The 138,349-nt window shown below is 54.5% G+C and overlaps 2 protein-coding genes across 3 annotated transcripts in view; one reads left to right on the forward strand and one right to left on the reverse strand.

Moving 5' to 3' along the window:
- Positions 1-53,797: 53,797 nt before the first annotated feature.
- Positions 53,798-108,034, forward strand: ALX4 (ALX homeobox 4). Its single transcript, XM_054161417.1, has 4 exons — positions 53,798-54,206; positions 92,801-93,111; positions 101,894-102,022; positions 107,711-108,034. The coding sequence occupies exons 1-4, from the start codon at positions 53,798-53,800 to the stop codon at positions 108,032-108,034; spliced, it is 1,173 nt and encodes a 390-aa protein (XP_054017392.1).
- A 24,271-nt stretch (positions 108,035-132,305) lies between these two features.
- The window catches only part of EXT2 (exostosin glycosyltransferase 2), a 105,913-nt gene continuing 99,869 nt past the window's right edge, over positions 132,306-138,349 (reverse strand). For both annotated transcript variants that reach the window (XM_054161415.1, XM_054161414.1), the window contains one exon: positions 132,306-132,612. In XM_054161415.1, coding sequence (XP_054017390.1) covers positions 132,474-132,612 — 139 coding nt within the window. In that variant the 3' untranslated portion in view covers positions 132,306-132,473. The remainder of the gene's footprint in view (positions 132,613-138,349) is intronic.

Here is a 138,349-nt window from a genome sequence, read left to right on the forward strand (position 1 = left end):
TGGCACTTTGCACATGGTTTAAGGGCCATGGTAGTGATAGGCTGATGGTTGGAGTGGATGATCCTAGAGGTCTTTTCCAAGTGAAACCCTTGTAGGAGTCCCACACCACATCCTGGGGCAGGACAGTTTCCATGGATGGACCATTCAGTAGATACAGAACTGTCTTGATAGCTGCACCCAAAGAGTGGCTGTCAGTGAGTCCATGTCCAAGTGGAGGCCAGGGACAAGTAGAATCCCTCTGGGACCAGTCTTGTTTACCATTGTAGGTGCCATGGACAGTGGCTTTGAGGATCCCTCAGCACCAATCTGTGTGTGGCAGCTGAAGGGAAGGGATCCATCCAGAGGGACCTGGACAGGCTGCAGAGCTGAGCCCATGACAACCTCAGGAGGTTCAACAAGGCCAAGGGCAAGGTCCTGCAGCTGGGTCAGGGCAATCCCAGGCATTGATACAGGCTGGGCAGGGACTGGCTTGAGAGCAGCCCTGAAGAAAAGGCCTTGGGGGTGCTGGGGGAGGAGAAGCTCAACAGGAGCCAGCAGTCAGCACCTGCAGCCCAGACAGCCAAGCAGAGCCTGGGCTGCAGCAAGAGAAGTGTGGCCAGCAGGGGAGGGAGGGGATTCTGTCCCTCTGCTCCACTCTGCTGAGATCACAGCTGCAGCTCTGGGGCCAGCTCTGGAGCCTCTGTGCCAGGAAGGCTCTGGAGGGGCTGGAAGGTGTCCAGAGAAGGGCCATGAGGAGGAGCAGAGGGCTGGAGCTGCTCTGCTCTGGCAGACAGCCTGAGAGAGTTGGGGTTGTGCAGGCTGGAGAGGAGAAGGCTCCCAGGAGACCTTCTGGTGGCCTTCCAGGATCTGCAGGGGGCTCCAAGAAAGCTGGGGAGGGACTTTTGAGGGTGTCAGGGAGGGATAGGGCTGGGGGGGATGGAGCAGAACTAGAAGTGGGGAGATTGAGATTGGCTGTGAGGAAGAAGTTGTTGCCCATGAGGGTGGTGAGAGCCTGGCACAGGCTGCCCAGGGAGGTGGTGGCAGCCTCCTGCCTGGAGGTGTTTGCAGCCAGGCTGGAGGTGGCTGTGAGCAACCTGCTGTGGTGTGAGGTGTCCCTGCCCATGGCAGGGGGCTGGGGCTGGCTGAGCCTTGAGCTGCCTTCCAAGCCTGACAGCTCTGTGATTCTGTGATGCTTCTTCTGGAATCAAGATGGACACAAACCAGTTCTAAACATCCAAGGCTCTTACAAGACCCTCAAAGCTCCTTCTGTACACAGCCTACAGCCCAGAGCTGCAGTGCTTCCAGATGTTCCCTTCATCTGGCTGCTGCCTCCCCATTGTGCACCTGCCTTTCCCCTTACCCTGTAAACACCTCACCTCCCACAAGCCAGGGCAGATCTTTCTCCTCTTTCATCCTATGACCTAAAAGCTTGTGATGGAGCTGTAAAAAGGTTGTAATGAGAGGATCAGAGGTAAGCTGACAGGGTAATAATCTTACTCATCCTACACCATGTCTCTTATCTGCAGAGCAATCAGCCACATCTTAAGGCAGCTCAACGAGCTGAAAACCCAGCAGCTGATAGAAGGTCTGCCCAAGGACTCTGGGCTAAGGTCTACAGAGATGTCAGTGTGGGAGGGAGGCCCCAAAGTGTGGGGAAAAAAACCCCAAATGACTGAATGCCTCAAATGCCAGCAGCTTCTGCCTCATCCCCTGGCAACTTGCTGCCCTGGGCTGCATTCAGGAGTGTGACCAGCAGGTAGAAAGAGATTGTCCTAGTCTGGCTACAGCTGGAGGACTGGGGCTAGCTCTGGGCTCCTCAGCTCAAGGGAGACAGGGAACTAATGGAGAGAGTCCAGAGGAGGCTACAGAGCTGCTGAGGGGCCTGGAGCAGCTCTGTGAGGAGCAAAGGCTGAGAGCCCTGAGGCTGAGAGCCTGCAGCAGAGCAGCCCCAGAGGGGAGCTGAGCAGTGCTCAGCAAGAGCTGAAGGAGCTGTGGGAGGCAAGAGGCTGGGGCCAGGCTCTGCTCAGTGGTGCCCAGGGACAGGACAAGGAGCAATGGGCACAAAGTGGAAGCCAGGAAGCTCTAACTCAACAGGAGGAGAAACTTCTTTGTTGTGAGGGTGCTGGAGGCCTGGAGCAGGCTGCCCAGAGAGGTTGTGGAGTCTCCTGGTGTGGAGAGCTTCCAACCCCCCCTTGGCCACTGTGCTCCTGGGCAAGCTGCTGTGGGTGCCCTGCTTCATGAGAGGGGCAGGGCCAGATGGTCCCTTGTCACCTGCATTATTCTGGGGCTCTGTGATGCCTTCCAAGGGTTCCCAGAAGGGCAGCTCATCCTGTCTCAGGGCTGTGTTGGGTGGGTGCTCCTGCAAAGAGTTTGCATTCCCCACGCGGGGAAGTTTCAGCGCCGCTTTCCTCGCCCTCAGCTGGGCTTGGCTTCTGCTCTCACAAGCTGCCTGTCTGTGTAGGTGTTCAGGCAGACAAACCCCAACCCAGCAGTGCCTCTGGTTCCTGGGGACACGCAGGGAAGGAGCTCCATCACACCTGGAGCTGCAGGCTGCTGGCTGCTGGCACAGCTACGGCCACAGAACCCGCAAGGAGGTTTACTGCTGCCCAGGGCCTGACTATGGTCAGAGTGGAGAGGAGTAGTCAAGGTGAATCATTTCCAAGGGCTGGCTTCTGCCCATGAGCAGCAGGAGTGTGTCACAGCCAGCACTTCAGGGCAGAACCCATGCCTGTGGAAACCAACCAGAGTGGTGTTCTGAGAACAGAATGTTCCAGTGTGGTCCCTTCTGCCCCAGTCTGATTCTGTGCCTTGCATTAATCCACCAAGGCTGCCAAAAAAAAGCCCATCTGTGTTCTCCCACCAAAGGGTAAGAGGTGGCTTCTCCACCTCAAAGGGGGGGCAGTTTTTGGCATGCCTGCATTAAGCAGTGCCCCCACCCCCAGTTGGAACCATGGCTTCAGCCTCAGCTAGACTACCCAGCTGTTGTAGAGCGTTTTCATGGCTCCTGCTTTCACGTCTTTTTAGGTCTTAGAATCATAGAACTGTTGGAAGGGAGCTCAAGGCTCAGCCAGTGCCAACCCCCCTGCCATGGGCAGGGACACCTCACACCACAGCAGGTTGCTCACAGCCACCTCCAGCCTGGCTGCAAACACCTCCAGGCAGGAGGCTGCCACCACCTCCCTGGGCAGCCTGTGCCAGGCTCTCACCACCCTCATGGGCAACAACTTCTTCCTCACAGCCAATCTCAATCTCCCCACTTCTAGTTCTGCTCCATCCCCCCCCAGTCCTATCCCTCCCTGACACCCTCAAGAGTCCCTCCCCAGCTTTCTTGGAGCCCCCTGCAGATCCTGGAAGGCCACAACGAGGTCTCCTGGGAGCCTTCTCCCCTCCAGCCTGCACAGGTCTTCTCTGTGGATAGATGTGACTTGCTGGGATCCTTCCCACCCCATTCCAATGCCTGGTGTTATCTACCCCCTTCCAAAGGGAAGCTTTAATAGTCAGCATAAGGACATCCAGATGGCACCAAGGTAATTACCAATAAAGGACAGCATGCTTCAAGACCTGCCAAATTCCTGCTGCCTGAGGTCTGGAGGGGAAAGAAGGAAAATAATAATGAAAAAGGAAAAAAAACCAAAAAAAAACAACCCAAAATCTCATTAGAAAAATTGGCCTCAAAATTGCCCTTTGGGTTTTTTTCCCCCCATGTCTCTTATGAAGCAGTAGGCACTGACCACCACCCAGGTTGTTCACCCAGGGAGTTCATCAGATCTAACACAAGGATTTCTACAGTCAGAAACCAGGCAAACAAGCAGAAGCACCTCAGGACCTGGGGAGGAAAACCACCAAAGGCTGCCAACCCCAGCTGCCTCTGATGCTTATCAGAAGTAGAATACAGAGCACAGAGTTAACCAGGGTGGAAAAGGCCTCATCCAGTCCAACCTACCACCCAGCACCAGCTGATCAGCTCAACCATGGCACCAAGGGCCTCAGCCAGGCTCTTCCTGAACACCTCCAGGGATGGGGATTCCACCACCTCCCTGGGCAGCACATCCCCATGGCCAAGCTCTCTTGCTGGGAAGAACTTCTTCCTAACATCCAGCCCAGACCTCCCCTGGCACAGCTTGAGACTGTGTCCTCTTGTTCTGTCACAGGTTGTCTGGGAGAAGAGACCAACCCTGCGAGAGGGTCTCCAGAACTGATCTCTGGGGCAGTGCAAGTTGGATAAGGAAGCTCTCTTGAATTTATTAAGGCATTCATGAGGACTATGGACAAGAAAACTGCATCTGAGCTACAACTCCCTGAAGGGGGATGGTAGCCAGGAGGGGGTTGGTCTCTTCTCTGAGGCAGCCAGCACCAGAACAAGAGGACACAGTCTCAAACTGTGCCAGGGGAAGTTTAAGCTGGAGGTAAGGAGAAAGTTCTCCACTGAGAGAGTTGTTAGCCATTGGGATGTGCTGCCCAGGGAGGTGGTGGAGTCCCCATCCCTGGAGGTGTTCAAGAGGGGATTGGATGTGGCACTTGGTGCCATGGGCTAGTCATGAGGTCTGTGGTGAGAGGCTGGACTTGATGATCTTTGAGGTCTCCTCCAACCTTGGTGATGCTGTGAGACTGTGAACTGAACCTGGTGAGCAATGGTGAGATCCATGGAGTGTTGCATCAATACACTTCCTGTTCAGCCTGGAGAAGAGCAGGCTCCAGGGAGAACTTCTGGTGGCCTTTTCAGTGTTTCAAGGGGCCAATTAGAAAGCTGGGGACAGGTTCTGAGCAGAGCCTGTTGTGACAGGACAAGGGGTGATGGCTTGAAGTGAAAGAGGGAGATTCAGGCTGGAGAGAAGGAAGACGTTTGTTACACTGAGGGTGGTGAGACCCTGTCCCAGGTTGCCCAGAGAGGTAGGTGGTGGAAGCCCCATCCCTGAAACCATTCCAGCTGTCGTGCTTTGGTGCTCTGTTCAGCCTGCTCTAGTTTCAGATGTCCCTGCTGGCTGCAGGGGGTTGGACCAGATGGCCTTTCAAGGTCCCCTCCGACCCAAACTGAGCTGTGATTCTATGATCTTTGTCCACCAGCTCTCAGCCTGTTAGCAAACCAAAGCCACAGAATTGTCAGGGTTGGAAGGGACCTCAAGGGGAGGGGAGGGGAGAGGAGGCCAGGTTGGAAAAGACCTTGGAGATCATCAAGTCCAACCTATCACCCAGCACCATCTGATCAACTAAACCATGGCACCAAGTGCCTCAGCCAGGCTCTTCCTAAACACCTCCAGGGATGGTGACTCCACCAGGTCCCTCTCTGCCTGGCTGCTCTCAGCCACTCTGCCCCCAGCCTGTAGCACTGCCTGGGGTTGCTGTGGCCAATGTGCAGCACCTGGCACTTGGATGTGTTCAATCTCCTGCCCTTGGCCTCTGCCCATCTGCCCAGCCTGGCAAGGTCCCTCTGCAGAGCTCTCCTACCCTCTAACAGCTCAACTCCTGCCCCCAGCTTGCTGTCAGCTGCAGATTCACTGATGATGGACTCCATCCCCTCCTCCAGATCATCAATCAAGATATTGAACAGTTAAGTGACATGTCAGGTGCAATCCTCAAGTCTTTGGATCAAGGCTCTTCTCTAACATTTGGGGACACTTAGGTGATATTTAAAGGCAGTTCTCTAATGTTCAGACATTTATGTGATATTTAAAGACATTTTTTCCATTATTTAAAGGCATTTCTCTGCCATTTAATGACATGTCTCTGCTATTGAAAGACATTTCTCTGACATTAAAAGGCATTTATACAGCATTTAAAGACATTTCTCTGATATTGAAAGGCATTTCTCTAGCATCTAAAGACATTTATCCCAGGTGCCAAAGCACAGAGTCTAACATCTTGACCACACAAAGGCCACGAGTTAATCATCTTGACAATGCACTTCCTTGGTGTCCCTTTGATGCATGGATGGCAGGCTGAACATGAGCCTGCAGTGTGCCCAGGGGGCCAAGAAGGCCAAGGGCATCCTGGCCTGCATCAGGAGCAGCGTGGCCAGCAGGAGCAGGGAGGTCATTGTGCCCTGTGCTCAGCACTGCTCAGGCCACACCTTGAGTCCTGTGTCCAGTTCTGGGCTCCTCAGGTCAGGAAAGAGGTTGAGCTGCTGGAAGGTGTCCAGAGAAGGGCAACAAAGCTGGGGAGGGGTCTGGAGCACAGCCCTGGGAGGAGAGGCTGAGGGAGCTGGGGTTGCTTAGCCTGCAGAAGAGGAGGCTCAGGGGAGACCTTCTTGCTCTCTCCAACTCCCTGAAGGGAGGTTGTAGCCAGGTGGGGGTTGGTCTCTTCTCCCAGGCAGCCAGCACTAAAACAAGAGGACACAGTCTGAAGCTGTGCCAGGGGAAGTTTAGGCTGGAGGTGAGGAAGAAGTTTTATACAGAGAGAGTGATTGCCCATTGGGATGGGCTGCCTGGGGAGGTGGTGGAGTCACCATCATTGGAGATGTTCAGGAGACTTGCTGGGGTGCTTGGTGCCATGGGTTAGTTGTTTAGGTGGTGTTGGATTGGTTGATGGGTTGGACACAATGATCTTGAAGGTCTCTTCCAGCCTGGTTGTTGTTTATTATTATTATTATCATTATGGCAGGAGAAGGAGCCACCCAAACCCCCAGGGGGTCTCTTGGTGCATCAGAAGCTAAAGCAAGACCCTGACAAGAGCAACTTTTTTCCCTCTCAGCTTTTTGGGTTGATCTCACCTGGCTCTGTCAGGCCCTTGATCAAAAAGCAGCTGGGGCCACTCTGCAAAGTCACTCAGAGGAGCAGGGCTGATGTGCTCCAAGCAGCTTGAGGATTTCCTGGTCTCTTTGGGGGCTGGCTATCGGTTTCAGAGGCCTTCTGGAGGGCAAAAGGCAGAGATTTCATGTGGATTCTGGTGAGAAGATAAATCTCACAACTCTCCTTCCCAAGAGGCTGGAAAGCCATCCCTCATCCACACCTGAGCTCCCTCATTGCCCTGCTGGAGATGGCCTTGTGGTGGCTTGAAATTTACACACCCACCCCCCCACCCAACATTAAATCAGTCTCACAGCATCACTAAGGTTGGAAGAGACCCCAAGGATCATCAAGTCCAACCTGTCCCCACAGACCTCATGACTAACCCATGGCTCCAAGTGCCACATCCAATCCCCTCTTGAACCCCTCCAGGGATGGGGACTCCACCACCTCCCTGGGCAGCACAGCCCAATGGCTAACAACTCTCTCAGTGAAGAACTTTCTCCTCACCTCCAGCCTAAACTTCCCCTGGCACAGCTTGAGACTGTGTCCTCTTGTTCTGGTGCTGGCTGCCTGGGAGAAGAGACCAACCCCCACCTGGCTACAGCCTCCCTTCAGGGAGCTGTAGAGGGCAATGAGGTCTCCCCTGAGCCTCCTCTTCTCCAGGCTAAGCAACCCCAGCTCCCTCAGCCTCTCCTCCCAGGGCCGTGCTCCAGACCCCTCCCCAGCTTTGTTGCCCTTCTCTGGACACCTTCAAGTCTCTCAATGTCCTCCTGCTGCCAGAGCAGCTCAGCTGAAAGCAAATGCCAGCTGAATTTGCAAGCAAGACTGCAATCTGCAATGGAATGCAGTGAAGATGGACAAATACACAACAGTCACAGGGGCTGACAATTAATGAACAGCGTAAGAACCCTCTTGGCCAAAGGACCAGGGGAAGCTGCTCCCTCCTTGCCTCCCCCTTGCCCCCCTGTACCCAAAAAGGGACAAGAGAAACGAGCAGAGAAGTTAGACTCTGCCAAAACAACGCAGCCAAGAAGCCAACAGAAGCACAAAGTTAGCTTCTCCCAGCCTGAGGAAGAAGAGAAGAGAGAGAGAGAGAGAAATGGATTTGGGAACTAACCCTTCTGGGTAGCTCTCTCTCTCTCTCTCTCTCTCCAAAAGGGATCGTGTGGAATCAGCTCCATTTTTCCTTTTCACACCCAAGAGGGATTTGTTTACATTTTGCTACTTTTCTGCTCAAGAGCTGTGAAAAAAAACCACCACAAAACATTTTAAAGGCATAGCCTAAAACCCTCAGAGTCCCCCCACAGAGGCAGCTTGGCTCAGCTTGGCAATGGCACATCCATCCCTGGGTTGTGACCCCAGCCACCCAGACAGATTCAGCCCCTGCTGAGGGGAAGGCTTCTCCAGGTATGTTCAAGGAAGTGGTTAGATTATGTAGGAATAAAATGAGAGAGGCAAAGGCCCAGCTGGAACTGAAGCTGAACACCTCTGTGAGAGACAACAAAAAGCATTGTTACAAATACATCAACGCTAAAAAGAAGGGCAAGAAGAACCTGCACTCCTTATTGGAGCTGGAGGGGAACACTGTGACTGAAGATGAGGCAAAGGCTGAGGTCCTGAACACCTTCTTTGCCTCAATGTCTAACAGCAAGGCAGGAGCTCAGGGCCTCCTGAGCTGGGCAGTGGGGTCAGGGAGCAGTGTGATGCCCTGGAAATCCATGAGGAATTAGTTTGGGACCTGCTGAGCCACTTGGACACCCACAAGTCCATGGGACCGGATGGGATCCACCCTAGGGTGCTGAGAGAGCTGGCAGATGAGCTGCCAAGCCGCTCTCCATCACTTTCCTCCAGTCCTGGCTCACTGGAGAGGTCCCAGGTGACTGAAACTGGCCAAGGTGGTCCCCATCCACAGGCAGGGTGGGATGGAGGAACCTGGAAACTCCAGGCCTGGAGCCTGACCTCAGTGCCAGGGAAAGTGATGGAGCAGATTATCCTGGGGGCAATAACTGCACCTGAAGCATGGCCAAGGGCTCAGGCCCAGCCAGCAGGGATTCAGGCAGGGCAGCTCCTGCCTCTCCAACCTGATCTCCTTCCATGCCCAGTGACTGCCTGGTGGCTGTGGGGCAGGCTGTGGATGGAGTCTGCCTGGACTGCAGCAAGGCCTTTGACACCATCCCCCACAGCAAACTGCTGGCCAAGCTGTCAGCCCCTGGCTGGGACAGCAGCTCTCTGAGCTGGGTTAGGAACTGGCTGGAGGCTGAGCCCAGAGAGTGGTGGTGAATGGTGCCACAGCCAGCTGGCAGCCAGGCACCAGTGGTGTGCCCCAGGGATCAGTGCTGGGCCCCATCCTCTTTAACATCTTCATTGATGATCTGGATGAGGGGATTGAGTCAGTCAGCAGCAAGTTTGCAGAGGACACCAAGCTGGGAGCAGATGTTGGTCAGTTAGAGGGCTGAAGGGCTCTGCAGAGGGACCTCGACCGACTGGACAGATGGGCAGAGGCCAACAGGATGGCATTCAACAAGTCCAAGTGCCAGGGGCTGCACTTTGGCCACAGCAACCCCATGCAGAGCTACAGGCTGGGGTCAGTGGCTGGAGAGCTGCCAAACAGAGAGGGACCTGGGGGTGCTGATTGACAGTTGCCTAAACATGAGCCAGCAGTGTGCCCAGGGGGCCAAGAGGGCCAATGGCATCCTGGCCTGCATTAGGAACAGTGTGGCCAGCAGGAGCAGGGAGGTCATTGTGCCCCTGGACTCTGCATTGGTTAGGCCACACCTTGAGTCCTGTGTCCAGTTCTGGGCCCCTCAGTTTAAGAAGGACATTGAGAGACTTGAAGGTGTCCAGAGAAGGGCAACAAGGCTGGGGAGAGGCCTTGAGCACAGCCCTGTGAGGAGAGGCTGAGGGAGCTGGGGTTGCTTAGCCTGCAGAAGAGAAGGCTCAGGGGTGACCTCATTGCCCTCTACAACTACCTGAAGGGTGGTTGTAGACAGGAAGGGGTTGGTCTCTTCTCCCAGGCACCCAGCACCAGAACAAGAGGACACAGTCTCAAGCTGTGCCAGGGGAGGTTTAGCCTGGAGGTGAGGAGAAAGTTCTTCACCGAGCGAGTCGTTCGTCATTGGGATGTGCTGCCCAGGGAGGTGGTGGAGTCCCCATCCCTGGAGGTGTTCAGGGGGAGATTGGATGTGGCACTTGGTGCCATGGTCTAGTTGTGAGGTCTGTTGGGACAGGTTGGACTTGATGATCCTCAGGGTCTCTTCCAGCCTTGGTGATACTGTGAGACTGTGATACTCCAGGGAAGGAGCCTCAACCACCTCCCTCTTCCAGTGTTCCAGCAACCTCATAATAGAGAACTTCCTAACATCCAATCTCAATCTGCTCTGCTCTCATTCCAAACCATTGCCCCTGCTCCTGTCCCTGCAGGCCTTTGCAAACAGTCTCTCTCCATCCTTCCTGTAGCCCCCTTCAGCTCCTGGCAGGCTGCTCTTAGGTCTCCCCAGAGCCTCCTCTTGTCCAGGCTGAACACCCCCAGCTCCCTCAGCCTGGCCTCACAGCAGAGCTGCTCCAACCCCCTGAGCATTTTCATGTCCCTCCTCTGGAGCCTCTCCATCAGCTCCAGGTCCTTGCTGTGCTGAGGGCTCCAGCCCTGCCCCCAGCACTCCAGGGGAGCTCTCCCCAGAGCAGAGCAAAGTGGCAGAATCAGCTCTCTAGTCAGGCTCCTGGCTCAGCAGCCAGGAGGTATCATTGCAGGGAGGTGAGATGGAGATGAGGATTGCAGTTCAGTGAGGGCTTTAGTGTGCTCAAACCTGAGGACTCAAACTCGTGGCAGCCTCCACCATTTGTTAGGTGACTCTTCCTCCCCAGAAGTCAAACCTTATTTTGCCCTGGTAGATGCACTGCAGCCAGAGCAATCAGCACGGCAGTAAGAGACCACCACACTGTGCTGAAGACTCCAGCTTCACTGAAGTGAAGGCTACAGCTTCAGTGAAGACAACCACATTGTACTGTTGACTGCATCTCCAAGGTCTCCAGGAAGGCCATGTGGAGGTCTACAGATCTCCAGGTTCTCTAGGAAGGCCATGTGGATGTCTACAGATCTCCAAGGTCTCTAGGAAGGCCATGTGGATGTCTACAGATCTCCAAGGTCTCTAGGAAGGCCATGTGGATGTCTACAGATCTCCAAGGTCTCTAGGAAGACCATGTGGAGGTCTACAGATCTCCAAGGTCTCTAGGAAGACCATGTGGAGGTCTACAGACCTCCAAGGTCTCTAGGGAGGCCATGTGGAGGTCTGCAGATCTCCTGGGTCTCTGGGAAGGCCATGTGGAGGTCTACAGATCCCCAGGGTCTCTAGGAAGGCCATGTGGAGGTCTACAGATCCCCAGGGTCTCTAGGAAGGCCATGTGGAGGTCTACAGATCCCCAGGGTCTCTAGGAAGGCCATGTGGAGGTCTACACATCTCCAGGGTCTCTAGGAAGGCCATGTGGAGCTCTACAGATCCCCAGGGTCTCTAGGGAGGCCATGTGGAGCTCTACAGATCCCCAGGGTCTCTAGGGAGGCCATGTGGAGGTCTACAGATCCCCAGGGTCTCTGGGAAGGCCATGTGGAGGTCTGCAGATCCCCAGGGTCTCTAGGAAGGCCATGTGGAGGTCTACAGATCCCCAGGGTCTCTAGGAAGGCCATGTGGAGGTCTACAGATCCCCAGGGTCTCTAGGGAGGCCATGTGGAGGTCTACAGATCCCCAGGGTCTCTGGGAAGTCCATGTGGAGGTCTGCAGATCCCCAGGGTCTCTGGGAAGGCCATGTGGAGGTCTGCAGATCCCCAGGGTCTCTGGGAAGGCCATGTGGAGGTCTACAAGAGCAGGGAAACCCTGTGCCTTTCACAGATGGAAGTTTCCCTTCCCTATTGGGAAATGTCAGAGCTTCCTGTCCTGCCAGGGTGCTCCAGTTTCAACTCCCTGCCCCACTTCCACCCACGGGACAAGGACCTTCAGCCAACATGCAGAAGTGGTTTGTGCTCCTCTGAGAGATGCCCACAGCTGGAGCAGGGGAAGGCTGTTACCCACCGGCCCGGTGGAGCCGGCGCGGCGGAGCCTAGGTGTGAGCAGGTCCCAGCAGAGCACTGAGCTGAGTCCCAGCCCTGCACCAGTGAATAGAATAGAATAGAATAGAATAGAATAGAATAGAATAGAATAGAATAGAATAGAATAGACCAGGTTGGAAGAGACCTTCAAGATCATGGTGTCCAACCTATCATCCAACACCACCCAATCAACTAACCCATGGCACCAAGCACCCCATCAAGTCTCCTCCTGAACACCTCCAGTGATGGTGACCCCACCACCTCCCCAGGCAGCCCATCCCAATGAGCAATCACTCTCTCTGTGTAAAACTTCCTCCTAACCTCCAGCCTAAACCTCCCCTGGTGCAGCCTGAGACTGTGTCCTCTTGTTCTGGTACTGGTTGCCTGGGAGAAGAGACCAACCTCTGCCTCACTACAACCTCCCTTCAGGTAGTTGTAGAGAGCAATAAGGTCACCCCTGAGCCTCCTCCTCTCCAGGCTAAGCAACCCCAGCTCCCTCAGCCTCTCCTCACAGGGCTGTGTTCCAAGCCCCTCACCAACTTTGTTGCCCTTCTCTGGACACCTTCCAGCAAGTCAACCTCCTTCCTAACCTGAGGAGCCCAGAACTGGACACAGGACTCGAGGTGCGGCCTAACCAGTGCAGTGTCCAGGGGCAGAATGACCTCCCTGCTCCTGCTGGCCACACTGTTCCTGATGCAGGCCAGGATGCCATTGGCCCTCCTGGCTGCCTGGGCACACTGCAGGCTCATGTTCAGCCTGCCATCGACCAGCACCCCCAGGTCCCTTTCCACCTGGCTGCTCTCAGCCACTCTGACCCCAGCCTGTAGCTCTGCCTGGGGTTGCTGTGGCCAATGTGCAGCACCCGGCACTTGGATGTGTTAAATGTGTGAAGGGTGCTGCAGAGCAGCTGCAGTTGCAGGCTGAGCTCCAGCTGATGACTTGGCATCCAGCTGCAAAGCTGGGAGGGAGGAAGGGAAACGCTGCCCACCCTTTTGTTCTGTTCCAGCTCCAGAAGGCTTCCCCCAGCTCCAAGCCACGGGGGTGGGAGAGGAGAAGGGGGGGAGGAGGCTGTTAATTCATTTCTCTCCCACTTTCATTTTTCAGCTGGTGTCCTTTTGTGTGAAACAGTGCAGTTTTCCCTCCCCCCCCCAACCCCCATTTGCAATGATTCATATCGTGGCAGAAAGAGAAGCCTAAGAAGGCAGAAGCAAAGCAAACAACAACAGCAAAACAACCCAGCCAGGCCTGCTTTGATCTTGGGGTCAGTTTTTCCATCCAGCTTTTTCAGCTGAAATAATTTCCCTGCTTCCAGACTGCCCCTTTCCTCATTAATTTGCCACTCGAAGAGACAGTCCAGATTCACTCCCCCACGAACAATGGGTAGGGTTTGGTCTGAGACAGCAGCAGGCGACCTCCCCTGTCTGTCAAACGGTCACTGCCTGGCAGCAGAGACTCCCAGAGGCTGGCTGAGAAGAGCAGGGTGACCCTCTGGGCTTAGCCACAGGCTCCCAGCGCGGTGGGGTTGGAAGAGACCTCTGGAGCTCACCCAGTCCAACCCCCTGCTGAAGCAGGGCACCCACAGCAGCTTGCCCAGGAGCACAATGGCCAGGGGGGGGTTGGGAGGAGGCTCAGGGGAGACCTCATTGCTCTCTGCAACACCCTGAAGGGAGGTTGTAGCCAGGTGGGGGTTGGTCTCTTCTCCCAGGCACCCAGCACCAGAACAAGAGGACACAGTCTCAAGCTGTGCCAGGGGAGGTTCAGGCTGGAGGTGGGGAGAAAGCTCTTCACCGAGCGAGTCGTTCGTCATTGGGATGTGCTGCCCAGGGAGGTGGTGGAGTCCCCATCCCTGGAGGGGTTCAAGAGGGGATTGGATGTGGCACTTGGAGCCATGGGTTAGTCATGAGGTTGGTGGTGACAGGTTGGACTCCATGGTCTTTGAGGTCTCTTCCCACCTTGGTGAGACTGTGAGACTGTGAAGCTCTCCAGACAAGGAGACTCCACCACCTCTCTGGGCAGCCTGCTCCAGGCCTCCAGCACCCTCACACCAAAGTTTTTCCTCCTGTTCAGATGGAACCTCCTGGGTTCCAGTTTGTGCCCCTTGCCCCTTGTGCTGTCCCTGGGCACCACTGACAGGAGTCTGGTCCTGCAGGTCTGACCTGACACCTCCGTGAGGTCATTGTGCCGGGAGAGCATCTAAGCAACCAGCCAGAGTAAGCTGTGATGCAAGGAATGGTTTGGGTTAGAAGGGGCCATCTGAGGATCACCTGGAGATTTCACCTCAACATCAGAAGGAACTTCTTCCCTGTGAGGGTCCCAGAGCCCTGGAGCAGGCTGCCCAGGGAGGTTGTGAAGTCTCCTTCTCTGAAGACTTCCAAGACCTATCTGGATGTGTTCCTGTGGGACCTGCTCTAGGTGCTATGGCCCTACCCTGGCAGGGAGTTAGGACTTGATGATCTCCAGAGGTCCCTTCCAACCCCTAACATCCTCTGATAGAGTGGTTCCAGCCCCCTGCCATGGGCAGGGACACCTCCCACCAGCTCAGATTTCTCAAGGCCTCATCCGACCTGGCCTCGAACACCTCCAGGGAGGGGGCATCCACAGCCCCCCTGGGCAGCCTGTGCCAGGCTCTCCCCACCTAAAATTCTCTAAAGAATTTCCTCCTCATTTGCAGTCTCACTCTGCCCTCTGCCAGCTCAGAGCCACTGATTGCCTCTCCTGCTGTCACTACAAACCTTTGTCCCGAGTGCCTCCCCAGCTTTCTCTCAGCCCCCCCTTCAGACACTGGAAGCCAAGGGCTGCATCAGTGAGGAGGGGCTGCTGGCAAGGGAAGAGGGGCAAGGCAAAGCTCTTGTTTAAACAACTACCTGGACCTGTTGGAAATAATCAGGGATGTTTTGTGGTTTCTTTCCTCTGGGCTGGGTTATACCCACAGTGTGCCTGTGTCTGCCCCAGCCCTTTCCTGAGCTCAAGCCAAGGGAGTTTTTTTCTTTTCCTTGGTAGGGTTTGGTGTTTTTTTCCCCAAGGAGTGTGTTAGAAGAGCAGTGTTTATGTTAAGGGAACCTCATTAAGCTGAGCTGCAGTACCCAGAGCCTCTCCGGGGCTGAGGGGGAACGGCGCGCTCCGGCCCCTCGTTCCTTTGCGTCATTGGCCCAAGCAGCCACGGGGCTGAAACCCAACCCTGGCTGCTTGCCTTCAGGGGGGGAAAAAAGGAAAAAAAAACACGAAGGCTAAAGTAAACAAGGCCCCTCTTCAGCTTTCCTGAGCCTGGATGGGAATTGCTTGCAATTATCCATCAAACCCCCGCAGCTGACTCTGAGCAGGCTCGGCGCGGCTCGGCGGCCGTGACCGCGTGGAGAAAAGCCATACCCATGGGTCTGGGTCGGCCGCCCCCAGCCTGGGCCACCAGCCCAGGAAGCTCTTAAGGACATGTTTGAATCTGCTCTTCCTCAAGAGAGCCCTGATCCCACCCCAGTGGGGCCTGAAAGCACTCCTGAGGATGAGGGCTTTCCTGAACACGCTTGCTCGGGGGCTCCGCTGCTCGTTATTTCATCCCGATGACAGCTGAGGTTTGGGGTTTGCTGCCTGCTGACTTCCATCCCCCTCCCCCCTCCCCCCCCCCCTTCATCATGGCAAGCTCACAGAATCACACAGAAACACAGAATTAACCAGATTGGAAAAGACCTTCATGATCATCAGGTCTAACCTATCACCCAACACCATCCCATCAACCAAACCATGGCACCCAGTGCCTCAGTCAGGCTGGTTTTAAACACCTCCAGGGATGGGGACTCCACCACCTCCCTGGGCAGCACATTCCAAAGGCCAATCTCTCTGCCTGGGAAGAATTTCTTCCTAACACACAGTCTAAACCTCCCTCAGCCCTGCTGTCCCCTCCTGCACGCCTGCTCCTGCCAATTCAGCCTGCATGGTGAGGTCCAGCACGTCCAGCCCAGCTGCTCCATCACCTCCCTCACCCTGGGGATACCAGGGGATGGCAAATGGCCTGCAGCTAAAGCCCTCTGAGTTGGGGCTCCCTGGCTGCCGTCTGGGTGAATGTTGGAAGGCTGAGTCCCACAGGTGCCTGCTCTCCCACACTCCCTAGAACCCTACAAGTGTTTTGGTTGGAAGAGACCTTGAAGCTCATCGAGTCCAACCCTTAACCCAGCACTTCCAGGTCACCACTAACTCCTGTCCCTCAGCACCACAGCCAAACAGCTTTGAAAACCCTCCAGGGATGGGGACTCCAGCACTGCCCTGGGCAGCCTGTTCCAGGGCTTGGCAACCCTTTGGTGGTTGAAAGTAGTTGGGTGCTACTCACTGCCAAATACTCAGAGGCATCTCTTGCCTACAAGCAGTTAGACAGCCCTTTCAGTAAAGAAAATGTTCCTCACATCCAACTTAAGCCTCACCTGGTACAACTTGAGGCTCTTTCCTCTTGTCCTATTTCTTGTGAGCTGGGAGAAGAGACCAACCCCTACCTGGCTCCAACCTCCCTTCAGGGAGTTGTAGAGAGCAATGACATCTCCCCTCAGCCTCCTTTTCCCCACACTAAACACCCCCAGCTCCCTCAGCTGCTCTTCATCAGCCCTGCTCTCCAGACCCTTCCCCAGCTTTGCTGCCTTTCTCCAGACCTGCTCCAGCCTCTCAATGTCCTCCTTGCAGGGAGGAGCCCCAAACTGGATAATAATCTCCGAACCTCTCCTCTCCTCTCCTCTCCACTCCGAACCTCTCCTCTCCGAACCTCTCCTCTCCTCTCCTCTCCTCTCCGAACCTCTCCTCTCCAAACCTCTCCTCTCCCTCTCCCTCTCCTCTCCCTCTCCTCTCCAAACCTCTCCCTCTCCCTCTCCTCTCCCTCTCCTCTCCCTCTCCTCTCCCTCTCCTCTCCCTCTCCTCTCCCTCTCCTCTCCCTCTCCTCTCCCTCTCCTCTCCCTCTCCTCTCCCTCTCCTCTCCCTCGTCCCTAAGGGTGCGTTTCGTTGCTCTTCAGTGTGCGTGAAAGGTTTCTGGGCAGCCTTGCGACGGTCACATTCACAGCAGATGAGCCCCGAACTGCTCATTGTTATTGCCGCGAATACCAAAGCGAATCCCGAGCGGTCGATCGCGGCACTTGGCATGACCTGACCGACTAGGTACGTGTTTAATAATAGGATGTTTCCAGGGAAGAAAGGAAGAGAAATGCCGGCAGGAGAGGAATTTAAATGTAGTTGCCTCTTTTTCTGTTGTTGTTGACAAAAGACAACAAATCACAACGATGCTGCCAGGATTAGAAGGAAACAAAAGGGATTTTTTCTTCTGTGCTGGGCTACCCGAGGTGGCAGCGACAGAAACCGCTTGCAAGTGTCACTTCATCAATCGATTCCTTATGGCCACAAACCTGTCTAAAAGAAGAGAGGGGAAAAAACCCAACTGAAAGTATGAATAAAACTCAATTTAAGATCCTCCTGCGGGCCAGGAGGATGGGAAGGCAGGGGGAAGGCAGGAGCCCTGCTGTCCTCAGCACCGGGGTTGGGGCGGGGGGGGGAAGTGGAAAAAGCAGGACCCCTTATTGAAAAGATTATCCTCCCCATCAATAATTCCCCTTCCAAGAGCTCTTTATTAGCAAAGCCCGTGGCCAAAGCTGACATATTTACAGCTGGCAGTAAACTTTATGCATCGGTAATGATATTAATAATCAAGAACTGGTGAGGGCAGCAAATCATCCTGGGCCTTCAAAAATCATCAAGTGAAAGCTTGATTGCTCTGAAAAAAAAGGAATAGAAGAGAGAGCCCCTGACAAGCTGGAAATCCCTTCCCACACATCCTCCGACTCTGCTGGAGGACTGGAAACAAAAGAATACAGATTGGAATCAAAACCGGGGAAAAAAATGAGAAAGAAAGGCAATTTGTTAAACGCAAGAAAAAAAGAGAAAAAATGAAAAAATAAAAAGAGGAAAAAAGGGGAAAAAATTAAAAAAAAAGAAAAAGAAAAAGAGAAGGAGAAAAAAAGGGGAAGAAAAAAGATTTAAAAAAAGAAAAAGGGAAAAGAGAAAAAAGGGGGGGGGAAAGAAAAAAGGAAAAAAGGAAAAGAGAAAAAAGATAAAAGAAAGAAAAAAGATAAAAGAAAGAAAAAAAGATAAAAGAAAGAAAAAAAGATAAAAGAAAGAAAAAAAGAAAGGAAAAAAGAAAAGAAAAAAGAAAAGGGAAAAAAGAAACAAATAAAATTTAAAAGAAAAGAGAAACAAAAAAAGAAAAAATAAAAAGAAAAAATAAAAAGAAAAAAGAAAAAAATGAGAAACAAAAAAAGAGAAACAAAGAAAGAAAAAAAAGAAAAAAGGAACAAGCAACAAAAAAAAACAAAAAACGAAGGAGCCACAAAACAGGAACACCAAAAAAAAAAGAAAAAAGAAGGGAAAAGGAAAAAAAAAGGATAAAAAAACCCCAAAACCAAACCCAAACCCAAAAGAAACAAAACTAAACAAAGCGAAGCAAAGCAAAACAAAACAAGAAACAAACCAAACCCAACAAAACTAAGGGACTGGGGGGGGGGGGGGGGGGGGGGGGGGAAGGCTGTTGGAGGATTGGAAGCAGAAGAACAGATATTTTAACCAAAAAAAGGGGGGGATGAGAAAAAGAAGAAGAAGAAGGGGAAAAAAAACTATTCACCCTAAAAGCAAAAAACCTAAGAGATGAAAAAGAGAAAGTCTGTTGGGGGATTGGAAACAAAAGAATGCATATTTTAACCAAAAAACAAGAGAGATAAAAAGAAAGAGAGAGGAAAAGAGAGAGAGAGAGAGAAAGAAAGAGAGGGAAAAAGAGAGGGGGGAAAGAAAGAGAGGGGGAAAAGAAAGAGAGGGGAGAAAGAAAGAGAGAGAGAAAGAAAGAGAGGGGGAAAGAGAGAGAGAAAGAGAAAAAGAGGAAAAGAAAGAGAAAAAGAAGAAAGAGATAAAAAGAAAGAGAAAGGGAAAGAAAGAGAGAGAAAAAGAAAGAGAGAGAAAGAAAGAGAGAAAAAGAGAGGGGAAAAGAAACAGAAAAAGAGAAAAAGAAAGAAAAAGAGCGAGAAAAAGAGCAAGAAAAAGAAAGAGAGGGAAAAAGAAAGAGAGGGGGAAAGAAAGAGAGATAAAAAGAAAGAGAAAAAGAAAGAGAGGGGGAAAGAGAGAGAAAAAGAAACAGAAAAAGAGAAAAAGAAAGAGAAAAAGAGCGAGAAAAAGAAAGGGAAAAAAGAGGGGAAAAGAAACAGAAAAAGAAAGAGAAAAAGAGCGAAAAAAAAGAAAGATAAAAAGAGCAAGAAAAAGAAAGAGAGGGTAAAAGAAAGAGAGGGAAAAAGAAAGAAAGGGGGAAAGAAAGAGGGGGGAAAGAAAGAGAGAGAAAAAGAAAGAGAGAAAAAGAAAGAGAGAGAAAAAGAAGGAACAACCAAACAAATCAACAAGCAAACAACCAAAAAAAACCCTAAAACTAAAAAACCTAAGAGATGAAAAAATCTGTTGCAGGATTGGAAACATAAGAATACATATTTTAATCACCAAAAAAAGGGGGGGAGGGGAAGGGGGAAATAGGGAAAGGAGGGGGAAAAGTGAAAAAAAGAGAATAAGGGGGGGGGGGGGGGAGGGAAAAAAAAAAAAAAAAAAAAAGAGGAAAACAAGAGAGAAGTAAAAAAACCACCCAACAAAACCCCAAAAGCAAACCCAAAAGAAGGAAATAAAAACCCGAACCCACCCAACAAACAGAAAAGAAAGGGAAGCCGGCAGCCCAAGGCTGCTATCAGAGGCTGAGCCCAGACAGAAACCTGATCTTTTCTCTTTTTTTTCCTCCCTTTTTTTTTCCCCTCTCCTTTTTTTTTCCCTTCCCCTTCTGCACGGAGCGGGCAACATTTGGGTCTGCTTTATGTGAATTGCTCCAAGCTGTTTGGGTGAAGAAATGTGGAGGTTGGAAGGTAAGGCAGCGCAGGGCATCCCCGCCGTCGGAAGACGCTCCCCAGCCCGTTTCCACCGGCGAAGGTAGGCTCCTGGGCTTCTGTTTCCTCGCTGAGTTAAACCGTGCCGGCGCCCGAGAGGGGTTTGGCGTGAGGGGCACTTGCCTTGTGCTGCCTGCTTGTGCTTTTCCGTGCTGCCTCATTCCTTCCCTCCCTCCCTCCCTCCTAAGAACTGTCCCATTCTGGCCACCAACCTGCAGAAACCTTTCTTTTCCTCCTTTCTTCCGCTGCTACAAAAGAAATCTCTTTATTTCCTCATTCTCTCTCTCCTAAGAACTGTCCCATTCTGGCCACCAGCCTGCACAAACCTTTCTTTTCCTCCTTTCTTCCGCTGCTACAAAAGAAATCTCTTTATTTCCTCATTCTCTCTCTCCTAAAAACTGTCCCATTCTGGCCACCAGCCTGCACAAACCTTTCTTTTCCTCCTTTCTTCTGCTGCTACAAAATAAATCTGTTTATTTTTCCTTTCCCTCCCTCCCTCCCTCCCTCCCAAGAATTATCCCATTCTAGTCCCCAGCCTGCAGAAACCTTTGGTTTCCTCTCTTCTGCTGCTACCAAAATCGATCTATTTAGGTTTTTTTCATTCCTTCTCTCCCTCCCAAGAACTGTCCCATTCTGGCCAATAACCTGCAGAAACCTTCCTTTTCCTCCATCCTGCTGCTGCTGCAAAAGCAAGCCATTCATGTTTTCATCCCCTCCCTCCCGAGAATGATCCCATTCTGGTCACCAACCTGCAGAAGCCTTTGGTTTCCTCCTTTCTCCTTCTGGTAGGACATTATTTCTACCACACCCTCTCTCCTTCCCTCCCAAGAATTACCTCGCTGCAGTCACCTACTTGAAGAAACCTTTATACTCCTCCTCCTCCTGTTAAATATATGTGGAGATATTTCCCCCCTCCTTCTGCTATTAAATATCTGTTTATTTATTTATTTAAGATTCCCTCTCTCCCTTCCTCCTAAGAATGATCCCATTCTGCTCACCACCCTGCAGAAACCTTTCTTTTCCTCCTTCCACTGTTAAATTCATACTTTTTTTCTTCATTCCTTCCCTCCCTCCTACCTAAAAATTGTCCCCTTTTGGTCACCAGCCTGAAATCTTTGTGTTCCTCATTTCTTCTGCTGCTTAAAATATATAGAGAGAGACAGAGAGAAATAGGGAGATAGAGAGAGATATAAAGAGATAGAGATATAGAGTGATAGAGGTAGAGATAGAGCCAGAGATAGAGATGAGATATAGAGATATAAATATATAGAGGTAGAGGCAGAGATAGAGATATAAATATGTAGAGATGATAGAGAGAGAGAGATAGAGAGATAGAGATAGAGATAGAGATGAGATAGAGATAGAGATAGAGATAGAGATAGAGATAGAGATAGAGATAGAGATAGAGATGAGATAGAGATAGAGATATAAATATATAGACAGAGGTAGAGGCAGAGATAGAGATAAAAATACAGAGATATAAATATGTAGAGATGAGAGAGAGAGAAATAGAGAGAGATATAAATACACAGAGATGGAGATAAAGGTAGAGATAGAGACAGAGAGAGAGAGATAAATACATAGAGATAAAGAGGTAGAGATAGAGATATAAATATAGAGAGATATAAATATGTAGAGATAGAGGTAGAGATAGAGAGAGACAGAGATAGAGATAGAGAGATAGAGAGAAAGAGAGAGAGATAAAGGTAGAGATAGAGACAGAGATAGAGACAGAGATAGAGATAGAGATAGAGATGAGAGAGAGAGAAAAAAATATAGAGAGATATAAATACATAGAGATAGAGATAAAGGTAGAGATAGAGACAGACAGAGAGAGAGATAAATATATAGAGATAGAGAAAATCAGGGGAGGGAAGAAGAATGTTTGCAAGTAGTATCCTGTTTGGAACTCTGCTTAGAATTATCCTGAGGAGGATCAGCCCAAAGAGCTCCAAATAGTTTTGTGGGTCCTTTTGTGTGCAGTGGGTCAAAAATCAAGGGAATTTTGCTCCCTGGTAGGCACCACTCGACGTTTTCTGGCTTCTTTGTGATCCCTTCACTACATCCATAGACACTAAAATTGCAGGATGAAGCCTTCCCGGTTTGCCAGCCAGAAATATTTGGTGTTGAAGGTTTGGTTTGGTTTGGTTTGGTTTGGTTTGGTTTGGTTTGGTTTTGCTTGAGATCGAAACTTGGCTTGATATTGCCTGGGGGAAAAAAAGTGAAATATTCAGGGTTGGGGAAAAGAGAGTTTTGAATGGTTTTATATGGGCTGGAAAAGTGAGAGAGTCCAGGCTGGGAAAAGAGTTTGTGAATGGCTTCACGTGGCCTGGAAAAGTGAACTACTCAGGGGCAGGAAAGGAGTTCCTGAGTGGATTTATATTGCCTGAAACGAGAAATACTCAGGGTTGGGGAAAGAGGGGTTTGGGTTTTTTGAGTGGTTTTATATTGCCTGAAAAAGTGAAATGCTCAGAGATAAGAGAAGAGTTTCTGAGGGGATTTATATTGCCTGGAAAAGAGAAATATTCGGGGTTGGGGAAATGTTGGGGGGGGGTGGGTGAATGGTTTTGTATGGCCTGAGAAAGTGAAATATTCAGGGTCTGGAAAAGAGTCTGTGAGGGGCTTTATATGGCCTGGAGAAGTGAAATATTCAGGGGTAGGAAAAGAGTTTGTGAGTGGATTTATATGGCCTGGAGAAGTGAAATATTCCAGGTTGGGAAAAGAGTTTGTGAGTGGATTTATATGGCCTGGAGAAGTGAAATATTCCAGGTTGGGAAAGGAGTTTGTGAGTGGATTTATATGGCCTGGAGAAGTGAAATATTCAGGGGTAGGAAAAGAGTTTGTGAGTGGATTTATATGGCCTGGAGAAGTGAAATATTCAGGGGTAGGAAAGGAGTTTGTGAGTGGATTTATATGGCCTGGAGAAGTGAAATATTCAGGGGTAGGAAAAGAGTTTGTGAGTGGATTTATATGGCCTGGAGAAGTGAAATATTCCAGGTTGGGAAAGGAGTTTGTGAGTGGTTTTACATGGCCTGGAGAAGTGAAATATTCCAGGTTGGGAAAGGAGTTTGTGAGTGGATTTGTGTGGCCTGGAGAAGTGAAATATTCAGGGGTAGGAAAAGAGTTTGTGAGTGGATTTATATGGCCTGGAGAAGTGAAATATTCCAGGTTGGGAAAGGAGTTGTGAGTGGATTTATATGGCCTGGAGAATGTGAAAATATTCAGAGGTAGGAAAAGAGTTTGTGAGTGGATTTTGTATGCCTGGAGAAGTGAAATATTCAGAGATAGGAAAAGAGTTTGTGAGTGGATTTATATGGCCTGGAGAAGTGAAATATTCCAGGTTGGGAAAGGAGTTTGTGAGAGGATTTATATGGCCTGGAAAAGTGAAATATTTCAGGTTGGGAAAGGAGTTTGTGAGTGGATTTATATGGCCTGGAGAAGTGAAATGTTCAGAGATAGGAAAAGAGTTTGTGAGTGGATTTATATGGCCTGGAGAAGTGAAATATTCCAGGTTGGGAAAGGAGTTTGTGAGTGGATTTGTATGGCCTGGAGAAGTGAAATATTCCAGGTTGGGAAAGGAGTTTGTGAGTGGATTTATATGGCCTGGAGAAGTGAAATATTCCAGGTTGGGAAAGGAGTTTGTGAGTGGATTTATATGGCCTGGAGAAGTGAAATATTCCAGGTTGAGAAAGAGTTTGTGAGTGGATTTATATGGCCTGGAGAAGTGAAATATTCAGAGATAGGAAAAGAGTTTGTGAGAGGATTTATATGGCCTGGAGAAGTGAAATATTCCAGGTTGGGAAAGGAGTTTGTGAGGGATTTATATGTCCTGGAGAAGTTGAAATATTCAGGGGTAGGAAAGGAGTTTGTGAGTGGATTTGTATGGCCTGGAGAAGTGAAATATTCCAGGTTGGGAAAGGAGTTTGTGAGTGGATTTGTATGGCCTGGAGAAGTGAAATACTCAGAGCTGGGGAAAGAGTGGACTGAAAATACCAAACGCAGCAGAAAAACACAACCAGCAACAGCGACTCGCTTAAGAATCGGAGCATCTTCCAGGGTGTGTTTTCTGCAGGGTCTGTTGCCACCGCCACCACCACACCAAACAAACAAGCAAACAAACAAATAAATCTCACACTCAGCTCCACTTTTTATTGGGTTTAATTATTTACAGCTGGCTTTTGGCAGCACCACAGCTCTCCCCCCGTGGAAGTCAAAAGCATAAATCCAGGGGCTGGGGTAAACGTTGCCGGTTCATTTTGAGACGGCCGATGCGTCCCGTTTGCTGGTGCAAGGATGCCCGTCCCAAAACCACCCTTGAAACACCCTTAATAACTCATTTCTTTCACCTGTGCTCTCCTGCCACCTTTGGGCTCATAATTAGGAAGCTTTTCAGATTAAGAAACCAAAGCCTTGGCCGTGGTGCTGTGATTGGGTACAGCACGTCCCTTCCCGTGTCAAGGAGACCCCTTGCTTTATTCACCCCCCAGTAAACAGGCAGCTTTTGGGGGCTTTGTTACCTGGATCATTGATTTTTCCCTCTTCAGAGGGTTTTTCCCTCTTCACAGCATTCCCCCCCTCTGACAGCAGTTTGCATTTGCACAAGCAAAGAGCCACAAACAGGCAGATGCCGAGAGCTGGGTACCCAGAAAGCTCAACGGGCAGCAGGTATCGGGAAGATTTACACTGAGACAAAGAAAACCATCAGGAATTTCCACCCCTTTCACTCCCTGCCTCAAGATGAACTCTTTTACCATCAGGGCTTGTACCAAAACCTCTGAGTTTGTCCCTTTGGGTTTTTATTTGGTGCTTGCATGGATCCCTCTGAGTTTGTCCCTTCAGGGTTTTAATTTGGTGCCTGTGTAGATCCCTCTGAGTTTGTCCCTTCAGGGTTTTAATTTGGTGCCTGTGTGGATCCCTCTGAGTTTGTCCCTTCAGGGTTTTTAATTTGGTGCCTGTGTAGATCCCTCTGAGTTTGTCCCTTCAGGTTTTAATTTGGTGTCTGTGTTAGATCCCTCTGAGTTTATCCCTTCAGGGTTTTTAATTTGGTGCCTGTGTGGATCCCTCTGAGTTTGTCCCTTCAGGGTTTAATTTGGTGCTGTGTAGATCCCTCTGAGTTTGTCCCTTCAGGGTTTTAACTTGGTGCCTGTTGTAGATCCCTCTGAGTTTGTCCCTTCAGGTTTTAATTTGGTGCCTGTGTGGATCCCTCTGAGTTTGTCCCTTCAGGGTTTTAATTTGGTGCCTGTGTAGATCCCTCTGAGTTTGTCCCTTCAGGGTTTTAATTTGGTGCCTGTGTGGATCCCTCTGAGTTTGTCCCTTCAGGGTTTTAATTTGGTGCCTGTGTGGATCCCTCTGAGTTTGTCCCTTCAGGGTTTTAATTTGGTGCCTGTGTGGATCCCTCTGAGTTTGTCCCTTCAGGGTTCTAATTTGGTGCCTGTGTGGATCCCTCTGTGCTTGGCCCTTCAGGTTTTTTCATCTGGTGCTTGTCCCAGTCCTTTTGACTTTGTCCCTTCAGATTTTTATCTGCTTTAAACTTAATTTTCACCTGCTGTGAATGTGATTTCCCCTGCCCCACTTCCAAGCATCGACCCAGATCATATTTGCTCTGTGTCACCATTTGTCCCAAATCCTCCCCAAAGCCATTTTACTGCTCTGCCACATGGTTTTCAACATGTCTGTACAAGAACAGGGGTGCTGAGTGAATCAGGTTTGCCCTTGACCATCCTCAGTAAACACAGAGATGCCATTAAAAGGAGAGGGAATCATTTGGATTGAAACAAAAATAGCAGCAGCAGCAGAGCAACAACCAGCAGAGGCTTGAGAAAAAGCTATTTTTTGCCTGGTGATTCTCTTTTAATTTATTTTTGTTGCCTGTTATTATGGAGAGGTCCCTGTGTCCACAAATAGCTGCTCTTACTCCCTGCCCTAATATAGATCTGATAAGTAGAACAGGTCAGGAGGAAAAAAAGAGAAAAAGAAAAAAGAATGAAAAATGAAAAAATAAGAGAGAGAAAAAGCAAGAGGAACATGGGGGAAAATGGGGGGGGGGGGGGGGGGAAGGGAAAAAAGAAAAGAAAAAGGAAAAACAAGAAAAAGGAAAAAGAAAAGTAAAAAAAAGGAAGAAAAAAAGGAAAAAGATAAAGAAAAAAGAAACATAAAAAGGAAATAGAAAAATAAAAAAGGAAGGAAAAAAGGGGGAAATAAAGAAAAAGGAAAAAGAAAAAGGAAAAAGAAAAAGAAAAAAGGAAGGGAAAAGGGAAAAAAGGGGGAAATAAAGAAAAGGAAAAGAAAAATAAAAGGAAGGGAACGGGAAAAGAAAAATAAAAAGGAAGGAAAAAAGGAAAAGAAAAATAAAAAGGAAGGAAAAAAGGAAAAAAGGAAAAAATAAAAAAGAAAAATAAAAGGAAAAGAAAAATAAAAAGAAGGGGAAAGGAAAAAGGAGAAAAGAAAGAAAAAAAGGAAAATAAAAGGAAAAATAAAGATAAAAAAGGAAGGCCAAAAAAATGAAAAAAAAAGGAAAAAATAAAGAAAAATGGAAAAAATAAAAGAAAAGCAAAATAAAAAGAAGGCCAAAAAGGGGGGGGGGGAAAGGAAACAATAAAGAAAAAAGGGAAAATAAAAAGGAAGGAAAAAGGGGAGGGAAAAGGAAAAATGAAGAAAAAAGAGAAAGAAAAATAAAAAAGGAAGGCAAAAAAAGGGGAAAAAATTAAGAAATAAAGAAAAAAGGAAAAAGACAAAGGAAAAAAGAACAATTAAAAAAAAGGAAGGAAAAAAAGGAAAAAAGCAAAAATAAAAAGGAAAAAAACAAAATTAAAAAGGAAGGCCCAAAAAAAGGGGGGAAAGGCAAAAATAAAGAAAAAAGAAAAAGAAAAAAAAAAAGAAAAAAAAAAAAGGAAGGCAAACAAAAGGAAAAATAAAAACAAAAATGAATAAAGGGAAAAGAAAAAAGGAAAAATAAATAAAAAAGGGAAAAGAAAAAAAAGGAGGAAAAAGGGAAAAGAAAAAAGGGAAATTAAAAAAAGGAAAAAGAAAAGGGGGAAAAAGAAAAGGGAAAAAAAAAAGATAAAGTAAAGATAAAAAAGGGAAAGTAAAAAAGGAAACAGGAAAAAAGGAAGAAAGAAGAAAGGGGAAAAAGTAAAAAGAAAACAGGGAGAAAATAGGAGAAAGAGGAAAAAGGAAAAGGGAAAAAAAGAAGGAAAAAAAGGGGAAAAAAAAAAGAAATAAAAACTAGGGAAAAGGAAAAATGAACAAAGGAGAAAAGATTTTGTTTGCTGTCACATCTTCAGCTTAGTCACTTCCAATCTGGAACTCAAAGAAAAAGAAATTTAATTGCCTCAATTTCAGCAGACTGAGGCAAGAAACAGAAAACTCAGATTTGATCAAAGCCTTCTCTAAACCTAAGCTGATTTTCTTTTGTGGCCCTCTGAGCTTTCCAATCATTTCCAGTTGCCTCTTGGGTGCCTTTCTTAAGACACCACCACTAGAAACACAGCTCTTTGGAGATGAAGGTGTCTCTCTGTGACTGCACACATCTCTGTATTCTAAAGGCAGGTTATACAGACTGAAGGAGCTGGGGCTGCTCAGTCTGGAGAGGAGAAGGCTCCCAGGTGACCTCATTGTGGCCTTCCAGGATCTGAAGGGGGCTCCAAGAAGGCTGGGGAGGGACTGCTCAGGATCTCAGGCAGTGATAGGACTGGGGGGAATGGAATGAAGCTGGAGGTGGGGAGAGTCAGGCTGGAGGGGAGGAGGAAGTTCTTCCCCATGAGAGTGGTGAAGCCCTGGAATGGGTTGTCCAGGTTGGGGCACCGTCCCTGGAGGTGTTTAAGGCCAGGCTGGCTGAGGCTCTGGCCAGGCTGATCTAGTGTGGGGTGTCCCTGCCCATGGCAGGGGGGCTTGGAACTGGCTGATCCTTGTGGTCCCTCCCAACCCTGACTGATGCTATACTATAAACTGCCCCACAGTTGGCAGCTGTTGGGAAGGTTATTTGTGGAGTGAGCACTTCAGCCTAGGGAGGTAGCAGCCTCCTAATAAGACAGGGAAGGGGGGGGGGGGGGGGGGGGGGGGGAACCAATGAATTGTGTTTCATCAAATTAAGGTTCAAACAGAATTGTTTTAATGATTATCTAGTGGAGGAACTCTCAGGCTTCCCCTGGCTCCTGCTCTAACAGAATTCCCTTTGTGTTTTTTTGCTGGGAGATCAAAAGAGGCCAGTTCACTTTTGGAGAAGGTGGAACAGGCAGGGAACTGGGAGTCAGAGAACCATTGCATGGCCTGGGCTCGAAGGGACCTCCAAAGCTCATCCAGTCCAACCTCCCTGCAGTCAGCAGGGACATCCCCAGGTTGCCCAGGGCCTTACTGGGTCTTACCTTGACTATCTCCAGGGAAGGAGCTTCAACCACCTCCCTGGGCAGCCTGTGCCAGTGTTCCACCACCCTCATAGTAAGAACTTGTTCCTAACATCCAATCTAAATTTGACCCTCTCTAGTTTGAAGCCATTGCCCCTGCTCCTGTCCCTGCAGGCCTTTGCAAACAGTCTCTCTCCACCCTTCCTGTCGTCCCCTTCAGGTCCTGGCAGGTTGCTATTAGGTCTCCCTGGAGCCTCCTCTACTCCAGGCTGAACACCCCCAGCTCCCTCAGCCTGTTCTCATAGCAGAGCTGCTCCAAGCCCCTGATCATTCTTCTCTGGAGCCTCTCCAGCAGGTCCAGGTCCTTGCTGTGCTGAGGGCTCCAGCCCTGCCCCCAGCACTGCAGGTGAGGTCTCCCCAGAGCAGAGCAGAGTGGCAGAATCACCTCTCTGGCTCTCTGGCAATGCTGCTTTGGATGCAGCCCAGGCTGCCATTGACTGCCTGTGCTGCAGTCTCACACTGCCTGCTCCTGGCCAGCTTCTAAGGAAGGATCCACCTGGAGGGCTCCAGCCTTTTGTTGCTTGCCTTTGCTTTTTGGGTGCCATTTCCCCCCTTGTTGCCAGGGCAGGGAGTTGAGGATGCTCCCCATGTAGAGCAGCGCATCTTCACCACACCAGCAGTACCTGGTGGGGTGGGATGGGTGCTTGCTTCCTTTGTCCTTGAGGTGGTGGCCAGTGCAGGGTGAGGCCCTAGAATGGAGGATTCCAGGGCAGGAGGACACAAAAATCCCCCCATGCTTTTTAGATGTGAGGTGCTCCTTAGCACTCCAAGGAGGCTGATACATATAGATGTGCAGGGTGAGTGCCCAGAGGCTGGAGCCAGGCTCTGCTGGGTGATGCCCAAGGGGCACTGGGTAGAAGCCAAGGCATAGGAAGTTCCATGGAAGCATGACAAAGATTTTTTTCCCTGTGAGGGTGACAGAAGACTGGAGCAGGCTGCCCAGGGGGCTGTGGAGTCTCCCTCTCTGGAGATATTCAAAACCCTTTGAGGTCCCTCCCAGCCCCTAACATTCTGTGCCTCTGTGTGATTCTGTGATGTGAACTGAGGTCAGCACATAATGAGGGAATGGGATTATTTCTTCATCCTGACTTCCCAGCAAAGCCTGAGGGGCTGAGGCTGGAGAGGGGACACACTGGGGGTGCTCCAGGGAAAGCTGGGGCTGGTGAGAAGCAAGCAGAGTTCACAGGCAGAGCCAGAAAAGGAGGAGCAGGAGTGAGGGAAAGAGAACCAGAAAGCAGGAGGGGAAAACTTTCAAGCCAAAAGCTCTCCAGTTTTCTTTGCTCACTGTGGAATAAAAAAGAGAGCAAGAGCCAAAACAACAGCAAAGCATGCAGCTCCTCAGCCCTGCCTTGCAGGCAGCCAGCAAACCTGCTCAGCTTAGGTGTTTTTTCTTGCTTTGCTCACCAAGGGTGCCTCTGTTAGCTGTGGGACAGCTGCATTGTCCTCCTTGGCCAGGAAATGGAGCCCTTAGGGTTGCACCTCTCAGTAGGGATCACCACAGGCTCCCTTGAAGCATCCCTGGCTCCAGGGAGCAGCCACTTCTCTCCTCCGTGCCTCCGAGCCTGGCTGGTTCCCTGCGCATCAGCAAGGTCACGCTGGCTTTAGGGAGCACCAACTGTACTAACAAATCCAAATGCTGGAATAAAATCCCTTCCCTTGGGAACAGAAAGAAAAGAGGAGAAGGATTTCTGGAGCTCAGCAGTGATGTTGAATTGAAATGGCGGTTCTCTCTTTGAAAGAGCCACCGAAACAGGGTGTCCCACAGGCAGGAGGGGAGAAAAGCAGAGACTTCAGGAAGCTGGCAAGCCATGCTGATGCCCACACTTTGCTCCCAAGGTCAGAGTTAGCTGAGGTACCTGTGACCCTCCCCCCCCCCTCCATCACCTCGTGATGTGGGGCCCAGGGATGCTGATCTGCAAGCAAGGAGGCTCTGCCTACTGATATCCCAACCTCCTCTCTCCAGCACCCACTGATATCCCAACCTGCTCTCTCCAACACCCACTGATATCCCAACCTGCTCTCTCCAACACCCACTGATATCCCAACCTGCTCTCTCCAACACCCACTGATATCCCAACCTGCTCTCTCCAACACCCACTGATATCCCAACCTTTCTCTCCAGCACCCACTGATATCCCAACCTTTCTCTCCAGCACCCACTGATATCCCAACCTCCTCTCTCCAACACCCACTGATATCCCAACCTCCTCTCTCCAGCACCCACTGATATCCCAACCTCCTCTCTCCAACACCCACTGATATCCCAACCTCCTCTCTCCAACACCCACTGATATCCCAACCTCCTCTCTCCAGCACCCACTGATATCCCAACCTCCTCTCTCCACACCCACTGATATCCCAACCTCCCTCTCCAACACCCACTGATATCCCAACCTCCTCTCTCCAGCACCCACTGATATCCCAACCTCCTCTCCACACACACTGATATCCCAACCTCTCTCTCCAACACCCACTGATATCCCAACCTCCTCTCTCCAGCACCCACTGATATCCCAACCTCCTCTCTCCAGCACCCACTGATATCCCAACCTTTCTCTCCAACACCCACTGATATCCCAACCTCCTCTCTCCAGCACCCACTGATATCCCAACCTCCTCTCCAACACCCACTGATATCCAACCTTTCTCTCCAACACCCACTGATATCCCAACCTGCTCTCTCCAGCACCCACTGATATCCCAACCTTTCTCTCCAACACCCACTGATATCCCAACCTGCTCTCTCCAACACCCACTGATATCCCAACCTCCTCTCTCCAGCACCCACTGATATCCCAACCTCCTCTCTCCAGCACCCACTGATGTCCCAACCTGCTCTCTCCAGCACCCACTGATATCCCAACCTTTTCTCTCCACTACAAGGACTGGATCATGCTCTACACAGCCTCCCACTGTGAAATCTAATTGCTCCCCTTGCCAAAACTCTTTTCCACCTCCTCCAGAGCTTGCCCAGCCAGGGGAGAGCAAAACTGGGTGCAATGTTTGTGTAGCAGCCTTGCCAAGCACTGCAGAACCTCTTCTGCCAGCAATATGAATCACAGAGTTCTTTGGATTGGAGAAGACCTCTAGGGTCCCTGAGTCCAACCATCAACCCCACCATGGCCACTACACCATGCTCCCAAATGCCATGTCCACATGTTTCTTTGACTCTTCCAAGGGTGGTGGCTCCAGCACCTCCCTGGGCAGCCCAGGGATGCTGATCTGGAAGCAAGGAGGCTCTGCCTCCAATGCTCTCAATGCACAGAGCATCTCCCATGTCAGGTGTCCAAATATTGGGATGTGGAAGCCCCTGAGAGTTTCACCCTTCAGGCATGGGATCAGAGACTCTGGTTTTGCAAGGTGGGACATCCCTGTGATGTGGTGTGATGAGCTTGCAGCCCAGAACTGCCTTGATAGCTGCACCCAAAGAGTGGCTGTCAGTGAGTCCATGTCCAAGTGGAGGCCAGGGACAAGTAGAATCCCTCTGGGACCAGTCTTGTTTACCATTGTAGGTGCCATGGACAGTGGCTTTGAGGATCCCTCAGCACCAATCTGTGTGGGGCAGCTGAAGGGAAGGGATCCATCCAGGGGGACCTGGACAGGCTGCAGAGCTGAGCCCATGACAACCTCAGGAGGTTCAACAAGGCCAAGGGCAAGGTCCTGCAGCTGGCTCAGGGCAATCCCAGGCACTGATACAGGCTGGGCAGGGACTGGCTTGAGAGCAGCCCTGAAGAAAAGGACCTGGGGGTGCTGGGGCTCAACAGGAGCTCAACAGGAGCCAGCAGTCAGCACTTGCAGCCCAGAGAGCCAAGCAGAGCCTGGGCTGCAGCAAGAGAAGTGTGGCCAGCAGGGCAGGGAGGGGATTCTGCCCCTCTGCTCCACTCTGCTGAGACCACAGCTGGAGCTCTGGGGCCACTTCTGGAGCCTCTGTGCCAGGAAGGAACTGGAGGGGCTGGAAGGTGCTGCCTCTTTGGAACACCTCTGGGGTGAGGATTCAGCCACCTCCCCTGGGCAGCCTGTGTCAGTGTTTCAGAACCTTTCCAGTGAAGAATTTCCTCCAGTGCCCAACCTAAACCTCTCCTGGTGCAGCTTGAGGCTGTTTTGTCCTGTTGTTTGTTACAGAATCACAGAATCAGCCAGGCTGGAAAAGACCTTTCAGATCATGCAGTCCAACCTATCAGCCAACATCATCCAGTCAGCTAAACCATGGCACCAAGGGCCTCATCCAGCCTTATTTCAAACCCCTCCAGGGATGGTGACTCCACCACCTCCCTGGGCAGCACATCCCAATGGCCAATCTCTCTGGCTGGGAAGAACTTCTTCCTAACCTCAAGCTTAAACCTCCCCTGGCACAGCTTGAGACTGTGTCCTCTCCTTCTGCCCCTGGTTGCCTGGGGAGAAGAGATCAACCCCCAGCTGGCTCCAACCTGCCCTCAGGCAGAAGAGACTGACCCCATGTGGCTCCATCCTCCTTTCAGGGAGCTGCAGAGAGCCAGAAGGTCTCCTCTCAGCCTCCTTTTCTCCTGACTAAACAACCCGTGTTCCTCCAGCCTCTCCTCATAAGACCTGTTCTGCAGAGCCCTCCCCAGCTGAGCATGTGCTGCCCTGTTGTCAAAGGAGGGCTCTGCCAAGAGTGAGGCAAACCCAGGAGGCAGCCCTTCTGAACAAGCACAGGTAATGAGTGGAGGAGGAAGCTTCCAGCTCTGTGGCTTTGCAGCCTGGAAAGCCAATCACATACTGGGCTGCAGCAAGAGAAGTGTGGCCAGCAGGTTGAGGGAGGTGATTCTCCCCCTCTGCTCAGCTCTGCTGAGACCACAGCTGCAGCTCTGGGGCCAGCTCTGGAGCCTCTGTGCCAGGAAGGCTCTGGAGGGGCTGGAAGGTGTCCAGAGCAGGGCCAGGAGGAGGAGCAGAGGGCTGGAGCTGCTCTGCTCTGGAGACAGCCTGAGAGAGTTGGGGTTGTGCAGGCTGGAGAGGAGAAGGCTCCCAGGAGACCTTCCAGGATCTGTAGGTGGCTCCAAGAAAGCTGGGGAGGGACTTTTGAGGGTGTCAGGGAGGGATAGGACTGGGGGGGATGGAGCAGAACTAGAAGTGGGGAGGTTGAGATTGGATGTGAGGAAGAAATTGTTGCCCATGAGGGTGGTGAGAGCCTGGCACAGGTTGCCCAGGGAGGTGGTGGAAGCCTCCTGCCTGGAGGTGTTTGCAGCCAGGCTGGAGGTGGCTGTGAGCAAGTTGCTGTGGTGTGAGGTGTCCCTGCCCATGGCAGGGGGCTGGGACTGGCTGAGCCTTGAGGTCCCTTCCACCCCTGACAGTTCTGTGATGATGTTCATCAATGCTCATAGTCAGAGCTCGAGGTAGGAGTGAGTTCAGTGGTAGTGACCAAGAGCAGCTCCAGGGTCAGGTGCTGCAGCCACCAGCACCATGGAAATACAGCAGTCACATATTTTATCACTGCATCAAAACACTTCCAAAAACTCTGAGTAACACAAAAAGTGCAGCCAGCTCGGGGACAAGGGGCAGCAGACAGCAAAATGTACAGGGGAACAGTGGAGAGGAAGGATTTGGCAGCCTCCTCCCACCCCACACCTAGAGGTATCTGTGACTTCTGGTGTACATCCACAGCTGCCTCCTCCCCCTCCCTCCTGGCAGCTCCAGGAAGCTGTGGACTGATCCCCACCCACATACATGTCTTTAGGGTGCCAGTCCTGGGTCCTCTCCCTGAATAGCACCCTGGGAGTGGCAAGGGATGGGACCTCACTGGCTTCCATTCCCCTGGGCAAAGTGAAAAGGGGTGTGATGGTTGTTTTCATGGGGTCTCCTCATGCTGCTGCAGGCTTGGTCCTGCACAACTGGTCCAGGAGCATGGCTGGGGTTCAGAAGTATGGTTTGGTGGCCATGGTGGTCTTAGGTTGATGGTTGGGCTTGGTGACCTTAGAAGTCATTTCCAACTGAAACAATTCTCTGTTTCTATAATTCTGTGGTTCAGTGATTTTTTGATTCTGTGGTTCCATGGTTCTGTGGCTCTGTGGTTCCGTGGTTCCGTGGTTCTATGATTCTAGGGAGACCTTATTGCTGTCTCCAACTCCCTGAAGGGAGGTTGTAGCCAGGTGGGGGTTGGGCTCTTCTCCCAGGCAACCAGCACCAAAACAAGAGGACACAGTCTCAAGCTGTGCCAGGGGAGGTTTAGCTGGAGGTAAGGAGAAAGTTCTTCCCAGAGAGAGTTGTTAGCTGTTGGAATGTGCTGCCCAGGGAGGTGGTGGAGTCCCCATCCCTGGAGGTGTTCAAGAGGGGATTGGATGTGGCACTTGGTGCCATGGTTTAGTAGTCATGAGGTCTTGGGTGATAGATTGGACTTGATCTCTGAGGTCTCTTCCAACCTTATTGATTCCATGATTCTATGGTTCTGTGGTTCCATGGTTCTGTGGTTCTATGATTCTATGGTTCTGTGGTTCTATGGTTCTGTGGTTCTATGGTTCTGTGGTTCTATGGTTCTGTGGTTCTGTGATTCTATGGTTCTGTGGTTCTATGGTTCTGTGATTCTATGGTTCTGTGGTTCTGTGATCTATGGTTCTGTGATTCTATGGTTCTGTGGTTCTATGGTTCTGTGATTCTATGGTTCTGTGGTTCTGTGATCTATGGTTCTGTGATTCTATGGTTCTGTGATTCTATGGTTCTGTGGTTCTGTGATTCTATGGTTCTGTGGTTCTATGGTTCTGTGATTCTATGGTTCTGTGATTCTATGGTTCTGTGGTTCTGTGATCTATGGTTCTGTGATTCTATGGTTCTGTGGTTCTATGGTTCTGTGATTCTATGGTTCTGTGGTTCTGTGATTCTATGGTTCTGTGATTCTATGGCTCTGTGATTCTATGGTTCTGTGATTCTATGGCTCTGTGGTTCTGTGGTTCTATGGTTCTGTGATTCTATGGTTCTGTGATTCTATGGTTCTATGGTTCTGTGATTCTATGGTTCTGTGGTTCTATGGTTCTGTGATTCTATGGTTCTGTGGTTCTGTGGTTCTGTGATTCTATTGTTCTGTGGTTCTATGGCTCTATGGTTCTGTGGATCTATGCTTCTATGGTTCTGTGGTTCTATGGTTCTGTGCTTCTATGGTTCTGTGTTTCTATGATTCTATGGTTCTCTGCTTCTATGGTTCTCTGCTTCTATGATTCCATGGTTCTCTGCTTCTATGGTTCTCTGCTTCTATGATTCCATGGTTCTCTGCTTCTATGGTTCTGTCCTTCTATGATTCCATGGTTCTCTGCTTCTATGGTTCTGTCCTTCTATGATTCCATGGTTCTGTCCTTCTATGGTTCTGTGCTTGCACAGTGTTGTGGTTCTGTGGTTCCATGTTTCTGTGCTTCTATGGGTTCCGTGGTTCTCTCTGTGGTTCTATGAAGAGTTTCTGGCCCTGGAGAGCACTGCTGAGGCCCCCAGAGGGCAGCCCAGGTGCGCCCTGCAGCGTGCAGCAGGAGAGCAGCGTGAGCAGCGCACCTGAGGGAGCGGATGGCCGTCGCAGCCCTCAAATGCCTTTCGTTACCAGCTGCCTTCCCCCCACCCCCCTGTTCCATGGGGCAGCTAATGCTTTCTTGGGTTGTTTTAACACAGCCTTTCCCGGTCGTGTCACCGGGCACTGAAATGAAAGAGCTTCTCTCCCTCTCCTCCCGCCTCCCTCCCCCCACACCTTCCTGCCAGATCCCTTTGGCGGGGCAGGGAGCTAGCGGCGTTCGCAGCTCCCAGTCATTAGGCTCTTCCTGCGTCGCTCCTAAAGCACGGCTAAGAGAAAGGAGTGAGGGGTGGGGGCGGGGTGAAAGAAAAACCCCTTTATTGTGCTGAGGCTCATAAATTCACCGTGGGGTGATTTACAGCAGCAGGAGCCGAGCACCTCACTCAAGTCAATGCAAGAGGTTAATATGAAAGGTTAAGGAACTCGGTCGGGGCTGATTTATGGATGGGCTGCTCGGCTTTTATCCTGACCACAGCCTTGCAAGCCCAGCTCCGGGACCCTGCAAAGCACAAGAAGCAGGTTGGGGGGGTGGAGGGGGAGGTGGTTAGTGGTGTTAAAAAAATAATGTGTGCTTAGACATTATCCCTGCCTATAAACCACAGATCCCCACGTGCTTAAATGGCCGAGGAGCTCAGATCACCGCAAGCCGCTGCCAGAGCGAAGCTCCCTCCACCCCTTCAATCCGCGGCTCACGGAGCAGAAGGGACCACTGCAGTCACCTCCTGTGCTTCCCATGCCACACAGCCAAGGGGGTGCTCACAGGAGCTGGGGTGCAGCGTGCCTTTAGCCATCTTTGCCCCCCAGGGACAGGCAGAGGTGCCTTGGGTGGCAAGGAGATCATCCCTTCCTCTGAGGATGAACTGCCTGGAGTCAGCTCCAGCACCCAGGCTGGAGACCCAGGCATCTGCTGATGCATTGTCACTTGCAGGATGGAAAAGCCCCATGTAAGGCAGGTGTTTGTGTGTATGGAACCCCCAACCTGCTCTCTCCAACACCCACTGATATCCCAACCTTTCTCTCCAGCACCCACTGATATCCCAACCTCCTCTCTCCAGCACCCACTGATATCCCAACCTTTCTCTCCAGCACCCACTGATATCCCAACCTTTCTCTCCAACACCCACTGATATCCCAACCTGCTCTCTCCCGCACCCACTGATATCCCAACCTCCTCTCTCCAGCACCCACTGATATCCCAACCTTTCTCTCCAGCACCCACTGATATCCCAACCTGCTCTCTCCAGCACCCACTGATATCCCAACCTTTTCTCTCCACTACAAGGACTGGATCATGCTCTACACAGCCTCCCACTGTGAAATCTAATTGCTCCCCTTGCCAAAACTCTTTTCCACCTCCTCCAGAGCTTGCCCAGCCAGGGGAGAGCAAAACTGGGTGCAATGTTTGTGTAGCAGCCTTGCCAAGCACTGCAGAACCTCTTCTGCCAGCAATATCAGACAATCACAGAGTTCTTTGGATTGGAGAAGACCTCTAGGGTCCCTGAGTCCAACCATCAACCCCACCATGGCCACTACACCATGCTCCCAAGTGCCATGTCCACATGTTTCTTTGACTCTTCCAAGGGTGGTGGCTCCAGCACCTCCCTGGGCAGCCTGTTCCATTGCCTGACCACTCCTGAGCAAAGAAATGTTTCCCAATAAGCAAATTAAACCTCCCCTGCTGCAATTTGAGGCCATCTCCTCATACTGGGGAGGAGAGGCTGACTCCCACCTCACTCCAACCTCCTTTCAATGGACGTGTAGAGAGCAATGAGGTCTTCCCTCAGCCTCCTTTTCTCTGGACTGAGCAGCCCCAGCTCCCTCAGCTGCTCCTCGCCATCCCTGTGCTCCACACCCTTCATGAGCCTTGTTGCCCTTCTCTGGACACACTCCAGCCCTGAGAGAGCTGGCAGATGAGCTGCCAAGTCTCCCTCCATCATTTTCCTCCAGTCCTGGCTCACTGGAGAGGTCCCAGGTGACTGAAACTGGCCAAGGTGGTCCCCATCCACAAGCAGGGTGGGATGGAGGAACCTGGAAACTCCAGGCCTGGCAGCCTGACCTCAGTGCCAGGGAAAGTGATGGAGCAGATTATCCTGGGGGCAATAACTGCACCTGAAGCATGGCCAAGGGCTCAGGTCCAGCCAACATGGAGTTAGGAAGGGCAGCTCCTGCCTCTCCAACCTGAGCTCCTTCTATGATCTGGTGACTGCCTGGTGGATGTGGGGCAGGCTGTGGATGGAGTCTGCCTGGAACTCAGCAAGGCCTTTGACACTGTCCCCCACAGCAAACTCCTGGCCAAGCTGTCAGCCCCTGGCTGGGACAGCAGCTCTCTGAGCTGGGTTAGGAACTGGCTGGAGGCTGAGCCCAGAGAGTGGTGGTGAATGGTGCCACAGCCAGCTGGCAGCCAGGCACCAGTGGTGTGCCCCAGGGATCAGTGCTGGGCCCCATCCTCTTTAACATCTTCATTGATGATCTGGAGGAGGGGATGGAGTCAGTCATCAGCAAGTTTGCAGCTGACACCAAGCTGGGAGCAGATGTTGGTCAGTTAGAGGGCTGAAGGGCTCTGCAGAAGGACCTTGCCAGGCTGGACAGATGGGCAGAGGCCAACAGGATGGCATTCAACAAGTCCAAGTGCCAGGGGCTGCACTTTGGCCACAGCAACCCCAGGCAGAGCTACAGGCTGGGGTCAGAGTGGCTGAGAGCTGCCAAACAGAGAGGGACCTGGGGGTGCTGATTGACACCCACCTAAACATGAGCCAGCAGTGTGCCCAGGTGGCCAAGAGGGCCAATGGCATCCTGGCCTGTATTAGGAATAGTGTGGCCAGCAGGAGCAGGGAGGTCATTGTGCCCTGTGCTCAGCACTGGTTAGGCCACACCTTGAGTCCTGTGTCCAGTTCTGGGCCCCTCAGTTTAAGAAGGACATTGAGAGACTTGAAGGTGTCCAGAGAAGGGCAACAAGGCTGGGGAGAGGCCTTGAGCACAGCCCTGTGAGGAGAGGCTGAGGGAGCTGGGGTTGCTTAGCCTGGAGAAGAGAAGGATCAGAGGTGACCTCATTGCCCTCTACAACTACCTGAAAGGTGGTTGTAGACAGGAAGGGGTTGGTCTCTTCTCCCAGGCAAGCAGCACCAGAACAAGAGGACACAGTCTCAAGCTGTGCCAGGGGAGGTTTAGACTCGAGGTGAGGAGAAAGTTCTTCACCGAGCGAGTCGTTCGTCATTGGGATGTGCTGCCCAGGGAGGTGGTGGAGTCCCCATCCCTGGAGGTGTTTAGGAAGAGTCTTGAGGGGGTGCTTGGTGCCATGGTTTAGTTGATTAAGTGGTGTTGGGTTGGACTCAATGATCTCAATGGTCTCTTCCAACCTGGTCTAGTTTAGTCTAGTCTAGCCTAGTCTAGTCTTGGAGCGAGGGGCCCATAATTGGTAGCATTTCCACGGAAAGCCATGAATGCCTTTGTTTTTCCATTAAAAAACAAGATGGAGCTTGAGGTAGCTCTCAGTTCCATCTGACTGAAGTTCAGCAGCAGCCTGAAGGTCCACCTTTTTGTTGTTTTTTCCCTTTTTTTTCCTTTTAACTCAGCAAAAGCAAACTTGTTCGTGGCTCTGTGAACAACATCACCAATGGATTCAGGCAAGTGCAGGGTTCTGCACCTGGGCCAGAGCAAGCCTCACTAGCAACAGGGGATGGGGGAGGAGGGGATAGAAAGCAGCCCTGAGGAGAAGGACTTGGGGGTGCTGAGGGATGAGAAGCTGGCCAGGAGCAGGCAGGGTGAGACTGCAGCACAGAAGGCCAAGGGCAGCCTGGGCTGCATCCAAAGCAGCATTGCCAGAGAGCCAGAGAGGTGATTCTGCCACTCTGCTCTGCTCTGGGGAGACCTCACCTGCAGTGCTGGAGCCCTCAGCACAGCAAGGACCTGGAGCTGATGGAGAGGCTCCAGGGGAGGCCATGGGAATGCTCAGGGGGTTGGAGCAGCTCTGCTGTGAGGCCAGGCTGAGGGAGCTGGGGGTGTTCAGCCTGCAGAGGAGAAGGCTCTGGGGAGACCTAAGAGCAGCCTGCCAGGACCTGAAGTGGGCTGCAAGAAGGCTGCAGAGAGACTGTTTGCAAAGTCCAGGACAGGCTAGGACCAGGGACAATGGCTTCAAACTAGAGCAGAGCAGATTGGGATTGGATGTTAGGAAGAAGTTCTTTACCAGGAGGGTGGTGGAACACTGGCACAGGCTGTCCATGGAGGTGGCTGAGGCTCCTTCCCTGGAGGTATTCAAGGTGAGGCTGGACAGGGCCCTGGACAGCCTGATGTGGTTGGGGATGTCCCTGCTGGCTGCAGGGAGGTTGGGCTGGGTGAGCTTTGGTGTAATATTTGACAGCAATGATCCAAACCTGCAGGAAGTTCCTGTGTCTGTACATCTGTGGCTCTGGTAGAGAACCCTGGGCTTGTCCTTTGGGGTTTGGGGCATTTTCTGGGGCTTGCTTTGTTTGGGGGGGGGTGGGGGGGCGTGAAGGGGAGATGATAGGGTGCTTGGTGCCATGGGTTAATTGATTAGGTGGTGTTGGATTAGTTGATAGGTTGGACACAATGGTCTTGAAGGTCTCTTCCAACCTGGTCTCTTCTCTTCTCCTCTCTCCTCTTCCCTTCCCTTCCCTTCCCTTCCCTTCCCTTCCCTTCCCTTCCCTTCCCTTCCCTTCCCTTCCCTTCCCTTCCCTTCCCTTCCCTTCCCTTCCCTTCCCTTCCCTTCCCTTCCCTTCCCTTCCCTTCCCTTCCCTTCCCTTCCCTTCCCTTCCCTTCCCTTCCCTTCCCTTCTTTTCTCTTCTCTTCTCTTCTCTTCTCTTCTCAGAACCTCTCCTCTCCAAACCTCTCCTCTCCTTTCCTAACCTCTCTTCTCCTCTCCAAACCTCTCCTCTCTGAACCTCTCCTCTCCTCTCCTCTTTGAACCTCTCCTCTCTGAACCTCTCCTCTCCTCTCTGAACCTCTCCTCTCCGAACCGAACCTCTCCCTTCCTCTCTTCTCCAGTTTGATTTTTGGCTGTTGAGATGGAACCAGTCCAAATGCAGCCCTTCTTCTGACCACCATTTAAGCATCATCAGGTTTCTCCTTTGGGGTATTGAGGCAAACACCAAGGAGGCAATCATCACCATGATGTCATCAGAGCCATGCTGCTCCCCAGGAGGCAAGAATAAAAACCCCAAAGAAAACCCAGGCTAGATATTCCGCTAGGAAGGAAGGTGGGAAACCTCAGTGAAGGTAATAAAGAGGTCTCCTAACCCCTCTAAGAAACTGCAGGTTTGTGTTGCAGCTCCACAAGGCAGCACAGCCCAGGGTGTTTCTTAAAATGAGCCCAAAAGCCCCAGCCATTGGCAGCTTTTGGATGGGGCAGATGTTCTCCACTTGATAGCAGAGGGGTGTTTGGCCAGAGCTCCTCCACCAGCAGAGCAAACATCTTGAAGTGAGGACAAATTTGTATGTGTTCCAGCCTAACTCTTGGGCTTGACAAGCACTGGCAAGGACCTAAGGCCTGTCCCCATTCTTATGGTTCTAGGGTTCTAGGATTCTAGGGTTCTAGGATTTTATGTTCCTGTGGTTCTATGATTTTGTGGTTCTATGATTTTCTGTTTCTGTAGTTCTGAGGTTCTGTGATTGCATGGTTTAGAGAGTCTTTGATTCTATGGTTCTGAGGTTCTGTGGTTCTGTTCTTCTTGGGTTCCATGTTTCTATGGTTCTGTGGATCTGTGGTTCTGCCTTTCTATGATTCTATGCTTCTGTGGTTCTATATTTCTATGGTTCTGGGATTTTGGATTGTATGGTTCTGAGATTCTATGATTCTATGGGTCTTTCTATGATTCTGTGGTTCTATGGTTCTGTGGTTCCATGGTTCTGTGGCTCTATGGTTCTGTGGTTCAATGGTTCTGTGGCTCTATGTTTCTATGGTTCTGTGGTTGCATGGTTCTGTGGTTCCATGGTTCTATGATTCTATTGTTCTGTGGTTCTATGGCTCTATGGTTCTGTGTTTCCATGGTTCTGTGGTTCCATGGTTCTGTGGTTCCATGTTTTTATGGTTCTATGGTTCTGTGGTTCCGTGGTTCTATGGTTTTGTGGTTCTATGTCTCTATGGTTCTGTGGTTCTGTGGTTCTGTGGTTCTGTGGTTCTGTAGTTCCATGATTCTGTGGTTCTATGGTTCTGTGGTTCCATGGTTCTGTGGCTTTATGGTTCTGTGGTTCCATGGTTCTGTGGTTCCGTGGTTCTGTGGTTCCATGGTTCTGTGGTTCTGTGGCTCTATGTTTCTATGGTTCTGTGGTTCCGTGGTTCTGTGGTTCCATGGTTCTGTGGTTCTATGTTTCTATGATTCTGTGGTTCCATGGTTATGTGGTTCTATGTTTCCATGGTTCTGTGGTTCCATGGTTCTATGGTTCTGTGGTTCCATGGTTCTGTGGTTCTATGGTTCTGTGGCTCTATGTTTCTATGGTTCTGTGGTTCCATGGTTCTGTGGTTCTATGGTTCTGTGATTCTATGGTTCTATGGTTCTGTGGTTCTATGGTTCTGTGGTTCTATGGTTCTGTGGCTCTATGTTTCTATGGTTCTGTGGTTCCGTGGTTCTGTGGTTCTATGTTTCTATGGTTCTGTGGTTCCATGGTTCTGTGGTTGCATGGTTCTGTGGTTCCATGGTTCTGTGGTTCCATGTTTTTATGGTTCTATGGTTCTGTGGTTCCGTGGTTCTATGGTTTTGTGGTTCTATGTCTCTATGGTTCTGTGATTCTATGGTTCTGAGGTTCTATGATTCTATGGTTCTGACTTTCTATGATTCTGTGGTTCTATGGTTCTGTGATTCTATGGTTCTATGTGTTGGCTTAGGAACTGGCTGGAAGGCCGAGCCCAGAGAGTGGTGGTGAATGGTGCCACAGCCAGCTGGCAGCCAGGCACCAGTGGTGTGCCCCAGGGATCAGTGCTGGGCCCCATCCTCTTTAATATCTTCACTGATGATCTGGAGGAGGGGATGGAGTCAGTCATCAGCAAGTTTGCAGCTGACACCAAGCTGGGAGCAGATGTTGGTCAGTTAGAGGGCTGAAGGGCTCTGCAGAGGGACCTCGACCGACTGGACAGATGGGCAGAGGCCAACAGGATGGCATTCAACAAGTCCCAGTGCCAGGGGCTGCACTTTGGCCACAGCAACCCCAGGCAGAGCTACAGGCTGGGGGCAGAGTGGCTGAGAGCTGCCAAACAGAGGGGGACCTGGGGGTGCTGATTGACAGCTGCCTAAACATGAGCCAGCAGTGTGCCCAGGGGGCCAAGAAGGCCAAGAGCATCCTGGCCTGCATCAGGAACAGTATGGCCAGCAGGAGCAGGGAGGTCATTGTGCCCTGTGCTCAGCACTGGTTAGGCCACACCTTGAGTCCTTGAGTCCTGTGTCCAGTTCTGGGCTCCTCAATTTAAGAAGGACATTGAGAGACTTGAAGGTGTCCAGAGAAGGGCAATAAAGCTGGGGAGAGGCCTTGAGCACAGCCTTGGGAGGAGAGGCTGAGGGAGCTGGGGTTGCTTAGCCTGGAGAAGAGGAGGCTCAGGGGAGACCTTCTTGCTCTCTCCAACTCCCTGAAGGGAGGTTGTAGCCAGGTGGGGGTTGGTCTCCTCTCCCAGGCAACCAGCACCAGAACAAGAGGACACAGTCTCAAGCTGTGCCAGGGGAGGTTTAGGCTGGAGATGAGGAAGAAATTCTTCCCAGAAAGAGAGATTGGCCTTTGGGATGTGCTGCCCAGGGAGGTGGTGGAGTCCCCATCCCTGGAGGTGTTTAGGAAGAGCCTGAATGAGGCACTTGGTGCCATGGTTTAGTTGATCAGATGGTGTTGGGTGACAGGTTGGACCTGATGATCTCAAAGGTCTTTTCCAACCTGGTTAATTCTATTCTATTCTATTCTATTCTATTCTATTCTATTCTAGTCTAGTCTAGTCTAGTCTAGTCTAGTCTATTCTATTCTATTCTATTCTATTCTATTCTAAAGCAGGGCACCCACAGCAGCTTGCCCAGGAGCACCATGGCCAGGGGGGGTTGGAAGCTCCCCACACAAGGAGACTCCACAGCCTCTCTGGGCAGCCTGCTCCAGGCCTCCAGCAGCCTCAGAACAAAGAAGTTTCTCCTCCTGTTCAGATGGAACCTCCTGGGTTCCAGTTTGTGCCCAGTGTCCCTTGTCCTGTCCCTGGGCACCACTGAGCAGAGCCTGGCCCCAGCCTCTTGCCCCACACAGCTCCTTCAGCTCTTGCTGAGCATTGCTCAGCTCCCCTCTGGGGCTGCTCTTCTGCAGGCTCTCAGCCCCAGGGCTCTCTGCCTTTAGCTCCTCCCAGAGCTGCTCCAGGCCCCTCAGCATCTTTGTAGCTCTCCTTTCAACCTCAGCCTTCCATGTCTCTTTGGAGCATCCCACCTCTGACTCTCTGGGGTGCCGCCCAGACATGCCCAGGGTGAGGAGGAGGTGAACAAAGTCATGAGGAGAGCCTGTGGCAGGACATCTGTAGTTTAAGGCAGGATTTGAACCCAAGCCTTGGCAGATGTCTAGGAGAACGTTGCCCAAATGTGCTTATTTTCCTCCTGCCTTTTCTTTCCCCCCTCTCCCCCCTTCCCCCCCCCCCCCCAAGTGTTTGTTTCCCAGTTTGTACTAAATGTTATTGAAAACATCAGGCTGAGAGCCAGGAGGAGAAGTGGCTGTGAGGAGCTTTTATTTATTTCATTCTTTTTTTTAACTTTCCCTTTCCCCCCCCCCTTTTTTTTTTAATCCCTTTTCTTTCTGGAATGCAGCCATCAAAATAAACATTAAACCCAAAACGCTGGGGCTTGAGTTATGACTTGTGAGGGTGCTGGGAGGGAAATTTATAGCAACATGGCTGTGTTTTGCTAGAAATCCTCTTAATGCACCAAAGCAGGGAGGGCTGTGTGGTTTTTATTAAAATGTTGCACTCTATAAATCTGAGCAGCAGGGGAGGACACAGGTGGCCCCAGGGCTCGACTGACCCAACTGTCATTTCTGACCCAGGGAAGGTCCAGCTGACTGTCCCCCCACCACACACACACACACACACACACACACACCCCCATCCCAGCATCACCAGCTGCCTGCTTCCCAGATCTTGATGGCTCCACCTCGGCTTCATCACCTCCTTGGTGCTGTTGGTGTTGGGTTTGCTCCTTCCTCTTCGTGCTGCCAATGCAAGTTGGCCCAGATGACCTTGGGAGGTGCCTTCCAACCCAGACCATTAGATGACTCTGTGGGCAAGTCCCTCCTGCCTTGGTGGTGGCTTTCCTCATGATGTCACTCAGACCCTTCTCCTTTGTGGGCTTTCTCAGTGGTGTTTCCCCATGGCCTGATGAGGAGGTTTGGTGGCTGGGTGACCACTGAAAGCTGAGGTTAGACGCTGGGTAGAGGTCTCACTGTGGCCCAGCAGTTTGGAGTCCGGGTGCACGTCACCAGAGTTCCTGACCCAGGAGGTCAGGGGGAGAGAATGGACCACGATCACAGGATGCTTTAGGTTGGAAGGGGCCTTTTGAGGTCATCTAGCACAAATCACAGTGGCCTGATTTCTGTCCAAGCTGCTGCAGCTTTTGCTGGCTCCAGGGGGAAGCTAAAGAAGCTCAGGAGCTGGGGACATCCCAGCCACTTGCACCTGTCCACAGATTAAAGGTCTTCTGCCCACGTCTGTCAGTCAGTAAGATTCTTCTGCCTGGAATTTGAGGCCTGCCTGAGCTGCTCACCTGGGAGAGTGGCTGGTGTCACCAAGCTGGGTAGAGAGCCCCAGCTCCAACTGGAGAGCAGATCCAGTGGCTTGAGGGTAAATTTGGGCAATAGCTGTTTGAGACCCAGTTTCTCCATCCTAAAACAAGGTTGCTTCCCCCCCCCCCCCCCCCCCCCCAGGGTGAGACTTGGCAAGCAGCAAGTGACATCCTCGTGGGATGCACGTCCAGGCAAAGCCTCAGCCTGCTGCACCACTCAGAGAATTTCTTGGATGCTTCCTGTTTAAAAAGGAGGAAAAGAGTGACTTTTTCCATAAGAAAAAAGCAACTTTTTTTATCTCTCTGAGAAGAAAAAAAAAAGCAAATTCTCTAAGAGAAAGGCCACAGTGTGGAGGGAATCAGGAAACTCCATGATTCCTCCTTAATTAAGTGTGGCTCTGACACAATCAGGTCAGATCTTTATTGTTTTTTTTTTGGTTGGTTGGTTTGGGGGAAGTCAAACAAAAACAAAAAGAAGAAGGGAAAAAAAAAAGGGGGGGAGAGGTGGGGGGAAGAAAAGAAAAGGAAAGGAAAGGAAAGGAAAAGCAGAATTCCTGGAAGGCTTTAAAAAATAAACAAGCAAACGAGGAACAGAAAAGAAAAGGTCACAGCAATGGTCCAAGAGACCTGAGGAGCAGCGCTGGAATCCCTGCTAGGAGTCACATCTGCTCGGGGATCCCACTGCAGTGGCAGGACTGGGAAGCTGAGCCCCAGCGGGGAGCTCGGGAGGGATTGGGAAGCTCCGGGGCGGGTGGTAACAGGGCAAGGAGGGAGTGGGGGGGCGGGGGGAACGGGGGGCTGCCAGCTGTACTCCCGGCGTCCTGTTCCTCTCCCTTGTTGGGACACAGCTTGCCTGAACTCTCTCCCCGCCCACAAAGTCCCCTATGCTCCCCTTCCTGTACCCTCACATCCCCCCACCCCAAAATGAACCTGCTGCAGATTGGAAGGGTTTCCCCTTCTGTGCCCTGGAAACCATCAGTCTGAGCGGTGGGATGTTACTTGTGACCCCGGAGCTGCCACCATGGCCCTGAGCCCTTTGACTGTGGCGGGCCAGTGGATTTTGAGGCAAAACAGATGGACAATAGGTGTGGGTATGGGGCACCGATGGGCTGGGATAGCGGTCATGGGGATGTGATTATCATCAGGGATCAGGAGGAGGCTTGATTTAGGGGCATCCATCGTGGTTTGGTTGAGGGGTGGATTTAGGAAGCTGTTTGGAGCTGTCAAGGAGAAAAATGGATTTTGTACCAAGGACCTGGGGTGGAAATACCTGTCAGAACTTAAGGCAGAAAGAGGAACAAACAGAAGTCCCTGGCGGGGCGGGAGGGAAAGGGGTATGCGGGGGCGCAGGGGGACAGGAGGAGGTGTAAAGTGGACAGGGCTGAAGCAGCCTCTCCACCGCGTCTGCCCCAGAGCTGGGGGGCACCGAGCAGAGCACCTCAGAGCACAGAACAGGGCATGGAGCCGCCATCGCCTCTCGCATCCCCAGGGACATCGAGCCCTGAGTGCTTCCTATTTGGAATTAAAACTATCCACACTTCCCTGGGAGCGTTTTCCAGCCGCCATCAGCAGCAGGCACCAGCTGCTTCTCATCCAGGGATGCTGGAGGTGGGTCGCCGGACTGGGCAATCAGGCGGGCCCTGGCGTCTCCAACCCTTTTTTGCTCAGCCTCCCCTCTCCCCCCGCCACTTCCTCCGAGGGCTGTCTCGGCTCTGCCCTGCTCGGAAAGACCGGGGGGGAGGCACCTCTGGCCGCTCTGACAGGTGCACCAGCTGCCTCCTGATGCCTTCGGCTCCGAGCCCACTCCCCCCGCCCCGACCTCTTTGTTTCGTGCTCAGGGCAAAAACCGACGTTCCCAGGCCACCGGGAAATGAGCCCCTCCAAAAAGATCACCACCATCGGGGGGCTGTGTTTGTCCTATCCCCGGGACCGGCGGGGATGGTGGGTACTCCCGGATCCTCGGGATAGCCGGGGTGGTACCCAGGGCTCAACGCGCAACCCCCAGGCCCCGCAGCCCCCGGGCTCTGCAGCCCCTCATCCCCGGGCTCTACGACCCCACATTCCCCAGGCTCTGCATCCTTTGGGCTCCACAATCGCGCGTCTCTCAGGATCTACCACCCCACACTCCCCGGATTCAGCATCCTTCGGGCGCCGCAGTCCCACATCCCTCGGGCTCCGTGACGCCGCATTCCCGGGGCTACACGGCCCCCCTTCCTCCGGGCCCGTGATTTCAGAGCCAGGGGGTCTGGCGAGGGCATCCACAAAGGGAGAGCATGGAGGAAAGGAAAGGCAAGTGGACTTTTTTCCCCCCAGGAAGGAATTTTCACTAAAAAATTCGAGTGATATATAAATATCCCTTCCCCCTCAACCCATGTGGAGAGGGACGAAATACGCAGAAGGGCTTTAACCCAGCCCGGGGAGACCGCCGAAGCACAGGCCGGGAGCCGGGGGATACCGCCCGGCTCAGCCAGGGGCACCTCGGGTGCGGAGCGGGGAGCGGAGAGGGGCGCAGGGGCCGCGCCTGCTCCATCTCGCCATTGGATCTCAAGTGGTGGCGTCACCGACGCCAAAAGCAATGATTTTCCATGTGGGTTTTTGGGTTCTGAGGTTGGTGTAAGGGAGGATGGGATTGAGGGGTTTGGGATATCCCAGGAAGCCCGGGCTCTGATGTCGCCTTTCCCCGACCTCCGCGGGCTGCATGAAAGGGAGAGTGAAGAAATGTCTTCCGCGGGCTGTAGCTGACAGGGCTGGAAAAGAAAGGAAAAGGAAAATCAAAATTTAATTTAAAACAAACAAAAAAAAAGATGAAAAATAGGAGAAGAAAATAAAAGAGGGGGGAAAAAAGGAGGAAAAAAAAAAGGAAAGGAAAAAAATTAAACAAAACATTGAAAAGAAATAAAATAATAAAGATTTAAAAGAAAAATTAAAATACAAGAAAGAAATAAAAAGAACAAGTTCACAGGGACTTAACAATCAAGAAAAAAAGGAGAAAGTTGAAATAAAAAGGAAAGGAAAATAAAAGGAAAAAAGAACAGATAAGAGAGAAAAAAATAGAAGGAAAATGGAAGGGAAAAAGAAAATATAAAGAAAAGAAAATATTTTTAAAAGAAAAAGGAAAAGCAAAACAAAAAAAAAGGAATGACAAAAGAATAGGAGAAAAGAAACTTTTTTTAGGGAAAAATAAAATTAAAAAGGCAAAGAAAAAAAGAAAAGATCAAATAAAATGAAAACTAAAAGCAAAAGAAAGGAGAAATTAAAAGAAAAAGAAGGAAAATTTAAACGGGGGAAAAAAGAAAGAGAACATTTTAAAACATGAATAGAAGACACACAAGTGAAAGAAAACAGGAGGAATAGTTGAAAGAGTGGTTAAAACGGAAAATCAAAGGGCTGGGCTGGGAATCCGGAGCAGAGCCCTATGGCCGTCCGCAGAGCCCGGCCGGCAGTGGGTGCTGCTCGGGGGCCGTGCGAGTGGAGCATCCCCAGCCCCCTCCCGCTGTCCCCGAGCCGGGTCTCAGCGTGCTCCTGGCTCCTGCTTGTCCCGCATGCGGTGTCCGACGGACCAGGCAGGTGCCCGCCTTGGGTGCAGACACGGAGCACTGCATCCCTATGGTTCCACACGGAGCGAGGCGCTCCCGAAGCTGCGGAGAGGGGCCTGGGGAGCTGCGCGACCAGATCCCCTGGGAGCAGAGAGCCCCGGGGCTGAGCGGAATGCTGTTTCGCTTATGCCTTTTCCACCTGGAAAAGGTGCCCGAAATAAGGATACAGCCTTGGTCCTGCTGGAAAGGGAGGTGGGGAAAACCCCTAACTAGCAAAAATACCAACAAACCCACTTGGGGTGATGAGCACAGATCCCTTTTTCCCCTCTCCCTCCTCCCAGCAGTGATGTCGCCGTCAGATCCCGGCCCGGTACAAAAAGATCCCTAAAGTGACCACACAAACCAGTCCAAGGCGGGGAACCAAACTGGAGGCGCTTCCCAAGTGCAAGACTCTGCCGAAAAGCCAGAAGGGGTGAAATATCCTCCCTTTCCTCCATTCCTCTGCCCCCGACCCAGTGACATGACCCCGTTCCCTCAGCCTCCGACCGCTCGAAGGGAGCTGGAGGGGTGTGGAGGTGACCCGAAATGCTGCCCGGAGCCCCGCTCCCGGGACGAGAGTCCCAGGAGGACGGGAAGGTCTCGGTAGTGGCGGAGGAAGACGAGAACCGCATTCCTGCCTCCCAGAGCCGGAACGGTCCCCGACGCCACCCCGGCAGCACTTTTCCCCTCAGCCCCCAGTGTTCAGAGACCGGGGGAGACCTGTGGCTTTCTCCTGGTGGCCTCACGAGTCTGAGTGTTTAAATCGCAGAGGAATGAAGAATTTGTCTTCCTCGCAGATACGGGGATGCGGCACTCGCTCCTGCCTTTGCCTCTCCCGGGAGCGATGCTCGGCTTCTGCCCCGGTGAGGAGGAAACGGCTGCTCCAGAACGAGCCGGGCAGGGCTGCCCTGGGATGCTCCTTCCTTCATGGAGTGTCATCAGGAGGGGACACCCGCAGCTGGAGATTTAGTGGGGGTGATTTCCCCCTACTCGGGTGGGTGCTGCCTCCCCTGAAAAGAGAGGCTCTTCCAGGGGCTCTCCCGCAAGCCCTGTTGTGGGAAGAGAGAGACAGCCTCGAGAGTGACCCCTTCCCAAACCGACAGCCACCGTACCTGAAATCCACCTCGCTATGAGGAGCTCGGGGCAGCGGGCGCTGAGGAGCGGGGGACTTTTCGGCCGCTCGTCCTTTTTGGGTTGGTTTGGTGCAGGTTTGGGGTTGCTGGGAGGGAAAACTGGGGAGCTTGAGTTTCGAGTAGTGCGTGTGTCCCCCTCTTCCTTCCCTTGCTCTGCCGATCCTGGCCGGGATGCTCCCATCGGAGAACTCACCCCGCAGCCCTGGGGGCTTCTTTTGGGTTCCGATTATTTTTCTTTTCTCTTTTCTTTTCTTTTTTTTCTTTTCTTTTCTTTTCTTTTCTTTTCTTTTCTTTTCTTTTCTTTTCTTTTCTTTTCTTTTCTTTTCTTTTCTTTTCTTTTCTTTTATTTTCTTTTCTTTTGTTTTCTTTTATTTTCTTTTCTTTTCTTTTCTTTTCTTTTTTCTTTTCTTTTCTCTTTTCTTTTCTTTCTTTTCTTTTCTTTTCTTTTCTTTTCTTTTCTTTTCTTTTCTTTTCTTTTCTTTTCTTTTCTTCTCTTCTCTTCTCTTCTCTTCTCTTCTCTTCTCTTCTCTTCGCTTCTCTTCGCTTCTCTTCTCTTTGCTTCTCTTCTCTTCCTTTGTTGTTTTGTTTTGTTTTGGGTTTGGGGTTTTTTTGGGGGGGTGGGGAGGGGACACCGGGAGGGCAGAGCCCCCGTCGCCTCGTTTAATGGGAAAGGGGGCAGCTGCGGGGTCCCCGTTCTCTCTTCGGTTCACAAGTTCGGGGGGGAAGGAGGGGGGCGGGGGAATCCCCTCGTTAAATTTGCTGGGACGGCTTGACGCAAAAATCCCAACGCAGCCAAAGGAAAACCGCCAGGAAAAGGCGATTCCCCGGTTATCCCCCCTCACCCTTCGGGTACCTTTTCTCTCGGTAACGACTCCCCACTTAACCTCCCTCTTCCAGGGATGCAAATTGCCCATTAGCGAGGGAAAGGTTATTGCGGTTCTTTCCGCGGGGCTGTTGATTAAATCTGATTGGGAATTAATGGATTTTTCGTTGGGATTTCTGCAAGGAGGGGGCTGAGGAGCCAGGCGCTTCCCTGAGTCGCCCTCCTTCAGCTCAGCCACGCCGAAATACTTCTGAAAATAGCGAGTAAAAATTTAGAGATATTAAAAAAATCCTCTCCTCGATCCCTTTTGAGGAAGAGGCTTCCCGAGGCCGCAGCATCGAGGGTTTATTATCACTGGTTTTATCAGGCTGATCTTTCCATTCGCCAAAATAGCTTCTGGGGAAGTAAATTGCTGGGGAGGGGGAAAAAAAACCTTCGTTTGAGAGTTTTGGAAAAGCGGGAATGTAGGGATGCAGGTCCAGGCACACACCCCCACCCCCACCCCGACTCCTTTTACTACCCCAAAGTGATTTTTATTATTATTTTTTTAAACAACGATTCTCCTGCGTTGAATTAGGTTTGTTTTCTATTAAGTCGTGGTCAAGGAAGCGAGAGGGGGACTGGGCTGGGGGCATTTTGAAGCTGGGAGAAGCGGCGAGGGAAAAATAAAGCAAGGAGCAGGGAAGGTAAATCCGCTGAAAGCTTTCTTGGAGGAGAAAGCGCCCCAAAATGGGCTGAAATCGAGTAAATGAATCCGCTTCAGGCTGGTTTTTAACGACGACCTTGCTAAAAGTCCCTTCTGCATGTGGGGAAGGGGGAGTGCGGGGCGTTCTGGTCAGAGTCGAGCTAAACGGTGCTGGGCTTGTTCCTGAGTAAAACCTGAGGGGGGAAGCGGTGATAACCAGAGGCCCCGACCTGCCCCAGCGCTCCCCGCCTTGCGGACTCAGATACAGCCAGATGAAAGCCACGAACGTCCAACATCTCTGCCCGGAGGGTAACAAGGCGGGGGGACACGGGCAGAACCCCGGGGGCAACCCGCTGGGAACCTGGGGCCGCAGCCGCTTCCCCTGCTCCCCTCCTACAGCCGCTTCCGCCGCGGCCCGAAGGGGTTAAGGCCCTCTTCTCTTCCCTTCCTTTTCATCTCCTTTCTTTCTCTTGTATTTATTTCTCTTTTCTCCTTTATTTACCTTTTCCCTCCCTTTTCTATCCTTCCTTCCTTCCTTCCTTCCTACCTTCCTTCCTTCCTTCCTTCCTTCCTGTCTTTCTACCTATCTTTCTCTTGCTTGCTTGCTTCCGTTTCCTTGCCTTTATTTTTATCTTCTCCTTCTTTTCTTTCTTCTTTCCCTTCGCTTTCTTCCCCTTTCCTTTCTTTCTGTTCTTTCCTTTCTTTTGTCTTTCTGGGTTTCGGTTATTGTTTCATTTGATTTCGTTTTGTTTTCTCCTTGCTTTTCTCTTTCTTTCCTTTTATTTCTTTCGTTATCCTTTTCTTCCTTTCCCTTCCCTGTTTTATTTTTCCATCCCTTTCTCTGACTGGGGCACCGTGGATGCATTTTGCGTAATATCTTTATTACCGAGAACTTCAAGGTAAGCGAGCGATGGAAACCAGATGTGGGGGACGGGAGGAAGGCAAGGCACGAGTAAGTGGAAGGGGTAGCAGCAGTTAACGGGGGGGGGGGAGGAGGAGAATCAGGTTGGATGGTGGGCGGCTTGTGCTGGGGGGACACGACAGAAGGCGACTATCGATGTATTTTTTTCATCCCTTTTTGAGTTGCTATTGACCTCCTCAAAAAGGCTACTGCCAGGCTTCGTCCCTTTGCAAATTCACTCTGGGAAGTCCCAGGTTTTATCGCGTTTACCGACTGTGTTAAAACCCCTCCCTTGATGCCCCCCACCCGCTTTGGATCCAGTAGTTTTACACCTGGAGAGAGGATAAATTCCCGAGGTCAGTCGCGAATGACCATCAGAAACGTGGGGAGAAACGTGGCTGGAGATGCGCTGGGTCACCGCCGTGCCCGGGGAGAGCTTCCAGTCCTGAAAGGGTTAATAGGGGGTGGGGAAGCTTAAAGACGTATAGTATCTACAACCCATATTGCCTTTAGGAGAGAGGAGGGGGCCGCGAGGGTGAAGGCCGGGGCGAATCCAGAGTGTTCCCGATGTTGGATCCCGTATCCATCCCGCCGCAATACCGTGTTGGATTTTCTGGGGTTTAATCATCAGGACTGGTTGTTTAGTTTGGGGGTTGGGTTGCAGTGTTGTTTAGGTTGGGGTTGGGGTTTGGGGGGGGGGTGTTGTGTGTTTGTTTGTTTGTTTGGTGTTTATTTGGTGAGAGGTGGGGGTGGTTTGCGTTTCGTTGGGGGTTTCTTTATTATTCTTTTTAACGCAAAAGATGTGACCTCCACCCCTCTCTGCTTCCACACCCACCCACCCCCCCCCCAAACACATACACACACCCCCCTTCCCGGGCCCCCTCCCCTCTACTGTCATCATCTACATATTAATTGGGGGAGAAATCTCTCTCTTATTTTCTTCTTTCTTTTTTTTTTTTCCTTTTCCTTTTCCCTTTCCTTTTTTTTTCCCCCTATCTGTCTGGGGAGAAAGTGCAAAGAGGACTCTCTGTAGAAGGGCAGAGAAGTTTGGAGGGAGAGACGGGAAGGCGAGTGTGTGTGTGAGAGAGGGGAGAGAGAGAGAGAGAGAGAGAGGAGAGAGAGAGGGAGGGAGGGAGGGAAAGCCAAAGACCCCCTTTTACTGTGCGAGATCTTAAGGGGGTTTGGAGATCTGGTCAGCTTTCAAGAACATCTGAATCCTCTTAGAGCGCGCTGGCCCAGCCTTGAGTGTGCGTCTATGCGAGAGGGGGAGAGAGGTTCCTGGTGCCCCTCCAAAGCGCATTAAGGACACTCGGGCCCTTTTAATTTTAGGAATGAATGCTGATACTTGTGTTTCTTATTGTGATCCGGCTGCCATGGATTCCTACTACAACGCAGCCTCCCAGGGCACAGAAGGCTCCTCGCCTTTTAGGGCATTTCAAGCAAGTGACAAGTTCAGCCCTGCTTTCCTGGCCAGCAAAGGACAAGGCTTTGGTGACAGCAGCACTAAGTGCCGGAGCCGCTACAGCCAGCCGGAATGTCAGTCCCTGGATGGCAGCGGGCAGGCTCCGGCCGCCTTTAACAAATACCCAGCGCAGCAGCAACAGCAGCAACAGCAGCAACAGCAACAACAGCAACAGCAGCTCTACATGCAGCGAGGTCCCTGCAAAACCCCCCCGGAGAGCAACCTCAAGCTGCAAGACAGCAGCGGCCACAACGGAGCTCTGCAGGTCTCTTGTTACGGTGAGTCCGGGGCGAGCAGAGACTCAGAGAAGGAGGGAGGAAGGAAGGGGGGGGGAGAGGTTGGAGTGTGTTGGGGGGGGTGGGGGTGGGTGACAAGTCCTCTTGGGGGTCAAGGACATTTTGGCTGGCTCAAGTTGGCTGAGCAGAGCCTCGTCTCGCTGCGGTGCCAGGCTGGAGGCCGCCCGTCCATCCTTTCCCGTTCGTCGCCGTACTCCCCCCACGCTTCTCGTGCCCCAGTATTTGCGTTCTTTTGGAGGTTTCTCCCCATCAGGTCCCGCTTTGTGAGAGATTTTGCATCCTAATTTCTTTTCCTTGCCATTTGTGAACGGGGGAATCGAAGCGCTCCGCTCACTGAAATCCGCAATAAAGCTGGAAAGAGAAAGAGCGAGCAAAATACCGATGCTTTTCCAGGAGGGATAGTTCTGGGAGGGATTGCACCGCAACCTTCATTTTCCGCTCTAAGGGTCTCCCCCCCCTTCCTTATCTCCCACTTTCTCCGCTAGCTGCCCCCGGTGTAAACGGCTTCTGCCGGGCTGCAGATGAGCCGCTCGCATCCTCGGGCCCTCACATCCTCGTTAGGGTCATTAGCGGTGATTAAGACATATCCTTGCGTTGGCTGCTGGCTGGGACAGTCTGGAACTGGGGTCGCTTTCGTGTTGTTTCCCTGTGTAGGTTTTAAAAAGGCTTTCTTTCTCTCTTTCTTTTTCTTTCTTTCTTCCTTCCTTTCTTCCTTTCTTTCTTTCTTTCTTTTTCTTTCTTTCTTTCTTTCTTTCTTTCTTTCTTTTCTTCCTTTCTTTCTTTTTCTTTCTTTCTTTCTTTTCTTCCTTTCTTTCTTTCTTTTCTTCCTTTCTTTCTTTGTTTATTTCTTTCTTTCTTTCTTTTTCTTTCTTTCTTTATTTTCTTTCTTTGTTTATTTCTTTCTTTCTTTCTTTCTTTCTTTATTTCTATCTTTATTTCTCTCTTTCTTTCTTTCTCTCTTTCTTTCTTTCTTTCTCTCTTTCTTTTTTCTTTCTCTCTTTCTTTCTCTCTCTCATTCTTTCTTCCTTTCTTTCTTCTTCCTTTCTTCCTTTCTTCCTTTCTTCCTTTCTTCCTTCTTCCTTTCTTCCTTTCTTCCTTTCTTCCCCTACCCCACCCTCCCCCACGCCGTGTTTCGAGGCTTTCAGAGAAAATAAATTAATTATAATAATAATATTTTTTTTAAAATCAACAACCAAAAAAACCAAAACACACAAAAAAAAACCCGAAACCAAACCAAACCAAACCAAAGAAACCAAAACACCAAAGCGACAAACCAAACCAAACCAAGAAACAACAAAAAAACCAAACAAAACCCCAAGCAAAGCCGCAACAACTAAACCACCTCTAAAAAAAATAATAAAACCCCCAAACAAAACAAAACAAAACAAAACCACAAAGAAACAAACAAACAAAAAAATCAATAACCAAATCAACAGCTCCCCAAATCCCCTTATTTTTTTCCGAGGAAAAAGGTGGGAACCAAAGTTCTCCTTGCCGGTGAGCTAGGGGCGGGCGAGCAGAGGATGCCCCGGGCAGCATTCAGAGCCTCCCGCTTACGGGATCCACCGTGTCCCCGTCAAGCCGGTTCGAAGCGTCCTCTCTCCCCATTCCCCGGGTAGGGACAAGGACAAAGTCGTGACAGGGTCTCCAGGATCTCTTCAAGCGGGCGGTGACTGCGGAGTGAGGCCGCGGGAAAAGCGGCAGAAGCTCGGGCCGGGCCGCGGTCCCACCTCTTAGGTTGTCGCCATGACTTTGGGGGCTGTTTCCCCTCTTTACTTTCCCTTTCCCCCATCTTTAGGCAGAAGAAGAGGCCGGGATGCCTTCTCCTTGCCCATCTGCCTAACCCTGACGTGCCGGGCCGCGTCCAGGGGCTGTCCCTCACCCCATAAAAGCGCCCAAGGTGTCCCCGCACCCCTCCTTTGACCCCTGATCCACGGCCGCACAGGCGATTCCCCCTTTCCAGGTGACTCCGGGGGGCAAGGGCATGAAGCCTTCCTCCCCGCGCAGCCTTGCCGGGGAAGCGAACGCAAAGCCCGGCCGTGGACGACGGAAACGGGCACGAAAGGGACCGAGTTGCCCCTCGAGGACCCTTCTTGTCTTTTTCCACAGGGTGAAAGGGGACGCAGAAAACCCTCGCTGGGACCTTCACGGCCCCGTCACCATTTCGTTGTTAAGCGGCTCTCCTGTTGTAGTTTGCAAAGGGCCGGCTTAGCCTGCGATAACGACACTTTACAACCCCTAGTAAAGCTCCACACTAATTAATCGCCCTCTTTAACACCACCACGGAGTTTCTTCCCCCCCACCCCCCCCTTCCCCCCTCCGATTTATTTTCAAGCGGGGCCCGGATTTGACTTCGGTGGGGGGTGTGGGTGTGAGCTCCGCGTCGGGTGGCGACGATAATAATGAGATACACATGGATCCGCGAGGATAATTAGTAGTAATAATGCTAGTCATAATATTTTTATTATTAATAATAGTAATAGTAAATAATAGTTGTAATAAATAATAAAGGTTTAAGAGCGAGAGTCGCTAATAATAAGCAAATCGAGGTTTTGCAAAGAGACTGCAGCTCTCGTGGGCTCCTCTCCGCCTCTTCCCGAACGGCTTTTTGCCCGGGAACCCCCTACCGGCACCAGGACATCACCGAGCCTGGTTAACGGGGCCGGACAACCACCGAGCCCGGGTGCTAACCGGGAAAGAGAGAACCGTCCTCTTTCTCAGGGCATCTAAATTCCAGGCGGGATAAAAGGCGGACTGGGAGAGCTACGAGGGAGGCAGCCGCCGAGCCCCGGCTCCGGCTCCGGTGCTTTGTGCAGACGGGGAAGGAGCAGCCCGGTGCTGAGGAGGATGCTGGGGGTGGTGGGATGGGGCGCCTTGGCCCAGAGGCCTTCTATTTAAAACACAACAATTTCAACGCTCCCCACCCCCCCAAAAAAAATCCACCACCAAAAACAAAAGCAAAAAAAAAAGGAGAGAGGTTAAAAAGTAAATCCCGATGCCGACAAAGCGATCGGTGCCCCGCCGCTCCCCGTGCTGCTCCGGGATCTGCCGCGGGCCAGCTCCCCGCACTGCCCGGGGGGACTACGGGCACCCCACAGGCAGTTCTGGTCCCCGTTTGTCCCCTCCTGGCTGGCAAAGTCCCCGGGAGGGCACAGCGCGGCGGGGGTTGTGTCCCTCCTTTTTAAAACGATGTGTTTAATTTCCTTTTAATTCATTAGCAAACAAGGCGTTTGGAGTTACAAAAAGCCCGTGCCTGCCACCTATTGCTCCCGGCTTCTATTTCGAGATCTAAGCCCTTCTATCGCATCGTTACAGATAAATATAGACCGGCGAGAGCGGCGGCCGTAAATACACGGAGAACGCGGGGCGAAGAGCTGCCAGCCGGGGACACCGGGGACACCGCGGGGCTCTGAGTCCCGGCCGGGTTCCCGATTCACCCCTTGGAGCCGTGGCTGCCGACCTGGCCTTAGGAAGGGTCTGGGAGGGTTTTTTCAGGCTCCCTACAGACCCCTCGGGGCGGGAGCTGCCGCTCTGGCCCTGGAAAGAGATCCTGGAGGGGGTCCTGTTTGGGCTCCTCACGGACCCCTCGGAGCGGCGACTGCCGGTCTGACCCTGGAAAGGGATCCTGGGGGAATCCTGGCTGGGCACCGTCAATTAAAGCCGAAATTGTAAATATAATCCCGCGGCACAGATTCTCTAGCTCGGTTTGTGGGGGAGGTTGGAAGGAGTTTTCGACTGATTTACACCCTGTACTAATCCGACTTGCTCTCCCTCTTGCGTGGAGCTGAAGTAACTTGTACATCTTGAGACATCTGTAGGCACAAATATATGCAGCTAGAAATATGGGCTGGGGGGCGGGGGGGAGGGGGGGGAAGTGGGGAGGGAGGAGGAAATCAAACCAAACCCAAGCCAAGGATCCTTTGGGAAGAGAAGGGGAATGCGATGGGAATGTTTGCCCAAAGGGAACCGGGCTTTCTCTGGCAGAGGGAACTTTTTTAAGTGCCGGGTGATGCAAATAACGAGCGCTTGTTTCTCCTGCCGAGCCAGAAAAGGCAAAAAACAAACCCAGAAATGCGGCTTGCGAAGCGAAGGTGCGGGGAAAGCAACCGCCGTCGGAATCCCTTCGTCGGTGGCAGTTTTTAAACGGACACTTTTAATGCGTTTCTCCTCCTCCTCCTCCTCCTCCTCCTCCTCCTCCCCTTGATACAATGCAAACGGCAGGGATGAGCTCGCTGGCAGCTCAACCTCCCCCTCTCCAATTCCACCGCCTCCCGCTCTCCCCCGCTCGCCCTCAGCCCATGTTCAAGGGCTTTGCGAATCTTGGGGAGGGGAGGGAGGGGGAACCGGAGCGTCTCCCCACTTTCCCCGGCTCCAGCAGCACCGCTGCTCTCCCGCTTCTCCACATCGGGGCATGCGGCATGCTGAGCACCGGCACTCAGGATTTGGTGGGGGGGGGGGAATAGTTTGAATCCCCACCACCGCTGAGCATCTCCGCGGAACGGGCTTGGCCACCGGTCCGAGGGTGCAGAGGGGGTTTTGTGAGGGATATCCCCAGCTGCGTCCGCCGTCTCGGTCCTGCATCCTCTTCCCTCTCCCCGCAGCTTCGATTTTGGTTCCTTTCCCGTGGCTGAAAGCGCTTGGAGTGCTTGTGGGAGGGCGGTGCGCGGGGTCCTCCCCCGCTGCTCTCCCCGCCGGGATGCGAGGCCACACCGGGGTCGGGGCGATGCTGTCCGGAGAAGGGAGAGCCATGAGAGAGGATAAAGGGAGGGAAAGCGGAAGAAAAAGGGGGACGGAATCCCGGAGGGCATCAGGGAGGAGAAGCGGAGGGGAGCGGGGCGGCGGCGCGGCCGGTGCCTGCCCCCGGTGCTCGGTTGGGCTGAGCCCCGGCAGTTCCCGGCGTGCTGCTGACGCCGCCCTGGCAATCGCCCTCTCTTTTCCACAATAGGGCCACCAGATCTGCCATTCAAGGGCTCCGGCAGCCTCCCAGGGAGGGGAGGGAGCTCTGGCCGGGAGTTCTGTTTGAGCAGACACCCTGGGAGGTGCGGGATCTTCTTCCGCGAAAACCGGCGTGAATTCCTCAGGGAGCAGAACGCCAAGGTAGGGCTTCACCCTGGCCAAGCAGGAGGGCTGTATTCGCGACTCTTCCCCGAAAAAACTGGTCTGACCTTCTCATGCCTTCCTCTGGCTGGAGGCTTGGAGAGCGTTCCTGCCCCGGGCTGTTTATGTGTCAAAGGAGCCTTCCCCCCTCTCCTATTCCTGCCTCTCCTTTCTCTCCGGACGAGTCTTTGGCTTTCGCTGTTTATTTTCGACTTGTTCGCTGATGATGGGATGCGGGTCGGTCTCTTCCCCCCAGTAACAAGCCGTAAGACGAGAGGAAACGGCCTCAAGTTGCACCAGGGGAGGCTTAGGTTGGACCTTAGAAGAAACTTCTTTACTGAAAGGGTTCTCAAACATCGGGACAGACTCCCTAGGGAGGTGGTTGAATCCCCATCCCTGGAGGTGTTGAAAAGAGGCAGAGATGTGGTGCTGAGGGACACGGCTTAGCATCAGCCTTGGTAGAGTTAGAGAATGGTCGGACTGGATGATCTGCGAGGTCTTTTCCAACCCAAATATTTAACGGTTCTGTGATTAACTCTGCTTGTAGCCCTGCCCCGCCGCAGCTCGTAACGCCAGCAGCGAGGAAGCCGAGGAGAGAGGGAGAAAGAGCTTTAAAACTTTGAGGGGACTTCATTATGTTGAAAGCTAACGCAGCGTGAAGCAGAGGAGGAGAAAAGCACCGACGGCGAGTAGCGGGGCGGGGAGGGAGGGGGGAAAGAGGGCGAGATGCCTCCTGAGCACCTCTTTTGCTAAGGGCTGCGTGTAGGAGTGCTGCTGCGAGGCTGTGCTGATGGCAGATAGCAGAGGTGAGCTGTGTGTGTGTGTTTTCTGGAGCTGGAGGCTGTTTATTCTGTGCAGCCCTCCATCTGAGGGTATGCTCGGTGTGGTTGCATGACTAACCGACTGGCTGCAGTGATTCACTCTTATGGGTGACTGCTCCAAACAAGTTAGGAATCAAAAGAGGTTGCTCTGGCTGCGGTTCCCAACCTCCCAAGTCAAAGGCACTCACAGGGTTGAAGGGGAGCTAATGTTGCAGACTTCAGTCCCTCAGATCTTGATTTATTCCTTTTCCAAGCTGTGATGAGTTTCCCTTGTCAGAGGGAGGTGGTGTCTGGGAGGCTGGGAGCCAAGAGCCGCTGCTGAAGGACATCTCCAGCCCAGCCCTGTCTATTTCATTGCCTTAATTCTCAGTTCTTGAGCCAGTTTCACTTCTTGGAGTCCTTAAGCTAATTTATTATCTTCTTCGGGGCATTTGGGCAGCTACTGGAGTACTCAGGTAAAAAGCATGATGCATCCTGCGGTGGCAGGAGACTTTCTTTTTCTTCTCATTTTGGGGCTGGAAAAAAATGGAGGCTCAGAACCTGTGAGTGCCTTGTGCCAGGTGAAGCTGTCCCCGCTCGGTGACATCAGTGTGACCTTCCCAGGGCCATAATTCTGGCAGAAGGAGGCTCTTGGTGGGCTGGGGAAGGCACCCGCTGCCAGAGTCACGAGGCAGAGGTCCTGTGCTTGGTTTTGGAAGGGACTGAACTTAGGTTTCCCGGTCCTTAAGGAGGTTCTTAAGGTGCTATAAGGACAGCCAGGGGTTTGTTTGGTGCAAGAGGCTGCAGCAGTTCAGGTGGTGTATGCTCAGGTCTCCCAGCACGTGAAACAGGCTCAACTTGCTCATGGCTGTGTCTTCATAAAGCAGCTCATCAGCATGGGCAACCTGTATTGGTTGCCCAGCACAACCACACACCTTTCAGATAATGCCCAGGAGGCTGTGAAACCATCTGGGGCACCCTGTGGTTCTTTTCCAGCCTTCCTTGGGGTGATGCCTGCCCCAGAAGTCACACTCCTGAGGTATTCCTCCCACAGCCCCCAACAAAGAGCACGTCCCATCTCAGCTCAGTGGCTCATCAGCTCAGAAACGCTGGGTCTGGTATTTTCATGCTGATGTGTTCTCAGAAGGAAAAGAGAAGTAGTTCAGGGTGAGGAGAAGCCTGGGCAGTAATTGCAGCTGAGGCCAGACCCCTGTGACTTGAGAAGCCTTTAGAGAGAGATGGATGGGAACATCTCCTGTGAGTCAAGTGTGAGACTAATTTGCCATAGCTGCAGGTCTCTCTGCTGCCCCAACTTGCACATGAAAGCTCCGAAGGAAGGAGGCCAGCTACTTGCATCTGTTAGACAAATGACCTTCACTTTGGTTTCTGTGTGAGTTCAGCAGTTCTTACAGGCACTGCTTGGCCAGGTCTTCATTCATGCTTCATGTTCTGATGGTCACAGAAGCAGGCAGGAAGGTAAAGAGCAATTTTGATACTGCTAGGGTAATTCTTTTGTTTATTTTCTTATGATCAAAGAGAAGTGGATCAAGGAGTGAAAAAGGAGCAGAGGTGAAAGAAAAGAGGAAGGGAAAGAGGAAGAGGAGAAATGATGGATATAAGCTCCAGCACAGGAGGTTCCACCTCAGCATGAGCAGGAACTTCCTCACTGTGAGGCTCACAGAGCACTGGAGCAGGCTGCCCAGAGGGGTTGGGGAGTCTCCTTCTCTGGAGCCTTCCCAGCCCTGTCTGGATGTGTTCCTGTGTGACCTGTGCTGGGTTCTCTGCTCCTGCTCTGGCAGGGGGGTTGGACTGGAAGATCTCCAGAGGTCCCTTCCAACCCCTAGCATCCTCTAATCCTATGAATGCCTGGATGGTTGGGGACTGGATATCTGGATGGTTTGGGGCTGCACTGCTGTGTCCATCCTTCCTCCAAGTTAAAGAGAGAGCTGGTTTCCCTTCTCTCCCACCCACCCCAGCACAGACTGAAGGCCCCTTCCAACCCCTAACATCCTGTGATCCTGTGATCTCGGAGGGCTGATGAGCAGTGGCAGACTCAGCAGCATTTTGGAAGGTGGTCTGATTTTCTGCACTCTATCAGCATGAATCCACCAGCATCAAATTCTTCATCTGGCTGTTGAGAGCAGTTGTGATTCAACATCCTGCTCCCTTCAGGTCCTGGCAGGACTCAGCCATGACAAGCCGGTGTGTCATGAGCTCCGGTGTCTCCTTATCTCCACTGATGGAAGACATCTCATTGCTTATCTCAGCAGTTAGGTGCCTGTTTACATCTGATTAAATGGTTGGATTTCAGGGGGTTTTTGGAAGATGTGGGTTTACCCTGCTGCAGCTAATCTGCTTGCTGGAAGGCAAGTGGATTTTCAGCTGCTGGTGGAGCTGGAGAGGCGAGCTGGTTCAGTCACTGACAGGCATGCTGTGTGCTGAGGCTTGGGTGGAAGCTTGGGGAGGGGAGCAACCACCTTTAGTCAGTGAAAGTCTGAAAGCATCACAGAAACAGCAGAAGGCCAAGGCCCAGCAGAGAAGTGTTGTGAGTGGAACTGGAAGGAGGTGAGGAAGAGACAGAACAAGCACTTGGGGCTGGCTTCTGGCTGGGGGAAAGAAAAGCAGCTTGTTTTGAAACAACTGTAACATGCACCACATCTTATACATCCCAGAGTCCCAGTGTGGTGGGGATTGGAAGGGACCTCTGGAGCTCACCCAGTCCAAGCCCCTGCCAAAGCAGGGCACCCCCAGCAGCTTGCCCAGGAGCACAATGGCCAGGGGGGTTTGGAAGCTCTCCACACCAGGAGACTCCACAACCTCTCTGGGCAGCCTGCTCCAGGCCTCCAGCACCCTCACAACAAAGAAGTTTCTCCTCCTGTTCAGATGGAACCTCCTGGGTTCCACTTTGTGCCCACTGCCCCTTGTCCAGTTGCTGGACACCACTGGCTGGCCCCAGCCTCTTACCCTCCACAGCTCCTTTATCTTTTGCTGAGCACTGCTCAGCTCCCCTCTGGGGCTGCCCTTCTGCAGGCTCTCAGCCCCAGGGCTCTCAGCCTCACAGAGCTGCTCCAGGACCCTCAGCACCCCTGTAGCCTCTGCTGGGCTCTCTCCAATAGTTCCCTGTCTCTCTTGAACTCCCAGAACTGGACCCAGGACTCCAGGACCTCCTGTTCAGGTGGAACCTCCTGGGTTCCAGTTTGTGCCCATTGCCCCTTGTCCTGTCCCTGGGCACCACTGAGCACAGTCTGGCCCCAGCCTCTTGCTCCCCACCCTTTAGCTCTTGCTGAGCATTGAGCAGATCCTTGCAACTCTGAAACTCTCTTGGTAGCCTCTGCTGGACTCTGCAGTGGTTCCCTGTCTCTCTTGAACTGGGGAGCCCAGAACTGGATCCAGTACTCCAGATGTGTCTTAAGTAGGGGAAAGTAGTGGGGGAGGAGAACCTCCCTAGACCTGCTGGCCACACTCTTCTTCATGCATCCCTAGACACCATTGGTCTTCTAGGCCAGGAGGGCACATTGCTGGCTCCTGGTGAATTTGCTGTCCACCAGCACTGCGTGTGTCTGCTGGCTCTGGTGTTCAAGGAGGCAGGAGTTTTCAGGCAAGAAACTTCTCAAGTCCCACCAGTCCCTGCCTGTAGTGGAGGGTCCCTCTTCTGGACTTCAGGTGTTGACTGGGAGCATTGGCCCTGGTGTGGGGCAGGATGCAGTTTCCCAAGAGGGATATTCTCAGGAGCCTGGGCTGGGGATTCAGAAGACTGCAAGACCTCCTGGAGCAGCGTGTGGTTCTTTCCCATTCTCCTCTGGGATGCTGCATGCCCAGACCTCATCCTGCAGTGGAGTCAGGAGCACAGCTGTGGCGAGGACCCATACCTGAGAGCTGAGCAGCTCTGTGTTACAGACACAGCCTGCCTTATCAAGATTTGGTCTGAACCTTCATAAGCAGATTGGAGCCAGATACCAGTCTGAGCTAGACAGGACACAGCCAAATGCTAGGAGGCAAGACAAAGAAGAGACCCACCTAAATTGGCAGAGGACCTGCAGACATTTTGGGTTCCTCACCTCTCCAGATGCCAGCGAGGACTTCCAAGATAAATAGCCAATGGACCAGTTGCTAGACACTCAGACAGGTTGTGCAGCAGGCCAGAAATGCTCCATGAAGCTGTGGGATTTATGGTGGAGCTTAAATGTTGTGGTTCAGCCCTCAAACAGGAGCTGGAAAGCTGCTGCTGGCAGAGGAGAGAGAAGCTGGTTGCTTTCTAGAAGGTCCTCAGCTAGAGGAGAAGAGCATTTCCATCCAGTTCACACCACCCCAAGCTGTTAGAAGAAGGGACTTTTGTAGGCTAGGAAGCAATGGGGACTTGGCTACCACATCAAACATGAGCTCAGGGGCTTGGTTAATCATGGCTCTGCTGGGGAGCCTTGTGACAATGGACTGGTTGAGCCCAGGCTCAACCAGGAGGACCCAAAGCTGCACATGCCGAGCTGGGGGATGCTGGCTTGAAGTTAGACTGGAGGCTGCAGCAAGGCTTTGTGGTGCCCAGGGTTGGGTATTAAGCTGATGTTCAGAGAACCTCACTCTTCCCTTTAATTAGCTTGCTTTGGGGGCAGGTGCTTTTGTGGCTGGCTCTCCTGGAAATCCCCTTCTCCTTGGTGGCAAAAGAGTTGGAGTTCTTGGCTGAACTTTTGTCTCCATTTGGCAGAGGGAGGGCTACAGGGGAAGCCAAGCAGCAGGAGAGGGGTTGGTTTCCTAGGGAATTTCTAGGGTGCTCACTCAGGTACTGGTAGCTGACACCAGACAGAAAGGGAGGTGATGGAACAAGCCAAGATTGAGCTTCCTCATGGGGATGAGGGAAGGTGGGGACAGGGGTAGGCAGCTTTTGCTGGAGGAAAATGCTTGTGGGAGACTGGAAATGCTCAGCACAGCCAAGGTGGGAGATGAACTGGCACTCAGCATAAGGTGGGAGATGAACTGGCACTCAGCATAAGGTGGGAGATGAACTGGCACTCAGCATTTCCCCTCCTGTGGCTGGGACCTGGTCAGTGAGCACCAGGGCTCTCAGCTTTTCCTTCAAAGGTGAGGCTCATGTGAAGCAAAGAGGTCTGGGCAATCTGTTTGTGGCTCCTGCCTCTGTGGGCAAGCCCTCGAGCTGTCTCTTTGAGCTTGCAGCCAACCCTTGGACCTCATCTGTTGTCCTGGTTAGGAAAAAGGCCAACAAGAGCTTTGGTGTGCAACACATTAATCAAAGGCTGCTTGTGCCTTGCCATTAGCAGATAATATCTGGGATGTGCCTGGCTAGGCTCATTTTGGTTTCCCCAATGGATATCTGGGGGTGAAAATGGCTTTCATGTTAGCACAGGTCCATGGCAAAGTGTAGCATGGGTCTCCCTTTTGCCTTCCCTAGAGAGAGAGAGAGAAGCAGAGCAGCTACTGCATGCCTCACCGTGGGGACACCCTGGATTATGGGAGACCCTCAAACAGGAGCTGATAGCTTTCTAGAAATGGGCTGCCATGAGCTTGAGGCTTCCACCTGAGCCCAGGTTGGATCACTGCACCAGCACAGAAACACTCAGGTTGGAAAAGAGCCTCAGGATCACCAAGTCCAAGCCAGAACCCTACCCCACAAGGGGCATGCCTAACCCACAGCCCCAAGCACCACAGCCAAACCACCTGCAAACACAGCCAGCCCTGGGCACTCCACCACCTCCCTGGGCAGCACTTTCCAATCCCTGACCACTCTTGCCCTGAAAAAAATGTTTCCTACTGTCCAGTCTAAACCTCCCCAGGGGCAGCTTGAGGCCATTCCTCTTCTTCTGTCACTAATTACCTGTGGGAAGAGCCCAGCAGCAGCCTCTCCACAGCCTCCTTTCAGGTGGTTATAGACAGCCAGGAGGTCTCCCCTCAGCCTCCTCTGTTTCACACTACCCATCCCCAGCTCCTTCAGTCTCTCTCCAGCAGATTTCTTCCCCAGGCCCTTCCCAGCTTCCTTGCCCTGCTCTGCCCTGGCTCCAGCACCTCCACAGCTCTCTTGTCCTTAGGTGCCCAGAACTGGACACAAGCCTCCAGGTGTGGCCTCCCCAGAGCCGAGTGCCAGGGGACAATCCCCTCCCTGCTCCTCTGGACACAGCATTGCTGATCCCAGCCAGGAGGCCTTTGGCTTTCTTGGCCCCCTGGGCACACTGCTGGCTCATGTTTAGGCAGCTGTCAATCAGCACCCCCAGGTCCCTCTCTGCCTGGCTGCTCTCAGCCACTCTGCCCCCAGCCTGTAGCTCTGCCTGGGGTTGCTGTGGCCAAAGTGCAGCCCCTGGCACTTGGACTTGTTGAATGCCATCCTGTTGGCCTCTGCCCATCTGTCCAGTCGGTCGAGGTCCCTCTGCAGAGCCCTTCAGCCCTCTAACTGACCAACATCTGCTCCCAACTTGGTGTCATCTGCAAACTTGCTGCTGACTGACTCCATCCCCTCATCCAGATCATCAATGAAGATGTTAAAGAGGATGGGGCCCAGCACTGATCCCTGGGGCTCACCACTGGTGCCTGGCTGCCAGCTGGCTGTGGCACCATTCACCACCACTCTCTGGGCTCAGCCTCCAGCCAGTTCCTCACCCAGCTCAGAGAGCTGCTGTCCAAGCCACAAGCTGACAGCTTGGCCAGCAGTTTGCTGTGGGGGATGGTGTCAAAGGCCTTACTGAAGCCCAGGCAGACCACATCCACAGCCTGCCCCACATCCACCAGGCAGTCACCTGATCATAGAAGGAGATCAGGCTGGAGAGGCAGGACCTGCCCTTCCTAAATCCATGCTGGCTGGACCTGAGCCCTTGGCCATGCTTCAGGTGCAGTTATTGCCCCCAGGATAATCTGCTCCATCACTTTCCCTGGCACTGAGGTCAGGCTGCCAGGCCTGGAGTTTCCAGGTTCCTCCATCCCACCCTGCTTGTGGATGGGGACCACCTTGGCCAGTTTCAGTCACCTGGGACCTCTCCAGTGAGCCAGGACTGGAGGAAAATGATGGAGAGCGGCTTGGCAGCTCATCTGCCAGCTCTCTCAGCACCCTAGGATGGATCCCATCCGGTCCCATGGACTTGTGAGTGTCCAAGTGGCTCAGCAGGTCCCCAACTAATTCCTCATGGATTTCCAGGGCAGCACACTGCTCCCTGACCCCATTGCCTAGCTCAGGAGGCCCTGAGCTCCTGCCTTGCTGTTAGACATTGAGGCAAAGAAGGTGTTCAGGACCTCAGCCTTTGCCTCATCTTCAGTCACTGTTCCCCCCCCCCCAGTCCTATCCCTCCCTGACACCCTCAGAAGTCCCTCCCCAGCCTTCTTGTAGCCCCCTTCAGAAGGCCACCAGAAGGTCTCCTTGGAGCCTTTTCTCCTCCAGACTGAGCAGCCTGTGTGGGTGTGTACCCTCAAGTGTTAGGCCATGTCTGTGGGTTTGGAAGAGCAGAGTTTAAGGAGCTAAAAGTGGCCCTGAAAGAGAGTCCTGGTCCCCAAATGAGGTGTGACAGAACAACGGAAAACACTAAAGCCACAAGGAGCCCAACTCCCTTGGCACCAGTGTCTGGCCTTCAGAGGGGGCAAAAGCTCTCCTGGTGATGATGGGAAGGCTTGGAATTCGACTCTGAGACGTTGTATGGGAAATGGAGAGACAGAACAATGGGTGATGAGTCTCCATGAGAGCTCATGAGACCCAAAAATGCTCTGAAAGGAGCCTCTGAGGTTTTGTGATGATGTCAAAGCCCTTGGACCTCTGCAAGTTGCAAAATCCTTGGTGGAGGCCAAGCAAGGGCTGGGTCTGGAGGGAAAAGCAGGCAGAGGGTGGAAAATCCCCAGGGGAAATGGGATGGGTTTCTGGCATGTGTTGTGTTGCCAGAGGAGGTTCCCCCCATGGATGGGGAGAAATCCTGCTGGGAAGTGCCTCCTGGGGGGGGGGGGTGCTCTGCAAGGATTCATTGCTGCTGATGCTGTTGGTTCTTGGCCTGAGAAGGAATCTGCCAGGGCAATGTTTTGTTGGTAGCTATGGATTTCCTTAGAGAATGACCTGAAACTTGCCCAAAAAGGACCCAAGCAGCTGGGATTGCAACCAAGCTTTGGAGGGGATGGATTTCTCACCATATGTGGGGAGCCAGCTGTGAGGAACATGCAACAGGGCAGTGCCTTTGGGGCTGCAGGACTGCAGCAGGTCTGCTGAATGCTGGCAAACTCAGCAGGAGCTCCTCAGCATCCTATGGGTGGTGGGGAGGGGAAGCTTGGCTGGTGCTGGGAGGAGGAGGCATGGACATGACACTTGGCCTGGATGTTCCATTGCAGCTCCTCAGTGCCTTGGTATCTGCCTGCCCCCTCTGAGACACCTTTGGGTGTCTTGCACAGTGCCACAAACCAATGAGTGCAGAACTAAATCACCATCCCCACCCCCTTCCCCCCCAGATGCTCTATGAGGACACCTTCTTGTGGCCTTCCAGATGTGTTCCTGTGTGACCTGTGCTGGGTTCTCTGCTCCTGCTCTGGCAGGGGGGTTGGACCTGAAGATCTCTGGAGGTCCCTTCCGACCCCTGACATCCTCAGATCCTGTGCTTGCATCACAGATCACCTTTCAGCTGCCTGCTGACAACCTGCTGACCCAAGATTACTTACAAACATCATCCCAACACCAATCCTGGGTCCCAAATAGACCTCCAAAAACTCACCATTGGCTGCCAGAGCCCTGGAGCAGGCTGCCCAGAGAGGCTGTGGAGTCTCCTTCTCTGGAGCCTTTCAAAAGCCACAGGGATGCATTGCTCTGCACCCTGATCCAGGTGTGCCTGTATTAGCAGGGAGCTTCAACTCCAATCCCCAGATCTACCTTCCAAACACCACCATTCTGGGATTCTGCCCCTCTGCTCCTCTCTGCTGAGACCACAGCTGGAGCTCTGGGGCCAGCTCTGGAGCCTCTGTGCCAGGAAGGCTCTGGAGGGGCTGGAAGGTGTCCAGAGCAGGGCCAGGAGGAGGAGCAGAGGGCTGGAGCTGCTCTGCTCTGGAGACAGCCTGAGAGAGTTGGGGTTGTGCAGGCTGGAGAGGAGAAGGCTCCCAGGAGACCTCATTGTGGCCTTCCAGGATCTGCAGGGGGCTGCAAGAAAGCTGGGGAGGGACTTTGGAGGGTGTCAGGGAGGGATAGGACTGGGGGGGATGGAGCAGAACTAGAAGTGGGGAGATTGAGATTGGCTGTGAGGAAGAAGTTGTTGCCCAGGAGGGTGGTGAGAGCCTGGCACAGGTTGCCCAGGGAGGTGGTGAGCAACCTGCTGTGGTGTGAGGTGTCCCAGGGGGTTGGGATTGGTCCCTTCCATCCCTGCCAGTTCTGTGATTCTATGATCCTGTGTTGCTATAATGCCAGAGGCATTCATTGGTTCCCTCTGCTCTCTGAGTACTCCTGTAGGGCTTACTCCTTGTTTTCCCAGTGGGGGAGGAAGTGACCTCTGAGGATCACCCAGTCCCACCCCCTGCTACAGCAGGGTCACCCACAGCACATTGCCCAGGAGGTGTCTGAAAGTCTCCAGAGAAGAGGAGTGCTGGAGGAAACCATGGAAGGTCTCCACCCCAAAGAAGGGCTCAAGGAGCCCCTGAGCTGCACTGGTACCAAGAGGATTTGCTTGGGGTTAGGGACTGAGTAATTGCACCTGGTGTCTTCTGCCTCCCAAAGCAACCATGCAGGGCCCAGATCAGCTTAAATGACATTGTTCATCTCCAGCAGCATGTCCCATAGCTGATGAAGATGAGGCTTGTCCACAGGGGTGGCACAACTCCTGTGCAGTCCAGCTGGCCTCAGCTTGTAGTCCATACAGGACTAAATGAGCTTCTGTGGGGAGTCACTCCCTTGCAGAATAACTCCCAGGTGAGAGGGGAGGGAGAGGTGTGTGTGTGTGGAGCTTTCCCTAGAGCATGATGTGATGTAAACAGAAGAGAAAACTTGGGTGCTCCATGATGCTCAGGTGCTGCAGCAGGAGCTCTGTAGAGCATTACTGGTTGGGGACAGTCTGGAGGCCAGTATGTCATAGAATCTCTGACCTGTCAGGGTTGGAAGGGACCTCAAGGCTCAGCCAGTCCCAGCCCCCTGCCATGGGCAGGGACACCTCACACCACAGCAGCTTGCTCACAGCCACCTCCAGCCTGGCTGCAAACACCTCCAGGCAGGAGGCTGCCACCACCTCCCTGGGCAACCTGTGCCAGGCTCTCACCACCCTCATGGGCAACAGCTTCTTCCTCACAGCCAATCTCAATCTCCCCACTTCTGGTTTTGCTCCATCCCCCCCAGTCCTATCCCTCCCTGACACCCTCAAAAGTCCCTCCCCAGCTTTCTTGCAGCCCCCTGCAGATCCTGGAAGGCCACAATGAGGTCTCCTGGGAGCCTTCTCCTCTCCAGCCTGCACAACCCCAACTCTCTCAGGCTGTCTCCAGAGCAGAGCAGCTCCAGCCCTCTGCTCCTCCTCCTGGCCCTGCTCTGGACACCTTCCAGCCCCTCCAGAGCCTTCCTGGCACAGAGGCTCCAGAGCTGGCCCCAGAGCTGCAGCTGTGGGCTCAGCAGAGTGGAGCAGAGGGGTAGAATCCCAGAATGGTGGTGTTTGGAAGGTAGATCTGGGGATTGGAGTTGAAGCTCCCTGCTAATACAGGCACACCTGGATCAGGGTGCAGAGCAATGCATCCCTGTGGCTTTTGAAAGGCTCCAGAGAAGGAGGCTCCACAGCCTCTCTGGGCAGCCTGCTCCAGGGCTCTGGCAGCCAATGATGAGTTTTTGGAGGTCTATTTGGGACCCAGGATTGGTGTTGGGATGATGTTTGTAAGTAATCTTGGGTCAGCAGGTTGTCAGCAGGCAGCTGAAAGGTGATCTGTGATGCAAGCACAGGATCTGAGGATGTCAGGGGTTGGAAGGGACCTCCTGAGATCTTCAGGTCCAACCCCCTGCCAGAGCAGGAGCAGAGAACCCAGCACAGGGCACACAGGAACACATCCAGACAGGGCTGGGAAGGCTCCAGAGAAGGAGACTCCACAACCTCTCTGGGCAGCCTGCTCCAGGGCTTGGGGAGCCTCACAGGGCAGAAGTTCCTCCTCATCTTGAGCTGGAACCTCCTGGGCTGCAGTTTATATCCATTGCCCCTTGGCCTATCCCAGGGTGCAGCTGAGCAGAGCCTGTCCCTGTCCCCTCCCTCCTGACCCCCAGCCCTCAGCTATTGATAGACATTGATCAGATCCCTCTCAGCCTTCTCCCCTGCAGACTGAACAGCCCCAGGGCTCTCAGCCTCTCCTCCCCAGGCAGTGCTGCAGTCCCTTCAGCATCCTTGGAGCCCTCCCTTGGACTCTCTCCAGCAGATCCCTGTCCCAGAAGGTCAAGATGAGGTGGGCACATGGCGTAGGAGTCTTACTTATTCCCTCCTTGGAGGAGCATGAGAGGCAGAAGTGGGGTTCTGGGGGAAAAGCTGCTGCCCTCCAGTTCCTGAAGGGGATATCTGTAAATATTCACTGATTTACCTGGCATTCACAGCCCCTCCTGGCAGCATGGCCCCATCCTGGAGCCTGCCCTGCAAACAAACACAGATAGGAGGCTGAGCTCAGCTCTGTGGGTGAAGCTTTCTATCTGGGCTGATTTTCACAGCTCTCATCCTCCTTATCCTCATCCTCCATATCCTCATCCCATTCTGCTGAGAATTAGTGCTGCTCCAGGAGCTTCCTCACTTCCCAGTGCCCTGAGGTTTCTGCTCTTTAGTGCTGCTCCAGGAGCTTCCTCACTTCCCAGAGCCCTGAGGTTTCTGTTCTTTAGTGCTGCTCCAGGAGCTTCATCACTTCCCAGAGCCCTGAGGTTTCTTTCTCTAGTGGTGCTCCAGGAGCTTCCTCACTTCCCAGAGCCCTGAGGTTTCTGTTCTTTAGTGCTGCTCCAGGAGCTTCCTCACTTCCCAGAGCCCTGAGGTTTCTGTTCTTTAGTGCTGCTCCAGGAGCTTCATCACTTCCCAGAGCCCTGAGGTTTCTTTCTCTAGTGGTGCTCCAGGAGCTTCCTCACTTCCCAGAGCCCTGAGGTTTCTGTTCTTTAGTGCTGCTCCAGGAGCTTCCTCACTTCCCAGATCCCTGAGGTTTCTTTCTCTAGTGGTGCTCCAGGAGCTTCATCACTTCCCAGAGCCCTGAGGTTTCTGTTCTTTAGTGCTGCTCCAGGAGCTTCCTCACTTCCCAGAGCCCTGAGGTTTCTGTTCTTTAGTGCTGCTCCAGGAGCTTCCTCACTTCCCAGAGCTCTGAGATTTCTGTTCTTTAGTGCTGCTCCAGGAGCTTCCTCACTTCCCAGAGCCCTGAGGTTTCTTTCTCTAGTGGTGCTCCAGGAGCTTCATCACTTCCCAGAGCCCTGAGGTTTCTGTTCTTTAGTGCTGCTCCAGGAGCTTCCTCACTTCCCAGAGCCCTGAGGTTTCTGTTCTTTAGTGCTGCTCCAGGAGCTTCCTCACTTCCCAGAGCCCTGAGGTTTCTGTTCTTTAGTGCTGCTCCAGGAGCTTCCTCACTTCCCAGAGCCCTGAGGTTTCTGTTCTTTAGTGCTTCTCCAGCAGCTTCCTCACTTCCCAGAGCCCTGAGGTTTCTGTTCTTTAGTGATGCTCCAGCAGCTTCCTCACTTCCCAGAGCCCTGAGGTTTCTTTCTCCAGTGCTGCTCCAGGAGCTTCCTCACCTCCCAGAGCCCTGAGGTTTCTGTTCTCTAGGGATGCTCCAGCAGCTTCATCACTTCCAGGAGCCCTGAGGTTTCTTTCTCCAGTGCTGCTCCAGGAGCTTCCTCACCTCCCAGAGCCCTGAGGTTTCTGTTCTTTAGTGCTGCTCCAGCAGCTTCATCACTTCCAGGAGCCCTGAGGTTTCTTTCTCCAGTGGTGCTCCAGGAGCTTCCTCACCTCCCAGAGCCCTGAGGTTTCTGTTCTTTAGTGATGCTCCAGCAGCTTCATCACTTCCCAGAGCCCTGAGGTTTCTTTCTCCAGTGGTGCTCCAAGAGCTTCCTCACTTCCAAGAGCCTTGAGGTTTCTGTTCTCTCTTCAGGAGTGTCTTACCAGAGCTGCTGTTGTTTCTGTCTATTGTCTGACACTTCCCACCAAAATCCTGCCTCCACTTTGCTTCTAACTTCATCCAAACAGAATGATTTGGCCAAGAAGCTCCCACAGCAGTTGGCTGCCTCTGGCTGCCTTTGGGCTTCATTTTCCTTTTAGAGTTCATCTGAGCCAGTGCAGCTGCTTCCAAGAGTGGAACTGAAGCTACACTTTGAGTTTCTCCAAAAGGAAAACCATGGTTTCATCCTGATGATGTCTTTTTATCCTAACTTCTGGAGCACTGTGCTGTGGCTCCTGTGGAGCTGGGCCTTGGGGTGGGAAGGTGCCTCATGGCCTCACCTTGCACCAAGGCAGGTTTAGGTTGGATGTTAGAAGAAGCTTCTTCACTGAAAGGGTTCCCAAACCAATGGGACAGGCTGACCCAGGGAGGAGGTTGAATCCTCACCCCTGAAGGTGTTGGAGAGAGGCAGAGATGTGGTGCTGAGGACCAGCCTGGGGAGAGTTAGAGAAAGGTTGGACTGGATGATCTTAAAGGGCTTTTCCAACCCCAATCTTTAATGGGTTTGTGATTAACTCTGCTTGTAGCCCTGCCCAGGGTAGAGCTGTAGCCTGGGGGGAGTTAGAGAAAGGTTGGACTGGATGATCTTAAAGGGCTTTTCCAACCCCAATCTTTAATGGGTTTGTGATTAACTCTGCTTGTAGCCCTGCCCAGGGTAGAGCTGTAGCCTGGGGGGAGTTAGAGAAAGGTTGGACTGGATGATCTTAAAGGGCCTCCTCAGTCAGAGCAGCTCTGCTTCATGGCTGTTCTCTGCAAAGCTGCCTCAGAACAAGCCCCAGACAGCAAGGCTCAGAAGAAACAGCTTGGATTTGCACACCTAAACACTGCAGATTTCTGGGCATGGCTCCAGCCACAGCTTCTTGCAGTGGCCCTTTGGAGACAGGAGATGGTCCAGACCCAGACAAAGTAGGAGCACATGGATGTAGCTAGGGGCAGAGGAAAAGCTCTATGTGGGGAAGCAGCAGAAGGCTGGGAGAGGAAATGTGGATGTGGCATAAGCTTCAAGTTCTGAAGACTGGGGAGAGAGTTGGATTGAGTGAGGTCTTCAGGCTGGATGACCAAGATACAAAGGGGCTGCATGATCCAGGGCATCCGAGAGGCTGAGGCCAGCAGGAGCTTCATAGCATCACAGAATGGTCTGGGTTGGAAGGGACCTCCAGAGCTCACCCAGCCCAACCTCCCTGCAGCCAGCAGGGACATCCCCAACCACATCAGGCTGCCCAGGGCCTCATCCAGCTTCACCTTGAGTATCTCCAGGGAAGGAGCCTCAACCACCTCCCTGGGCAGCCTGTGCCAGTGTTCCACCACCCTCATGGTGAAGAACTTCTTCCTCACATCCAATCTCAATCTGCTCTGCTCTGGTTTGAAGCCATTGCCCCTGCTCCTGTCCCTGCAGGCCTTTGCAAACAGTCTCTCTGCAGCCTTCTTGCAGCCCCCTTCAGGTCCTGGCAGGCTGCTCTTAGGTCTCCCCAGAGCCTTCTCCTCTCCAGGCTGAACACCCCCAGCTCCCTCAGCCTCTCCTCACAGCAGAGCTGCTCCAACCCCCTGAGCATTCCCATGGCCTCCTCTGGAGCCTCTCCATCAGCTCCAGGTCCTTGCTGTGCTGAGGGCTCCAGCCCTGCCCCCAGCACTGCAGGTGAGGTCTCCCCAGAGCAGAGCAGAGTGGCAGAATCACCTCTCTGGCTCTCTGGCAATGCTGCTTTGGATGCAGCCCAGGCTGCCCTTGGCCTTCTGTGCTGCAGTCTCACACTGCCTGCTCCTGGCCAGCTTCTCATCCCTCAGCACCCCCAAGTCCTTCTCCTCAGGGCTGCTTCCTATCCCCTCCTCCCCCAGTCTGTGTTGACAGTGAGGTGCAGAGCCCTGCCCTTGCTCTTGTTGAACCTCATGAGGTTCTCCTGGGCACCCCCTCCCCAGCTTGGCCAGGTCCCTCTGGATGCCATCCTGTCCCTCTGCTGTATCCACAGCACCACTCAGCTTGGTGGCATCTGCAAGCTGCAAAAATATTCAACACTGCTAAGATTAGAACTCAGCTTTAGGCATCTCAAAAGTGTTGCTGTGCTCCTGGTGGCTCTTGGTGCCAAATGTCCTGCTGGGCAGTAGCAGTGCCTTGGCTCTCTGGGCTTCTTGTGGCCCAGGCATCTGTGTGACCTTCCAACAAGGCTCTTCAGACACTGGAAGAGGAGAAGAAAAGGCAGAAGGGTTCCCTTGGGGGTAATGGGGTCCAGGACAGAGAGCTGTCTGTGAGTCTTCTCCAGCCAAAATCCCAGGAAGCAAGAAGCATGTTGGAAAGAAGAGGAAAGGCTCTTGCTGAACATCCTCCTGCATCCAGTTTGCTCTCAGTGTTGGGTGGAATCCTGGTGCTGGGCAGTCCAGGGCCACCCCAGGCTTGGACAGCAACACTGTGCTGGGTTAGGAACTGGCTGGAGGCTGAGCCCAGAGAGTGGTGGTGAATGGTGCCACAGCCAGCTGGCAGCCAGGCACCAGTGGTGTGCCCCAGGGATCAGTACTGGGCCCCAGCCTGTTCAATATCTTGATTGATGATCTGGAGGAGGGGATGGAGTCAGTCATCAGCAAATGTGCAGCTGACAGCGAGCTGGGAGCAGATGTTGGTCAGTTAAAGGGCAGAAGGGCTCTGCAGAGGGACCTTGCCAGGCTGCACAGATGGGCAGAGGCCAACAGGATGGCATTCAACAAGTCCAAGTGCCAGGGGCTGCACTTTGGCCACAGCAACCCCAGGCAGAGCTACAGGCTGGGGTCAGAGTGGCTGAGAGCTGCCAAACAGAGAGGGACCTGGGGGTGCTGATTGACAGCTGCCTGAACATGAGCCTGCAGTGTGCCCAGGGGGCCAAGAAGGCCAAGGGCATCCTGGCCTGCAGCAGGAACAGTGTGGCCAGCAGGAGCAGGGAGGTCATTGTGCCCTGTGCTCAGCACTGCTCAGGCCACACCTTGAGTCCTGTGTCCAGTTCTGGGCTCCTCAGGTTAGGAAAGAGGTTGAGCTGCTGGAAGGTGTCAGAGAAGGGCAACAAAGCTGGGGAGGGGTCTGGAGCACAGCCCTGGGAGGAGAGGCTGAGGGAGCTGGGGTTGCTTAGCCTGGAGAAGAGGAGGCTCAGGGGAGACCTCATTGCTCTCTCCAACTCCCTGAAGGGAGGTTGTAGCCAGGTGGGGGTTGGTCTCTTCTCCCAGGCAAGCAGCAGCAAAACAAGAGGACACAGTCTCAGGCTGTGCCAGGGGAGGTTTAGGCTGGAGGTTAGGAGGAAGTTTTACACAGAGAGAGTGATTGCCCACTGGAATGGGCTGCCTGGGGAGGTGGTGGAGTCGCCGTCGCTGGGGATGTTCAGGATGAGGCTTGACAGAGTGCTTGGTGCCATGGGTTAGTTGATTAGGTGGTGTTGGATGATGGGTTGGACTTGATGATCTTGAAGGTCTCTTCCAACCTGGTTTATTCTATTCCATTCTATTCCATTCTATTCTATTCTATTCCATTCCATTCCATTCTGTTCTATTCCATTCTGTTCTAGGGCAGGGGGAAGCTCTGCAGCAGGGTGATGGAGCAAGGGAGGCTGTAGAGGCTGGGGGCAGCAGCCTGCTGTTGCCAGGGTGGCTGTCAATGATTCTGTCCTCTTAACTGGCAAGTCCTCCATTTGCTTCTGCTGCTGCTTGCTTCACTCAGTGATTCTTTTGCCCTCTGCCAGCAGAGGCTGATGCCAGCCTGCTGCCCAGCCCCAGTGACTGTGAGCTGGTGGCTTTGATAGCCAAAAAGCCCCCAAACCCCAGTTTCTTTCTGGACCACTCCTAAAGCCTTGCACTTGGAGGGCCACCAGCAGTTCCCAGCCTGTGCAGTGTGCAGCCAGAATGGCAATGAGGTCCAGCTGTGCTTCCAAGAGCAGGTTTGGCAAGGCCTGGGTGGTTCTCCTCCCTCCTCTGGACCTTTCTTCACTGCACAAAGCTGGGGAAGAGCAGAACGCTCTTGTTAAAGAACCTGCCCCAACCTTTGGCCCAGGGGTTAGGCTTAACCCCTTCTGTGCCCATTGAGGTTCAGCCCACTTTGGGTGGTCTCTGGCTTCACTCTCAGCTTTCCCCCACTCCTGCTTGCCAGTTTCCATGTGAAAATGTAGCTCACATAACTGCCCCCCACCCTGAGATGTCCCATGCTTGTCCCATGCTTGCCACAGCATCTCATCCAGACAGTCTCTCCAGCTCTTCTCCATGAGAAACTGGGAAGCATGAGCTCCCACAGGAGCATGTGCTGGGAGGTGGTATTTGGGCTTGTCTGACTGCCCTAACATTAAGGGTAAGAGTAGTCCAGGGACAACTCTCTGCTGCAGTGCTTGGATGAGGGTCAGGGTCAAGGGTCAGGGCTGGGTGGGCCACCAGATGAGAGCCAGAGGCTCTCTGCCTGCCCAAAGGGAAGGAGGGAGAGAGACTGCTGGGCTGGGCAAGAAACTGAGCCAGCTGGGATGGAGAGAAGAACAGCCCAATGGAACAGGGACAAAGAGACACAAACCAACGTGGAACCCAGCCCCTGATGGCAATGGTGGCACCACTGGCACCACTGGTGCTGGGGAGGCACTGGGGGAGTCCCAGACTGGACTCAGAGACAGATGGGAGCTGGGAGCTGGATTCTGGAGCTGGAGGTAGGAAGGTGTGGATTGAGATCAAAGGCAGAACAGAGTCCCCCAGGGGCAGCAGGCAGTGAGGAAGAGACCTGAGCCTGGTGCTCCCTCAGCTGCCTCCTGAAGAAGCCATCCCTGGATGCAGTCCCTTGCTGGGCAGTTGAGGGTCACCTGTCCTGCCTGCTCCTCCCCACAGCTGCCCCCTCTGCCACCCTGCACCCCAGGCTGGGGCACAAGCTGTGGCACTGCCCTCGGTCTGCAGAGGAGCAAGGCTCAGGCAGAGCCTTTCTGCAGCCCAGCCCTTGGCAGGAGCTCTCCCCATGGGCTTCTGCCTGCTAGAGGCAGCCCCTGTCTGTGCCCAGCTGCCCTGAGCTTCAGCAAGTGCTCAGTGGGCAGAGCCTGAGCTGGGAAATGCCAGCACTGGGCAGCATCACTTCTGGTCTAGCTCGAACCAGGTGGGCAGAGCCTCTCTGGCTGGTGCCAGCAACCAGGACTCCATAGTGCAGGGGCAGGAAGAGGGAGCTCAACTGATGATAAAATGGCTCTGCCCTCCCTCCTGCTGTCCCTCTGCTGTGCCCATGATGCCAGGTTGCAGCTCAACCTTGATAGGAGCCAGGGGAAGGCACCTCTGGAGGCAGCTGAAGTTCAGCACTGCGTTGCTGCCTCTGCCTCGGAGGAGCTGCTTTTGCAGGGCAAACAGACAGAGGAATGCAAAGAGAGACAGACAGACAGACTCCCCCCACCAGAGTGGGCACTGCCCAGGCAGGCACTGCCACACAGGGTGGGCTGAATGCCTCTGCAGCCGTGCCACAGGCAGACAGCAGAGCAGGGCTCAGCTTCCCTTGGGCAGCTTTGGCCTCCTCACCAGCCTCCCCCACTATGTAGGTGGCTGCTGGCTACCTGCTGTCCCACCTGGTGGTGCTGCCTTGCCTGGGATGTGGTTAAGCATGGGAAGAGATAAAAAGGCCTCAGGTTCCACCAGGAGAGGTTTCAGTGAAGAAACTTCTTTACTAAAAGGGTTGTCAAGCCCTGGAAGAGGTTCCCCAGGGAGGTGGGGGAATCCCCAACCCTGGAGGTGGCTGAATCCCCATCCCTGGAGGCTGTTGAATCCCCATCCCTGGAGGTGGCTGAATCCCCATCCCTGGAGGTGGTTGAATCCCCATCCCTGGAGGTGGCTGAATCCCCATCCCTGGAGGCTGTTGAATCCCCATCCCTGGAGGCTGTTGAATCCCCATCCCTGGAGGTGGCTGAATCCCCATCCCTGGAGGCTGTTGAATCCCCATCCCTGGAGGCTGTTGAATCCCCATCCCTGGAGGTGGTTGAATCCCCATCCCTGGAGGCTGTTGAATCCCCATCCCTGGAGGCTGTTGAATCCCCATCCCTGGAGGTGGTTGAATCCCCATCCCTGGAGGCTGTTGAATCCCCATCCCTGGAGGCTGTTGAATCCCCATCCCTGGAGGCTGTTGAATCCCCATCCCTGGAGGTGGCTGAATCCCCATCCCTGGAGGCTGTTGAATCTCCATCCCTGGAGGTGGTTGAATCCCCATCCCTGGAGGCTGTTGAATCCCCATCCCTGGAGGCTGTTGAATCCCCATCCCTGGAGGTGGTTGAATCCCCATCCCTGGAGGCTGTTGAATCCCCATCCCTGGAGGCTGTTGAATCCCCATCCCTGGATGTGGTTGAATCCCCATCCCTGGAGGCTGTTGAATCCCCATCCCTGGAGGCTGTTGAATCCCCATCCCTGGAGGTGGTTGAATCCCCATCCCTGGAGGCTGTTGAATCCCCATCCCTGGAGGTGACTGAATCCCCATCCCTGGAGGCTGTTGAATCCCCATCCCTGGAGGCTGTTGAATCCCCATCCCTGGAGGTGGCTGAATCCCCATCCCTGGAGGTGGCTGAATCCCCATCCCTGGAGGCTGTTGAATCCCCATCCCTGGAGGCTGTTGAATCCCCATCCCTGGAGGTGGCTGAATCCCCATCCCTGGAGGTGGCTGAATCCCCATCCCTGGAGGCTGTTGAATCCCCATCCCTGGAGGTGGCTGAATCCCCATCCCTGGAGGCTGTTGAATCCCCATCCCTGGAGGCTGTTGAATCCCCATCCCTGGAGGTGGTTGAATCCCCATCCCTGGAGGCTGTTGAATCCCCATCCCTGGAGGCTGTTGAATCCCCATCCCTGGAGGTGGCTGAATCCCCATCCCTGGAGGTGGCTGAATCCCCATCCCTGGAGGTGGCTGAATCCCCATCCCTGGAGTTGGCTGAATCCCCATCCCTGGAGGTGTTTCAGAGGGGCAGAGATGTGGTGCTGAGGGCCATGGTTGAGCACCAGCCTTGGTAGAGTTAGAGAATGGTTGGCCTGGATGATCTCAAAGGTCTTTCCTGACCCAAATGACTCTGTGATTGAGGCCCCAGAAGGTTGCACTGCTGCTTCCTGCCCTCCTCTCACTCTAAAGGAGGGGATGCCCTGCTGCCCAGCACCCAGCTTTGGGGGGAACATATAGGTCTAGTTCATGTTGTGGGGCATTGGAGGAGACAACAACTTGCAGTGAAGCACCTCCTTTCCTCTTGCATTGCTGAGGCAAAGGTTCTTTTCAGGTCCTGCTGGTGGCCAAAGTGCATGGCTGAGGTTCAGGTGCAGGTGTCTGTGGTGGGTTGAAATTGCTCCCCCCCTGCCCCCACCATTGAATCTGCCAGAGCAGCTCAGCTGGGAGCAAAGGGAAGCTGACTTTAGAAGCAAGACTGCACTCTGCAATGGAATGCAGTGAGCAGGGACAGAACAGACACAAGATTTACAGGTATTTGCAATTAATAACCAGCACAAGGACCCCCTGGCCAAGGACCAAGGGAAGCTACTGGCTCCCCCCTTGCTGGCTCCCCGCTGCTTGCCTCCCCCTTACTCCCTTGGACAAAGGGAGAAGAGACAGAAGCAGAGAAGTTAGACTTAGCCAAAACAATGCAGCCAGGGCCAAGCAGAAGGAAGTTAGCAGCTCCCAGAGTGAAGAAGGGGAGGGGAGGTTCAGAGAGGAGAGGTTTGGAGAGGTTCGGAGAGGAGAGGTTCAGAGAGGAGAGGTTCAGAGAGGTTCAGAGAGGAGAGGTTCAGAGAGGTTCAGAGAGGAGAGGAGAGGTTCAGAGAGGAGAGGTTCAGAGAGGTTCAGAGAGGAGAGGTTCAGAGAGGAGAGGTTCAGAGAGGTTCGGAGAGGAGAGGAGAGGAGAGGAGAGGAGAGGTTCGGAGAGGTTCAGAGAGGAGAGGAGAGGTTCAGAGAGGAGAGGAGAAGTTCAGAGAGGAGAGGTTCAGAGAGGAGAGGAGAGGAGAGGTTCAGAGAGGAGAGGAGAGGTTCAGAGAGGAGAGGTTCAGAGAGGAGAGGTTCAGAGAGGAGAGGTTCGGAGAGGAGAGGTTCGGAGAGGAGAGGAGAGGTTCGGAGAGGTTCGGAGAGGAGAGGAGAGGTTCGGAGAGGAGAGGAGAGGAGAGGTTCGGAGAGGTTCGGAGAGGTGAGGAGAGGTGAGGAGAGGAGAGGAGAGGAGAGGAGAGGAGAGGAGAGGAGAGGAGAGGAGAGGAGAGGAGAGGAGAGGAGAGGAGAGGAGAGGAGAGGAGAGGAGAGGAGAGGAGAGGAGAGGAGAGGAGAGGAGAGGAGAGGAGAGGAGTGAATTGTTTGGAGAACTCAATCTTCTATGATTCTATCCAGGGGAATGTGCTGCCCAGGGAGGTGGTGGAGTCCCCATCCCTGGAGGTGTTTAGGAAGAGCCTGGCTGAGGCACTTGGTGCCATGGTTCAGCTGATCAGATGGTGCTGGGTGATAGGTTGGACTGGATGACCTCAAAGGTCTTTTCCACCCTGGTCAGTTCTGTGACTGATGCTGGGAAGGCAGGTGGGTGGGTGGGGTAGATGGTCCCCCAGATGCCAGTCAGCTCAGCTGGCAGCAGGACAGGGTCCCATGTTGGGTCAGTGCATCAAGGGGAGGGTTCTGCAGTGCCTCTCTGTGGAGGAAGTCTTCAGCAAGCAGCATGAGGGCCTCCTGCTTCTGCCTTTCACTTACCCATGGTCCTGTGGCCCCTTTTTGGACTTGACCCCCAGGGAAAAGCCTCTCTGCAGGTTGGAGGCTGTGGCTGAGCTGACCCCAGTCAATACTTCGTCCTGTACCTGAGATGCTGATTTTGTTTCCCCCAGCATCTTGTTCAGCACCGAGCTTGGTCTTCAGAGCTCACTTAGGTCTCAGTGTACAGGAGGTTTCCTGAGGCACACCACTGACAGCAGCCCTGGAGGGCCAGACTCATGCTGTTAAAAGAAGCCCTGAAGCAGTGCAGATCTAGCAAGCCAACAAGGGCTGTGAAGTCAGTCAGGGTATGGCTGGGCAGGGCACAGCAGTTCCCACAGAAGGACACTCAAGGAAAGCAATAAAGCTTGGCTAGCTCAACCAGGGAGGGGTGGTGTCCACCCAGCAGAAGGCATCCTGAGGCCCAGGGAGGCCCTGGGCAGCCTCATCTAGGTGAGGATGTCCCTGCTGACTGCAGGGAGGTTGGACTGCATGACCTTTGGAGGTCTGTGGAGGTCCAGGACCTCTGGACCAGTCCTTGAGTCTATAATTCGGTGGGTTCTAGCATCCTCTGGTTCTGGGACTCTGGGATTCTATGGTTCCATAGTTCTAGAATTCCATGGTGCTAGAGTTCCATGGTGCTAGAACTCCATGGTTCTAGAATTCCAAGGTTCCATGGTGCTAGAATCCCATGGTTCTAGAATTCCTTGGTTCCATGGTGCTAGAATTCCATGGTTCTAGAATTCCAAGGTTCCATGGTGCTAGAACTCCATGATTCTAGAATTCCATGGTTCCATGGTGCTAGAATCCCATGGTTCCATGGTGCTAGTATTCCATGGTTCTAGAATTCCCTGGTTCCAGAATCCCATGGTTCCATGGTTCTAGAATCCCATGGTTCTAGAATTCCATGTTTCTAGCATTCCTTGGTTCCATGGTGCTAGTATTCCATGGTTCCATGGTTCCAGAATTCCATGGTTCCATGGTTCTAGAATTCCATGTTTCCAGAATTCCATGGCTCCATGGTGCTAGAATCCCATGGTTCTAGAATCCCATGGTGCCATGGTTCCAGAATTCCTTGGTTCCATGATTCTAAAATCCCATGGTTGTAGTATTCCATGGTTCCATGGTTCTTGAATTCCATGGTTCTAGAATTCCATGGTTCCATGGTGCTAGAATCCCATGGTTCCATGGTGCTAGTATTCCATGGTTCTAGAATTCCATGGTTCCAGAATCCCATGGTTCCATGGTTCTAGAATTCCATGTTTCTAGCATTCCTTGGTTCCATGGTGCTAGTATTCCATGGTTCCATGATTCTAGAATCCCATGGTTCTAGTATTCCATGGTTCCATGGTTCTAGAATTCCATGGTTCCAGAATCCCATGGTTCCATGGTTCTAGAATTCCATGTTTCTAGCATTCCTTGGTTCCATGGTGGTAGTATTCCATGGTTCCATGATTCTAGAATCCCATGGTTCCAGAAGTCCATGGTTCCATGGTTCTTGAATTCCATGGTTCTAGAATCCCATGGTTCCATGGTGCTAGAATCCCATGGTTCCATGGTGCTAGAATTCCATGGTTCCAGAATTCCATGGTTCTAGAATTCCATGTGCCTAGCTTTCCATGGTTCCATGGTGCTAGTATTTAGCCAGACATGGCGACGACGGAGGTTCTTGGAATCAATACGGCTGACCGATATGATCGGGTATTGATCCTTTATTGTTCCAGTATTGCAGGCCTATGGCTCAGGCCTATGGTGAAAGCATGGTGCAGTAAAGCATGGAAGGAGAGGAGACAGGACAGGCAGGAAAAGAAGTGCATAGCAAGGGAACTGCTACAATTTATATAACCTTGGTGTGCCTTGTTGGCATGGACTCATTGGTCCCCTGTGAGTGACCACACATCACACTACTGTAGATTATTGGTCCAGCTATGGATGACACAGGAGGTTTGTTGATGCAGCTGCATGTCCTGTTGTCCCCAGATAACTCACTATGTTTCTAGCTACCAGCGTCTTGTTTTAGTTACAGTGCTGCAGGCACAGCACTGTTTTGGCATGCTGCTAGCTGGCTCTGCCCTTGTGCTGGGCATGGCCTACCACCATGTCAGGCTCTTAGGCCTGAACTGCCAGATTGCTCACACCGCTCATAACTGGTGTTCCCACACTAGTATTCCATGGTTCCATGGTGCTAGAATCCCATGGTTCTAGAATCCCATGGCTCCAGAAGTCCATGGCTCCAGAATTCCCTGTTTCTAGAAGTCCATGGTTCCACGGTGCTAGAATCCCATGGATCTAGAATCCCATGGTTCCATGGTTCTAAAATTCCATGGTTCCAGAATTCCTTGGTTCCATGATTCTAGAATCCCATGGTTCTAGAATTCCATGGTTCCATGGTGCTAGAATCCCATGGTTCTAGCATTCCATGGTTCCATGGTTCCAGAATCCCATGGTTCCAGAATCCCATGGTTCCATGGTTCTAGAATTCCACATTTCTAGAATTCCATGGTTCCATGGTTCTAGAATTCCATGGTTATGTGGTTCTAGAATACATGGTTCTAGAATTCCTTGGTTCCGTGGTGCTAGAATCCCATGGTTCCATGGTGCTTAGTATTCCATGGTTCTAGAATTCCATGGCTCCATGGTGCTAGAATCCCATGGTTCCGTGGTTCTAAAATTCAGTGGTTCCAAAATTCCATGGTTCTAGAATTCCTTGGTTCCATGATTCTAGAATCCCATGGTTCTAGCATTCCATGGTTCCATGGTGCTAGAATCCCATGGTTCCAGAATCCCATGGTTCTAGCATTCCATGGTTCCATGGTTCTAGATTCCCATGATTCTAGAATCCCATGGTTCCAGAAGTCCATGGTTCCATGGTTCTAGAATTCCAAGTTTCTAGAATTCCATGGTTCCATGGTGCTAGAACCCCATGGTTCTAGAACCCCACGGTTCTAAAATTCCATGGTTCCAGGATTACTTGGTTCCATGGTTCTAGAATTCCTTGGTTCCATGGTGCTAGAATCCCATGGTTCCATGGTGCTAGTATTCCATGGTTCTAGAATCCCATGGTTCCATGGTGCTAGAATCCCATGGTTCTAGAATTCCATGGTTCCATGGTGCTAGAATCCCATGGTTCCATGGTGCTAGTATTCCATGGTGCTATAATCCCATGGTTCCATGGTGCTAGTATTCTATGGTTCTGGAATTCCATGGTTCCATGGTGCTAGAATCCCATGGTTCTAGAATCCTATGGTTCCATGGTTCTAGAATCCCATGGTTCCATGGTTCTGGAATTCCATGGTTCCATGGTGCTAGAATCCCATGGTTATAGAATTCCATGGTTCCATGGTCTAGTATTCCATGGTTCTAGAATTCCATGGTTCCATGGTGCTAGAATTCCATGGTTCTATGGTGCTAGAATCTCATGGTTATAGAATTCCATGGTTCCATGGTGCTAGTATTCCATGGTTCTAGAATTCCATGGTTCTAGAATTCCATGGTTCCATGGTGCTAGAATCTCATGGTTATAGAATTCCATGGTTCCATGGTGCTATAATCCCATGGTTCCATGGTCTAGTATTCCATGGTGCTATAATCCCATGGTTCCATGGTGCTAGTATTCCATGGTTCTAGAATTCCATGGTTCCATGGTGCTATAATCCCATGGTTCCATGGTGCTAGTATTCCATGGTTCTAGAATTCCCTGGTTCCATGGTTCTAGAATCCCATGGATCCATGGTGCTAGTATTCCATGGTTCTAGAATTCCCTGGTTCCAGAATCCCCTGGTTCCATGGTTCTAGAATTCCCTGGTCCCATGATTCCATGGATTTATGACTCCATGGTTCTATGATTCTGTGGGTTTAGGATGCTATAATTCCCTGGTTCTGTGATCCCTGAGCCCTGCCCCTGCCAGCTCTGGGGCAGCTTCCCAGATGGATCTCTGCTGGGGAGCTGCTGCCCCACAGGTGCAGGGGCTCCATGGTGTGCCCCATCCTTACACCGCCTCTGTGGGGTATGTGCCCAGGGAGAGGACTTCCTTCCTCAGTGCTGGAGCTCTGAGAGGAGTTAGGGGGCTGAGGACCATCAGGGAATGTGAGAAGGAGATGAAGCCTTGGAGTCACTGCCTGCTGCGAGAGGAGCCCGAGGGGCAGCCAGAGCTCACCTTGTGGAGAGCTCTCTGTCCTCTCACCCCCTGGCTGGATGTGGTGACTCAGGAGGCTGCAGGCAATGGCAGCAAGCTCCTGCCTGGCACAACAGGGGGCAGGAACTGCAGCAACTGCCCAACTTTCCCAGCTGCCAAAGGGAAGCAGAGAGTGACAGGGAGGATGGATCAGCCCGACTGGAGGAGCTGCTGAGGCTCAGTTGGCCTACAGCCCAAATCAAAAGCTCTTCAGTAAAGGTTACAAGATCCTAGAATCATAGAAGGGACCTCCAGAGCTCACCCAGCCCAACCTCCCTGCAGCCAGCAGGGACCTCCCCAACCACATCAGGCTGCCCAGGGCCTCATCCAGCCTCACCTTGAATACCTCTGGGGAAGGAGCCTCAACCACCTCCCTGGGCAGCCTGTGCCAGTGTTCCATGGCCACTGCCATGGGTGCCTTGCTTCTGAAGGAAGCAGGAGGTCTGACAGACAAGCCAGACCCATGTCTGTAGGCAGTCTGCTGCCTCCCAGGGTGGTGATGTGAGGAGGAAGCTTCCTTCCCTAGTGCAGCCCTCAGCCCACTCTCCACTGCTGAGCTTTCAGCTAGGTGGTGATGAAGGAGCAACAAGAAGTCCAAAGTAATGAAGAGAGAGTGGCTGGAAACTGCCCAGCAGGGAAAGCTCTGGGGGGGTTGGTCTGCAGCTGGCTGTTCCACCACCCTCAGAGTAAAGAACTTCTTCCTCACATCCAATCTCAATCTGCTCTGCTCTGGTTTGAAGCCATTGCCCCTGCTCCTGTCCCTGCAGCCCTTTGCCAACAGTCTCTCTGCAGCCTTCTTGCAGCCCCCTTCAGGTCCTGGCAGGCTGCTCTGAAGATGAGCCAGAGTGTGCCCAGGTGGCCAAGAAGGCCAGCAGCAGCCTGGATCAGCAATGGTGTGGCCAGCAAGGGTAGGGCAGGGATCGTCCCACTCCTCTCAGCAGAGGTGAGGTCACACCTCAAATACAGCTCAAGGACACTGAGGTGCTGGAGAGTGTCCAGAGCAGGGCAATGAAGCTGGGGAAGGGTCTGGAGCACAGGGCTGAGGGAGCTGGGGGGGTGTTTAGTGTGGAGAAGAGGAGGCTGAGGGAGACCTCACTGCTCTCTGCAGCTCCCTGAGAGGAGGCTGCATGGGGGTGGGGGCTGGGCTCTGCTCCCCAGTATCAGGTGATGGAACAAGAAGAAGAAACCTGTGGCCTTGGCACTGTGGGCCATGGTTTGGTGGCCATGGGGGTGTTGGGTTGATGGTTGCACTGGGGGATCTCAGAGGGTTTTCCAACTGAAACAGTTCCATGCTTCTAGCAAAGCCAAGCTCCTCAGGCAGCCATCACCAGGGCAAGGCAGGGGAGGATTGCTTTAGGAAGAGGATCTAAAGGATCACATCCAGAGCTAGAAGAAAGCTGAAAGTGCTTTCAAGCCCTGCCCTGATCCTTGCCTGCCTCAGCCACCTTCCCTGGCAGGCAAGCACTGGAGATGCATCAGTTCAGAGGTGCTAGGGTGGCTCTTGGTTCCCAAGCCCTGTTTAAGTGGAGAAACAAGGTAGGACAGAGCAGACCCTGTCCCTGGAGGGGTTCAAGAAACGTGTGGGCATGGCACACTGGGACATGGCCTAGTGGCCACCAGTGGGGCTGGGCTGAGGGCTGGACTGGATGATTCACCTGAGAGGTCTTTCCCAACTGAAACCATTCTCTGATTCCCTGTCACCCATCATGATTCCCCAGAGGAGAAAGGAGACATCTTCAGGTGCACAAGCAGCTCTGGCTGCCACTGAGGAGCCTCAGGCATGGGGTGGGGAGAGAGCCAGCTCACTAGGAACCCCCTGGCTTCAGCAGAGAGATGCTCAGCTCTAGAACAGTTGGGGTGACAAGGGGTCACCTTCCACGCTCAGTAGTGAGGAGGCCATGGCACACACCTCAGCAGGTCCATTTCCTCCTGCTGGAGGCCATGGCAGGAGGTTCTCTTGCCCTCTCTCTCTTCCCACGTGATGTCCTGGTGGATGGGAGCTCAGCCTCAGCTACAGCAGGTTGTGAGAAGCTTTGTTTTGTTGTGACCTTTTGTTCCCTTCAACATGTACAAGTCAGCTTTTCTTCCCCTGCTGTTGAAATGAAGGTGCCAGAGGAGGAAAGGCTTGGGGCATAAACTGTGCCTTTTATGCTCCAGCCACAGCTTCTGTGTGGAGGCTTCAGAAGTGATTCCTTTCTGTGAGAGCCAGGTCTGTGAGTGGCCTTCAAAGAACATGAAAGAGAAGCAAGCAGCAGGTGTTGGACTGGGAGAGAAGAGGCTGAGCTCTCCCCCAGGTAGCTGTGGTGCCCTAGGGAGACCTCACCTGGAATATTGCATCCAGCTCTGGGCTCCCCAGCTCAGGAGGGACAGGGATCTGCTGCAGAGAGCCCAAGGGAGGCTCCAAGGATGCTGAAGGGACTGCAGCACTGCCTGGGGAGGAGAGGCTGAGAGCCCTGGGGCTGTTCAGTCTGCAGAGGAGAAGGCTGAGAGGGATCTGATCAATGTCTATCAATAGCTGAGGGCTGGGGGTCAGGAGGGAGGGGACAGGGACAGGCTCTGCTCAGCTGCACCCTGGGATAGGCCAAGGGGCAATGGATATAAACTCCAGCACAGGAGGTTCCAGCTCAGCATGAGGAGGAACTTCTGCCCTGTGAGGCTCCCAGAGCCCTGGAGCAGGCTGCCCAGAGAGGTTGTGGAGTCTCCTTCTCTGGAGCCTTCCCAGCCCTGTCTGGATGTGTTCCTGTGTGCCCTGTGCTGGGTTCTCTGCTCCTGCTCTGTCAGGGGGTTGGACCTGAAGATCCCTGGAGGTCCTTTCCAACCCCTGACATCCTGTGAGCCTGTGAATGCAGCTCACCAGGCAGCACAGGGATCCCTGCCCTCAAAAGCAGACGTTTCTACTGGGTTAGGAAAAACAAACCAAACCAAAAGATCTGGTTCAGATAAAGAGTGAGAGGAGCAGCAGCCACACACCTCCCCCAGGCTGCTGTGCTGTGACCTTCTCAGCAGCACTGGAGTGAACATTTCTCGTGCTGTTTGTCCCCAACACCACCCTCTGATGTCCCTGCTGACTGCAGGGGGGTTTGGTTTAGGAAGAGCAGCTTCTGCCTCTCCAACCTGATCTCCTTCCATGCCCAGTGACTGCCTGGTGGATGTGGGGCAGGCTGTGGATGTGGTCTGCCTGGACCTCAGCAAGGCCTTTGACACCATCCCCCACAGCAAACTCCTGGCCAAGCTGTCAGCCCCTGGCTGGGACAGCAGCTCTCTGAGCTGGGTGAGGAACTGGCTGGAGGCTGAGCCCAGAGAGTGGTGGTGAATGGTGCCACAGCCAGCTGGCAGCCAGGCACCAGTGGTGTGCCCCAGGGGTCAGTGCTGGGCCCCAGCCTGTTCAATATCTTGATTGATGATCTGGAGGAGGGGATGGAGTCCAGCATCAGTAAATGTGCAGCTGACAGCAAGCTGGGGGCAGGAGTTGAGCTGTTAGAGGGTAGGAGAGCTCTGCAGAGGGACCTTGCCAGGCTGGGCAGATGGGCAGAGGCCAATGGCAGGAGATTGAACACATCCAAGTGCCAAGTTCTGCACATTGGCCACAGCAACCCCAGGCAGAGCTACAGGCTGGGGGCAGAGTGGCTGAGAGCAGCCAGGCAGAGAAGGACCTGGGGGTGCTGGTTGATGGTAGGCTGAACATGAGCCTGCAGTGTGCCCAGGTGGCCAAGAAGGCCAAGGGCATCCTGGCCTGCATCAGGAGCAGTGTGGCCAGCAGGAGCAGGGAGGTCATTGTGCCCTGTGCTCAGCACTGGTTAGGCCACACCTTGAGTCCTGTGTCCAGTTCTGGGCTCCTCAGGTTAGGAAAGAGGTTGAGCTGCTGGAAGGTGTCCAGAGAAGGGCAAGAAAGCTGGGGAGGGGTCTGGAGCACAGCCCTGGGAGGAGAGGCTGAGGGAGCTGGGGTTGCTTAGCCTGCAGAAGAGGAGGCTCAGGGGAGACCTTCTTGCTCTCTGCAACTCCCTGCAGGGAGGTTGTAGCCAGGTGGGGGTTGGTCTCTTCTCCCAGGCAGCCAGCACCAGAACAAGAGGACACAGTCTCAAGCTGTGCCAGGAGAGGTTCAGGCTGGAGGGGAGGAGAAAGTTCTTCCCAGCAAGAGAGATTGGCCCTTGGGATGTGCTGCCCAGGGAGGTGGTGGAGTCCTCATCCCTGGAGGTGTTCAGGAAGAGCCTGGATGAGGCACTTGGTGCCATGGCTGAGTTGATCATATGGTGCTGGGGGAGAGGTTGGACTGGATGATCTCTGAAGTCTTTTCCAACCTATTCTATTCTATTCTATTCTATTCTATTCTATTCTATTCTATTCTATTCTATTCTATTCTATTCTATTCTATTCTATTCTAGATGAGCCTGGATGTGACAGTGCTGGGGGAAAGCTCCCAGAGGGCACATCACTAGCTGGTGGAGTTGTTTCCCAGAAAGACTTCTCTTGGATGGAGAGCATTTAAAAATAGGCTGATATGGAATGTTTGGGGGTTGTTTTTTAAAGGGAAAAGATCAGGCAGTTGGAATGACCTTGGCTTGGTCAGGAGAGGGTGGCCAGGTAGCACACTGCTGCCACTGCAGGCAGGAGGTGGCCAGGAGAAGACATCCCACCTCAGTGCCTGTCCCTGAGGATACCTGTGGCCCATTACAGCAGCTCAAAGCTGGGTTTGCTCACAGCTACTGAGCCTTAGGGAGGAACAAGCAGAAGCAAATCATGGAAGCATAGAATCACAGAATAGTCAGGGGGGGAAGGCAGCTCAAGGCTCAGCCAGTCCCAGCCCCCTGCCATGGGCAGGGACACCTCACACCACAGCAGCTTGCTCACAGCCACCTCCAGCCTGGCTGCAAACACCTCCAGGCAGGAGGCTGCCACCACCTCCCTGGGCAACCTGTGCCAGGCTCTCACCACCCTCCTGGGCAGCAACTTCTTCCTCACAGCCAATCTCAATCTCCCCACTTCTAGTTCTGCTCCATCCCCCCCAGTCCTATCCCTCCCTGACACCCTCCAAAGTCCCTCCCCAGCTTTCCTGGAGCCCCCTGCAGATCCTGGAAGGCCACAATGAGGTCTCCTGGGAGCCTTCTCCTCTCCAGCCTGCACAACCCCAACTCTCTCAGGCTGTCTCCAGAGCAGAGCAGCTCCAGCCCTCTGCTTCTCATCCTGGCCCTGCTCTGGACACCTTCCAGCCCCTCCAGAGCCTTCCTGGCACAGAGGCTCCAGAGCTGGCCCCAGAGCTGCAGCTGTGGTCTCAGCAGAGTGGAGCAGAGGGGCAGAATCCCCTCCCTGCCCTGCTGGCCACACTTCTCTTGCTGCAGCCCAGGCTCTGCTTGGCTCTCTGGGCTGCAGGTGCTGACTGCTGGCTCCTGCTGAGCTTCTCCTCCCCCAGCACCCCCAGGTCCTTGTCTTCAGGGCTGCTCTCCAGCCAGTCCCTGCCCAACCTATATCAGTGCCTGGGATTGCCCTGACCCATTCTGGTGGAGGTCTCTTGGCCCCCACAGCTCCTTTAGCTCTTCCTAAACAGCCCCAACTCTCTCAGTCTGCTGTCTTCACACCAAGCATGCTGCTGGGGACAGTCCTCTGAGGTCTGGGTTTGGGATGCCTCTGTCCTCAGAGACCTCTCCTGTGGCCAGCACCCCGGGATGTAGCACTCCATGAGGTTCAGTCCCACTGTGGGTGTTGAGAAGGTGAAGGAAGGTCTTGCTGGGGTGCTTGTGTCATTTCCACCAGGCTCCCAGAAGAGGAGCATGAGGAGCTGACAGAGCTTGTCCCAACCTCCCTTTCCATGGCTGTCCTGGCATCCATGGGCTGTGATCAACTTCCCTGCTACAGCAGCCATCTCCTCCTTGGATGCAGCTTGGCCAGGCACCCATGCAACACCTAAACTGAGCTCCAGCACCCTCCAAGCCAAAGACAGCAAAGAAAGCAGCCCTAAGGAAAAGGTCTTGGGGGTGCTGAGGGATGAGAAGCTGGCCAGGAGCAGGCAGGGTGAGACTGCAGCTCAGAAGGCCAAGGGCAGCCTGGGCTGCATCCAAAGCAGCATTGCCAGAGAGCCAGAGAGGTGATTCTGCCACTCTGCTCTGCTCTGGGGAGACCTCACCTGCAGTGCTGGGGGCAGGGCTGGAGCCCTCAGCACAGCAAGGACCTGGAGCTGATGGAGAGGCTCCAGAGGAGGCCATGGGAATGCTCAGGGGGTTGGAGCAGCTCTGCTGTGAGGCCAGGCTGAGGGAGCTGGGGGTGTTCAGCCTGGAGAGGAGAAGGCTCTGGGGAGACCTAAGAGCAGCCTGCCAGGACCTGAAGGGGGCTACAGGAAGGCTGCAGAGAGACTGTTTGCCTGCAGGGACAGGAGCAGGGGCAATGGCTTCAAACTAGAGCAGAGCAGATTGAGATTGGATGTGAGGAAGAAGTTCTTCATTATGAGGGTGGTGGAACACTGGCACAGGCTGCCCAGGGGGGTGGTGGAGGCTCCTTCCCTGGAGATATTCAAGGTGAAGCTGGATGAGCCCCTGGGCAGCCTGATGTGGTTGGGGATGTCCCTGCTGGCTGCAGGGAGGTTGGGCTGGGTGAGCTCTGGAGGTCCCTTCCAGCCTGGAGCATTCTGCACCCAGGCCCTCACCTCCCTGCTCTGCATCTGCCCCGGCTGGTGCCAGCCGCCCCGGTTCCACTGCCAGGCTCAGCTGGCGCAACCGACCAGCAGGCTGACAGCTTTACCCCTGACCTGTTCTCCTCTCTCTGCCTCTCTCCTCCTCCCCACCCAAGCAGGTAAGGAGAGCAGCCTGGGCGAGGCCGAGCTGCAGGGCAGCGCCGAGGCGCCGGGCATGGACGGCAGCTACCTGAGCGTGAAGGAGGCCGGGGGGAAGGTGCCCCAGGACAGGGCCAGCGCCGAGCTGCCCAGCCCCATGGACAAGGCCGACTCGGAGAGCAACAAGGGCAAGAAGCGCAGGAACAGAACCACCTTCACCAGCTACCAGCTGGAGGAGCTGGAGAAGGTCTTCCAGAAGACTCACTACCCAGATGTCTACGCCAGGGAGCAGCTGGCCATGAGGACAGACCTCACCGAGGCTCGCGTGCAGGTAACGGGGGGCTGGCCGCGGCGGGGGGCTGCCAACCAGCCCCCGGGGCTCTGCCTGGCCACAGGGGCAGCTGCGTGAGCTGAGGAGGAGGTGGCTGGGTCGCAGAGAGTGTGGGGTGGCAGAGAGAGCCGGGTCTTGTCGCCTGCCTGGCTAGGTGGCATGCTGAGGCTGCACGAAACCTGGGCATCTGGAGGAGAAAGCTGCCCCCCACCACCCCCCCTCGGGGGAGCAGGACCTGAGCATCTCCAGCCCCACCACTGCCAGCTCTCATCAGCTGGCTCCCCAAGATCACAGCATCACAGTAACTAAGGTTGGAAGAGACCCCAAGGATCATCGAGTCCAACCTGTCCCAACAGACCTCACAACTAGACCATGGCACCAAGTGCCACATCCAATCTCCCCTTGAACCCCTCCAGGGATGGTGACTCCACCACCTCCCTGGGCAGCACATCCCAATGATGAACGACTCGCTCGGTGAAGAACTTTCTTCTCACCTCGAGTCTAAACCTCCCCTGGCACAGCTTGAGACTGTGTCCTCCTGTTCTGGTGCTGGTTGCCTGGGAGAAGAGACCAACCCCCTCCTGGCTACAACCACCTTTCAGGTAGTTGTAGAGGGCAATGAGGTCACCCCTGATCCTCCTCTTCTCCAGGCTAAGCAACCCCAGCTCCCTCAGCCTCTCCTCCCAGGGCTGTGCTCAAGGCCTCTCCCCAGCCTTGTTGCCCTTCTCTGGACACCTTCAAGTCTCTCAATGTCCTTCTTAAACTGAGGGGCCCAGAACTGGACACAGGACTCAAGGTGTGGCCTAACCAATGCAGAGTCCAGGGGCACAATGACCTCCCTGCTCCTGCTGGCCACACTGTTCCTGATGCAGGCCAGGATGCCATTGGCCCTCTTGACCACCTGGGCACACTGCTGGCTCATGTTTAGGCAGCTGTCAATCAGCACCCCCAGGTCCCTCTCTGTTTGGCAGCTCTCAGCCACTCTGACCCCAGCCTGTAGCTCTGCCTGGGGTTGCTGTGGCCAAAGTGCAGCCCCTGGCACTTGGACTTGTTAAATGCCATCCCATTGGACTCTGCCCATCTGTCCAGTTGGTCGAGGTCCCTGAGGGCTCCAGCAGAGCCAGACACCACAGAGAAGGAGCAAACAACTCTCCAGGTGCTGCTCCTTGCCCTGGGTCAAGGTCAAGGCAAAGCTCTGGCAGAGCTCAGAAGCACGGGCCAAAACCCAGGAGAACCCTCCTCTGGAGTGGACCTCTGCAGCTCACACCTTGATAGCCATCAAAGGTCCCACTGAAGCCTGGGCTCTTGAGCTCCAGACTGCAGTTTGCAGTGCTCCTGCTTGGTACCAGAATACAGAATTGACCAGGTTGGAAAAGACCTCAGAGATCATTGAGTTCAACCTCTCCCCCAGCACCATCTGATCAACTCAACCATGGCACCAAGGGCCTCAGCCAGGCTCTTCCTAAACACCTCCAGGGATGGGGACTCCACCACCTCCCTGGGCAGCACATCCCAAGGGCCAATCTCTCTGGCTGGGAAGAACTTTCTCCTCCCCTCCAGCCTGAACCTCCCCTGGCACAGCTTGAGACTGTGTCCTCTTGTTCTGGTGCTGGCTGCCTGGGAGAAGAGACCAACCCCCACCTGGCTACAACCTCCCTTCAGGGAGTTGCAGAGAGCAATGAGGTCTCCCCTGAGCCTCCTCTTCTCCAGGCTAAGCAACCCCAGCTCCCTCAGCCTCTCCTCCCAGGGCTGTGCTCCAGACCCCTCCCCAGCTTTGTTGCCCTTCTCTGGACACCTTCCAGCAGCTCAACCTCTTTCCTAACCTGAGGAGCCCAGAACTGGACACAGGACTCCAGGTGTGGCCTAACCAGTGCTGAGCACAGGGCACAATGACCTCCCTGCTCCTGCTGGCCACACTGTTCCTGATGCAGGCCAGGATGCCCTTGGCCTTCTTGGCCCCCTGGGCACACTGCTGGCTCATGTTCAGCTGCTGTCCACCACTACCCCCAGGTCCCTCTCTGCCTGGCTGCTCTCAGCCACTCTGACCCCAGCCTGCAGCTCTGCCTGGGGTTGCTGTGGCCAAGGTGCAGAGCCTGGCACTTGGATGTGCTCAATCTCATGCCATGGCCTCTGACACTGCTTGAGCTTCTGCCAGCCCATCCAGGGTGGCAGCAGATGTGGTGGCACTGGAGGAAGAAGAATGGGCAGACAGCTGGATGGTGGCACTAGAGGAAGATGGGAGGACACACACATGGCCCTTGCAGGCACACAGAATCACAGAATGGTTTGGGTTGGACAAGACCCTTGAGCTCATCCAGTCCAACCCTCCCAGGCTAGGGCTAACCCATGTCCCTCAGCACCACATCTGTGCCTTTGAAACCCCTCTGAGGATGGGGACTCAGCCACCTCCCTGGGCAGCCTGTGCCAGGGCTTCAGAACCCTTGCAGTGAAGAGTTTTCTCCTGATGTCCAACCCAAACCTCCCCTGGTGCAGCCTGAGGCCATTTCCTCTCACCCTCTCACTTGGGAGACCAGCCCAACCCCCACCTGGCTCCAGCCTCCATTCAAGTGACCATTAGAAGGTCTCCCCCTCAGCCTCCTTTCTGCCAGATGCCTAAACCTGGCCTCTTGGTCTGTGTCTCTGCCTCCTGGCCTGCCCTGTGGTGGAGGAGGAAGAGCAGGGACTGGAAGGAGCCAGGGGATGTCACCTCCCCCTCATGGCTGCTGAGCCTGTTCGTGGAACGCTCTTGGTGGTGCCCCTGTGATGCAGCAGGGGCTTGAGAGTCAAATGTCAAACTCTGCTGCAGCAAGAGAAGGAGGAAGCAAAATAGAGAAGAAAGGGGAAAAAAAAAACCCCAATCCCCTGAAACAACAAAACAAAACAAGCCCCCCCCCCCCAAAAAACAGGCAAGAAAAGCAAAGCAAAGCAAGAAGCAATATCTCTTGATCCCTTTTCCCCCATAAAACCCTGGGAGGCTGGTGGAAGGAGTGGAAAGACTGAGCTAAGCCTGCAGGAAATTAAACATGAAATGAAAACAAGCTTGAGTTATTCAGCTCTCTCATCCCAGGCTCCAATTTCCCATTCCAGGCCACTGATAAAATGGTGTCCAGTTTCAGTGCTCAGGGATGAATTCTGGCTCTGTTCTTGCAGGCTGGAAAGCAGAAGAAGCTGGTGGCCCATCCCCAGCAAGAGGGGAGAGAGATTTTTTGTTCAGAGGGATGGGGTCCTGCAGATAGGCAGCCAGGCAGAGGTTGAGCTGAGGGAGGGGAGAAGTAGGGCTAGAGGGTAGGGGTGGGGGAGATCTCACCCTTCAGTCTGTGCTGGGGTGGGTGGGAGAGAAGGGAAACCACCTCTCTCTTTAACTTGGAGGAAGGATGGACACAGCAGTGCAGCCCCCAACATACCAGACCTCCAATCCCCAACCATCCAGAGGATCAGAGGATGTTGGGGGTTGGAAGGGACCTCTGGAGATCATCAAGTCCAACCCCCCTGCCAGAGCAGGAGCAGAGAACCCAGCACAGGGCACACAGGAACACATCCAGACAGGGCTGGGAAGGCTCCAGAGAAGGAGACTCCACAACCTCTCTGGGCAGCCTGCTCCAGGGCTCTGGGAGCCTCACAGGGCAGAAGTTCCTCCTCATGTTGAGCTGGAATCTCCTGGGCTGCAGTTTATATCCATTGCCCCTTGGCCTATCCCAGGGTGCAGCTGAGCAGAGCCTGTCCCTGTCCCCTCCCTCCTGCCCCCCAGCCCTCAGCTATTGATAGACATTGATCAGATCCCTCTCAGCCTTCTCCTCTGCAGACTGAACAGCCCCAGGGCTCTCAGCCTCTCCTCCCCAGGCAGTGCTGCAGTCCCTTCAGCATCCTTGGAGCCTCCCTTGGGCTCTCTGCAGCAGATCCCTGTCCCTCCCGAGCTGGGCAGCCCAGAGCTGGATGCAATCTTCCAGGTGAGGTCTCCCCAGGGCAGAGCAGAGGCCCCAGCCATCCAGACATTCGGTCCCAAACCAGCCAGCCAGCTGGCTGCTGAGGTCCCAGCTTAAGCACAAGGAGCTTGGTGGCAGGGGCAGGGTGCCAGGCCAGCAGCAGCAGCAAGCAGGAGCCTCCTGTGTTCTTTGTCTCAGGCCATTCCCAGCCTCTCCACGCTCCTTCCCCCCCTTGCCAGCACGTGGGCTGTGGATCCATATGGATTGAGGTACCAGCATCTGGCTGCCTGTTTATGGAGACACGAAACAAGGCTCTGTTCTGAGGAGTTTTATGAGGCTGATTTGGCACATCAGGGCTTATCAAAGCGCTGTCTGCAGGGGCTGGGGAGAGGACACCACCCTCCACCCCTGCCTGGCTTGTTAACATCTCATCCCTGCACCCAGCCTGACCCCAGAGGCCAGAGCTGCAGTGCCCTCTGCAGCAGCCACTCTCACACCCCTGCCCCAGTGAAGGGTGCCAGGCAACACAAGGGAAAGAAACTTCTGGTGGGCTTGGGACTTGGTTTTTAAAGCAGGTGTCTGCTAGGATGGAGGCAACCTAGAGCACAAGTCCTGTGTGGGGACCTGGGCTTGGCTAGAAGGAGGCTGAGGGGAGACCTCATTGCTCTCTACAGCTCCCTGCAAGGAGGTTGGAGGCAGGTGGGGGTGGGTCTCCTCTCCCGGGTAACAAGTGGTGGGATGAGAGAAAACGGCCTCGAGTTGCACCAGGGAAGGTTTAAGTTGGACCAGAGGAACAATTTCTTCCCTGAAAGGGTTGTCAAGCTCTGGAACAGATTGTCCAGGGCAGTGGTGGAGTCACCATCCCTGGAGGTGTTTAAAAGCCACAGAGATGTGATGCTGAGGGCCATGGTTTAGTGGTGGGCTTGGTAGTGTTGGGGTAATGGTTGGCCTTCATCTTCAAGGTGCTTTCCCAGCCTACAGGACTCTGTGATCCTAAACCCTTAGGATGAGCTGGGCTTTTGCTGCCCTGCCCACATGCCACCTTGCCTTGCCTGTCCTGTTTTCCCTGGAGCACTGTGGAGGTCTGAAGAAACCAAACTGCAAGACACCAAAGCAGGCAAAACCCCAAAAGGACCAGGAAAGAAAGGAGGGCTTCAATAAGAGGTCCAAAGCTAGCCACAAGTGTTTCAGAGCAGCACACTGCCAGCCCTCAGGGGGTCTCCAACAGCCCCAGCAGCAGCACTTGGGCTGAGGACACTCTGCTTCAGGCTGACATGATGGTTTGCCACAGCCTGCCAGCCCACCAGCCACATGGGGATTGCAATCCATCAATCCATGGAATCATTTGGCTTGGAAGGGGCCTTTAAAGGTCATCTGGTCCAGCTCCCTTGCAGCAGCTGCCAGTGTAAAGCATTTTGCTCTGCCAGCACCAGGGCAGGCCAAAGGCTACATGAGGAGCAGCAGACTAAAAAGCCTCTTCTGCCTTGGTGAGCTCCAGGAAACCTCCCCCCAGCTCCAGCCTGGGGAAGCCAAATGCACAACCCCCACTTCAGAGGGGGGGGCTTCAGAGGCTGCACCACAGAGCTGGGCACCTCCATGGGAGCTGGGGCATGAGTGAGGGAGATGCTTAGGCTGGGTGCTCAGATGGGATGCTGGGGCAGCATGTTCAGCACGCACCTTAAGGGTGCTTGGGTGGCATGCTCTTGGGCAGGGTGCTTGGAATGGGTATTATGGCAGGATGCTGGGGTGAGAGGCTCAGGCTGGATGCTGCAGGGGGGTGCTCAGGTGGGATGCTCAGGTAGGATGCTCAGGTGGGATGCTCAGGCTGGATGCTTGGGTGGGATGCTCCAGTGGGATGCTCAGGCAGGATGCTTGGGTGGGATGCTCAGGCTGGATGCTTGGGTGGGATGCTCCAGTGGGATGCTCAGGCAGGATGCTCAGGTGGGGTCCTCAGGCAGGATGTTCAGGTGGGATGCTCAGGCTGGATGCTTGGGTGGGATGCTCCAGTGGGATGCTCAGGCAGGATGTTCAGGTGGGATGCTCAGGCTGGATGCTTGGGTGGGATGCTCCAGTGGGATGCTCAGGCAGGATGTTCAGGTGGGATGCTCAGGCTGGATGCTTGGGTGGGATGCTCCAGTGGGATGCTCAGGCAGGATGCTCAGGCAGGATGTTCAGGTAGGATGCTCAGGCTGGATGCTTGGGTGGGATGCTCCAGTGGGATGCTCAGGCAGGATGCTCAGGTGGGGTCCTCAGGCAGGATGTTCAGGTGGGGTCCTCAGGCAGGATGTTCAGGTGGGATGCTCAGGCTGGATGCTTAGGTGGGATGCTCCAGTGGAATGCTCAGGCAGGATGCTTGGGTGGGATGCTCCAGTGGGATGCTCAGGCAGGATGCTCAGGTGGGGTCCTCAGGCAGGATGTTCAGGTGGGATGCTCAGGCTGGATGCTTGGGTGGGATGCTCAGGCAGGATGCTCAGGCAGGATGTTCAGGTGGGATGCTCAGGCTGGATGCTTGGGTGGGATGCTCCAGTGGGATGCTCAGGCAGGATGCTCAGGCAGGATGTTCAGGTAGGATGCTCAGCATCCAGCCTGGGCATCCCACCTGAACATCCTGCCTGAGCATCCCACCTGAAGCCCCAAGGGGCTGCCCCAGCAGAGCTGAGCAGGCAGGGCAGGGGCAGGCAGTGCCTTCTCCAGGCAGGGGAAGGGCCGCATATGCCTGGCACATGTTGGCCCTGGCCTCACGCACAGCCAGGGCTCTGCTCCCTACCTGCTCCCCACCCCTCTGTGCACAGCAGGGCCTCCTCTGCCTGGGTCACCAGCACTAACTTTGAATCTGCAGATCAAAGAGGCATGAGCTGGGCCAGCCCCGGGACTGGCCTGCAGCTGGGCTGCAGCGGCTGTGCCAGGAAGAGGTAGAAGAAATGCAGACAGATGCCTGAGGGCACCAAACCTGCTGCAGTAGGACTCTCTCCCTCTGCAGCTGGGATGAAGCCAGGGCCCTTTTTGGCAGGGCTTTCTGCACCCCCCTGAGAATCCTCCGAGGGGGATTTGATTTGGAGGGGGGGGGGAGGGGCGGGGAGGGGGGGGTGGTTAGCATCGGGTCGCTGGGTTGGGTATGGCTAAGTCTGGCCAGCTCGGGCGCTCAACCCAGCCCGGGGAGAATGCGTCCTGGTGCTCCCCACGCTGAGCAGACCCCAGCTGAGCCTGGCCCAGCCCCTCAGCTGCCCCCTGGCACCGCTGCCAGAGAGGAGCTGGGAAGGGGGGGAAACTGAAGCAGGAGAGCCCGCAATGACCCTTCCAGCAAAAGCAAGGAGGTCAGCTCAGAGCAGAAACGGCGAGCCCTTGGCTCTGCCTCTCCCTGGAGGGACCAGGCATGGCTCCTCAGCCGTGTTCCCCCCTCCCCTCCTTCCCCGTGAGCCACCGTGCAAAACTGGAAGCAGAAGCCAGGGGCTCTAGGGCTGCTCTCTTCGTGCACCGGCGTGACCTGCACCACCCCGCCCCTGGTGATCGCCTGCATCCCTCAGTGCCTTCAAAGAGCCTCTTGATTGATGTGTTTCCCTGACTCACAAGCTTCAAGAGGCTTTGAAGACACTGGGCCAGGCTCTGATCTCTCCCAGGCTGATGCAAATCAGGAGCAGTGATGCTGACAACAGTGCAATAACCCACACTGATGTCAAGCCAGTAAAAATAAGAGCAGAAAGAGAGTTTTTTTGCTCTTTGCCTTGCAGGGTTCTGAGTGGCACCAGGAAGGAGAGAGCTGCAAACCCAGCAAAGAGAGCTTGGTGTGCAGCAAAGGCTGTAGAAGGGCTCTGGTCCTTTCCTGCAGCTAAGGAGGGAGAGTGTCAGGCTTCTTTGGGCTTGGTTTGTTTTGTTGGTTTTTTCCCCTCACAAGGCTGAGAACGCAGTGAGAAATGCAAGCTCTGAGCCAAGAGCATCATCACAGGCAGGGCTGAGGCTTGGGGAAAGTCCCAGAGCTTCTGGCTTCATCTTGGCAGCAGCTCACATGAGTGGATTCACACTTCTCAGCTGAGGCTGGCTGATGGCTCCAGAGCTGCTGGCAGCACCTGGGCAGCACTGGGGTTTGGGGTGTGAGGATGCCCCCAGGGCAAAGCAAGCTGTGGGAACGAAGAGCTGGGAACCTCCCCAGGCAGCCCAGGAGGGTGAGCTGACCCCCAGCTCCCCCCAGGGAGGTGTGGAGAGCATCCTGCTGCCGTGCCAGGCACCACCACCACCACCACCACCTGCCTGCCAGGGGGTTGCACAGGAGCACAGGCTGTGAGGGGTTGGAAGGGACCTCTGCAGATCATCGAGCCCAACCCCCCCTGCCAGAGCAGGAGCATAGAACCCAGCACAGGGCACACAGGAACACATCCAGACAGGGCTGGGAAGGCTCCAGAGCAGGAGACTCCACAACCTCTCTGGGCAGCCTGCTCCAGGGCTCTGGGAGCCTCACAGGGCAGAAGTTCCTCCTCATGCTGAGCTGGAACCTCCTGGGCTGCAGTTTATATCCATTGCCCCTTGTCCTATCCCAGGGTGCAGCTGAGCAGAGCCTGTCCCCTCCCTCCTGACCCCCAGCCCTCAGCTCTAATAGAGCAGGAGGGCACAAGGACAGGCATACATCCCTGAGCCGGTGTTAGGTGAGCTGGGAAGTCAGCTGTCTCCTTTCCAGGTGGCCGAGATGCTGCTCTCCGGGGCCGCTGGGCTCGCCAGAGCCTCGGAGCAGAAACAGGGATCTTAAGCAACTCATTCGTTTATTGACTAACCCCCCGCCCCATCCCCCTTCCCTGCCTGTGTTTGTAAAGGCATCAGAGCTGTTCAGGGCGCAGCACATTGCCTTCCTTGTTGTCCCCCCTGCCCAGGTGTGGTTCCAGAACCGCCGAGCCAAGTGGCGGAAGCGGGAGCGCTTCGGGCAGATGCAGCAGGTCCGGACCCACTTCTCCACCGCCTACGAGCTCCCCCTGCTCACCCGTGCGGAGAACTACGCCCAGGTGAGCCCAGCCCAACACCCCTGCCCTGCTCCACACAGACACAGCCCCCCAGGGCTCGGAGGGGACCTCCAGAGATGGCAGGAGCGCTTCCTCCATGAGCGCTGTGGGGAAGCTGCTGGGGGCTGTGGGCAGCTCAGCTTCCAGGGACGGCGCTGGGTTCGCCAGGAGACCCCCGAGGTTCCCTGTGCTGAGAGCATCCCTGCTCCCAGAGGTGTGAAAGTAATGGGAGAGAAAGGGAGGGGAAGGGGAAGGGATCACACAGTCACACACTCATAGAATCCACCAGGCTGGAAAAGACCTCAAGAGATCATCCAGTCCAACCTCTCCCCCAGCACCTCCTGACAGCTCAACCATGGCACCAAGGGCCTCAGCCAGGCTCTTCCTAAACACCTCCAGGGATGGGGACTCCAGCACCTCCCTGGGCAGCCTCTTCCAATCCCTGGCCACTCTTGGAGCAAAGCCATTTTTCCTAATCTCCAACCTAAACCTCCCCTGGCACAATTCCAGCCCATTTCCACCTGGCTGGCTGGACACCACACATCTGCTCACAGTCCAAGTGCTGCTTTGCACCTTGGGTTCATCCCCCCAAGCACTGATGGGGCAGGAGTTCATCTAGCCTGGTGTCCTGCTCGGGTCTCTTATGTCCTGGACTGAAGAAGCCACCTCTTAAAGCAGGCAAAGAGCTCAACCCTGAGCGACAAAGTTCAGGCACTGTTGGGGTACATGGCACCCTGCCCAGCACATGGTATTCCACCAGGCTTCTTCTACCACATCTGCTGCTGCCACTGGTTTGGAAAAGGTCCAGGAGCTATGGTTAACCCCCCCCCCCCCCCCCCCTCAGCAGTTCCCACAAAGGCTACCTGTTGTGTCCCCCTGGTTCCACAGAATCCAAAATCCCAGCATGGAGAGGGTTGGAAGAGGCCTCTGGAGCTCACCCAGTCCAACCCCCTGCCAAAGCAGGGCACCCACAGCAGCTTGCCCAGGAGCACAATGGCCAGGGGGGGTTGGAAGCTCTCCACACAAGGAGACTCCACAACCTCTCTGGGCAGCCTGCTCCAGGCCTCCAGCACCCTCACAACAAAGAAGTTTCTCCTCCTGTTCAGATGGAACCTCCTGGGTTCCACTTTGTGCCCAGTGCCCCTTGTCCTGTCCCTGGGCACCACTGAGCAGAGCCTGGCCCCAGCCTCCTGCCCCCCACAGCTCCTTCAGCTCTTGCTGAGCATTGCTCAGCTCCCCTCTGGGGCTGCTCTTCTGCAGGCTCTCAGCCCCAGGGCTCTCAGCCTTTGCTGCTCACAGAGCTCCTCCAGGCCCCTCAGCAGCTCTGCAGCCTCTGCTGGGCTCTCTCCAGCAGCTCCTTGTCTTGAACTGGGAAGCCCAGAACTGGATCCAGTATCATAGAACCATAGTATCAGTCAGGGGTGGAAGGGACCACCAGGATCATCCAGTTCCAACCCCCCTGCCATGGGCAGGGACACCCCACACTAGATCAGCCTGGCCAGAGCCTCATCCAGCCTGGCCTTAAACACCTCCAGGGACAGGGCCCCAACCACCTCCCTGGACAACCCATCCCAGGGCTTCACCACTCTCATGGGGAAGAACTTCCTCCTCACCTCCAGCCTCAACCTCCCCACCTCCAGCTTCATTCCATTCCCCCCAGTCCTATCACTGCCTGAGACCCTGAGCAGTCCCTCCCCAGCCTTCTTGGAGCCCCCTTCAGATCCTGGAAGGCCACAATGAGGTCACCTGGGAGCCTTCTCTTCTCCAGACTGAACAGCCCCAACTCCTTCAGTCTGTGCTCACAGGAGAGGTGCTCCAGCCCTCTGCTCATCCTCCTGGCCCTTCTCTGGACACCTTCCAGCCCCTCCAGATCCCTCTTGCAATAGGGGCTCCAGACCTGGAGGCAGTACTGCAGGTGGGGTCTCCCCAGAGCTGAGCAGAGGGGGAGAATCCCCTCCCTTGCCCTGCTGGCCACATTCTTCTCCCCAGCACCCTCTGTAGGCTCCTAGTCAGAAGCCCTTTGCCCCTGGCAAACTCCCACAGCCATCTCCCAGCGATGGGCTGTGTTACCTGCAGCATGCTTGCTGACATCCAGGGATGCTTCCCAAAGGACTTGTGGGTTTGTGCTCCAAAGAAAGGGTGAGAGCAGCCTTCTTGGCAGTGTCTGGGGCTGCTCCTGGATCCTGCTGGATCCATTCCCACCCTGACCCAGCAGGCAGGTGGCAGAGCTGCCTCCTTGCCTCATCTTCCTGTCCTGGGACACCTGGACACGCCACAGCAGCCTCCTGAGCACTGGCTTAGCCCCTGGTCCCCAACACTGCCTTGAGGTGATGCCAGGGCAGGGGGAATGGGGGCTTTGCCCCCAGCTAAGCACTCTCTCCCTCTGGCCAACTGCTCTGCCCACCCCCAGAACGTGCCCCAGGGCATGATTATAGACTTAGGGAAGACAGTTCTGTTGCTGCCATGCTCTGGCCCTGACTTGTCCTCAGAAGTGTGCTGGGAGTCCTCCCATGGTGTCCCAGCTGCCAGCTACCTCCCCACCAAAGCTCCCCCTGCAGCCAAGCCAAGAGAGTTTGACCTCTCTCCTGCTTGGCATCTCCCCCACGCTGAACAAGAAGCCCTTATGGAGCAGCTGAGAGATGCCAGAGCAGCTTTGCAAGCAGAGGACTCTCTCAGCAGCCTTTTCAGCACCCCCTTCTCCTGCCTTTGCCACCTCTTCTATTCCCTCCCTCCCTCCTGGCCTCCTCTGCCAGCTCAGGACAGCCAAACAAGCAGCATGCAGGAGGCAGGAGGTCAGAGAGGGCCAGGAGTGAGAGGTGCAGAGGGTGCTGAGGTGAATCACAGAGCTGTCAGGGGGGGAAGGGAGCTCAAGGCTCAGCCAGCCCCAGCCCCCTGCCATGGGCAGGGACACCTCACAGCACAGCAGGTTGCTCACAGCCACCTCCAGCCTGGCTGCAAACACCTCCAGGCAGGAGGCTGCCACCACCTCCCTGGGCAGCCTGTGCCAGGCTCTCACCACCCTCATGGGCAACAACTTCTTCCTCACAGCCAATCTCAGCCTCCCCACTTCTAGTTCTGCTCCATCCCCCCCAGTCCTATCCCTCCCTGACACCCTCCAAAGTCCCTCCCCAGCTCTCTTGGAGCCCCCTGCAGATCCTGGAAGGCCACAATGAGGTCTCCTGGGAGCCTTCTCCTCTCCAGCCTGCACAACCCCAACTCTCTCAGGCTGTCTCCAGAGCAGAGCATCTCCAGCCCTCTGCTTCTCATCCTGGCCCTGCTCTGGACACCTTCCAGCCCCTCCAGAGCCTTCCTGGCACAGAGGCTCCAGAGCTGGCCCCAGAGCTGCAGCTGTGGTCTCAGCAGAGTGGAGCAGAGGGGCAGAATCCCCTCCCTGGCCCTGCTGGCCACACTTCTCTTGCTGCAGCCCAGGCTCTGCTTGGCTCTCTGGGCTGCAAGTGCTCCCTGCTGGCTCCTGCTGAGCTTCTCCTCCCCCAGCAGCCCCAGGTCCTTTTCTTCAGGGTTGCTCTCCAGCCAGTCCCTGCCCAGCCTATATCTGAAGGGCTCCTTGCTCTCTTGCTCCAGCTGCTCACCTCCTCACCACTTTAATCCAGCATCACCCCACAGCCCCCAGCACACCTACCCCCCACCCCTCCTCCTGTAGTGATGCTGCAGCAGCCCAGGTGGCTGCTGGAGGTGGCCCCACACAAGCTGGGGATGGTGCTTCCTCCATGAGTGCTGTGGGGAAGCTGCCTGGGCTGGGGGCTGTGGGCAGCTCAGCTTCCAGGGACGGCGCTGGGTTCGCCAGGAGACCCCCGAGGTTCCCTGTGCTGAGAGCATCCCTGCTCCCAGAGGTGTGAAAGTAATGGGAGAGAAAGGGAGGGGAAGGGGAAGGGATCACACAGTCACACACTCATAGAATCCACCAGGCTGGAAAAGACCTCAGAGATCATCCAGTCCAACCTCTCCCCCAGCACCTCCTGACAGCTCAACCATGGCACCAAGGGCCTCATCCAATCCCATCTTGAACACCTCCAGGGATGGGGACTCCACCACCTCCCTGGGCAGCACATTCCAGTGGCCAATCTCTCTTGCTGGGAAGAGCCTAAACCTCCCCTGGCACAGCTTGAGACTGTGTCCTCTTGTTCTGGGGCTGAGTGCCTGGGAGAAGAGCCCAACCCTCTGCTGGCTACAACCTCCCTTCAGGGAGTTGCAGAGAGCAAGAAGGTCTCCCCTGAGCCTCCTCTTCTGCAGGCTAAGCAACCCCAGCTCCCTCAGCCTCTCCTCCCAGGGCTGTGCTCCAGACCCCTCCCCAGCTTTCTTGCCCTTCTCTGGACACCTTCCAGCATCTCAGTGTCCTGCTCCCTGTGACACAGGACCACACTCCCTGCCCCTGGCTGGGCTGGTGTGTGGGCTTTGGAGCTGACCTGCTGCCTCTGGGGCCTCCCAGAATTGTTTTGGTTGGAGAAGGACCTTTAAGATCATGAAGTCCAAGATTTAACCCAGCACTGACCATGGCCCTCAGCATCACATCTACATGGCTTTGACATCTTCAAGGGATGATGATTTAACCCCTGCCCTGGGCAGTCTGTTCCAGGCCTTGACAGTCTTTTCAGTAAAGAAATAGCTCCTCATGTCCCCCCTAAACCTCCCCTGGTACAACCTGAGGCAGTTTCTTCTTGTTCTATCACTTATTCCTTGGGAGAAGAGACCAGCCCTCCCCTGGCTCCAGCCTCCTCTCAGGGAGCTGCAGAGAGCAACGAGGTCTCCCCTCAGCCTCTTTTTCTCCACACTACACACCCCCAGCTCCCTCAGCTGCTCCTCACCAGCCCTGTGCTCCAGACCCCTCCCCAGCTTTACTTCCCATCCCTGGACCTGCTCCAGCACCTCCATGTCCCTCTTGAAGTGAGGGACCAAAAACTGAGCCCAGCATTGGAGCTGTGGCCTCACCATGGACTCTGCCCTGGTCCTGCTGGCCACTCTGCTGCTAACCTTCTCCCTGTGAGGACAGCTGAGGCAGCTGGGGGCTCTTGAGCTGGGAGCAGAGCAGCCTGAGGGCTGCCCTCAGTGCTGGAGATAAAGATGTGCAGGGCTGGAGCCAGGCTCTGCTCAGGGATGGCCAAGGGCAGCACAAGGGGCACTGGGGGCAAGCTGGAGCAGAGGAGGTGCCAGGGGAACAGAAGGGAAACCTTTGTGAGGGTGCTGGAGCCTGGAGCAGGCTGCCCAGAGAGGCTGTGGAGTCTCCTGCTCTGGAGCCTTTCCAGCCCCACCTGGATGTGTTCTGTGTGCCCTGCCCTGGGTGCCCTGCTCTGGCAGGGGGCTTGGAGTGGATGATCTCTGGAGCTGCCTTCCAGCCCCTAACATCCTGTGGTTCTGTTATCCAGGTCAGGATGCTGGTAGCTTCCTTGGCCACCTGGGCACACCCTGGCTCATCTTCAGCCAGCTGTTGACCAGTGACCCCAGATCTTTCTCTGCCAGGCAGTTTCCAGCCACTCTGCCCCAAGCCTGGAGCATTCCTGGGGTTGTTGCGACCCCAGGGAGGACCTCGGTCCTGCCGAGCCTCATCCCGCCGACCTCGGCCCACCGATGCAACCCGGCCAGACCCCTCTGCAAGCCCCTCCGTGCCCCCAGCCCAGCCGCCGGTCACATCCCACACTGGGCAGCCCCTAACTCTCCTTCTCCCCCTTCCCGCAGATCCAGAACCCTTCCTGGATCGGCAACAACGGAGCCGCCTCCCCCGTGCCCGCCTGCGTGGTGCCCTGCGAGCCGGTGCCCTCCTGCATGTCGCCCCACGGCCACCCCCACGGCGGCGGCGGCGGCGTCTCGGACGCCTTCCTGGGCGGCCCCGGCGGCCCGGTGGGACAGACGCACATGGGTGGCCTGTTCGGCACGGCCGGCATCGGCCCCGGGCTCAACGGCTACGAGCTGAGCGGCGAGCCCGACCGCAAGAGCTCCAGCATCGCCGCCCTGAGGATGAAGGCGAAGGAGCACAGCGCAGCCATCTCCTGGGCCACATGACAGCGCTGGGGCCGGCCCGGCGCCCGCCGCGCCACGCGTGGGGACAGCAGCGCCCACCCCGCCCGCTCGGACTGGCCGCCGGCCGCCTCCTCGGGGGTCCTGCCGCGGCGCTCCCCGCTCCCCTCCGCCCGTTCCGGGACGCCTGAAGGGTAACGTGAACGCGGGGGGTGCTCCCCGGCGGCTCCGGGCTCGGAGGAGGAGGAGAGGAGGAAGGGTGTGGAGCGGTGCCACGCGAGAGCTGCCCGCTCCCCATCGTCACCCCCACACAGCCACCCGGGCGGCTTTGGGTTGGTCTTTTTTCTCTCTCCCTGCTCCTCTTTCTGACACCAGATCCAAAGAGTGAGAGCCCCGGAGGTGCTTCAGGGGCTTCTCCCAGACCACCCCCACCCTACCCACCCCTCCGTGCGCTCCTTCCCCTCCTAACTCGGTGACGGCATTGCTCGGATCTGCGCTGCCCCGGCCAGGGGACTGGGTGAGGACTCTGACACCAGCAAAGAGACATCACCTCTCGGGCTCCCAGGCTCTAGCAAGCAGCCATGGCTTCCCACAGCCGAGCTGGGGAGACCCCCGAAGCCAGAAAGGAGGCAACCTTCGCCCACCCAGCTCCTCCTGCCCCGCTTCCTCTCCTTCTTGCAGGCTGAGATGAAGCTCAGAGATGCAGAAGCCTGTGGAGGGGATGTCCCTCTCCTCTGCCGCGGTGCTAGACCACCGGGAGTTTTGGCCAGGCTCCCATCGCCCAGCCCAGCAGAAGACAGCTTCCCAGCATGGTTTGCTGTCCCAGGGAGCACCTGGGGTTGCCTTGGTCACAGCCATGGTCACTGTTGAGGCTCATGTGGGGCAGCAGAGTGTCTCTCCTGGGTTGGCAGTGACTGTTCTCCGTTTGGAGAGGGCAACAGCTGCTGTGCAAAGCCACAGGTCTCCAGAGAGGCTGCTCTGAGAAGTGCTAGGAGGTGGCCGAGGGCACCTAAGGTCGTCAGATGCCTCACAGACACCCCGCCCCCTGCAGCCCTCCACCCCCGGGCCCTGCTGCACACAGCCCCCCCAGCCCCTGTGGGCATCTCCTGGTGGGTACAGCAGAGGGAGCAGGCTGGGAAGGGACACAGGGCCGGGTGAGGTGATGCTGCCTCAGCTCCAGCCACCTCGGATCCTCTTCAGCTTGCAGAGGAAGCAGGAGACACCAGCACTTGCCTGGCTTGTCTGATGTGCCTCCCCTGCTCTTCCATCCCAGTGCTCTCACCTGCTTTCCAGGGATCTCACAGTGCCAGGAACAACCTTGGGCCATCCTTGCACCCCACCAAGAGAGAAGCTGAGGCTCCTCTGAGCACCACCATCCACACAGCATGGCCTGAGATGGGGCAGCTGCCTCCTAGGAGGGCAAGGGAACCACAGGGCTTTACTCCCCCGCCAGAACCTGCATGTCCCACCTCATGGTACCACCACCAGGCCTGTTGGGGTAAGAGAAGGCCAGGAGCACTGACTGCCTCTTGGAGGTTCGTTTATTTTCCCTTAGAAATGGAATTTTTAGGTTGGAAAAGAGCTTTAAGATCACCAAGTCCAACTGGTAACCCAGCACTGCCAAGTCCACCACTAACCCACATTCTTCAGCACCAAGGCAGGCATCTAGACGGCCTAGGGGTGTCTTCTAGGATCCAGAGAGACCTTCTAGCATGTCAGGATGCCTTCCTGGGTGCTCCCAGGGAAGCAGGACACCCCCCCTACCCACACCACGTGCCTCACCAGGGCCCTTCCTACCACACACAGCCAGGACTTGGGTCCCAGCCTGAATGTCCAACTCAGCCATGGGGCATGATGGCTCTAGGTGCTAAAAGTGATGCTGGATCACTGAAATCAGGCAGGAGCACACTGACCTGTGGGTGGAGGTGGAAATCCACCCCCCTCACTGGGCACACCAGAAGCTACTGAGGGTCATAGAATCACAGAATCAATCAACCAGGTTGGAAAAGACCTCAGAGATCATCAAGTCCAACCTGTTACCTATCACCCAACACCTCCTGACAACTAAACCATGGCTCCAAGGGCCACATCCAAGCCTTTCTTGAACACCTCCAGGGATGGGGACTCCACCACCTCCCTGGGCAGCACATCCCAAGGGCCAATCTCTCCTTCTCAGAAGAACTTTCTCCTCCCCTCCAGCCTAAACCTCCCCTGGCACAGCTTGAGACTGTGTCCTCTTGTTCTGCTGCTGGGTGCCTGGGAGAAGAGATCAACCCCCTCCTGTCTACACAATCACCTTTCAGGTAGTTGTAGAGGGCAATGAGGTCTCCCCTGAGCCTCCTCTTCTCCAGGCTCAGCAACCCCAGCTCCCTCAGCCTCTCCTCCCAGGGCTTGGGTCCTGGGCCACCAAAGGGATTGGGGCAGCAGGAGGTGGCTTCTGCAGCAGATCTTGGTGCAGCATTGAGAGTGTTTTGCCAGGGGCACCGAGGGGCAGGATGTTCTCCATGGTCAGCAGACAATGTCATGAAGAATGGCTGCCCTGAAGGCCCCATGCTCGTGGAACCACAGGATGCTCTAGGTTGGAAGGGACCTTTAAAGGTCACCTAGTCCTGCTCCCCATGTTTTCCCCACTGTGATGTACCTGACAGGGCAAATCAGGGTGGTGGGCTAGGTGGGCACCTGAAGATGGGTCTTGTGTAGCCTGCAGGTACCAAAGGTAGCTCCAACAGAGCTTAGTGAAAGGGCAGCTGTTCCTCCTGGACTTCCATGGGGCCAGCATCTCACCTGAGCCCAGAGGACTGAATGCCTTAGAGACAGAGGAGAGTCCTCTGGGAGCAGTTAGAGGCTTGGCCAAGGCTTTCTCACCCCTTAAACCACCCCCTGCAGAGCACACAGTGGACTCACCACCTGCTTCAAACCCCACTGACCCAAAGCATCATGAGGTCAGGCTGGGGAGACTTTGTCCCCCAGTGTCACAGGGGGCTTGGTGGAAGGAGCTGCCCTTGGAAGTGTCCCAAAGCAGGTGGAAGCCCCCTGCCTCTGTAGTTACACCCACAGGTGCCATGCCTTTGAAAGCTTGGCCTTGGCTTTGTTGGTTTGTTGGGGGTTTGAAGCTGGCTGTTACATGAACAGGAAGATCTGCCTGAATTGATATCATTTTATGTCTATCTGTCTCTCACCCAAGCCAGCCTGCATCTCAACAGCTCCTAAGGCCCTCTCAAGTTACCAGGGTGAAGCCCTTCCCTTTTGATTAGTGGTTATGAGCATGGTGGTGATGATGATGATGATGATGTTAATGCCTTTCTCCTCTGTTTATTTCTTATTTGGTGTTTCACTCCTGCCCATAGATGGAGTTGAGATTCCCCTGGCTTGGATTTGCCTTTGAATCACAGAGCTGGCAGGGCTGGAAGGGAGCTCAAGGCTCAGCCAGTCCCAACCCCCCTGGCATTGACAGGGACACCTCACACCACAGCAGCTTGCTCACAGCCACCTCCAGCCTGGCTGCAAACACCTCCAGGCAGGAGGCTGCCACCACCTCCCTGGGCAGCCTGTGCCAGGCTCTCACCACCCTCCTGGGCAACAACTTCTTCCTCACAGCCAATCTCAATCTCCCCACTTCTAGTTTTGCTCCATCCCCCCTGGTCCTATCCCTCCCTGACACCCTCCAAAGTCCCTCCCCAGCTTTCCTGGAGCCCCCTGCAGATCCTGGAAGGCCACAATGAGGTCTCCTGGGAGCCTTCTCTTCTCTTTGAAGCTCTAAGCTTTGTATCCACACACCCAATCAAAATGCCTCCCCAGCCCCAGGTGCCCCAACAGCTGCCATGCCTGTGGGGGCATCCTCTGAGGGTGCAGCACTCACTCAGCTCCAGCCTCATGGAGGTAGGAAAATACTTCTCCTGGCTCTGGCTCTGCAGGAGGCAGCCTGCAACGGGGCTGCTTTGTGTTGCCCCCTGGCTAGAAGCATCAGAGATGTCCCAGAGCCTTGGGACTAGAATCATTGTGGCCCTGAGCAAGCTGCTGTGGTGTGAGGTGTCCCTGCCCATGGCAGGGGGCTTGGAACTGGCTGAGCCTTGAGCTCCCTTCCAACCCTGACAGTTCTGTGATTCTATGATTCTGGTTGGAAGAGATCTGTGAGATGGTGGAGTCCAACCCTCACCCCAGCACTGCCAGGGCACCACTAAACCATGGCCCTCAGCACCACATCTCCAGGGCTTTTCGGTCCCTCCAGCACTGCCCTGGGCAGCCTGTTCCAGGGCTTGGCAACCCTCTGGTGAAGACATTTTTCCTAATGTCCAACCTAAACCTCCCCAGTGGAGAAGTTTAGGAGGAGGATGTAAGCAGTGAGAGCAGCTCAGGGGTCCAGCACTGGGTTAAAAGTAGTTGGGTGCTACTCACTGCCAAATACTCAGAGGCACCTCTTGCCTACCAGCAGTTAGACCCTCGGTAGCAAGTGGTGAGCCAGGCTCAGCCTTGTGTGCCCTGAAAGATCCAAACTCCAAGGGCTGCTAGGGCTGAGAAACTCATGGAGAGGAGCAAGGTCCCTGCTGCCACCCACCCATGCTCCTAGCAGCCTCTCTAAATCAGCAGCCAGGCTGCTGCTGGCTCCCCTTGAGTGTGCTGCTCACATCAGGTCTCACTGCCCCAGCACATGCCTGGGTAGAGCCCCATGGAGAAGAGGACCAAGAGAGGAAGATGAAGGAGAACCAGCAGCCCTCTGCTCTGCAGCCCATGGGAACAAGCACCCATCCCTGCTGGAGCACTCAAGCATGCCTGGCCTGAGTCAGGAGCATGAAGAGGGGAAGGCCACAGGTGGTGCCAGGATGTGGAGCTGCAGCTCAGGTGGCAGCCTGAGCTGGGTTTAGAGGCTGTGCTGCCCAAGCAGGGTTGTCAGAGTGGTGTCTCCAGTGGTGGAGGTGGTGGAGAGTTGTAGGATCATTTTGTTTGGAAGAGAACTTGAAGATCACTGAGTCCAAACGTTACCCCCAGCACTGCCAGGTCACCACTGAGCCACGGCCCTCAGCACCACGTCTGCACAGCTCTGCAAGCTCTCCAGGTGTGGGGACTCCACCACTGCCCTAGGCAGCCTGCCCCAGGGCTTGACAACACTTTTGGGGAAGAAACTATTCCTCATGGCCAACCTAAACCTCCACTGGCACAACTTGAGGCAGTTTCCTCTTGTCCTATCACTTGTTCCTTGGGGGGAAGAGACCCACACACACACACCTGGCTGCAGCCTCCTTGCAGGGAGCTGTAGAGAGCAATGAGGTCTCCCCTCACCCTCCTCTGGACTAAACAACCCAAGTTCCCTCAGCTGCTCCTCACAAGACCTCTTCTCCAGACCCTTCAGCAGCTTCATGGTCTCCCCTCAGCCCCCTCCACACCAAGCAGCTCCAGCTCCCTCAGCTGCTCCTCACGAGCCCTGTTCTCCAGACCCCTCACCACCTGCCTTCTCCTCAGCCTCCTCTTCTCCAGCCTAAACGACCCCAAGTCTCTCATCCAGCCCTCCCCAGCCCTGTTCTCCAGCCCCTTCCCCAGCTTCATTGCCCTTCTCTGGACCTGCTCCAGCACTTCAATGTCCTTTTTGGATTCAGAGGTCCCAGGGTTGAAGGCAGTATTCGAGGCGCAGCCTCACAGGGGCACAATCACTCCCCTGCTCCTCTTTTGGGGCAGGAAGCTGTGTGTCCCTCCTTCCCAGAGCCTGGCCAGCACGCTGTGAAACACACTGCAGACAAAGGCAAAAAGAGGAAGGGGAGAAATAAATAGCCCACAACAACCAAAGCAACAGAAAGGTCTGAAAAATGATCAAGCAGAGGCAGAGCCCCATGCTGGCTGTGCTGCTCTGAGAGATGGGGTGGAAAGCAAAGAGGTGAGGAGGAGGAGGAGAAGGAGAAGGAGAAGGAAGAGGAGGAGGAGGAGGAAGAGGAGGAGGAAAGAAGGAGGAGGAGGAAAGAAAGAGGAGAAGGAGAAGGAAGAGGAGGAGGAAAGAAGGAGACGGAGAAGGAAGAGAAGGAGGAAAGAAGGAGAAGGAGAAGGAAGAGGAGGAGGAAAGAAGGAGGAGAAGGAGAAGAAGGAGAAAGGAGAAGGAGAAAGGAGAAGGATAAAGAAGAAGGAGAAAGAGAAGGAGGAGGAAAAGGAGGAGGAAAGAAGGAGAAGGAAGAGGAGGAGGAAAGCAGGAGGAGAAGGAGAAGGAGAAAGAAGGAGAAGGAGGAGGAAAAGGAGAAGAAGGAAGAGGAGAAAGAGGAGGAGAAGGAGAAAGAGAAGGAGGAGAAATGAAACCCAGATGGGAAGGGGTGGGTGTGGAATGGGATGGGAAGCTGCTGGACCCCAAACAAGAGGTGGGGGGGGGGGATTTGCACCCCGTGAGCCTTTGCTGGTCCCCCCACTCCCCTCCAGCATAGGTAGGTAGGGATTAGGTAGGACCTTTATACTACTGATTTTGAGAGGGACAGCTTTGGATGTCTAATAATATTATCAGCTTAGGTGTGCAGTGTTTGGAAGGAGTGGGAGCAAGGAAGAGAACCAAACCTCAATCACTATTACTGGGTGGGTTTCTTGTTCTTGATTTTGTTGTTGTTGGGGTTTCTTTTGGGGGGGGGGGGGGAGAGGGGGGCAGAGGGGTGGGGGAGGTGTTGTTGTTGTTGTTGTTGTAAAATATCCTAACCTTGTATAAACTCAACCTCTTATTTTATTGTGTTCTTTAGCTTTAAAAAGGCCTTGGGAGGGGAGGGGTAGAAAGTGCTACGGACAAAGAAAGAAAGAGAGGAGTGGGGGGAGGGGGGAAGGGAGGGAGGGGAAGATCTGGAACAATGATAATAATAATAATAATAATAAAAAATATCCAAAAAAATGAAATAAAAGGAAATAAAAGGATGAAAAAAAAAACAAACCCCACCCCAAACCCCCAACCCCAAACTAATGATAAATAAATCAGTGAAGATGTTGCCCTCGTGAGGGTTGTGCCATGTGATGCTACTTGCCTATGCAGCCATGTATTTGCCAGCTCATTACTGTGGAATATTAAAGGAGAACAAAGAGCCTTGCAGCTTGGTCCTTCTTCACCTCCTCTGCACTTCACCGAGCCTCAGAAAGAGGGAATAAGATAGGATAGGATAGGATAGGATAGGATAGGATAGGATAGGATAGGATAGGATGGAATGGAATAGAATAAAATAGAATAGAATGGAATGGAATAGAATAGAATAGAATAGAATAGAATAGAATAGAATAGAATAGAATAGAATAGAATTAGAATAGAATAGAATAGGATGGAATAGGATAGGATAGGATAGGATAGAATAGAATAGAATAGAATAGAATAGAATAGAATGGAATAGAATAGGTTAGGATAGAATGGAATGGAATAGAATAGGATAGGATAGGATAGAATGGAATGGAATAGGATAGGATAGAATGGAATGGAATAGAATAGAATAGAATAGAATAGAATAGAATAGAATAGAATAGAATAGAATAGAATGGAATAGAATGGAATAGAATAGAATGGAATGGCATGGAATGGAATAGAATAGAATAGAATGGAATGGCATGGCATGGAATGGAATGGAATAGAATAGAATGGAATGGCATGGCATGGAATGGAATGGAATAGAATAGAATGGAATGGCATGGCATGGAATGGAATGGAATAGAATATAATATAATAGAATAGAATAGACTAGAGTAGAATAGAATAGAATGGAATAGAATAGGATAGGATAGAATGGAATGGAATGGAATGGGATAGGATAGGATAGGATAGAATAGAATGGAATGGAATGGAATGGAATGGAATGGAATAGAATAGAATAGAATAGAATAGAATAGAATAGAATAGAATAGAATAGAATAGAATAGAATAGAACAGGTTGGAAGAGACCTTCAAGATCATCAAGTCCAACCTATCATCCAACACCACCTAATCAACTCACCCATGGCACCAAGCACCCCAACAAGTCTCCTCCTGAACACCTCCAGGGATGGGGACTCCACCACCTCCCTGGGCAGCACATCCCAAGGGCCAATCTCTCTCTCTGTGTAGAACTTCTTCCTAACACCCAGCCTAAACCTCTCCTGGCACAGGTTGAGACTGTGTCCTCTTGTTCTGGGGCTGGGTGCCTGGGAGAAGAGACCAACCCCCACCTGGCTACAACCTCCCTTCAGGGAGTTGCAGAGAGCAAGAAGGTCTCCCCTGAGCCTCCTCTTCTGCAGGCTAAGCAACCCCAGCTCCCTCAGCCTCTCCTCCCAGGGCTGTGCTCCAGACCCCTCCCCAGCTTTGTTGCCCTTCTCTGGACACCTTCCAGCAGCTCAACCTCTTTCCTGACCTGAGGAGCCCAGAACTGGACACAGGACTCAAGGTGTGGCCTGAGCAGTGCTGAGCACAGGGCACAATGACCTCCCTGCTCCTGCTGGCCACACTGTTCCTGATGCAGGCCAGGATGCCCTTGGCCTTCTTGGCCCCCTAGGCACACTGCTGGCTCATGTTCAGCCTACCATCAACCACTACCCCCAGGTCCCTCTCTGCCTGGCTGCTCTCAGCCACTCTGACCCCAGCCTGTAGCACTGCCTGGGGTTGCTGTGGCCAATGTGCAGAACCTGGCACTTGGATGTGTTCAATCTCCTGCCCTTGGCCTCTGCCCATCTGCCCAGCCTGGCAAGATCCCTCTGCAGAGCTCTCCTACCCTCTAACAGCTCAACTCCTGCCCCCAGCTTGCTGTCAGCTGCACATTCACTGATGCTGGACTCCATCCCCTCCTCCAGATCATCAATCAAGATATTGAACAGGCTGGGGCCCAGCACTGATCCCTGGGGCACACCACTGGTGCCTGGCTGCCAGCTGGCTGTGGCACCATTCACCACCACTCTCTGGGCTCAGCCTCCAGCCAGTTCCTAACCCAGCTCAGAGAGCTGCTGTCCAAGCCAGGGGCTGACAGCTTGGCCAGCAGTTTGCTGTGGGGGATGGTGTCAAAGGCCTTGCTGCAGTCCAGGCAGACTCCATCCACAGGCCTTGGCTTGGCTTGGCTTGGCAGGTGACTTTCCAAGGTCAGCTTTTAAGGTCATTCACAGATGCACAGGTTGCAAAGGGTTGGAAGAGAACCTCCCAGGTGGTCTTGTCCATTGGCCCTGCAGTCAGCAGGGACATCTCCAGCCAGAGCAGGCTGCCCAAGGCCACATTAGGTCTGGTTCCCACTGTGCATGGAATAGAATCAGAATGACAGAGGGGAGGGGCTGGGAGGGACCTCTGGAGACCATGGAGTCCAACTCTCCTGCCTCAGCAGGATCCCCCAGGGCAGATGGAGCCCTGGAGGGTAGAAGAGAGAAGCTTCACTCTTTAAACACCAGGGGCAACTCAGCACCACACACACAAAGCCTCCTTCAGGTCTGCAGGTCAAGTCCTTGTGCAGACTGGAGCCCCTCATACCCTGGCTGGTCAGATGGTTCAGCTTTCTCCCTTCCCAAGCTCCACACCAACTAACAGACTCAGAGAGTGCTCTGGGCTGGAAGGGACCTCCCGAGGTCCGACCTGCCCTGCACTCAGCAGGGACATCCTCCACTGGCTCAGGTTGCCCAGAGCCCCTTTACAGCCTCACCTTGAAGATCTCCAGGGCTGGAGCCTCAACTGCCCCCCCTGGGCAACCTGTCCCTGTGTCCCACCACCCTCATGGTGCAGCACCTCCTCCTCATGTCCAACCCAAATCTCCCCTGCTGCGGTGTCAAGCCATTGCTCCTCTGGTCACCGCAAGCCCTTGGGAGGAGCCTCTCCCTGCTCCTCCTCTAGGTCCACTTCAGATGTTGAGGTGCAGACATTAGGTCTCCCTGGAGCCTTCCCATCCAGGCTGACCCACCCCAGCTCTCTCAGCCTGTCTTCATAGAGGAGGTGCTCCAGCCCTGTGACCATCTTGGTGGCTCTCCTCTGGACCCACCTGCACCAGAGAACATCTTGGGGCTGGAAGGGGCTCATAAAGGTCATCTTTAGGGGCACTCACAGCTTTGTTGTTTGGTTGTCTCCTCTCTGGGAGGTGGAGGTGGGCTGGCATTTCTTGGTGCCAAAGGAACTCACTCTGGATTTTGAGCATCCTTGGGAAGAGCTTTGAGTTCCAAGCAGCTTGTCCAAGGCAGGCACCAACACTGTTTGTCCTTTCAGCAGAGTCCTGCCCCTGGGATGGAGAATAAACTGCAGCAGCACAGGCTGGGAGGGGAGCTGCTGGAGAGCAGCCCCTGAAGAAGGACCTGGGAGTGCTGGGGGGCAGCAAGTTCTGCAGGGGACAGCAATGTGCCCTGGGGGCCAAGAAGGCCAAGGGGATCCTGGGCTGCATTCAGAGGAGTGTGGCCAGCAGAGCCAGGGAGCTTCTCCTCCCCCTCTGCTCTGCCCTGGGGAGACCTCCCCTGGAATATTGCATCCAGCTCTGGGCTCCCCAGCTCAGGAGGGACAGGGATCTGCTGGAGAGAGTCCAAGGGAGGCTCCAAGGATGCTGAAGGGACTGCAGCACTGCCTGGGGAGGAGAGGCTGAGAGCCCTGGGGCTGTTCAGTCTGCAGAGGAGAAGGCTGAGAGGGAGCTGATCAATGTCTATCAATAGCTGAGGGCTGGGGGCAGGAGGGAAGGGACAGGGACAGGCTCTGCTCAGCTGCACCCTGGGATAGGACAAGGGGCAATGGATGTCAGCTCCAGCACAGGAGGTTCCAGCTCAACATGAGGAGGAACTTCTGCCCTGTGAGGGTCCCAGAGCCCTGGAGCAGGCTGCCCAGAGAGGTTGTGGAGTCTCCTTCCCTGGAGCCTTCCCAGCCCCGTCTGGATGTGTTCCTGTGTGCCCTGTGCTGGATTGGGCTGCCCAGGGAGGTGGTGGGGTCATCCTCCCTGGAAGTGTTTAAAGTAAGGCTGGGTGAGGCAGTTGGTGCCATGGTTTAGATGATCAGCTGGTGTTGGGTGATAGCTTGGACTTGCTGATCTTGAAGGGCTCTCCCAGCCTGGTTGATTGTGTGTGATTCTCTGCTCCTGCTCTGGCAGGGGGGTTGGACTGAAAGCTCTCCAGAGGTCCCTCCCAACCCCTGACATCCTGCGAGCCTGTGCGCTCCTGCTCTCCTCTGGGCTCAGCTGGGGTCTGGCTGGCTTGCCGCTGCCCCAGGACCGCTGAAACGTGATCAGAGGGGCTCTGAACCCCTCAGGTTAATTGGAGCTGGCACGGGAGCAGGGGGTGCCCTTTTGAACTGCTGAGGCAGGGCGGCAGGGATTAGCCCCGGGCTAGATTAACAACAGGTGGCAGCGCGCAGGGCTGCCGCCGCGCCGGGGACAAAGAGAGCCGGAGAGCCACACCAGCCCCGGGCTGGGGGGAGACCTCCAGAGCCGGGAGTCCAACCCCTGCCCCAGCACTGCCAGGTCACCACGAAACCACAGCCCCCAGCACCACATTGCCCTCTACAACTGGTTGTAGACAGGAAGGGGTTGGGCTCTTCTCCCAGGCAACCAGCAGCAGAACAAGAGGACACAGTCTCAAGCTGCGCCAGGGGAGGTTTAGGCTGGAGGTGAGGAGAAAGTTCTTCCCTGAGAGAGTTGTTAGCCATTGGGATGTGCTGCCCAGGGAGGTGGTGGAGTCCCCATCCCTGGAGGTGTTCAAGAGGGGATTGGATGTGGCACTTGGTGCTATGGTCTAGTCATGAGGTCTGTTGGAACAGGTTGGACTCGATGATCCTTGGGGTCTCTTCCAGCCTTAGTGATACTGTGAGACTGTGAGACATCTGCACGGCTTGGAAACCCCACAGCCTGCCCCTGGGCTTGACAGCCCTCTTGGGGGAGAATACATAGAACACATACATAGAATAGACCAGGTTGGAAGAGACCTGCAAGATCACCGTGTCCAACCCATCAACCAATCCAACACCACCTAAACAACTAACCCATGGCACCAAGCACCCCAGCAAGTCTCCTCCTGAACACCTCCAGGGATGGGGACTCCACCACCTCCCCAGGCAGCCCATTCCAATGGGCAATCACTCTCTCTGTGTAGAACTTCTTCCTAACATCCAACCTGAACCTCCCCTGGCGCAGCCTGGGACTGTGTCCTCTTGTTCTGGTGCTGCCTGCCTGGGAGAAGAGACCAACCCCCACCTGGCTACAACCTCCCTTCAGGGAGTTGTAGACAGCAATGAGGTCACCCCTGAGCCTCCTCCTCTCCAGGCTAAGCAACCCCAGCTCCCTCAGCCTCTCCTCACAGGGCTGTGCTCCAAACCCCTCCCCAGCTTTGTTGCCCTTCTCTGGACACCTTCCAGCAAGTCAACCTCCTTCCTAAACTGAGGGGCCCAGAACTGGCCACAGGACTCAAGGTGTGGCCTAACCAGTGCAGTGTACAGGGGCAGAATGACCTCCCTGCTCCTGCTGGCCACACTGTTCCTGATGCAGGCCAGGATGCCATTGGCCCTCCTGGCTGCCTGGGCACACTGCTGGCTCATGTTCAGCCTACCACCAACCAGCACCCCCAGGTCCCTCTCCAGCTGGCTGCTCTCAGCCACTCTGCCCCCAGCCTGTAGCACTGCCTGGGGTTGCTGTGGCCAATGTGCAGCACCTGGCACTTGGATGTGTTCAATCTCCTGCCCTTGGCCTCTGCCCATCTGCCCAGCCTGTCAAGGTCCCTCTGCAGAGCCTCTCTACCCTCCAGCAGATCAACCTCTGCCCCCAGCTTGGTGTTGTCAGCAAATTTACTGCTGATGGACTCAATGCCCTCCTCCAGATCATCAATAAAGATGTTAAAGAGCATAAAGAAATTGCTCCTCATGCCCAACCTAAACCTCCTCTGGCACAGCCTGAGGCCATTTCCTCTCATCCTGTCCATTGTTACTTGGGAGAATAGACCAACCCCCCTCCCTGGCTCCAGCCTCCCTGCAGGGAGCTGCAGAGAGCAATGAGGTCTCCCTCAGCCTCCTTTCCTCCAGACTGAACACCCCCAGCCCCCTCAGCTGCTCCTCCCCAGCCCTGTGCTCCAGACCCTTCCCCAGGTTGGTTGCCCTTCTCTGGACCTGCTCCAGCCCCTCAGTGTCCTTCTTGGAGTGAGAGACCAACCCCCACCTCCCTCCAACCTTGCAGGAAGTCACAGAGAGCGAGAAGGTCTCTCCTGAGATGGTTAAGAGGCAGCAGGCATGTGCAGGACCACCCTGCCAGCCAGCTCCCACCTAATGCTGGCCCATTCAGCATGCAGAGGCCAGCAGAGAGGCTGCATGGAGCAGAGGAGGATGTGGCCCTGAGAGCCTCAGCCACCCTTATGGCCTTTACAGAGCACAGTCTTGACCATGGTACCATGGCAAGAGGTCTCCTGAGGTCCAGAGAGAAGACCCCCAGGGCTAGTAGTGGTGGAACCTTACCCTGAAAGTGCTCCTTCCTCTGCATGCCAGCCATGCTCCCTCCCCTCCCAGCTCAGCCTCCAAGCCTCACACCCTCCCCTCCACTCTGGCTCTGCTAGACCCCCCTGGGCTGCCCACTGGAAGCCAGATTCTGCTCACTGGGCTGTAGGGGCAGACCCAAACCTTACACTGAGGAGGGGGCTTGTCTTGGCCCTATCACTTCCCAGGGCACACAGAATCCCAGAACTGGCAGGCTTGGAAGGGAGCTCAAGGCTCAGCCAGTCCCAACCCCCTGCCATGGGCAGGGACACCTCACACCACAGCAGCTTGCTCACAGCCACCTCCAGCCTGGCTGCAAACACCTCCAGGCAGAAGGCTGCCACCACCTCCCTGGGCAGCCTGTGCCAGGCTCTCACCACCCTCATGGGCAACAACTTCTTCCTCACAGCCAATCTCAATCTCCCCACTTCTAGTTCTGCTCCATCCCCCCCAGTCCTATCCCTCCCTGACACCCTCCAAAGTCCCTCCCCAGCTTTCTTGGAGCCCCCTGCAGATCCTGGAAGGCCACAAGGAGGTCTCCTGGGAGCCTTCTCCTCTCCAGCCTGCACAACCCCAGCTCCTTCAGTCTGTCCTCACCTCTTGCCTCATCCCAGCATGGGGTTCTGGGAGGACCTTTTCTGTTGCTTTTGCTCCTGAGGAAACTCAGATTCCATGGCCCCACCAGCACTGGCCCCAGTGAGAGGCCAAGCCCCTGCACCCAGGGTGGGTGAACTGGGTGGACTGGGAAGTGCCCTTCCTGTTCAGGCAGAGGGCAGAAGGCTCCCAGCAGCTGCCAGCCACCCCCTGAGCTCCACAGAGCCCCTGAGGCCTTTGGGTCTGTTGGCTGGGAGCATCAGGTGGGTTCAGCTGGAGCCTGGCTGCTTTCCATCTCGCAGTGAAGCAATGGCTAATGCAGGTGCTGCTGCAAGCTTAGCCTCTCCTCTCTGAGCAGGAAAATTCCTTCCCCTCCCCAGGCACTCAGAGCCAGATGTTGGCCAAGCTCACTTTGTGGAGAGCCCCAAGCCAGTTTCAGTAACACCCTGGTTGTGTGGCTGACAGAGCAGAGAGGCTGCCAAGGAGCTGAAAAGAAAGCCTCTGTAGAAACCCCATCTGGGGTCAGGAGCCAGGCTGTGATGCTGTGGTCCTGCTCTGGCAGGGGGTTTGGACTTGAGGATCTCCAGAGGTCCCTTCCAACCCCTGACATCCTGTGACCTGTCTGCTCAAATGCACACTTTGGTCTTGAAGCTGCTCCTTCCTCCTGGCATGGAAATGTCCTCTTTGGGAGATCAAGGTTTAACAGGAGGAGCTTCACCCAGGCCAAGTGCCAGGTCCTGCCCTTGGGGCACCACAACCCCAAGCAAGGCTCCAGGCTTGGGGCAGTGTGGCTGCAAATATTGGAAGATTGGCTGTGAGGAAGAAGTTGTTGCCCAGGAGGGTGGTGAGAGCCTGGCACAGGCTGCCCAGGGAGGTGGTGGAAGCCTCCTGCCTGGAGGTGTTTGCAGCCAGGCTGGAGGTGGCTGTGAGCAACCTGCTGTGGTGTGAGGTGTCCCTGGCCATGGCAGGGGGCTGGAATTGGTTCTGAGATTCTATGACATGAAGCAGGAGCAGTTTCACTCCTGCAGAATGTGAAAGAAGGAGGAAAACAAGGAACCAGCCCCAAGCTTTTCTTGCTGTCCTGCTGAGCCGTGTGCCCCTCCAAAAAAAGGCATTAGCAGGAAGTGCTGGCAGAGCTTTGGTGGCTCTGCTCCCCACCCCACAGGCATCCTCAGCTGTGCTCAACCAAAACTGCTTCAGCTCTGCAAGCAGCCAGCTGCAGAGAGCAGCCTCAGTGCAGGTAGGGCTGTGCTGGGCAAGGGATCTGTAGCCAGGAGATCTGTCAAAAACCTCCTTGTAGGGCTTTTTGAAGCAGGGAAGAGCAGCTTCACTGTGCTGGGGGCTGGCAGCTTGTGGGCAGGCTGCTGAGCTAGGGTGGGCAGAACCAGCACCTCCTGGGTAGATCCAAATGAGGCATGAGCACTGCAAAGGGTCACTGTTGATCTGCACCAGGGTGGGAGGCTCTACAGAGGGGCTTGGGGAGATTGGATCCATGGCCAGCTTCACCCAGGCCAAGTGCCAGGTCCTGCCCTTGGGGCACCACAACCCCAAGCAAGGCTCCAGGCTTGGGGCAGTGTGGCTGGAAAGCTGCCTGGCAGAAAGGGACCTGGGGGTGCTGATGGCCAAGCAGCTGAACAGGAGCCATCAGTGTGCCCAGGGGGCCAAGAAAGCCAAAGGCTTCCTGGCTGGGATCAGCAATGCTGTGTCCAGAGGAGCAGGGAGGGGATTGTCCCCTGGCACTCAGCTCTGGGGAGGCCACACCTGGAGTGCTGTGTCCAGCTTTGGGCAGCTCAATCCAAGGGAGATGTGGAGGTGCTGGAGCCAGGGCAGAGGAGGGCAAGGAAGCTGGGAAGGGCCTGGGGAAGAAATCTGCTGGAGAGAGACTGAAGGAGCTGGGGATGGTTAGTGTGAAAGAGAGGAGGCTGAGGGGAGACCTCCTGGCTGTCTATAACCACCTGAAAGGAGGTTGTGGAGAGGCTGCTGCTGGGCTCTTCCCACAGGTAATTAGTGACAGAACAAGAGGAATGGCCTCAAGCTGCCACTGGGGAGGTTTAGACTGGACAGTAGGAAACATTTTTTTCAGGGCAAGAGTGGTCAGGGATTGGAAAGTGCTGCCCAGGGAGGTGGTGGAGTGCCCAGGGCTGGCTGTGTTTGCAGGTGGTTTGGCTGTGGTGCTCGGGGCTGTGGGTTAGGCATGCCCCTTGTGGGGTAGGGCTCTGGCTTGGACTTGGTGATCCTGAGGCTCTTTTCCAACCTGAGTGTTTCTGTGCTGGTGCAGTGATCCAACCTGGGCTCAGGTGGAAGCCTCAAGCTCATGGCAGCCCATTTCTAGAAAGCTATCAGCTCCTGTTTGAGGGTCTCCCATAATCCAGGGTGTCCCCACGGTGAGGCATGCAGCAGAGGTTTAGACTGGACAGCAGGAAACATCTTTTTCAGGGCAAGAGTGGTCAGGGATTGGAAAGTGCTGCCCAGGGGGGTGGTGGAGTGCCCAGGGCTGGCTGTGTTTGCAGGTGGTGCTTGGGGCTGAGGTTGAGGGCTGAGCCTGGCAGAGCAGGGCTCTGGGCTGGACTCGGTGCTCCTGGGGGTCCCTTCCAACCTGAGTGTTTCTGTGAGCGCGATTCCGAGCGGTGGCTCCGCAGCACCTGGCTCAGCTTCTCTGCTGGAGACTGGGGTCTGGGGGCAGGGGGAATTTGGGGCACTTTGGATGAACACCACTGGTTTTATTTTTCCTTCCCCCTTTCCTTGGCAGCTGAGCAGATTTGCCTGTTGTGTTTTTTGGGGGGGTGGTGTGGTGTTGTTATCAGGTTATTAACCTTTGGGCAGATGGAGCTGCAATCATCTCCTCGTGGGCCAGGCAAGGTGCATCTGCCCGAGGAGCAGCTGGGGCCCACATGTGAGAGGTGTTGCATTTAACCCGGGACAAACAAGTGTTTATTACTGGGGAAGGGACCTTCCACTCCCCCTGGGTTTGCAGTTCGTAACTTGCTGCCGGAGCCCGGACAGATGCTCCCAGTTAGCAAGCTGCCCCTCCGGGAATGCCTGCATCTCTTCTGCTCCCAACCTTCCTCCCTCCCCCAGCCCTGCTGCCTGCTCTGTGTGAAGTGTGGCAGAAGGGCAGCGCCGGTCCCCCCGCTGCCTGGGAGCCGGCTGGGAGCCGGCCCGCCCTCGGCAGGAACAGCTCCCACGGCAGGAGGACCTGGGGGCTTGCAAAGGGCCGGAGAGGGGCTGAGAAACCACCTGCATGGCCCCGGGGACAATGCAGCAGGGAACCCTCTGCCCTCGGTCTGAAAGCCTTGGGGATGGTCCGGCTCAGGGCAATCCCAGGCACTGATACAGGCTGGGCAGGGACTGGCTGGAGAGCAGCCCTGAAGGAAAGGCCCTGGGGGTGCTGGGGGAGGAGAAGCTCAACAGGAGCCAGCAGGGAGCACTTGCAGCCCAGAGAGCCAAGCAGAGCCTGGGCTGCAGCAAGAGAAGTGTGGCCAGCAGGGCCAGGGAGGGGATTCTGCCCCTCTGCTCCACTCTGCTGAGACCACAGCTGCAGCTCTGGGGCCAGCTCTGGAGCCTCTGTGCCAGGAAGGCTCTGGAGGGGCTGGAAGGTGTCCAGAGCAGGGCCAGGAGGAGGAGCAGAGGGCTGGAGCTGCTCTGCTCTGGAGACAGCCTGAGAGAGTTGGGGTTGTGCAGGCTGGAGAGGAGAAGGCTCCCAGGAGACCTCATTGTGGCCTTCCAGGATCTGCAGGGGGCTCCAAGAATGCTGGGGAGGGACTTTGGAGGGTGTCAGGGAGGGATAGGACTGGGGGGGATGGAGCACAACTAGAAGTGGGGAGATTGAGATTGGCTGTGAGGAAGAAGTTGTTGCCCAGGAGGGTGGTGAGAGCCTGGCACAGGTTGCCCAGGGAGGTGGTGGCAGCCTCCTGCCTGGAGGTGTTTGCAGCCAGGCTGGAGGTGGCTGTGAGCAAGCTGCTGTGGTGTGAGGTGTCCCTGCCCATGGCAGGGGGCTGGGACTGGCTGAGCCTTGAGCTCCCTTCCAGCCCTGCCAGCTCTGTGATTCTGTGATGTTATGAAGTGGAGCTAGCAGCGTGCCAGGAGCTTGCCGACTGGAAACAGCCCCAGAAGGTTCTCCCCCCAGGGCTGTGCCTGTTTGCTGTCTTCAGTTGGTCTGGAAGAAGGATCCAGGAACTTTCCATCACATTCCCTTTGCTCCTTCTAACCCCCATAGCTCTTAGGAAGCTGCAGGAAGCTTCTGCAGTGACTGCTCAGCACCAGGCTGCGTGCAGGAGGCAAGGCAGCAGATGAGGTGGCTGAGGGGAGCACCAGGTGTCTGCAAAGAGAGCTCACCCAGAGCACTGAGGTTAAGAATCCAACAGATGGGAATTTTGCTTCTTTGGTCTTGGGGCACTGCAGAAATAAGTCACATCTCTTGGATTTTGAACACAGAAGGCCAAGGGCAGCCTGGGCTGCACCCAAAGCAGCGTGGCCAGAGGTGGAGGGAGGGGATCCTGCCCTTCTGCTCTGCTATGTGAGACCTCACCTGCAGGGCTGTGTCCAGCTCTGGAGCCCTCAGCACAGCAAGGACCTGGACCTGATGGAGAGGCTGCAGAGGAGGCCACCAAGATTGTCTCTGGGAGGAGGACAGGCTGAGGGGTGTTCAGCCTGGAGAAGAGAAGGCTCCAGGGAGACCTAAGAGCAGCCTGCCAGGACCTGAAGGGGGCTGCAAGAAGGCTGCAGAGAGACTGTTTGCAAAGGCCTGCAGGGACAGGAGCAGGGGCAATGGTTTGGAATGAGAGCAGAGCAGATTGAGATTGGATGTGAGCAACAAGTTCTGCACCAGGAGACCTAATGGCTGCACCTCAACATCTGAAGTGGACCTAGAGGAGGAGCAGGGAGAGGCTCCTCCGAAGGGCTTGCGGTGACCAGAGGAGCAATGGCTTGACACCGCAGCAGGGGAGATTTGGGTTGGACATGAGGAGGAGGTGCTGCACCATGAGGGTGGTGGGACACAGGGACAGGTTGCCCAGGGGGGGCAGTTGAGGCTCCAGCCCTGGAGATCTTCAAGGTGAGGCTGTAAAGGGGCTCTGGGCAACCTGAGCCAGAGGAGGATGTCCCTGCTGAGTGCAGGGCAGGTCGGACCTCGGGAGGTCCCTTCCAGCCCAGAGCACTCTCTGAGTCTGTTAGTTGGTGTGGAGCTTGGGAAGGGAGAAAGCTGAACCATCTGACCAGCCAGGGTATGAGGGGCTCCAGTCTGCACAAGGACTTGACCTGCAGACCTGAAGGAGGCTTTGTGTGTGTGGTGCTGAGTTGCCCCTGGTGTTTAAAGAGTGAAGCTTCTCTCTTCTACCCTCCAGGGCTCCATCTGCCCTGGGGGATCCTGCTGAGGCAGGAGAGTTGGACTCCATGGTCTCCAGAGGTCCCTCCCAGCCCCTCCCCTCTGTCATTCTGATTCTATTCCATGCACAATGGCAACCTGTACAAGGAAAGCCCAAAGCCTGGGGCTGGCTGGGAAGTGCCAGTTTGCTGTTCACTTGCCCAGTGTGAACTCCTCGTGCTGGGCTGATAGATGGAAGCACAGAACTGCTTTGGCTGGGAGAGGCCTTTAAGATCCTCAAGCTCAGCCATTTCCCCAGCATGACTAAGTTTCACCACTCAAACAGGTCCCTCAGCACCACACCTACCAAGCCTTTAAATCTCTGCAGGAGTGGGGGCTCCACTGTGCCAGGGCTTGAGACCTCAACTGGGGAAGAAATTGCTCCTCATGCCCAACCTAAACCCCTCCCCTGGTGCAACTTGAGGCTGCTTTCCTCTGGTCCTCTTTTTCTTACCTGGGAGAAGAGCCCAACCCCCACCTGGCTCCAGCCTCCTTTCAGGGAGCTGCAGAGAGCAAGGAGGTCTCCTCTCAGCCTCCTCTTCACACCCTCAGCTGCTCCTCCCCAGCCCTGTTCTCCAGACCCTTCCCCAGCTTCATTGCCCTTCTCTGGACCTGCTCCAGCCTCTCAATGGCCTTCTTGGCATGTGGGGCCCAAAACTGAGCCCAGGATTTGAGGAGTACTCAAGGTGCATCCTCACCAGTGCCAACTGTGGGGGAGAAATCCCTGCCCTGGTCCTGCTGGACACACTATTGATGATCCAGGCCCAGGTTCCCCTCAGCACCACATCTGTGCCTTCTAGACTCCTCCAGGCATGAGGCTTCCACCACCTCACACCACAGCAGCTTGCTCACAGCCACCTCCAGCCTGGCTGCAAACACCTCCAGGCAGGAGGCTTCCACCACCTCCCTGGGCAGCCTGTGCCAGGCTCTCACCACCCTCATGGGCAACAACTTCTTCCTCACAGCCAATCTCAATCTCCCCACTTCTAGTTCTGCTCCATCCCCCCCAGTCCTATCCCTCCCTGACACCCTCAAAAGTCCCTCCCCAGCTTTCTTGGAGCCCCCTGCAGATCCTGGAAGGCCACAATGAGGTCTCCTGGGAGCCTTCTCCTCTCCAGCCTGCACAACCCCAACTCTCTCAGGCTGTCTCCAGAGCAGAGCAGCTCCAGCCCTCTGCTCCTCCTCGTGGCCCTGCTCTGGACACCTTCCAGCCCCTCCAGAGCCTTCCTGGCACAGAGGCTCCAGCACTGGACACAGTGCCCCAGGTAGGGTCCCACCTTTGCTGTCTCTCTCCATAGGAAGAGGAAAGCTCTGCTCCCCATCCCTCCCAAGACAGATGCCACCGTCAGCCCTTGGCAGCAGGGCAGAGCAGGGACTCCTCTCCTCCAAAAGGTGAGGGGGGGATGGATTTGTGCAGAGCAGACTTGGGGCTTCAAAGTCCAGCTCCAGTTGTGGGAAAAGACAAAATCCTGCCAGCTCTTGCTGCAGCACAGGGTGGCTATTCCCCAGGCTGACAGAGATTTATGGAGCCCAGCCAGCCCTTTGCTGCACTTCTCCCTTCTCACCCCAGCCCCAGCTCCAGAGGTGAACCACCACAGACACTCCTTGGATTGACTCTTCTTTAATACACCAAAATCAACTTCTTTTGGGGGGGGAGAGGGGAGGATAACACATACACAGGAAAAAAAGTTACAAATGGATCTGAAAAGGCTGCCACAAACTCATCCCAGGACTTCCCTGTACAGACCTTGCAGCAAGGCCATCACAGTCAGCAAGGGAGAGGGGAAATGAAACCACCTCACAGTAACTGGACAGCCAACAGCCCAGTTTGCTGCCCCAAAGTGGAGAGGCCAACTGCCACCTAAGTGAGCTGGGCCCACGAAAGCAGCTGTGAAAGTGTCCTCAGATGATTGAGAGGTGTCACTGGGGAAGCAGAATCTACACAGGGATGCACTGAGATGCAGGCACCAGGACCCAGTGCATTGTCACTCACCTGGAGATCAGTTGAGGGGGGTTGGGTTAGGCTGTCCCCCACCAACTGTTTCAAAGCCTCTGAGGCCCTGCAGAATCTGAGCCTTTTGCTGGCTCACTGGGAAAAGGACCAAGACATTGGAGCAGGTTCACAGCTCTGCCTAAGGAGAATGGTCTCACTTGGCTGAGCTGCTGAGCTCAGCCCCCCAAAACCAGCCCAAACTGAAGTGACCACCACCCTGCACCAGCCACCCTTCCAAAGCAACCTTCTGGAGAGAAAGAAGCTGCTGTCTCCTGGTGCTCAAGCAGCAGGACATAAAGTGGCCACATCTGGAGTCTCAGGTCTGGTTCTGGGCTCCCCAGTTCAAAAGAGACAATAAACTACTGGAGAGAGCCCAGCAGAGGCTGCAGAGATGCTGAGGGGCCTGGAGCAGCTCTGTGAGCAGCAAAGGCTGAGAGCCCTGGGGCTGAGAGCCTGGAGAGGAGCAGCCCCAGAGGGGAGCTGAGCAATGCTCAGCAAGAGCTGAAGGAGCTGTGAGGGGCAGGAGGCTGGGGGCAGGGTCTTGTCAGTGGTGCCCAGGGACAGCACAAGGGGCAGTGGGCACAAAGTGGAACCCAGGAGGTTCCATCTGAACAGGAGGAGAAACTTCTTTGCTGTGAGGGTGCTGGAGGCCTGGAGCAGGCTGCCCAGAGAGGTTGTGGAGTCTCCTGGTGTGGAGAGCTTCCAACCCCCCCTGGGCATTGTGCTCCTGGGCAAGCTGCTGGGGGTGCCCTGCTGGAGCAGGAGAGTTTGGAATGGATGCTCTCCAGTGGTCCCTTCCAAGCTCACCATGCTGGGATGCTGAGACTCAGGAAGGAATGAACCCAAGGGGCTGCAGAGGAGGAATAACAAGCAACAAACCTCCCTCTGCCTTGTGACACCCCCTTGCAGAGCATCATCCCCTCCTCGCTCCCCAACACCACAGCAAGCCAGGAACAAGCCAAGGCAGCAGCAAAGCCCACTGGTTAGTATCTAAAGGCTGACAAGAGAATGAGAGGATGCAGTCTCCAGGCAGAGCCCAGAGGAAGAGCAGCATCCCCTCAGAGCTGTTGCTCCAAGGTGGTTTCCATTCGCAGCACAGCCCCGGCGCTGGGCAGCAAGAGAAGGGCTCGGTGGGGGCGAGACAAATAGCAGCAGATGTTTCCTGTTTCCAGCCTGACTTTCATTTGGTTTCTGTCACTGCTGCCTAGGCAGCTTAGGAGAGGGGCTGAACCATGATGCCTAACACTTGCCCTATTGTTTTTTTTGGGGGGGTGGGTTTTGGCACAACCTGAGCAAGAAGGTTTGCCTGCAGGGTGGCTCTAAGTGGCAGCGAGGGTTTCGTTCAACAGGGGAGTGCAATCACCCTGATGTGGCCACTAACCTTTCCTCAGGGGAGCTGGGACTCCTTTCTCAGCCCAGCTGGGGATCCTCTGGGATGCTGAAGGGCAGGGGAACAGTGCAGCCAATTTCAGCTGTGATTTGGTGGCGCTCAGGTTGCTCCTCCAGGTTCGTTTCAGCCTCCAGAATCGGCTCTGATGAGCACAGCTCCGAGGAGGAGGAGGAGGAGGAGGCCTTCCTGAGCTGGGGGCTCCAGGGGCAGCCTGTGGCAAGGGGCTCCTTCAGTTACAAAGCCTCAACCAAGGAGGTCTTAAGTGTGTGCTAACAGTGTCCTGTCCAGGCACCCACCCCTGCAAACTGAGGCTGTGCCTGGGGGATCCTGCAGGCTGCAGTGGGAGATAAATCACTGCTGCTTGCTGAGGAGGATTCAGCTGTGACCAACTCCCTTCACAGCTCCAGTTCTGATGTCTAATTCTGATGCATGGCCACGATGTAAATCTGTAACCTGACCTCTCTTTTGATAATGAAGACAAAAAAGAAATCCAGAGTGAGATTGATCTTCCTCCCCCTCCCCCTCCCCCCTCCCCCCCCCGTGTGACACAGTTCTGACACAGGCAGCAGAAAACCTGGGGCTTAGGCAGGAAGAAGAGGAGCAGCAATGGGAGTCCCCCCTCTGCTCTGCCCTGCTGAGACCACAGCTGCAATCCTGTGTCCAGCTCTGGGCTCCCCAGTGCCAGAGGGACAGAGACCTGCTGGGGAGAGGCCAAGGGACAGCCAGGGGGATGCTTAGGGGACTTGAGCATCTCCCCTGGGAAGAGAGACTGAGAGCCCTGGGGCTGTTTAGTCTGGAGAGGAGAAGGCTGAGAGGGATCTGATCAATGTCTATCAATAGCTGAGGGCTGGGGGGCAAGGGGAGGGGGCCAAGCTCCTTTGGGTGGTGCACAGCAATAAGCCAAGGAGCAATGGAGACAAACTTGAACAGAGAAGGCTTCAGCTCAGCATGAGGAGAAACTTCTTTGCAGTGAGGGTGGCAGAGCCCTGGAGCAGGCTGCCCAGAGAGGTTGTGGAGCCTCCTGCTCTGGAGCCTTTCCAACCCCACCTGGATGCATTGCTGTGTGAGCTGCCCTGGGTGCTGCTGCTCTGGCAGGGGGCTGGGACTGCATGGTCTCTGGAAGCCCCTTCCAACCTCTAATGTATTCTTGACACTGTGATACTGAGTTGTGTCCTGGAGGTCTCTTGCTTTGGAGGAGCCCATCCTCCCAGCTGCTCCCCTTGCATCCCATCACTGCAGGAACACAAAATGCTTTTGCCCTTCCAACAGCCAGATTTGCTTTGGTCTCTGTCAAAGGGAAACCCAAGCCCCCATCTCACTACACAAGTGGAAGATGTGACACAGTTACTTAAGCCAACAATCCAGCTGCAAGGGCAGGTGGAAGCCCCCAGCTGCCAGCACAGGCAGTGAGTTCCTCCCAGCAGAGAGCAGCTCTGCAGTGCTCTGAGGGACCAGAGAGCTGCAGCACACTGCATGGAAGAGGTCAGGCAGAGCACAGAGGAGGAGATTCTGCTTTATTCTCGCAGCCTTCTTTGGAGCAGAGTGTGTGTCTGACTCTCCTGGGAGGACCCAAGGGCAGGTTCAGCTCTCTGTGGGCACCAGCAGCAGCTGCCCAGTCCATCCCTGTGCAATGGGAAGGGAAGGCAGCCCAGCAAGAGCCTGGCAGCTGCCTCGGATGCCAGCCACGCTCCGGGCATTTCATCCCTCAGGGCTCTTCAGCCCTCAGAGCAGCTTTCTGGCCGTCGTTGCCAAGGGCTCAGGCTGGTCCCACAGCTGCCTTCACAAGCTGCCAATGTTGGGAAAGCTCTTCAGCTTCTCTGGGAAGTCATCTTTGTAGAGGACAGGGTCGGCACGGTGCTCCACCACCTTCAGAGGCATGGTCCCAAAGACCGAGGCGAACTTGTTGATGCATTCAGACCTGGTGAGAGGCAAAGCAGGCAGTGTCACTGAGACCCCCCAGCCAGGGGGCTGCCTCCCAGCTCCCACACCACTGTCACCTGGCAGAAGAGAGCAGGAGGGCTCTGCAGAGGGGCCCTGGCAGGCTGGACAGATGGGCAGATTCCAACAGGATGGCATTTGACAGGTTCAAGTGCTGGGCTCTCCCACCCTCCAGCTGCCTTCCCATCTTTCTTCCTCCAGTGCCACCACATCTGCTGCCACCCTGGATGGGCTGGCAGAAGCTCAAGCAGTGTCAGAGGCCATGGCATGAGATTGAGCACATCCAAGTGCCAGGTTCTGCACTTTGGCCACAGCAACCCCAGGCAGAGCTACAGGCTGGGGGCAGTGGCTGAGAGCAGCCAGGCAGAGAGGGACCTGGGGGTGCTGGTGGACAGCAGCTGAACATGAGGCAGCAGTGTGCCCAGGGGGCCAAGAAGGCCAAGGGCATCCTGGCCTGCATCAGGAGCAGTGTGGCCAGCAGGAGCAGGGAGGTCATTGTGCCCTGTGCTCAGCACTGCTGAGGCCACACCTTGAGTCCTGTGTCCAGTTCTGGGTCCCTCAGGTTAGGAAAGAGGTTGAGCTGCTGGAAGGTGTCCAGAGAAGGGCAACAAAGCTGGGGAGGGGTCTGGAGCACAGCCCTGGGAGGAGAGGCTGAGGGAGCTGGGGTTGCTTAGCCTGGAGAAGAGGAGGCTCAGGGGAGACCTCATTGCTCTCTCCAACTCCCTGAAGGGAGGCTGTAGCCAGGTGGGGGTTGGTCTCTTCTCCCAGGCAAGCAGCACCAGAACAAGAGGACACAGTCTCAAGCTGTGCCAGGGGAGGTTTAGGCTGGAGGTGAGGAGAAAGTTCTTCCCAGCCAGAGAGACTGGCCCTTGGGATGTGCTGCCCAGGGAGGTGGTGGAGTCCCCATCCCTGGAGGTGTTCGAGAGGGGATTGGATGTGGCCCTTGGAGCCATGGTTTAGCTGTCAGGAGCTGTTGGGTGACAGCTTGGACTGGATGATCTCTGAGGTCTTCTCCACCCTGGTTGATTCTGTGATTCTAATACCTCCCCTCTTGCTCTTGGAAGTGTTTCAGTGACTACAGGAGAGGGAGGAGTGCAGAGAGAGAGGGCTGGTGCTCTTTGATTTATCCATTCCATCACAGAGAGGAGCCAGGGGATGCTGGCAGCAGCACATGTGCACATGCAGGTCAAAAGCTTCCCTTCCCCACCTCCCCCCCCAGCATTCCAGGCATTCTTAAAGCAATGTACATGCTGTAAACCAGAACAGATTAACTGCCAACATGGCTCTTAAAGGGCCACTGGTGGGTCAAGGTGGCTGCTAGGGATGGCTGAGGAAGAGCCAAGCTGCTGGGGACAGGGAGCTCCCAAAAAGCAACCAAAAAAAAGGGGTGGGGGTGGGGGGTGGGGAGAAAAGGAAACCAAAGGGAAAAAGGAAGGGGAAAATCAAGGAGCAAAAATGGCTGTGGCTTATTTGGTTAACAGGCTCCCTCGGCAGCTCCTTCTCCAGCAAAACAAACACAGCCTGCTGACAACACAAGGGGAAAGGGGGAATATGAAGAGAAAAGGAAAAAATGAGGAAAACTGGAAAAAAACCCAGCAGATAGGGGAAAAAGAGAAATGAAGGAAAGAGGGGAGGGGAGGGGAGGAGAGAAGGGAGGGGAGGGGAGGTTCAGAGAGGAGAGGAGAGGTTCGGAGAGGAGAGGTTCGGAGAGGAGAGGTTCGGAGAGGTTCGGAGAGGTTCGGAGAGGTTCGGAGAGGAGAGGAGAGGAGAGGAGAGGAGAGGAGAGGAGAGGAGAGGAGAGGAGAGGAGAGGAGAGGAGAGGAGAGGGGAGGAGAGGTTCAGAGAGGAGAGGAGAGGTTCAGAGAGGAGAGGAGAGGAGAGGTTCGGTTCGGAGAGGAGAGGAGAGGAGAGGAGAGGAGAGGTTCAGAAAGGAGAGGTTCAGAGAGGTTCAGAGAGGAGAGGAGAGGTTCAGAGAGGTTCAGAGAGGAGAGGAGAGGTTCGGAGAGGAGAGGAGAGGAGAGGAGAGGAGAGGTTCAGAGAGGAGAGGAGAGGTTCAGAGAGGAGAGGTTCAGAGAGGAGAGGTTCGGAGAGGAGAGGTTCAGAGAGGAGAGGAGAGGTTCAGAGAGGAGAGGAGAGGAGAGGAGAGGTTCAGAGAGGAGAGGAGAGGTTCAGAGAGGAGAGGTTCAGAGAGGAGAGGAGAGGAGAGGAGAGGTTCAGAGAGGAGAGGAGAGGTTCAGAGAGGAGAGGAGAGGTTCAGAGAGGAGAGGAGAGGAGAGGTTCAGAGAGGAGAGGAGAGGAGAGGTTCAGAGAGGAGAGGAGAGGTTCAGAGAGGAGAGGAGAGGAGAGGTTCAGAGAGGAGAGGAGAGGAGAGGTTCAGAGAGGAGAGGTTCAGAGAGGAGAGGTTCAGAGAGGAGAGGTTCAGAGAGGTTCAGAGAGGAGAGGAGAGGTTCAGAGAGGAGAGGAGAGGAGAGGTTCAGAGAGGAGAGGAGAGGAGAGGTTCAGAGAGGAGAGGTTCAGAGAGGAGAGGAGAGGAGAGGTTCAGAGAGGAGAGGAGAGGTTCGGAGAGGAGAGGAGAGGAGAGGAGAGGAGAGGAGAGGAGAGGAGAGGAGAGGAGAGGAGAGGAGAGGAGAGGAGAGGAGAGGTTTTTTCCAGGCCTCTTCAGTTCTGTGTTTCCCCTCCAAACTAAACACAGCTCAGTGTCAAAAATAAAAGAGAAAAAAAGGAGAAAAAAAGGGAAAAGATAAAAAGAAAAAATAGAAAAAATAAGACAAGGGAAAACAAAAGGGAAAAGGGGAAAAAAGAGGAAGAAAAAGGAGGAAAGAAGGAGGAAAAGGGGAAAATGAGGGGAGGAAGATGGGGGGGAAGAGGGGAAAAGAGGGGGTGAAGAGGTGGGAAAGGGGGAAGGGGAAAGAGGGGGAGAAATGGGTTGGAAAAAAGGGGGGATAAGCGTGGGGGGAAAAGGGAGGGAAAACAGGGAAATGAAAAAAAAATGGGAACAAAGGGAAAAAGTAAAAAGGACAAAAAAGAGTGAAAATGGGAAAAAATGGAAACCAAAAAGGAAAAAAAGAAAAGGAGAAAATGGGGGAAAGGAAAAGGGAATAAAAGAAAAAAGAAAGAAGGAAAAAAGGGGGAAAGGAAAAGAAGGGAAAAGGGGAAAAAGGAATAAAGGGGGAAAAAATCCAGAAAGGAAAAATGGGAGGAAGGGGAAAAGAAAGGAAAACCAAGGGAAAACAGTGGGGAAAGGGAGAAAAGGAAAAGAAAAGGGAGAAAAGGAAAGAAAAAAGGATAAAATGGAAACAAAGAAAAAAAGGACCAAAAAGGGAAAAAGACCATAAAAGTTAAAAAAAAAGGGGGTGGGGGAGGGAAGGGAGAAAAAGATGGGGGGGGGGGGGGGGGAGAGATAAGGCAAAGAAAGGGCAAGGCAGTAGGAGAAGCCCCCAAAAGCTGTTTGTGCTACCCTTCAGCTCCCTCGGCAGCTCTGTGCTGTCTCCCCACCAACACCAGCAGGCCTGGGAGAGCCTGGGCAGGGCAGCTGCATTCGAGCCCCCCAAGGAAGCCAAGCAGGGTCATTCTCTGCCTCCAAAGCCAGGGGCACTGAGCAGCCAGGCCCACCCCCAGCAGCAGCTACAGACTTGTGCACAGGCGGCCGTAAGGCTGTGCAAGGCAGCAGCTTCCACAGCCAGGGGGAGAAACCCCTTCCCCTCCGGCTGCCTCTGCCCCGGCTGCCTGCGCCCCGGCTGCCTGCGCCCCGGCTGCCTCTGCCCCGGCTGCCTCCGCCCCGGCTGCCTCCGCCCCGGCTGCCTGCGCCCCGGCTGCCTCTGCCCCGGCTGCCTCCGCCCCGGCTGCCTCCGCCCCGGCTGCCTGCGCCCCGGCTGCCTGCGCCCCGGCTGCCTCTGCCCCGGCTGCCTCTGCCCCGGCTGCCTCTGCCGCGGCTGCCTCTGCCCCGGCTGCCTCTTCCCCGGCTGCCTCTGCCGCGGCTGCCTCTGCCCCGGCTGCCTCTGCCCCGGCTGCCTCTGCCCCGGCTGCCTCCGCCCCGGCTGCCTCCTCCCCGGCTGCCTCTGCCCCGGCTGCCGCGCTGCGGCTGCCTCTGCCCCGGCTGCCTCTGCCCCGGCTGCCTCTGCCCCGGCTGCCTCTGCCCCGGCTGCCTCTGCCCCGGCTGCCTCTGCCCCGGCTCTCCGCCCGCCCAGCGCCGCACCCGCTGCCGACCCCCCCGAGGGGTGAGAGGGTCACCGGGGCTGCAGGGTGGTTTTCCTCAGCAGACCTGCTCAATCACACCGACTGAGAGTGACAGCTTCGTGACGGGGACTGCCCGGGCTGCCCCAAGGGCTCGTTTGAAGTCGGGGGGCGGGGGGCAGGCACGCACAGATGCAACCAGGCTGCTCCTCCAGATGAATTCCTCGGCCCTTGAGCCATGCCATGGCTCCTTCCTGAGGGAGAGCAACTGACTGGAGAGAACCACTGAACTGTCAGGCTTGGAAGGGAGCTCAAGGCTCAGCCAGCCCCAGCTCCCTGCCATGGGCAGGGACACCTCACACCACAGCAGCTTGCTCACAGCCACCTCCAGCCTGGCTGCAAACACCTCCAGGCAGGAGGCTGCCACCACCTCCCTGGGCAGCCTGTGCCAGGCTCTCACCACCCTCATGGGGAAGAGCTTGTTCCTCACATCCAATCTCAATCTCCCCACTTCTAGTTTTGCTCCATTCCCCCCAGTCCTATCAAAGGTCCCTCCCTGCCTTTCTTGTAGCCCACTTCAGATCCTGGAAGGCCACAATGAGGTCTCCTGGGAGCCTTCTTTCCCCAGACTGAATAGAGTCACAGAATTGTCAGGGCTGGAAGGGAGCTCAAGGCTCAGCCAGTTCCAAGCCCCCTGCCATGGGCAGGGACACCTCACACCACAGCAGCTTGCTCAGGGCCACAATGATTCTAGTCCCAAGGCTCTGGGACATCTCTGATGCTTCTAGCCAGGGGGCAACACAAAGCAGCCCCGTTGCAGGCTGCCTCCTGCCTGCCTGCTGACACAAAGCCCAGGCTGTTGTGAAGGGCTACCTTTCTCCAGAGGTATTTCAAGCTGCAGCTGTCATATTTCAGCCTATTTCCGGGCCAGAAAACTCTTTCCACAGGTAAATCACAGAATGGTTTGGGTTGGAAGTGACCTAAGAGATCCATCTAGTTCCAATCCCCTCTGCCATGGGCAGGCCAAAGGGAGAGATTTCATTTTCTGCTACCTTCTCATCCCCTCATACCTCCTCCTCCTACCTCCAGATTCAGGCTAGGAGACAAAGGAAAGGAATTCAGAGCATAAGAGGGAACTGCACAGTGAGAAGCACCTTCTGCACCTGGCACAAGCAACTGTTTGCTCCAGATCTGAAAGAGCAAAGGAGCCATCAGCAAAGAGGCTCAAGTAGCTGCTCCAGGTCTGCAAAGAACAGGAGTGAACCATCAGAAGGGTGAGCTTTGAGCACAGAGCATGGAATGGGTTGGGTTGGAAGGGAACTCCAAAGCTCATCCAGTCCAAACCCCCCTGCACTCAGCAGGGACATCCTCCACTAGAGCAGGTTGCTCACAGCCTCACCTTGAATAGCTCCAGAGATGAGGCCTCAGCCACCTCCCTGGGCAACCTGATGCATTGTCCCAGCAGCCTCCTGGTGCAGAACTGGTTGCTCACATCCAATCTCAATCTGCTCTGCTCTCATTTCAAACCATTGCCCCTGGGTCTG

This window comes from Dryobates pubescens, chromosome 5, assembly GCF_014839835.1.
Source record: "Dryobates pubescens isolate bDryPub1 chromosome 5, bDryPub1.pri, whole genome shotgun sequence".
In the NCBI taxonomy this organism is placed as follows: Eukaryota; Metazoa; Chordata; class Aves; order Piciformes; family Picidae; genus Dryobates; species Dryobates pubescens.

Excerpts from the sequence above, each read along its gene's own strand:
- ALX4 (XM_054161417.1), top strand. The coding sequence starts at position 53,798 with ATGAATGCTGATACTTGTGTTTCTTATTGTGATCCGGCTGCCATGGAT. Across the intron at positions 54,207-92,800 it reads TCTGCAGGTCTCTTGTTACG|GTAAGGAGAGCAGCCTGGGC; the intron begins GTGAGTCCGGGG and ends CCACCCAAGCAG. Across the intron at positions 102,023-107,710 it reads GTGCGGAGAACTACGCCCAG|ATCCAGAACCCTTCCTGGAT; the intron begins GTGAGCCCAGCC and ends CCCTTCCCGCAG.